We start from the raw sequence: 124,967 nt of genomic DNA on the forward strand, positions 1-124,967 counted from the left end.
CACGTAAAATCATAAGATTTTACAAAATTTAAGGAATAAATAAAAATAGAGAAATTTTATTTACACCACAAAATTTACACTATTTTTTATTTCTTTTTATTTACATTTATCCGTGTTTGGAATGACAAATATATTATTTATTGAACATAAATATTAAATATGTATTTATATATTGAATTAAAAACTTATAAGTTCACACACCAATTCCCAGTATCATAATAAGATACGAAAGAAACTAAAATACATTATTCTTTCCATGGCCTCCACCTTCTTCTTTCTTTTTCTCTTCCAAAATTCCACAATGAAAAAAAAAAAGGCGATTCTTCTCTACCTTCAATTAACCAAATACTAAAGGACACCCTCAAATAATTTTTTTTAAAAAAAACATGATATAATAATAACTACAATATTGTCTCATTGTTCTCTCTGCCTCCTTCAATTAAAGAAATACACTAGCCGACGATAAACCAAGAAATTACCTGGGGCTCCATGAGAGGTAACATGGAACGGAGCGGACGAAGAAGAGAAGGAGGAGACAAGTGAATCGGAGGAGGTGAAGACTAGCAACGGCGAAGCTTATGAATGAGACAACGGAGAGGGGAGGTCGTTGTAGAACAATCTATGGCTACCACACAGTACCGCAGACATTTTTTGTTGAATCTGCTTCAAAACCACACAAATTTCAACAAAGGATTCTCAGAATTCTCGCACGATTTGGATCAATCCGGGTGAAAATAGGATTACGGTATTTCTTTTTCTTTAGCTGAGGGGAGTTCAAATCAAGCATGGGGTGTCGATTTGATAAGTGAGTTGGGTGGTTAGCATATTGGAAGGTGTGTTAACTTAATTAACATTTTGTTAATCACAAATTTGCAAGTGAAGTGTAGTTTAGATTATCCATTAAATATTTGATGTAAGCATATAAAATATGAATGTAAACTTATACGATTAATATCAATGGCTTTTTAAATATCAAGTATTTATTGTTTCTCATAGACTTGCTTTTTCTTTTGGGAGTCTTTGGTTATCCTATTTGTTGGTTCTGTTGGCTTTTCCCTTATGTGGTTTTCCTGTTCAATTTATCTATCCATTATTGAATTGGAATTTATTTGACCAGTTTTTATTAATTGATGTGTCCTGGTAGTGATACATACACTACAACAATGTTGACGTTTAGCGGTAACTTTTGCGGTGACATAAATTGTCGTCACAAAGCTAGCTTTTTAAATGGCGACAATGACAATCATTGTTGTTGATTAATGTTTTACTTTTTGCGGGCGATAATTTATGTCACCGCATATTTTAGACTTGACGTGACAAATTAGAAAATGTAGCCACTAAATGGCCCACAAAAAGGGCTCGCGAACAAAAAAATGGCCGATGAAACGAAAAATGTAAATTAAGAAAAAAAAAACCACAAATCGTGTGAAGCTGCACTATATCGTAGCGACATCGTCGTGGAGAGATTATTCCCTCAAAATCGAATATTTCATCATGGAGAATCTCTTTGCCGGTAGCTCCATCGCCATGAAGCATTATCCTGGTGAAGTGCCATCGACGTTGAGCACCATCGCCCGTGAAGCTGCACAAAATCGTAGAGAATACGCAGGAGATTTCGAGTTTGGGCTTTCCATTGTTCCAGATTGTAGAGAAGACGTAGAATGATTTCAGTTATGCCGTTTCACCATTGCGTATACAAAAAGTTTCTATAATTTTTCTCCTTTATTACTATTTGACGCTGATTATTCAAGCGTTATATAACAAAGGCGAAGATCCTTTGATGGAGTTGCAATTTAGGTTATAGCTTGAACTTATTGGTTTCAGTTGTTCATTTACTTGCTTGAGGAACAGCTTTAGCATTGAATCTCTGGCCACAACTACTATTGTTCAGGCCATCAAGAGCCCAGAATCCTAGCCCTACTGCTAATCTTAGCGGTCTTTCATTCCTGTATGTGTTGCATCACATGCCATGTTGCTATTTTCTTTCTTAAGATTGTGTACTATGACCATGATTGCTATTTTCTTTCTGTAGGGATTTATCTTCCAACAATCTCAATGGCCCAACTCCAAGAATACTAGCCAAAGACTACAGGTTAGATCTAGTGGAAAGAGACTATGCTTTTTCATCTATAAATCCTGATTTGCTTATTTTTCATCCATAAATCATGATTTGCTTATACATTATACTATATCATCAAACTCAGCTTCATATAAGAATTTTCCTATGCACATGCCTTCGTTGCTTTCCACTTTTTGCTATAATTCTTTTTCAATTTGGGCTCAGTTCTGATTAGTTATTAACTCATGAATTCTCTCTGAGGTTGTGTTATTTCAATTGTTGGATTCTATTCATCATTTTCTCATTTCAGAGTAACCTAAAATTTTGCATTGTGAATAGAAATTTACTTATCTTTTTGTTCTCTCCTAATTGAGGTATTTATTTCTACCCGTTTTGGTTCCCCCTTGAATGTTGAATTCCCTCTAAGCTTTGTGTTGCTGCTTGTGTTTTTACTAAATAAGATACATGACTTTTTCACATTTAATCTCTGGTTGCTTATTTGTTTTAAAAGCCTTCAATATCTGGTGCACATCCATTCATGCTGATCTATTATGACAATAGGAATCTCTAATCTCAGAGTGTGAAATCTTGATTTTGTGTAGTGGTTTTGAAGGCTCTGATTGAATCCAATGCATTCATATATGTTCTTAAGTAAAGAAAGTATTTGTGTACGGTTTAATATATTTCTTATTTGGGTGTTGGTGATTTTACGGCCTGCGGGTAAAGGGTCTATTAACTCAGTTCGGATACTTGTTTCATACAAATCAAATGGTGTCTTTATGGTATTGCAGTGGAACCTAAAGAAGTTGAAGAGCTGCTGCATTTTGTTCATCCAATATTAAGCAATCTGAAACCTTTTAGCTTAAAGTTATGATGTAGGCTTACTATTAGAATCCTTTTAGCTTAAAGTTATGATGTAGGTACGTAAGCTTAAGTAGACTACTGGGACAAGAGAATAATACAATTAGATGCCAAACTTAAGTACCAGAAACATTGGGTGCCTCTATATGTATGAGTTGCTTTTTGAATAAGTTTTTGGCAAATATATTATGAGTAGAACTTTGAACAGGTTTAGGGCAAAATATTGTGTTGCCACAAAAACCTTTTGCCACAAGCGTTTTTGCGCCAGTCGTCGGCAACAGGTTTTTGTCGCAGTAAAAAACTCATTGCGGCGACATTTGAGCATATATTCGGCGACTTTTGTCACCACGAAAAAAGTTCTTCTTGTAGTGATATCCCAACACTTTTGATCCCAAAAAATGTACCAATCTATGTGGCAAGCTGATTCGGATTGTTGATTTGGAAAGTATACCACTTGTTATTTTTTATGAGACAAAAAGCCCCTATTTCTTTGTATAATTCCTTTTTCACACAAGTTGATATCATTGTTTTTTCATTTTTCTTTTTTTAAAACATTTTATCTATTAAAATACACGTTAGATTCTGAAAAAAAATTACATATTCGGAATCAGTATGTGAACCTCTTTCCAACAAGATCTATGTCAATATGTTTTATTGGGCCGTTCTTAATTACATTATTTTTGAAATCAATGTTGAACATTAAAAACAATGTAATCAAAATCTAGATAACTTAAAAACAATGTAATAAAAATATGGAACACTCAAAAAAATGAAATTATAATATTTTTCAAAAGTACATTGAAATTAGGCCTTAAAAGATGAAATTTAGTCTAAATTCACTTTCCAAAGAAGCATAAATCATTGTTCATATATTCATAATGAAAATAATGTAATTACATGTATATCAAGAGAAATTTCATTGTTTATTCTAAAAACATTGAAATTTAAAATTTAAAATATGTATTATTGTCAAACAACTAAAATTGACTAATTGTATTACATAATACATTATGTCATGTGTTATTTTGTAGTAATTACATTGTTTTTAAAAGCAATGTAATAACTATATGGAAACAATGAAAAATAATGTAATAACGATCTGGACACTGAAAAAACAATTCAATAATAATCTGAAATACTCAAAAAACAATGTAATAACGGGTTTATTAGTGTCATTTGTGTTTTTTGATTTATACGCCTTAAACATGATGATTTAGACTAATTGGGAACTAAGTGACTGATTGTGGGGTTTTGCAAAGCATGGATTATCCAATAATTTCACATATATTACGCATAATTTTTTTTTTAATGAATTTAACAATCTATAAAACATAAACTCAAATTCGTGACTCAAGGGGACATGAAAGAAGGATTTTATGAGAAATTGGAGTCTGAACTTCAAGGTCTAAGAAACACTTACCATGTTGGGGGGTTTATGGCATTTGAGCTTCCAGAGAGAAATTCGTCTTATACGATGTCTCTAGTTTGGAAGCACTTGCAAGTAATGATTCCTTTCCAGTAAAAATAACCGGGTCAAAAATGGGTCGTCTACTTCGGGTAATTGTTATGGCTGGCGAAGGGCTGGGCTAGGTGCTCCTCACCTTGGGGAGTCCAATGCTGGTGACGGCTTGCAAAGAAGAAGCCGAAGGTGGTGGGATTGGCCGTTCGAAGTAGCGGAGGGCCGCAGCTTTGCAGGCTTTTTCTGGCGAAAACCTTGACCATTGTTGTCGTTGGAGGGCTGAAGTAGCTTCCCTATGGCCTGGCGCTTCGTTCAGGAGCAGCGGTGGCGCGAATAGTGGCCGGATGGCGAAGAGGCCATAGTTGGCCGTGAGGTGAGGCGTGAGGAGAGAAGGGAGAAGAGATAAGGAAGAGAGAGAAAGGAGAGGGAAATAATGAAAAGAAATAGAATTTTTTTTAATTAATGCCATGTTGGCATGTTTAGTCAGCTTTGCCACATAGATCGGTATATTGTTGGGATAAATTACCCAAATCTCAAACCCTCCTGGTGAGAATAGAACCCTGTAGCTGAAGATCTTAGGCAGACAACCTGACCAACCAGACTATCTACCATTCTCTATTGGGATAAAATTTATTGGGATACAAATCATTTTCGTATCTGTCCAGCTTTTTTCAATATATCTATCTATTATTGAATTTATATCAATTTATCTTGTCTATTTCTATCAATTTATCTGTCGAGCTTTTATTTAATATATATGTTGAAATATCAAGCAATATACCTTTTACCTGTTTTTATCAATTTATATGTCCATTCTTGAATTTATATGTCCATTTTTGAAATTATGTCAATAAAAATAATGTTTAAATTTTTTGCCCGTTGTCGAATGTGGTTTAAAATCCTATGGAATTTATGGTAAATAAATGGCATAGGCTTATTGCAAAAAAAAAAATTTTAATTGATTGACATAATGCCAATTGTCCTTTATGCTTAATAGTATATACACGCAGAAATTATATTATTGTGGATTTAAAGTAAATCCTTCAAATGCGGATAGCTTTTTGAGGATATGGATAAGTGAAATTGATAAATGAGATCCATTATTTTAGGTTTCATATATTTTTAATCAACGGTGAAAACGTATGTCCGCATTTGAGGTTTTTACTTCAAATTCACATGAGAGAATTCCTCTGTACGTATGTACGTTTATGTGTTTATGTATGTATGTATATATATATTGAATTTAAAGATACTTTGACAATTAGAGAGGACAAAAGAAAAATCGGCTAACCGTAGCATAGATCATCATGACCACAGTAGACATAACATATTCCAAAACTTTATTATTATTACAACATATGGTAACCAATCGCCAATCGGGCCCTTAATGTATTGAGAATTCAGATTAGGTAGACACGTAACCTACTTTGTCCGAGCATAAAAATTGTCATTCCTATTTTTTATTTTGTTTCTCCTCGAATTTATCTTATCAGATAAAGTCGGGAGCAAAATGTGAAGTACCTGTTTTGGGATTTTGGGTGAAATTTGATACCCTTCATGGAGGAGAATTGACCGACACCAAAGTGTGTGTGTGTACTTACCCCAAGTGTAGGGTATCGTCAAGTAATAAACCGGTGAGTCCGGTATCGATCCACGAGGAAGCAATGCAAATTTGAAGTGAATGATATGCAAATGACTAGCTAACACTAATAAACACAATGAATATCAAATAAAAGCAAGTAAAAGAAATGGGCCGAATGACTCGGTAGCATGAGCGATTTTGTAATCAAAGTAAGCACAAATTGGATTTAAAACAATTAATTAAAAACCTAGTCTCTAGTCCGTCCCGGTGGCTACTCGGTTCTCATACTCAAGGTATCATTGCAAACACACACAACCATACACAATGCATTGTGTGATACTATCAATCATGCATATGCAAAGAGAATTGGGATATAAGACTTCAATTCATACATGTAGGCCATCGGGTCTCTTAATCTACGATGAACGCAAAGGGATAAGCACCTAATATTATGGATTAATGTTCCCCCTTGGGGCTCGGCTTGGCTAACACCCTAGTTTCACACTCAAAGATCAATTAACCATAACTCTCCCATGCACATTCCTAAATTAACCCAAAACCCCATCATCAATACACATAATTAATAGCTATGCAATGAAAAACTCAATTAATTAAGGAAATCATGCAATGGGTTTAACAATTCTCAATCGAACACATTAGATGCAATCCCTAGACTAGACAATCCAAGAATACAATCAAATATGTCATTCCCATAGATCCAATCACACAACTATCACGAAATTAAAAGAGAGAAATCGAAGCTACGATTCTTTGAGCATACCTTGAGTAATCGAAACCTTGCACCCACCGTTCGGGATTAGAAACTAGAGAAGAGAACTACCCACTCATGATTGTTGCAATAAACATCCAATCTATTGTCATCTAAATCAGAGTTTATACAAAATCAAGAGAAAGCACCAAAAACAACAAAGAAAACTTAGAGAGAGAAACTAGATCTACACTACTCCTATGGTGGCTTCCTGTTGGAGAAGTCAATGAATAAATAGGAAGCCAACCAAATCTTAGGGTTTTCTTCTCTTTTTTTACAATAGAAAATACCTAACTACCCTTATAAAATCGTTTCCCATTGGTTACATACATGATTTACCCCAAATGCCCTTGAAATTTCGGTGCAGAAAATTGCAGATTCGCCGTAGGTGTCCGGACGGGTGTCCGGACACTTCATGCGTCCAACTTTGTGAGCCTCTGTCTCAATTTGTGAAGAAAGTGTCCGGACGGGTCCGGATAGGTGTCCGGACGGGTGTCCGGACAGGTGTCCGGACACCTTGGGAAGTGTCCCGACACCTCACAGCAAAAAGTGCCCAAAAAGTGCTCCAACTTGCCCGAACAAGGTCCGATTCCTACAAAACCAAGGGGAAACATTTGTAAGTGTAAAATTAAGCTAAAATGCAATCAAATACATTAACTAAGTGCTAGAACATCCTAATTAAAGGACATTAGAATCTCAAAATAGAGGTCCAATCAAGAATCAAGTGCATTATTGTGCATTATATATATATATATATATATATATATATATATATATATATAGACACACACACATACACACACTATGCAGTATGTCTGCAATTGAAAAACTTAAATCCAGCTCAGCTAAGAATCTTGCTTCAACCATCTCCATTACTCCATATTCTGTAGCTTCTCCTCCATCATGGATTATCAAATTCCTACTTTTCCGATTATCTTGGCCTTTCTTGTTTTCTTATTGATGCTGCTGAGAATATGGGGCAAATCAAAAATCAATAAGTCAAATTCGGTTGCTCCTCCTTCTCCATGGAAGTTACCCCTGATAGGAAACATTCACCAAATGATTGGTTCTCTGCCGCATCGACGCCTACATGATTTAGCCAACAAATATGGACCTCTTATGCATCTTCAACTTGGTGAATTGTCCACTATTGTTGTTTCTTCTCCAGAAGTCGCCAAAGAAGTCATGAAAACCCATGACATTAGTTTTGCATCCAGACCTTATATTCTTGCCATAGATGTCCTATTCTATAACACTAGTAATATGGGGTTTTCACCATATGGAGATTACTGGAGACAGATGCGTAAAATTTTGACCGTGGAGCTCTTAACTGGAAGAAGGGTTCAAGCTTTGCGATCGATCAGAGAGGAAGAGGTATCGGAGTTTGTTAAATCCATTTCTTCAAATGCAAGGTCAAAAATCAACCTCAGCGAGATGTTAATTTGTTTAACATATGCTATCATTTCAAAGACGGCATTTGGTGGGAGTTGTGAGAAGCATGGAGCATTTGTACCACTTCTAAGAGAAATCGTAGAGGTTACCTCTGGTTTCGGTTTGACTGATATGTTCCCTTCCATCAAGTTGTTTCATCTTATCAGTGAAACGAGAACTCACCTTGAGAAGCTGCATAGCGAAGTCGATAAGATACTTGAGAGCCTCATCCATGAACGTAGAGTTAACAAGTTAAGAATCAACTCCACTGAAGAGTTTGGTAAAGATTTCTTGGACATTCTCTTGAATCTTCAGGCACATGGAGAATTTCAGTTTCCCTTGACAGCAGACAACATCAAAGCACTTATAACGGTAAGTATGTCTTAATCACTTTATGTTTTTTTAATATCTATATGAAGCTAAATAATGTTGTTCTAGTTTATTCGAAAATCAATTAACTTGTGATACTATATCTTAACTTTTAGGAAGTTTTCTTGGGTGGGAGTGAAACATCATCTACGGCTTCAGAGTGGGCAATGTCGGAATTGCTAAAGAATCCAATAGTGATGACAAAAGCTCAAGCAGAGGTAAGACAAGTCTTTGACAAAAAAGGATATGTAGATGAAGCCGGACTAGAAGAACTAGAATTCTTGAAATTGGTTATCAAAGAAACTTTAAGGTTACACCCTCCTTTTCCATTGTTACTCCCAAGAGAATGCAGAGAAAGATGTCAAATTAATGGATATGACATACCGGTCAAAACCCAAATCATCATTAATGCATGGAGTATCGGAAGAGATCCTAATTATTGGATTGATGCAGAGAAGTTCTATCCCGAGAGATTCATCAATAGTTCGATAGACTACAAGGGGAATAACTTTGAATTTATCCCTTTTGGTTCTGGTAGGAGAATGTGTCCTGGTTTGTCATCTGGAGTACTGACCGTTGAGCTTATACTTGCAAATTTACTCTACCATTTTGACTGGAAGCTCCCTAATAACATCAATCAAGAAGAACTAGACATGACTGAGATTATTGGTTCTGCAGTTGGAAGAAAAAATGATCTGTATTTAATCCCCATCCCTTACACTGTTACACCGGCTGTGTCAAAACATATAGATTCTCACTTTTAGCTACCATTTCCTTGTGTAAGTATTGATTGTTTGCTTTACTTCCAATGGTTAAGTTTTTCTTGTACCATTTGTCCTCATTTCCTGGCTTGTATCTTTCAGTAAAAATGAATGGGCATTAGTCTCCTTTACTTACATTGCAAGTGAATGCTTTGTTTCTTTAATTACTACAGTTACTGTTTCATTTATGCAAGAAAAATTCCTTCAAATGCAAACAAATGAAACAGCCCTGGGAAGCTTTTTAAGCATAAATCAACATTGATTCTATACTTATGGCCGTCTGCCATTACTTCTCTTCTATAATATTTAAATACTTTTTCCTATGTTCTTGTCGATTGTCTGACAGAAAGCGAAGGATTATTGTCGAGATTTTCTTCATGTACTGTCTATTTCTATTTCTGTAACAACATTCTCACTTGTTTTTTTCTTTATCTAAAGCAACGTTCTTTAAGTGGATAAGGAATTGTTCTTTTCAGCTTCCTTGTTAATTTTGCTACGCGTTTCTTGCTGGTATTTTTTCTTTAAGGCCCTCTTCATTTTTGCTTGGGAAGAAGAATCGAAAAGGCCCCATAAACTTTGACCACTGGATCGATTAAACCCTTGAACTTCATTTCGTGCCAAAACTTGAGAAAGAAGAGGAGAGCTGAAGGTGCATAACAGATCCATATTTGTTGGCCAAATCTCTTGGCCGCGCATGATGCAGAGAACAAATCATTTGGTGCATGTTTCCTATCAGGGATAGCATTTGAAGGAATTTCTTTCGCAAATATAGAGAAATCATACCAATAAAATTTTGTATTAGTTTTACGTACCACCCAGCAAAAGCTGCTGAAAAGAGATCCTAAAAACTGCACACATGAACATGAAGAATACCAAGTAATTTGTGAAAAAAAAAATATAAATACCTTCAGATAGACCTATGTTGTTTCCTTTAAGAACTGTACTTGGGTTTTATCCCACCTTTGTCGATCTTAGCTCAAATACTTGAAAAGCCAAGTTGAAAAAATTACGAAAAATGCAGTGGGGCACAAAAAATCACATATTAACGTAACTAAATAGTTTCTCAAACCCCATATTATCGAAAATGAACTTAGGAACATAGACCTACACAACTTGGCTGCATGATAGAACTACCACTAACTAATAAGTAAATGGTGCGTTATTTCAATATAGAAATTAAGGATCACAGCTATTGGTTGTGATAGAATTGAAGAGTCACAAAAGAGCCAAGTATGGCTATAAGTCCTACTCTGCATATTCTTCGTAGAATCTTATATGCAACGAATTAGATCGCATCAAAACTTTGACGGTCCACAACTCTTAGTCATCAACATCACATCATTTCAACACAATCTCAATTAAGATGAACTTTCATACGCGTGAAATGTTCTGACCTATCATGTCAATAACAAAGCAAGAACATGCTTCTGATGACTGAAAAATACAACGAAAGAGAATAAAGAAGCAAACCCCAAGTAACTGGTACAACTTGGAGGTTCGTCTTTATGGCCGTGAGATCCTTGACTAATTAAGAGCATAGCTTCATAAAGAAAAGGCTACTTGGTCAAGCAAACACCCATCTCACTGACTAAAAGGTCTCAAATTCAGTTCACTGCCCAATGTTGGGTACCATCCATTAATAAAATAATTTGATAAAGATGCAATGAACAGAATATCTAATGGAATATCATCCACAATTAATCAAAAAGCTGAGAGAGAGAGATAACACTCCAAATACTTTCCTTATACCCTAAACCTCATACAAACAACCCGAGAGAGACCATCAAGATTATCAGAGAATCGTAAAAAAAATAAAAATCAATTGAAATACACATAAAAAACTACCTGCTTGGTATCTCTTTAAACGTCGGCAAACCTGCTAAGTTTCGAAGCCATCCCATTGGTCTGTGACATCTCAGAAGCAGAGTACAAAAACACACACACAGTGTGACCGATAGCTTCAACCTACAAACTTAACCCAGGATGCCTGTTTCAACCTATGTATAAGCATAATAAGGTAAAGAAAATTTCAGATCCTATCAGACTTGCAATTAAAGATCTCCGTGAACTTCTTATTTTCTGCATAAAACAAACACAAACCAAAGCTACTAACACAAATTATCTCACCTGGAAAGAGATAAACATCTTTACTTAACCTTGCCTGGAAACAAAAGATCCATGTGAGACGTATTAACATTCAACAAATCAGAGATATTATGATTATGGTGCACCAAAGTAGTGGAATCTTGGATTGCCTTACATAGCAGTCATTTTTTGCCAAGGTCTCTAATCAAAAGTTAAATTAAACTCAAAATGTAGAAACAACTAAAAAAGGAATGTAACCAAATACAACCACCTTTGATTACTAAAAATCAAGAAAAATACTCCCTCCATCCCATTTTCATATTCCTTCTTTCTATTTTGGGATGTCCCAAAATTAGTGTCACTTTCCTTCATTAATTAACAATAATTTTGTTGTTGTATTTCAAAATTACCCTTGTAACTTTAATTATCATTGTTTCAAGAACAAAAAAAAAGTGCTGCTATAAATAATTGGGACAGAGGGAATAATTAGGAGATGCAAATGGAACATTCAAATGGGCAGCGGCCTTGTCCTTATCGGTGAAAACTCCAGTTGACTCGACAATAACCTCAACACTAGTCTGGCCCCATGGGATCTCCACTGGATTCCTTGTAAATCACCAAAACAAAATAACAAATCCCAGAATAATCTCTAACACAAACAAAAAAACATGAGGAAATGGGGATGAAGAGAAAAGTAGAATAATTACCTGTACCTAAATAACTTAATTATATCCTGTTGTATTTACTTTGTTTATTTGCTCATAATCCCACTGTCTTGGTGGCGAAATCATTTAGTGCAGAAGGACGAAATCATTATGGAGTTCAGTCTCTCTCTCTCTTGTTGGCGAAAATGAACCAACCCAAACCAACCCGACAGTGGAAAACATATTTTACCAACCGCTAATCAAAGCCAACCAAAATGACAGATAGAAAATACACATTAAAAGATCACACCTAAAAAATAGATGAACGTGAAAGACATCACCTTCAAAGAAATTAGACAATACATATAAAGCACCCACAATCATACACATCATGTTAAACTCAGCTCACGTAGAAATCTCGCAAACAAAAATTTGCTACCACCCAAAGCAAGATCAATATGATCTCCCTGAAAATATTTTCAACTTAATTAAGCTAAAATAGAGTTCCCATCATTCATTTCATTCGATTTAGACATAGTAGCAAGCAGGTTCATTTTGTCATATGCATGCACAACTAATAATTAAATAATGAGCAGGGGAAGAAAATACCAGAGGCCTGAGAATTCAAAGATAGAGATCCAAGTCCAAACAGTGATTATAATGTTTCTCATTGTAAATTACTCATAAAACTAAAATGCAACAATAACACAATACATTCAACCAAGGAGAAATCAGGGTCTGTTTGATAGAACACAATGTCTCTACTGTCGCTCACATAGTGATTAGTGGTCTTGATCTAAGCTCTCCACCGGATTATCAACCAAGTGAAATGGAAAAGGCCCTGATTTCTTTGGCTCTCTGTAGTACTTTCCAAGCACTGGCTCTCCTATTAGTATTCTTAGTAGATATACAACTCGAATGATAAGATCATAAATACAGCAACAACAAAAAATCTTAGTCTTGCTTAAGCTTATGATCCTTATAGATTATTACCTTGCCGCGGTACCAAGGTAGCTTCTGTTCATCATGGCCATGGTGATGCAAGTATGTAACAGCATCCAACCATATAACAAAAACATGCAGAAATATTGAGTTAATAGGGTTTGAAAATCTGGCATAGAAAAAAACTTGGGAAAATAAAATGATAAAGACTTGTGTTGATTTGACTCACCAATACTCTTCTGAATACAAATATGCCACGATAATCAGTTAATGAAACACGACCATAAGCAAAATCACAGGCAACTCTCCAGCAATTACACAGAGATACCTTCCATTTTAGTATTATGATAGATAGATAGATGTGGAGCGACAGAGATGGTAGATGTGAATTTTGTACTCGTTTCACTAATCACCACCAACAATCATCGAGGAAACAAGATTATTTCCTGACCTGGTACATAGATAGATAGATAGATAGATGTGGTGCGACAGAGATGGTAGATGCAAATTCTGTACTCGTTTCACTAATCACCATTAACAATCGTCGAGGAAACAAGATTATTTCCTGACCTGGATTACCAATTGTTGTTTAGTGCAGAGGGTATCTGATGCAGCGCGGCGTGGTGGAAAGAACACCTACTTGGACATGTTGATTCGACGCACGAATACCAAGAACAAGTCTACTTAAATCTGTTGATTCGACACACGAATACTATAATTAAGGCTTCAAAACTTTGTTTATTCTAGCGAATACCAAAGAATTGGAAAAGACTAGCCGTCTCTTAATTTTATTCAATCAAAAACTCAAAACTGAAATTCCTCAATAGGGTTACAACCTTAAATAGTAAACTAAACGAAACCCTACACACTTCTAATAAGAAACAAATACTTAAAAAGATACTAGACTTCTAGAAAAATAATACTAATTGATTTACAAACAATTGATTTCATAAAATACCAAAATAAAATATTTAAGAGAAATATCACAATCTCAATCTACATCATTCTCCCCTTGTTGGAGAAAACTCGACCTCGAGTTTTAAAGAATTGCAGTAAGAAAACTCTGGATTTCTCGATCATTGTCATTGCAACAAAAGAACAAGCCTCCAACTCATGGCACTTTAAACTCTTGATTAAATTCAGAATCAACATTAATAAAGAGCCTTTTCCACGTGGGTCGTTAAGCCATTCTGGAATAATAAACTCCACATGTTGTATCTCTACAACAAGTCCTTGATGAGATATTTCTTTAGCTACAAAATTTGTAAGTTTTTTCCACACCAACAACTTGTTTTAATAGAAACTCTTCTATATCTTCTGGATAATCATTAAATGTTGGTTCAGCCAAGTGCGACTATGACTTCTGATCTGCCTCCGGGTCGTCACCATCGTTGTAATCATTGAAGATAGGATCTCCAATTGGATCGAAGATCAGTTCTTCTACAAGAACTACCTCTGAATCGAAAATATCAAGAACATCTCTTGCATGATCGTAGACCTCTTTACTCGAAACCCGTCCATCACCACGATTTTCATGTTCATAGGCCTCCTCTTTCGGAACCCGCCTACTTCCATGACCTTCACAGACTCCATTAACTTTACCGTCGCGTACCATGATTGCGAACAAAAACCTGGGCTCCGATACCAACTGATGCAGTGCGGCGTGGTGGAAAAAATACCTACTTGGACCTGTTGGTTCGACGTACGAATACCAGAATTAAGGCTTCAAAACTTTGCTTATTCTAGCGAATACCAAAGAATTGGAAAAGACTAGCCGTCTCTTAATTTTATTCAATCAAAAACTCAAAACTGAAATTCCTCAATAGGCTTACAACCTTAAATAGTAAACTAAACGAAACTCTATACACTTCTAATAGGAAACAAATACTTAAAAAGCTACTAGACTCCTAAAAAATAATACTAATTGATTTACAAACAATTGATTTCATAAAATACCAAAATAAAATATTTAAGAGAAATATCACAATCTCAATCTGCATCAATATCTTAAACGGCAACCACTCCACTATTAACCAACAAAGATAAGAGATAAGAGATCCCTTTTTAGCAGGACATGTGATCTAGTATCACTATCTACTACAGTGTACGACATGCCTTAAAGACAAAGTAGGTAGTTCAAGCGTGAGGGAGAGTGTCACTGTGCGCTTGATATGGAAAGGAATCACAGGGGGGTATTGTTGGGTATGGAAAAATGTGATTATAAGTCCATATAGGTCAAGTATGACAAAGTTAATAATATCTACGACTTTGAGTTTAGACGGAATTCAAATGTGCATATAAGAGATCTGGGGCTCCGCAATTCATTTACAATAGGAGAGTCTATAAATTGGATTAGGATATTTGAACTCACCCTAGTTTAAACCCCTACACCAGTAGGCTACTTTTTAGGCGATAAAGTGAATACATCACATGCACCGCCCTTGATTACCACCCTTGATTTCTGCACCAACTAATTACCTTATGTGATCGTTGTTTATGTTATTGAGATACGTGCATGAATTTCCATCCTCCTTTACTAATTGATGTCATAAACCAGGTTTACAATTAATTAAGTTTTTTTTATTGGTGATTAAACTTATGTTTATATTTTTTGTCAGACTAATTTAATAATTTTTAAGACATAAATAGTAATTTAATCAAGAACATGACAATGGCTTCGGAAGGAAATATGGATTGCACTGACTGCACATATGCATCAATCCACTCCTCATATAGAGTAGCCCATTCAGCTGCGCAAGCATTCCTACAGTGTCTCCACTGAGGCGTAATGGGAGGCATTGGGTAATCTCCTGTCAAACCCACCTAGATGTAGTGATTACCATTTACGTTCCCTATGATGATAGCAACACGCTAATAGGGTGGTAGGGGAGCTGTACGAAGTGGTAGATATGTCCAGCTCTCTCCATGATGAAGAACATGCAATATGACATTGTATGCGGAAGCAATCAATAAACCCATGTCTGGCATTGTCATCCAGTGCTCAAATGGTGCTGCAACATCATCTCGAAAGAAGTTAAGTGAGTGTTCAACACTATATGCCCTCTCTTCACTGCCAAATATTTCAACATATTGTTTCCGAAATACCTCCAACTCTACCATCAAGTTATACCTAACATTGGGCCATTCATCTTCCCTAAGACCAAGAAGCACAGCTATCGATCGAAAGCCACAATTTCCATCAGCTTTTACATCTTCTACGTCCCTAATGTAAGGATGCAGTACAGTTGGAAACTGATCAATATAGGGTCGTAAAGAGTAGTTTCCCTTTCTCGGACTCGAACTTCCTTGTGTAGAGAGAGACTGAGTATTGTAAATAGAAGAGCAACTGTGTCATGCTCAAATATCTTCGAGTCGGGACGTCTGGATGATGAATTGTTTTTGTTAGGTTCCCGAGGCTGAATAAAATCACTCCCAAGGAAACCGGATGTAGCTAGTTTGTTACGGGTGGTGGTGGCTACCTTTTTCATTGTTGAGGGGTGTCTTCTAATGTTGGTCTTCACAGCCGGTTCATGGAGAAAAGTTGTTGAAGGTTTGAATATTTCCCTCAACTTCCATAGCCAATGACTTTAACATGCCTTGTCTGCTGCTTGAACTGTTCGGTGAACATTTGTACATCAGCGCTGCAGTCGATCTCATCCTCTTCAAGAGGCTCACACGGCAAGAGATCAAGCTTCCTCCGAAATTTATCAATGCAATCAAGCGATACAGTATGACCTTCGCTCACGTATATGGCTTGTTCGTGAGCACACGGTAGTTCGTAACTCCTACGAAGGTGACATCTGCATTTGTAAGCAACCTCTCCAACATATCTAGACTGTTCAAACTCCATCAACATCAGATTTAATGCATCGATTGAAACAAAACCACATGAATCCCAAAGGTGCAGTATATTGAATCAGTGTTGGACGATAGTTCTGCTTCTCTTAATGCTAGCTTTAATGGTTGTGTCATGAGACTGGATGACCTGATGAATCCAAGACGAGGATCTCTCCAAGTCTGACTATGATAAGCTCAAATATCTTTTCAGCTTAGCATGCTGACTCTCGACTCTATTAGTCATATGGTTCCCGAAATGCAGATATTTATCGGTCCACGCTGATACAAAATCTCCTTATACAGTGTAAGTCATACATCTTTCAGATATTTCACCACTGCGGGAAACTTCTGTAACACTACTTCAAGGCGTGACATATTGCTCATGTGCACGCTCTCATTTTCATATTCGAGTACCGTAGTCCACATGCGGTAGGATGCATCCGAGGCTCTCTTGTCTTCTATTGATGGCCTGCATTCGGTCAAAATACTTTGATAGATGTGCCATCTACAGAGTAGTTTCGAAGCCTCGGGAAATACCTGAGCACACGCTTTCATCAGCCCCAACTCTCTGTCCGTTACAATCACTTGTCGGCCAGTGCATCCATGCATTGTAGATCGCAAACATTCCAAAACCCAAGTATAATTGGCCGCTTTTTCTGAGTGCAAGTATGTGAACGCTATACAAAATGTCTGATTCGTTAAAGTCACACCGATAATTTCTAGGAGAGGCAACCTGTACCTATTGGTCTGATATGTCGCATCCATCAACAACACGTGTGGGAATGCACGCAATCACTCTAGTGATTGAGGATGTGCGAAGAACAAATCTTCGAGCTCATTGGTTGTAAGGTTGGCCCAAGAATCGAAAAAGTACCCTTGGTCGTGGAGGAATGTGAACACAACCTGCATCTGTGACTTACCCGATTTCTCAGGGGTCTTGTGCTTCTTGCGTGCATTGTATATGGTTCTGACGGTTGACACGTTGTTTGGATCTCGATTTTTCAACTCCGTCAATATGTCTCATGGCTTCACATTTTTTTCAGACATATCTATCATCAGCTATATTTTGGATTCAGAAAGCCGACCGGGGTATGGATGTCCCTCCATATATGATGTAGGAGCATGGTTATGCGTTGCACACCTCACCTCCACTATCCAATCATCATCTTGCTTCATTTTTCTTCCTTTCATTTTGAACGGACATTCAATTCTTTTGGTGTCTATCGCCCTCGTTGAGAGTTTTTTGCTTTGGTAGTTGCCACCGCGATCGCATGTGAATTGTAATCTAGGTTTTTTACCGAACCCACCAAAATCTGATCTTTTGATGACAATGATATATCCCAAATTGCGCCCGGTTTTTTGAACCCAATCGATCAATGATTGGCGTGATTTGAAGACCTGGGAATGTATTAAATTGTATTAGAAATTAACGAATATTTATTTGAACCTAACAAAACCACACATATATCAATTGAGTTAAACATCATATCATATTGGTTTCAAAATCACTTCTAACATCAGCTTTGATGTTCTCTTCGGTTTCATCCACAAGTTCATCTTCTTGCTTCATTTCATCTATATTAACTTGCTCGCTCCAACCGGTTCTGTAATCAAAGCCGAATATATGGTCCATGTGGTGAAAGGTCAAAAGCACGTCGAAGCAAAAGTTCAAAAGGTCCGATATGCAAACATTGTTCAGACAATAAAAAAATAAACTGAATATAAGAAGACAATTTTAATGTCAAACATTGTTCACAAAAATTTTTAATTTACATTACTTAGATGGCAGTCATGCACTCAAAGGGAATATATTCTCTGAGCTGAGAGATGGAACAAGGCATTCACGGGGCCATTCAAAGGGAATATATTCTTTGCAAAAGCAACCCTAGGTCACCACAAACTGATGGAGCTGGTGTAAAATGTGTAAAATGTATGAGAGAGTAGGGTGGTAGGGTGGGTCATAGATAAACAACCCGTAAATAGATAACCAATAAAAGAGAGAGAGAGTATACAATGTATGAGAGAGATGACACCATTGATGTGATTTTTCAGTAGAGAGGGTGTGGGTAGGGGGTAGGGGTGGGTAGTAGGGCGTGTCGAAACATATGTTCCCCTATAGATTTTAATCAAATGATTTAGAAAGTATGTCACATCATACACGCGTGAGGTTTGGGTTTATTTGCTGGGTTGTTGTACTTATTTGTTTCATCCTATGGCTTGTCTTCTGTGGCTTGTTAAACCCTTCTATCAATAATATACCACGATTTATCTAAAGAAAAAGAATTTGTCTGATAATTTTCTACTGTTATATGTGAATTGTAGATTTTAGGAAATCCCAAATCCGCATATAAGGTCACATGCGCACTACGTTCGCTGGAATGTATAATTTCTTCCACTACAAATGAGTGTTGTTATAGAAATAGATAATTGTATAGCATGAACGTTATGTGAAGAACATGTTGCACAAGTAAAACAGAAACTGTAACAAGAAAACAAACAATATATTCACTAGCAAATAACTAAGGGAGAGTAACGCCCAATTATTTTTACTGCAGATATACTAGCATGGAAACTAAAACAACAGCACAAGATAAAAGAAAACTAAAGGTGCTAAAGCAAACAATTCTATGCTTACTCAACAAGGATAGCATTGTAAGGAATGGGGATTAAATACAAATTATTCTTTCTTCCAACTGCACCACCAAAATTCTCAGTCATATCTAGTTCTTCTTGATTGATGCTATTAGGGAGCTTCCAGTCAAAATGATAGAGTAACTTTGCAAGTATAAGCTCAACAGTCACTATTCCAGATGACATGCCAGGGCACATTCTCCTACCAGAACCAAAAGGGATAAATTCAAAGTTGTTCCCCTTGTAGTCTATCGAACTATTGACGATTCTCTCAGGATAGAACTTCTCTACATCAATCCAATAATTAGCATCTCTTCCGATACTCCATGCATTAATGATGATTTGGGTTTTGAAAGGTATGTCATATCCGTTAATGTGACATCTCTCACTGCATTCTCTTGGGAGTAACAATGGAAGAGGAGGGTGTAACCTTAGACTTTCTTTGATAACTAATTTCAAGAATTCTAGTTCTTCCAGTCCAGCTTCATCTACATATCCTTTTCTGCCAAAGACCTGCCTCACCTCTGCTTGAGCCTTTGCCATCACTATTGGATTCTTTAGCAATTCCGACATTGCCCACTCGGAAGCTGTAGATGTTGTTTCACTTCCAGCCATGAAAACTTCCTAAAATGTTAAGATGGGGTATCACAAGTTAATTGATTGTCTATTAAACTAGAACAACATTATTTAGCTTTAGATAGTTATAAAAAAAAAACATAAAAGTGAATAAGACATACTCACCATTACAAGTGCTTTGATGTTGTTTGCTGTCAAAGGGAACTGAAATTCTCCATGTGCCTGAAGCTTCAACAAAACGTCCAAGAAATCATCAGCAAGCTCCTCAGCGGAGTCGATTCTCGACTTGTTAACTCTATGTTCATGGATGAGGCTCTCAAGTATCTTATCGACTTCATGATGCAGCTTCTCAAGGCGAGTTCTCATCCCACTGATCAGATGAAACAACTTGACAGAAGGGAACATATCAGCCAAGCAGAAACCAGAGGTAACCTCTACGATTTCTCTTATAAGTGGTACAAATGCTCCGTGCTTCTCGCAACTCCCACCAAATGCGGTCTTCGTCGTGATTGTATATGTTAAAGAAATTAACATCTCGTTGAGGTTGATCTTTGATCTTGCATTTGAAGAAATGGATTTAACAAACTGTGATACCTCTTCCTCTCTGATCGATCGCAAAGCTTGAACCCTTCTTCCGCTTAAGAGCTCCATTGTCAATATTTTACGCATCTGTCTCCAGTAATCTCCATATGGTGAAAACCCCATATTACTAATGTTATAGAACAAGACCTCCATGGCAAGAAGATAAGGTCTGGATGCAAAAGCAATATCATGGGTTTTCATCACTTCCTTGGCGACTTCAGGAGAAGAAACAACAATGGTGGACAATTCCCCAAGCTGAAGACGCATAAGAGGTCCATATTTGTTGGCTAAATCATGTAGGCGTCGATGTGGCAGAGATCCGATCATTTAGTGAATGTTTCCTATCAGGGGTAGCTTCCATGGAGAAGGAGGAGCAATTGAAATTGACTTATTGTCTTTTGATTTGCTCCATAGTCTCAACAGCATCAATAAGAAAACAAGAAAGACCAACATAATTGGAAAAGGAATTTGACGATCCATGGTGGAGGTGGTTGAAGCAAGATTATATGCGGAGCTAGAGTTTTAAGTTTTTCAATGGAAGATAGACTGCATAAATTATATTGATTTTGTAATGGACAATGCTAGAGACCCCCAAAATATCACCCCTAAAAGTCTCTCAAATCTATGTGGCATTAAAATAGTCATTGATTAAAAACACACATGTAGGGTCCACTTCACATCCAACATTCCACATTAAATGGGGGTCTTTTGAGGGTCACTTTTTAAAGGTCTCAAACATTATTCTTTTATAATACCGAAAATTGGTTAAAATGAATAGACACGTTTTTCACTTTTGCAATATATGGTCGGCCGCACACCAACCAAGTAGGTCTTCAGTATAGCACATGGCTATCACTGAAAACGCCTGCCCATAAATTTTGACCAAACAGTAATGCCAAATTAAATGTTAGACCAAGAAGAAGAGAGAGCATCAGAGCCACAGCGGCGGCACTTTTGGATTTCCTGCTCACAACTCATTTGACACCCTTGTGCTGCCATCAGAATTTTAGCACATTTAAAATCTCAAGCACACGTTCTACCACAAAAACAAAATGAAAGAAAGGGTGATGGATTTTAGAATCAGATTTTGGTGTTGACGGAAAATAAAACTACGCCCAATAATCATATCAACTTTTGTTAGGTCGAAAAAACCAAAAATCACGTCAACTTTTGTCACCTGAACATCTAAAATGGCGTCAGAGATGCCAATATGAATCAACCAACCTTGCAGCAGTGCTAAGACCACATGTAAGCATAAAGGAAACACCTCCTGTGCTCACACTGAAGGGACAAAATGCTATGCAAGGTTAGAATAGATAATAATGTGATATAATATGCATATATAGATGCAGGAGTGAGACTTACCACATTGCAATCAATGAGGTAGTTTCGTTTGCATTTGGCATCAATCCTGCTAATAATACCAGAATCTCAAATGCCAAGGACTTCAAACGAACAGCAAATCAAGGTACCTCATATAAATAGCTGCCATTTCCGATACGTGGTGGTCTTGGTGAGGAAAGATCAATATTGGTTCTGTATAGAACCAGATGATGGAAATAATTATAGAGAAGAAAATGGATGTGGTGCAAGATGCTTGCAGAAGAATTCCCAACATTCTGTACAATTTTGCACCAAATCTTGACCACACAGTGTTTCAAGTGCTCCACTCAATCCTATCTAGAACAGAAACAGAGAGAACAAACAATCAACCGAGAATTGAAACATGAAAGATACGCTTAACAAATGAATAAAATTAGCCACATCGAATCAACTCTTTCAAACATTGAGGAAAAGAAAGGAAAAAACTGAGAGAAATAGACGGAGACCATGAAAGCAAAGCTGGTAATGGAGCCAGCAAGCTCAAGTTCGCCGAGGTGGCCGGCGAACATGACTTAAACCAATGTTATAAGGAAGTAGGAAGCGTTTGTGAGGAGCATCAGCAGCGCAAACAAGACTTGCTTCTTTGCCTCTTCTACATCCAACACTCTCTTCCACCATTCTACTTCACTACTTGTTTCCATATCACCAATATTACCATCTCAATGTGTAGTATTGTGTGATGACATATATCTATATATATCTAAATCTTGAAATCTTAATTTTCTTCTCCTAACTTTCTTACTACTACCTTCTTCTACTTGTGTTCTGTGTTAATTTCTTGTACTTACTTTACTAATTAGTGTTCACATATAAAAGAAGATAATTAAATAATAATGTGAGATGTGCATACACTAATCAAACCACTACTCTATACTTTAAAAATAAAAAAAGTTCTCATCAACACCACTAAGTGCCTTACCAATAAAAAGGAGAAAAAGATTAAGGAATTGTCCTACACTCCTACCATGTTTCTATATATATATATTAAGATACTTAAAAGTGCACTCAAACAACAATAATATATATATATATATATTAAGATACTTAAAAGTGCACTCAAACAACAATAATTGATTTTATATTTGAGGTCATCAGGATTCAGACCGTACCTTTTTTCATAAGTTATGAAATTAATGCACTTTTTTCTTTTTTTTTTGATAAGGTTCGATTCCCCTCCCCTTAGTCCTTACACTATGCCACAAGAGCTCCTTCATCAAGCTGTATTCTTCTCACCTTAGCATAGAGCTTGAACTTGAATCCAAGAAGGCAAACAATTGTTAGAAGTCTGAATCAAACACTTTAAAGGCATGCGTACCAAAGTACGTAGGAAGATGAATGCAAAATATTGCACTAACATTTATCCTACTCTAAAGCTTGCACTTGATCTTCTGAAAGTAACAATATTAATGAGAGCTATCTAGTTACACCACAAAATCTGTTTGAAATTGTTGGAAAACCACAATTTCAATCGATTTGATTATAATCACTCGAAATCATGAGTTTCTTTGTCACAAGAGAGATCAACCTTGGCCCATTTTGCACGTAGTGTAACGATCAAAAGAGTGAAGGCTTGGCAGCTGAGTCCAGAGATTAAGCCAATCCACAATCCCTGGTCCCCAAACGAGCCATATTAACAAATAGCTAGGACTATACATGCATATACATACATATATATATATATGAGTAAGTATATTTGCAATTATGAACGTGTATGCATGAATTCATATATGGAAACTTAGTCATCTCACCTTTGCATGGGCTTCAACTTGAATCCAAGAAGGCTTGAGATCAGCACTCCGATAAGGTAGAATGATTCCCAAGTTAACATACACAGCCAAGTGCTGCTACCCACAACCTCTAACACACCTAAATATATATATACACATCATTGAAGTCACCTTTCATCCAAAAATAGTGTGTACGTGTGTGTTTGTAGAAATACACAGGTCTAAAACGTTGTTGCTTAAAATGCCATTACTATGCAGTCGTATTGATTTTTTGTGAAGCTTTCGCTAACTTTTACGATATAACTTCAATTTTTCAAAGAGAAATCAAGAGCAATTGATTGTTCAACCCTGATAAAACACCTTGAAAACAATCAGTTGTGATTGAGACTGCTAGGAAAGGTCTCATGGCAGGGCTGCTGCTGAAAAAGCCTGCCCAAATGTTATGACCAAATGCTAATGCCAAACAAATTGCAAGAGCAAGTAGAATTGCAAGCTTGAGAGTCACATTCATAGCCCCCTTAGCTTTTTCAGGATTTCCTGCTCCCAATTCATTTGATACCTTTGTGCAGCCATAAGAAGCTCAAGACAATTAGGATCTACATTAATGTGAGCAAGAAAAAAAAAACACATTAAATTGTACAAAGGAATGACTGAGATACGTATCCAACAAACCTTACAGCAGTACTAGGACCATAAGTAAGCATGTAGGTAAGAGCTTGTGTAATGACACTGAATGAGAAAAGTGGAAACAATCTTAGAACACATTTACTGATATTTACGAGCACGCACACACTCACACAGATGTATATATATGCAGGAATGGAACCTACCACATTGCGACCAGTCAAATAGTCATTTCTGCATTTGGCATCAATCCTGCTAAGAACACCAGAAATCTTGAAAGCCGAATACTCCAAACTAACAACGTATCAGACAAAACAAGGTCAGATTTTTGAGATATAAACGAATGCTTATTTTCATGAATCCTATAAACAACACCTTAGCTCTCACATCTTTCGATGTGGGACAATCCTATCATACGCACACCACCATGCATATGCACGCATCACTACCCCGGTGTGGGTCTTATGTTCATTCATGTACTTTAAGTACTTAACCGCTGTGAGATGCCATCCAGCTTGGTTTGTGCAAATGATACAAGGAGATTAGGAGAATAACCATGTAGGTACATACCATATCATTGCTACAGACAGCATCATTTCTGCAGACCACAAAGTGTATCAAGTGCTCCACTTAACCCTATCTAGAACCAAAAACAGAGTAGAAAACAGAAGAGAATCTGTGTTATTGACAAAATTGAGAACTATAGATAAAAATTTAGATAGTAAATGTTGAAGAATTAAATTTTATATACCAGGAGAGCAAAGCCAGTGATGCCGGCCCATGAATTTGCAAAAGCTGAGCCAGCAAGCTCGAGTTCTCCGAGATGGCCAGCAAACATGACTGAAACCAATGTTAGAAGAATATAAGGTAGTATGAAACATTGTTAAGGATCATTGGCAGTGAAAACCAGACTTGGTTCTTAGCTTCTTCCACATCCAACACTCTCTTCGAGCACCCTCCCTTTGTTTCATGTCCATCATCAACACACTCTAGCAAGGGCACTGAAGTACCATCTAAACTTGCAGTATTTGATGACATCTCAATCAGTCTTTTGTTCTTCTTTGTGTGTTTGTCTAAATGACTTTCACTATATGGGGTTGATACTTCATACAATGTAAGCAGAAGATTAAAAGTAACTATTGATAATGACAGAAATAAAACATATAGACTACTTGATTGATCCACATTACAGAAGTCAAACTTTACACTTTCATGTTATGATTGTTTATAAAAGATAGGAAGCAACCAATAACAACAAAAGAAATTACAGCCTTTATTCATAAAAGTTAAAATAATGAGAATCTTTGAGAACATAAAGAAAATATCTTTTATTTGAAAAGGTTGAATTTACATCTAATTTCTGATATCAGGAACTTCGCATACAACCATACCGATGCCACTAAACATAGTTATTGCAGGCATATATCACTCTCTCAGGAGCTCTACTTACTCCAAAGCCATCGTTTCTTCATCTACATCACGAGAAAGATCCACCTTTGTCCATCTTGCACTTAGAGTAATGAAAACAAGAGTGCTTGTTTGGCAGAAGAGTCCAGAGATTAAGCCAATCCACAACCCCTGGTAACAAAACATGAAAGCAGAACAGATTTAGCTTTATCTTACATCAAATGTGGATCAATGGCTTTGCGTAAAGGCATATGCATATCACACTTGGTATATTTGTGCATGTATAAATGGTTTTCAATGCATGACAGATTACAAAACAAATTTTTTTCACCTTAGCATAGAGCTTCAACTTAAGTCCAAGAAGGCTTGCAATTGGCATGCCAATAAGATAGAATGTTGCCAAGTTGGCATACACAGCCAAATGCTGCCAACCACAACCTCTAGCCACCCCTATTTCACAATCAAATCAAGCACTTTTGTTAACAAGTTTGAGTAATGTGTAGAACTAGACATCATTGAAGAGAACCTGAAAGAAAAATGGAATTTTATCATTCAAATCACCTGATAAAACGCCTTGTACAGCATCAAGAGTAATTGAGATGGCTAATAAAGGTGTCATGGAAGCAAACTCTATTACTATAGCTGGGCTGTCACTGAAAAGGCCTGCCCATATATTATGACCAAGTGCTAATGCCAAAACAACAGTGAGGCCTAAGAGAACAGAAAGCTTCAGAGTCACAGCCATGGCGCTCTTAGCTTTGCTAGGATTTCCTGCTCCCAACTCATTTGACACCCTTGTGCTGCCACAAGATTTTAGTATATTTAAAATCCAGCGACAAATGAAAATCCACTGAATTATAGAACTGAAAAAAAAAATATTATGAAGTTCTTGTCCAACCTTGCGGCAGCGCTGAGACCATATGTAAGCATATAGGCGATCGTTTCTGTGTTCACACTAAAGAAGAAATTGTGATCGACAAGGTTAGTACTGTTGCAATGACATCTAATCAGCATACATTAGTCATGAGGGTAACCTACCACATTGCAACCAATGAAGTAGTCATCTCTGAATTTGGCATCAATCCTGCCAAGAACACCAGAATCTCAAAAGCCCAATACTCCAAACTATCCATATAACAAACAGAAATGGTCAGATTTTTTAGGGATCATGCATCGCTCCTTTGCTGATTCTCTTTCTTGATTAGTACATGAGACTTTACACATGGAAAGTATTGGAGTTCATGGTTGTTCTGAAGTAAAATTTGAAGCTACCAAGTATAAAATGATAGCTGTATGGATGATAGCTGTATAGCTGTATAGTTAGTCAGATATAGCTGTTGTTATTTGATAGCTGTATAGCTGTATAGTTAGTCAGATATAGCTGCTGTTAGTTAGTCAGATATAGCTGCTGTTAGTCATAGCTGTATAGCTGTTAGTTAGTCAGATATAGCTGCTGTTAGTCATAGAAGATATAGCTGTTAGTTAGTCAGATATAGCTGCTGTTAGTCATAGAAGATACGGCTATTAGTCACAATATTAGGCTTGTATTATGGAACAATATGATATTTAATAAGAGGTACTCTCACAAGGAGAGGGATGGAAAATTGACAGCAAGATTGACATGGTATCGGAGCAAGGTTTCTGAACTACTTTGCTCTCTGATTCTTTGGTTTTCTTGGCCTTTTTTTTGTGTTTAGCCCTTGATATCTAGGTCTCTTGGATTTTGGCTTGTCTAGGCTTGCTGTTGGAACGATCCTTATTTTTCTGTTCAACAGCTCTTTGATTTTCAGATCTACTGCGATTTGTTTTCTTGGTACTCTTGGTTCTTTGGTTTTCTGATTTTCTGGGTGCTGGCATAATTCCAAGCTTGCATTATTCTTGTGTTGTCAAATCATTGTTTCATCATGTCTACAAGCAACAATGATTCGTTCAATATTCGATTCACTGGTAAGAACTATTCCTCCTTGGAATTTCAGTTTCAATTATTTGTCACAGGGAAGGACTTATGGGGTCTAATAGATGGAAGTGATCCAGCCCCTACAGATCCTACAAAGTTGGCTTCTTGGAATGTAAAAAATGCGCGTGTGATGACATGGATGTTAGGGTCTGTTGATCCTCTTATTGTCCTCAATTTGAGGCCATATAAAACTGCGAAATCCATGTGGGAATATTTAAAAAAGGTTTATCATCAGGACAATTCAGCTAGACGTTTTCAATTGGAGTATGAGATTGCTTGTTACTCTCATGGCAATCTCTCCATTCAAGATTTCTTCTCTGGTTTCCAGAATTTGTGGGCAGAGTTTACTGACATTGTTTATGCTACAGTACCCGCTGCATCTCTCTCTGATGTTCAAAAAGTTCATGAGCAAAGTAAGAGAGCTCAATTTTTAATGAAGTTGCGATCCGAATATGAGGCCATTCGCTCCAATTTGATGAATCGTGACCCACCTCCATCCTTAGATGTTTGCTTTGGAGAATTACTTCGTGAAGAGCAACGTCTTCTCACACAAGCCACTTTTGAGCAGGGGAGGTTGGGTACTAATGCTGTTACGGTTGCTTATGCGACTCAAGAGAAAGGCAAAAATAGAGATATGCGGAAAGTGCAGTGTTACAGCTGCAAAGAATATGGACATATTGCTCTCAATTGTAAAAAGCGATTCTGCAATTATTGTAAACAACAAGGGCACATCATCAAAGAGTGTCCTACTCGTCCTCAAAAGCGCCAAGTCAATGCCTTTCAAGCTGTAGTTGGCACTCTGCCTGATGGACAATCTCCAGAAGGGCACAACTATCAATTTCTTGCTCCAGCAGTGTCTACAGGCACTCCTACGGGTGCTGGGTCAGCAGTTCTTACTGCTGATATGGTACAACAAATGATTGTTTCAGCATTTTCAGCCTTAGGGCTGCAAGGTAAAAATAATACATCCTCTCAACCTTGGTTTCTTGATTCTGGTGCATCAAATCATATGACTAGTTCATCTCATATGCTTCAAAATGTGCGTCCGTACAATGGTTCATCACATATTCAGATTGCTAATGGAAGTCATTTACCTATTGTTGCTGTTGGTGATATTACTTCATCTTTCAACAATGTTTTTTTGTCACCGGGACTTTCTACTAGTCTTCTTTCGGTTGGTCAGCTGGTTGATAATAACTGTGATGTCCATTTTTCTCGTGATGGTTGTTCTGTGCAGGATCAGGTGACGGGGATGTTAATCGCGAAGGGGCCTAAAGTTGGGAGATTGTTTCCACTACATTTTTCCATTCCTAGTGTCGTATCTTTGGCTTGTACTACTGTTAAAACTAAGGGTGATGTATGGCATAAACGTTTGGGTCATCCAAATTCTCTTGTTCTGTCTCATGTATTGAATTCTGGTTTGTTGGGCAATAAAAATCATTTCACTTCCCACGGTCTTAAATTTGATTGCTCTACATGCAAATTAGGCAAGAGTAAAGTCCTTCCTTTTCCTTCTTCTGGCAGTCGTGCTAAACACTGTTTTGATATTATCCATACTGATGTTTGGGGCATTACACCTATTATTTCTCATACTCACCATAAGTACTTTGTGACATTCATTGATGATTATAGTAGATTTACTTGGGTATATTTTCTACATTCCAAGTCTGAGGTCTTCTCTGTTTTTAAGACCTTTTTGGCACATGTTAATACTCAATTCTCTTCAGGTATTAAAGTATTGCGATCTGATTCTGGTGGGGAATATATGTCTCACGAATTTCATGAGTTTTTGAAACAAAAAGGCATTATTTCACAACGCTCTTGTCCTTACACGCCACAACAAAATGGCGTAGCGGAACGCAAAAATCGTCATCTTTTAGATGTTGTTCGGACATTATTACTTGAGTCTTTTGTTCCATCTAAGTTCTGGGTTGAAGCTTTGTCTACTGCAGTTTATTTAATTAATAGACTGCCATCTCAAGTGTTAAACTATGATTCTCCATACTTTCGTCTTTTCCACGAGCATCCGAGTTATCATTCTCTACATACTTTTGGTTGTGTTTGCTTTGTGCACTTACCATCTCATGAGCGTCACAAACTTTCTGCTCAGTCTATTAAATGTGCCTTTATGGGTTATAGTGTTTCTCAAAAAGGTTTTGTTTGTTATGATCCATGCTCTAACAGATTTCGTGTCTCTCGAAATGTTATTTTCTTTGAGGATCAATACTTCTTTCCTACTCACGTTGAGTCATCTCCTACAGCAGCACTTCTTCCTACTTTTGATGACTTGCCCTCTCCTCCTGATCGATTCAAGCCTGGCTTTGTGTATAAACGACGTCAACCAACTTTACCCCTTCCGGAGATTGATCCATCACCTGAGACTGTTCAGACAACTCCTCGACGATCTACCAGAGTCTCGCATCCTCCTGATAGGTATGGTTTTTCTCACACGTCTCTCACCGCTACTTTATCCAATATTTCAATTCCTTCATGTTACTCCGAGGCTGTCAAACATGAGTGTTGGAAAAGGGCGATGCAGGAGGAACTTCACGCTCTTCAGGAAAATCATACATGGGACATCATTCCTCGTCCATCTACTGTTAAGCTCATTGGGTGTAAATGGGTTTACTCAGTTAAACTTCGTTCTGATGGGACTTTGGATCGTTATAAGGCACGGCTGGTTGCTTTGGGTAATAGGCAAGAATATGGGATTGACTATGAGGAGACATTCGCTCCTGTGGCAAAAATGACTACGGTACGTACAATCATTGCTATTGCTGCTTCACAGAGTTGGCCACTTCACCAAATGGATGTCAAGAATGCTTTTCTACATGGTGATCTCAAAGAGGATGTTTACATGACTCCTCCACCTGGTCTATTTTCTACCTCTACTTCAGAAGTGTGTAAGTTAAACCGGTCCTTGTATGGATTAAAACAAGCTCCTCGAGCATGGTTTGAAAAGTTCCGGTCTACCTTACTTAAATTTTCATTTGAGCAAAGCCAATATGACTCGTCTTTGTTTATTTGCAAGACCTCCGCTGGTGTTGTTTTCCTACTCGTTTATGTAGATGACATCGTGATCACTGGTACAGATTCCTCCTTGATTGCTCACCTTCAACAGAAACTTCAAGACTCTTTTCACATGAAGGATCTTGGTCCTCTTACGTATTTCTTGGGTTTGGAGGTTCATACTGATACTTCTGGGGTGTTTGTGCATCAACATAAATATGCCCAAGATTTGGTTGCTTTGGCTGGTCTTCAAGATTCTTCCTCGGTGGATACCCCATTGGAAGTCAATCTTAAATACCGTTGTGAGGAGGGCGATCTTCTCCCAGATCCTAGTATGTTTCGGCAGTTGGTTGGTAGCTTGAATTATTTGACTATTACACGACCTGATATCTCTTTTGCCGTTCAGCAAGTTAGCCAATTTATGCAGTCTCCACGACATCTACATTTGGCAGCAGTTCGTCGTATCATTCGATACCTGCGAGGTTCTTCGAGTCGTGGTTTGTTTTTTCCTGTTGATACTCCTATTCGTCTTGATGCCTTTAGTGATGCTGATTGGGCAGGATGTCCTAATACTCGTCGTTCTGTTACGGGTTGGTGTATGTTTCTTGGAGAGTCCCTAATATCTTGGAAAAGTAAGAAGCAAGATCGTGTTTCCAAATCTTCGACTGAATCCGAGTATCGTGCTATGTCTGCAGCGTGTTCTGAGGTTGTTTGGCTTCGTGGGCTACTCGCTGAACTTGGCTTTCCTCAATCTGATCCCACTCCTCTCCATGCTGACAACACCAGTGCTATTCAAATTGCTACTAATCCAGTATATCATGAGCGTACTAAGCACATCGAGGTGGATTGTCACTATATCCGAGACGTTGTGGATACTCGTGTGATTTCTCTTCCGCATGTTTCCACCAACCTCCAGATTGCTGATGTGTTTACCAAGGCTATGACAAGGCAACGTCATCAGTTTTTGGTTGGCAAATTGCTGCTTCTTGATCGCCCAGCATCAATTTGAGGGGGGATGATAGCTGTATGGATGATAGCTGTATAGCTGTATAGTTAGTCAGATATAGCTGTTGTTATTTGATAGCTGTATAGCTGTATAGTTAGTCAGATATAGCTGCTGTTAGTTAGTCAGATATAGCTGCTGTTAGTCATAGCTGTATAGCTGTTAGTTAGTCAGATATAGCTGCTGTTAGTCATAGAAGATATAGCTGTTAGTTAGTCAGATATAGCTGCTGTTAGTCATAGAAGATACGGCTGTTAGTCACAATATTAGGCTTGTATTATGGAACAATATGATATTTAATAAGAGGTACTCTCACAAGGAGAGGGATGGAAAATTGACAGCAAGATTGACAGCAAGATTGACATAAAATTGTGTGGATGTACTCAGCTTGGTATATGAGCAGACTAACTGTTTAGAGCACTTACCACACCATTGCTGCAGAAGGCAATGCTAGTTTCAAGTTTGCTGTTATGTAACTGAATGGTTCAAATGAAAACCCATCCCATGTATGCTGAAATTTCTTTGAACAAATCACATAGGTAGCCAAGACAATGAATGACATCCACAGTGAAATTGAAGCTGCCAATGGAGCACCCGTGAAACCAAGATCAGTCCAATGAACCAAAGAATAAGCTATGCCAATATGGATGCCCATTGGAAATGCAGAAAGCACAACCAGAGGCATAACGACTGATTGTGTCTGCAGAAACCTCAAGATGTTTTGCAGGAACCCATATGCAAATAAACCTGGTATAAGATACTTCATATATAGAGCTGCCGTTTTTGCAATGTCGTGGTCTTGGTGAAGTAAGATCAATATGGGTTCTGTATAAAACCAGAGGACGGAAACTAGAATGGAGAACAAAAATGATACAATGCAAGATGCTTGTAGATGAATCCCCAACATCTTGTACAGTTTTGCACCAAATCCTTGACCACAAAGTGTTTCAAGTGCTCCACTTAACCCTGTCTATAACCATGAAAATGATAAGTTTAAAGGAAACTTAAGACAGTGCATTAAGGGTTCAATGCAACAAGAAAGAAATCAGCAGAGAGGAGCATCATGAAGAAACTCACTTAACTAGAAAAGGTGGCACAAAAACAGCATGAAAGATTCCAAGTTAAGGGAAACAGGATTTAAATGTATTCAATCATTGCTGATTTCATTTCTGCTTCACGTCAATTAGTTAAGAGAAAGTTGTTTGGATAAAAAAAAATTTCACCTTTGCATCAATTAATAAGGAGTGATTGTTTGGATCAAATAGCTCGATGGATGTTCTCTTGTCCTTGACATGCACGATGCATATGTACGCAGCAAGCAATGGTGTCAAGCACTCAAGTGTGAACAATGTCTCTTAGCCACCTTTGATGAACACTTATCAATCCAAGAACCTCTAACAGGACAGCTTCCTGTTCTTTTATATAAGGTCATTATGTGAATTGAAATGGCACAAACAGGTGACTCAAACTCTAAGCTACTGCTGTACTTCACTAACCATATGCAGAATTAGCACCAACAAGAAACCAGAGAGCTATACTATTTAATACGTCAAACATTTTACTGGATCACTCTGTTTGCAAGAGATCTATACATCATTAGTGATTTAGTTCATTTAAAGACACGGGAGATGGAATATAGGTGTGTCTCCTTGGTTTTTTGGTTGATTCAATTTTATCCTGGTACTAAATTTCTCTACATTCATGAGTTCATCCCATAAATCATCATCTTTATACCTATTATCAATATGTTTACAGAATTTACCCAGTTGGCTTCATATATCCACCGTACTTACATCAAACACCTAGAGTTCAATAAAAGTAAGCCGAAGACTCAAAGACCAGTACAAAGCGATGAACCTATAAACATGCAATCAACTATCCAAGCCCCCTACACAACAGTGCAAATACAGCTTTGTTCCGTTCTCAGTTCTCACAAAAGAAAATCAGTTAATTGACAAATCCCACAAAAAAAAAAAATTAAGGTCTTTCACTGATATGAACGAGGAGAGCAATAGAGAAATACCGTGAAAGCGAAACCTGTGACAGTGGCCCATGAATTGGCAAGAGTGGCACCAGCAAGCTCAAGTTCACTGAGGTGACCAGCAAACATGACAGAAACCAATGGTATAAGGTAGTAGAAAACATTCGTAAGAATCATCGGCAAAGCAAAAAACACTTGCTTCTTTGCCTCTTCCACATCCAATACTCTCTTCCACCATTCTTCTCTGTTTCCCCCTAACAAGGGTATTTCTTCAGTCCCATGTGAACCAGCAGGAATTGATGACATCTCAATCAAAATTTTCTTCCTCCTTGTATTAGTTGCGGGTGTCTTTTGCACTCTATTCAATGGATCTCATTATGTACTGAAATAAATAATAATAATAATAAAAGGATGACCATAATAAAATTAGAAAACTAATATTGTTAAAGAAATCAAATGGAATAGTAACATAATTGAAAATTTGTACTTGTTATAAGATGAAGAAGACTGCAGATAAATACAAGTGTGTTTTGTTGGTGTTGTTGCTTTCTTAATAAAATCAAACTCTCACAGCCATGGACAAACTGCAACTATGCCACAAACACACACTGTTGAGTTCCTCTTATAGTCGTCTAGTATGACTATAATTCAATTAGTGTTGAAATTCTTCTTGTTTATTCCAAAATTTTCAACTTTAATTTGCTCTCCCCACTGCGTGACGTTCACGCGTGTTGTGGACGGACTTTTTTTTTAAACATCAGGGCCGCACAAAAATTTGTTAACAGAGTAAATGGGGTCAAAATCTAATGCATTGACAAAATATTGTTTCCCACTTGTAACGCAGAACAATTTCTTAACAGAATAAATGGGGTCAAAATGTAACGCTGGGCATAATATTGTTTCCCACTTATATCGCAGAACGGAAACGCATAAAGATATGATCGTCACCAATACATTGAGTAGCAAGTAAACTTAGAGAAAATCTTGAAAATGGTGTGTTATTTTTTTCATGATGCCTCTCCAAAGAGGTTACAATATTTTATATAATTATTATTAAACCCTAATTGCAACATAATTAGAAAGAAAAATAATATAATAAAGCAACAAAATAAGAGAAATCCTAAAAACACACCGAAATTATTGAATTATGCAAAAAGGTGTTTGAAACGTCCATTTTCTAGGCCGAAAATGATGCCTAACAGTGATGCTTTAGACCCACACTGTCGGACTCGAAACAAGCTTCGATTTACTATATTATAGACCCAAAACGAACATCCGAGAATCAAGTTATGGCCATTTCAATGAACATGAGTCAAAGACATAAACATTATCCCGCATCTTAACACAAATGCGGGATCCCGCGTGAGAGCAACAACGTATATATATATTATATGCCCATATATAATATATATTTATTCTATTTGTATTTTTAGTTCTTGTATATATAGATTTGTATATTTTAGATTATGATTTATGATTTTGAACAATTTCCTTAACATAATAGTAATGAGTTGTATTGCTGTAAAATAATCCTAAAAAAAAATTTGGGGGCAGTGACCCCCACAAATTGAAACAATTTTTTCACTTGTGTTTACAATTTATAAACAATTTTCAACTTTAGGTTCTCAAATTGGAACGCAAACTCTATCATGGATCAAAAGTTACATTACCATCCAGTTATGGATGTGGTTTGCATGATTTTAATATTGTAAGGGAGTTCCATAAAGTGTTGAGAATCCCTTAATATATATCGCAGGGTGTTGATGTGAGGCCTAAATCTTCAGATGAGACGAGGAGGCAAGGATTGAATGAAGCAAAACAGCAAGCCCTCGACGTGGAGGAAGTGCTAGACGCGAATGAAGCCAATGCAAGCGGGGCGAGGGGTTACGCGAAGAATGACGGGGTGGTGAAAGGAGTGGAGATTGAAGACAAAGTTGGCAAGAAGACAACAGCCAAAGAATAAGAGATGTTACAGAAGGTGGTTTGTATGATGACGATTCGTTAGTTGATAATGGTGTTGGGTATATGGAGACGGACGAAACGGTTGATGAGATTCAAGATCATAAGGATCCAGTGGATACAATGGAGCATAGAAGTATAGAAGTATTGAAGAACAAAGGAACAACTAGGTTTATTATGCAATGTTTTCTGTTAAAGGAGAGGAATAATTAAAAATGTGAAAGGACTATGTTTTTGCCCATGTTATGTTCAAGCCAGCAAATTTATATGTATCAATACATATAACATTTCATTCTCAACAAACTTAACAAAACACGTATTCTAATACATTTTGTTTTGTGGTCCGTAATAAAAATGTCACCATTGCAAAACAACTGCCCATGAGAAATACTTGTTTGGGTTGGGGCTAAACCTTGAATTGGAGTAGTAAAGCCTCAATGTGTGTGTAGGCCCAAACATTGTCATGTATTGGGCCTATTCTAACCACTGAGAGCCTATTTACACTGGCATTACAATGGTTAGGCCCCAATGATGGGCTTGTCGAATCGGAGCATTATGAGGCTTGGTATCATACAATGCTGAGGCCCAAATAATGAGCTTGTCGAATCAAAGCATCATGAGGCTTGGTATTATATGGGCTTGTATCATCCAATTCATGAGGCTTGGACTATATCTGTTAAGCTTATAAGCTTCTAGCCATTCCATTGTAGGGGTGTTAACAATCCGAGTGTTTTTTGAGCATAATTGATTCAAATTAACTCGTTAAGAGCTTGTTTGGTTAGATTAGCAAATGGAGTTCAAACATATTTTTTAAGCTCGAGTTGGAAACAAATTTTGAAGCTCGTTAAAAGTTCTGTTCGGGTTGCACTCTAAAGAGCTTAATGAACTCATCATAAACACCCCTTAAGCTCGGCTCGACTTCATTTATACTCCTGCGTACTGTTGTAAATTCATACCTCCATACACACCAACAATATTATTCGCTTTGGATTGTCTGATTTCAGATGATACATCGGGCCCGCACTGCTTTATTCCTTCTTAGCCCATCTACTAAGAGTCGAAGCCCAACTCACTTGGACTAGGAAAAGGCCTTGTTGGTATGTAAGGAAGTGGGGTTGTCCTTATAAATAAGGAATGAATTCCCACATCTTTCAATGTGAATTCCCACATCTTTCAATGTGATACTTGACACCTACAAGTATAGTAATGGCCAGGGATATTTTCACTGGATTAGTATGAGTGAAATCCCGATACCTTGATACGAGAAGAAAGATATGAAAAGTAAAAGATTTGGTCCAATCCACCTGATGTATTGGCCACATGTTATGGGCCCAAGGCATGTGTGGCTTTATCTTAAAAAAGCACCTCAAGTGTTTGAGGTCGGGTTCACACTTATACCAAACCGATGTGGGACTTATTACAAGTCTAACACAATGAGGTTGAAAACTAATATGGCGACATTAGGTACAGTATCAAAAATGTCATTTCTCGTACGTAACTTGTAACATGCAATTATTAGTCTCTAATCAGAAATTATCTACCTTTAGCTTATAATTAAGTTGATAGCGAACCCCATGGATGTACATAACTTTAAATTGCAAACGTTCTTTACATTCTTGTTCTCATGTGTAGGTGTTGCATTCTGTGTCTGGAGATAGTATAGTGCCTCTTTTGTGGATTTGTATGTATTTTGAAGTTGCTATGGAATCTAGTAAGTGATGTTGAAAGCTTTTATGATTGGAGATTTTGTGTGTTGTAAAATGATTATTGGAAGTTTGTGTTGTAAAATGATTATAAAGTTTAGAGGAACATTGGACCAAAATATTCAATTCAAAAAATTGAGAGTGATTGGCACTTTTGTATATGTCTTTTCTGTAAATAATATTAATTTTAATTAGTCATTTTTAGCGTGTGGAAGGATTCGAACATTCAATCTATTCGAAATCCAAAGGAGTGGCTACCATTAGGCCCAAGAGTTTCTTCTTCACTTGTATATTGGTTGTTCCAAAGCCATTCCATTGTGCATATCACTGTCTATGGAGCGACGCGGAGAAGTGGAAACTAAAGCTATCTGGTGATATATATACATACGTGGAAACTAAAGCTATCTAGTGATGCATGTATGTATATGTATATGTGTATGTATGTATATATATATATATATATATATATATATATATATATATATATATATATATCTATGTACTACCCTCACTCACATATGTTGAGGTTAAGTCACATATATGTGGGACAAAAGTAGAGTCTCCATCGATTGACTAAGAGAGGTAATGAGCTCAGAATCTCATATGGTTAATGATTAATTAGATCCACTAGGATACATCTCTAGGACTATTTGGGAAGTTGTCTTAGTTAGTGGGTTTACTTCAATACCGTCCATTTTCATCATATCTTCCCACATAAATTGTAGCACCCGGCTCTAGTGATTGGGACCATAAGCTTTTACAGTGTCAAGTTTGGAGGTGTTGGACAAACTATTGAGTGGCGATGGGATAACATTGTACAAAAACTTGTCCCACATCATGCAGGAAATATGTGAGTTAAACTAATAACAAACGTTTTTCTTGGACTCAAACTAGTATGGACTGGTGCTAGGCTTGGGAAGACAAAGCCGTGCGAGGCCAGTATGGACTGACCCAACACGAACAAAGTGTTATTAGTGCAGAGAGATGGACTGTTACAGATGGTATTAGAGCTGAGGTCCCTAAGTTTAAAATGTGGACACCCAAAGGTGTCTGAGGGCATACGGACGGATAGGGACATAGGCCCTTAAGTAGGGGAGTATGGACTCTGTACTCTGTAACACTCGGCTCGAATAGGCATAGCCACAAGCCACTACAATATCAAGCTTGGTGATTGTAACCAAACCCAGATATTGCATTGAGAGGCATATACATCCACAATTAGTATCATTTACATGTGATCAAGATTAAGGTTTGATATGGAAAACAGTCCACAATTATGTTCTCTCTATTAACATTGAGAGATTGGATTCTAAACCACACCAATTAAGTACAACAGAAAGTACTCTTGCTTTATTAAGGACAGAGACTTTATTGGAGGTACAGAAGCCATGTGAAATACTTTCGTTGTGTCATGTCACTGTACCTGTCACTATAGTTTATCATTCACTACCTTATAATGATTTTTGTTTGGAGGACTAATTCTCTTGTCCCACCCAGCGAGCCATTGGCCGGGTCGAATATTTCGTGAACCAGATGATGTTGGGAGGAGCTTCTATCAATCTGCGCACTGCACTGGTTAAGTTGTGGTGATGGGCTCACCCTACAAGCAAAGAGTAACTAATTAACGCTAATAATTGAACATAAATTTCCTCCAAACATACGGAGCATAAAAATGAAAGGTTATGTGCTAATAATAGTTGAACATAAATTTCCTGCAGGAAATATTCATTCACAACCAAGAGTGGAGCTGGAATTTCCTGCTGAAAAGATTCATTCGCAACCAATTTACTTTCTGCAACACGGTTATGTGCTAATTTATACTCATCATCTCATTATGGGTATATATTAACTCATCAATGAAAACATGTCTCCAATCTAGTAAAGATAGAAGAAGATAAAAGTGGAGAGGGAATAAAGCATGTATAATAGAAAGACTAGCTAGCTAGCGATGCACAATAGGCCATTTTTGAATAGATAAAAGCATGGGTACCCTCACAAACATAGGACACCTCCTTGTCCAACTCAAAGAGGAAGAATTTCTTCCAAAGCCCTTTTATGCTCTATGGGTCCACATTAAAGGGTTCAATAAAAACTTGATGTGTCCCCCTCTCAATTATTTCAAAACTCAATTCATCAAAAAATAAAAAATAAAAAATAAAAACCTGTGTAAACTGTAATATGCAGCAATAATTCTCTACTCATTTCATAGCGAGATAAGGTTGCGTACATCTAGTCCTCTTATATTTCACGCGTCAACATTTTCTCGACGTTAACTTTGATTATCGTAAAAATCAACCCGAAAATCGAAAATAGCATACCAGTGTACCGCATATGGCAATACATAAAATATCATGAAATGCATGAACTTGATACAATGTCAAATGACAATCCATCTCCAACCACATAAAAACAAGAGTTAGGCACAAAGTTTCTTCTCATGGCAAAACATAACAAAACTTGAAACCTAAATTTTCCTCCTTAACAAATCAGTACAATTTCGCCACTTCCTTTTGTAGTACCTACACACAAGCACTAGTAACCAAAAACAAAATGTTTCTTGTGGTCCTCATCCACTTCTTTCAACTTTTTCCCTTACACTATCTATTATTTCAAGTACTATAACTTGGCTTCACCAAATCCCATGACCATTCACATCTTAGTACTAAAATGGATACCAGAACTCTTGAACAAACCAAGCACGCAATGAAAGATAAAGCAAGCATAGACTATGAAGAAGAATTAGAGGATGAAATGGAGGAAGAAGATGGTGTTGGAGGTGGTGATGACAAGAGGAAACCAGTTTATGGGAGAAAAGGGTCCAGTAGTGGTGGTTGCGGTGGGGTGTCGCCACCTAGTTGTCAGGTGGAGAGGTGCACGGTTGATTTGACCGATGCAAAGCGATACCATAAGCGACATAAGGTGTGTGAGGTTCATGCCAAGTCACCTGCCGTGATTGTTTCAGGGCTCAGGCAGCGGTTCTGTCAGCAATGTAGCAGGTTTTGCATTCATAATTCTTGGTTTGCTTTGCTTTGCTTTTCTTTTTTTGGCTTAATTAGTATTTGATCCCATAGAACTATATTTTCCAAGCTTTTGTATCCACATAATATGCTCTAGATATAGAAAGATAAATGTTGCAACATTAATCATAGAGATTAGGCAATTAAAATGCGAATTAGTTTTTGCACAATGTTACTTCACAAAAACAGAGTTTTTCACTTTCAGATGACAACAAAAAAAGAGCTCTCACCTGATGTTTGCTGCAGGTTCCATGAGTTATCGGAGTTCGATGAAGCAAAACGAAGTTGTCGCAGGCGGTTGGCAGGACACAATGAGCGAAGGAGGAAGAGCTCAACTGAATCTTATGGTGAAAACAACACAAGCCGCAAAGGTAGTACTCCTCCTCAGACCAAAGAAAGTCAGTGTTGGAACACTGATGAAATAAGTGGATTCTATATGAACATACCTCGAGGCAGCTCCAGTTACAACAGGCATTCCCATATCAAATAAGGTCAAAGGGTCTTTGATCATGTTTGATGCTCACTCTCTTCTGTCAATGTGTTATTGCTTCCTTCAGTGCCCTGCATCTACTAGATTCCAAGAAAATAAGTATCATATTACAGGACCACCTTAATAAGTCAGTAGTTCTGCTTCTGCTGTTTGTGGTGTCACAAACATGGTTTCTAAAAAAGCAACTTCATTACATATATGAGCTCCGTATTCACCTGCTATAGCTTCTTCTGCTATGAATCTATATTTAAATATTTAGAGTGCATTCATTCCCTACATTTTGACACTATCAGAACTGCTTGTGACTAAGGAAAGACAAGGTTTGTGGTCTCTGTTAATCACTGTCACAAATTTCCTTTCACAACATTTACACACAGTATCCGAAAGTCCTCACAACCTGTCTGAAGGAAACAAAAAAGTTCTAAATTATAATATTAGAAGGAAACCAAGAAAGAGGCAGAAGATATATCAATAGCTCCTCTTATTGGAGATAAAAGGGTCTTGACTGGAATTTACAAGAAGTGCAAATTACAACCATTGACAAAAGAAAAATATGAAACAGAGAAGACTACAGTAGACCACTTTGTTTGGTGTCTTTCAGATGATTAAAAAGCACATAAGAATTTAAGAACTGTATGAGAGCAATGAGCACAGGTACGAACTCGAGCATCAGGAGTGGCCGTCAAGATTTGAACACTCCGATCAGCCTTGTTCAATTTGCTCGCATCTATAAAACATTGATGGAAGGAAAAGCATACCAAAATACAAATGCCATTATTGACAAGCTGAAGTGTTTCCAAACATTGCTGAGGATTCCTTCGAAGACAATTATATGGAGAATTCCAAGGTCATTGAAACTTTACAACTACGCAGGAGATGTCATCCGTGCTATTCCTATTAAGTGCCTCTTCAGTAAGGAGCTTTGCTGCTGAACGAGCATCTTTCATGTGCTTGATAGCATCTACTGCTTCTTGGTTCGACATTACCTGACATTCGTTTTGGTAATGCATATAAGAACACAGTATACAGGGCATGATGGAAAAATGGTGCTATAACTGTTCCAATAAAGTGAAATACACAATAGAAGAGTACAAATAGTTCAGACAATACTTACCTTCCACAAGCCATCACTAGCCAAGATAATGCAATCCGTGTCATCGTCAATCATCTCAACCACCACATCTGGTTCAGAACTGAGATGCTCTTTCAAGCTCTTGTCACCAAAAGCCCTTGCCACTGCCAACTGCCCATCAACACGAGGAACATCGCCTGAATCCATTATAGAAGTTACAGTCTTAACAGCAAAAAAAGTATTAAAAAAGTACCATGTTGAACTGAAATATCAGTACGAACAAATGCATCCATTCCATGCCAATTTAGCTGATCATCCATTTTAAACTATAGTCGAATGGTATCAAAGTGATTACGAAAAATAAATAAACTTCTTTCAAATTCAACGAGGTTCACAAGTGCATGGCACAACATATTGCATTTGCTCAAGCAACAATGGAAGTTTAGCAGTTAAATTCACTTATCTAAATGGCTTGCTGTTGAAAACAACTTCCAGAACTGCAAATAACGCTATTACTGGCTTCAATTTCAAGTGCCATATTAGTCAAGCTGTAAGGCTAAAAGGTGTACTACTGAAAGAAAGGAACTAACGAGAAAAAGGTCAACGACCTAGGAAATGCTAATCCCTAAACTATTAGAGTGAAACAATTAAAAGACTAACTTATAATTCGAAATGACACAGCTCAATCAACAAAGAGGCTTTTGGACCAAGTACTACAGTACAACATTTCAATTACTTTAGCATACCATCCAAAAACCAGATCATATCTATCACCCAAATAATTTCCACGGCATAAAAATTAACCGTGCAACAAGAATATCCAGAATCTTAAAAGTTCACTTACATGAAGGAACATTACAATTTAAGATGTACCAAAGAGAAACATAGTTCCATGGCAAACAGTATAATAAAAGTGAACGAATGAAATCATTTTTATGCCAATCAAATTAACTCCGAAGTGTGTCGGTTTATGTCACTAGATTTCATACCTGGAAAGTTTGATACAAAGCCACCTCTACTCTCAATGATCTTCTTTTCAGTACTTGGCTCGTGATCGACAGAGAGTTGTTTGGCCACACCATTTTTGCTAATAACAGCCCGAGAATCACCAACATTGGCCACCACCAGCTTCTGACAATTAATTAATATCGCTGTGACTGCAGTTGAACCCCCTTTCCCAAAATCTATTGCTTTCTCTAAGATATCAGTATCAGTTACACGATATGCTCTCCTTATCGCATTCTCAGGTTCTGTCCAGAAACTGGGCTGCTTGGGAAAGAAAGAGAGAAGAAACTATAATCTTTCCCCAGGCAGAGTTAGGGCAACCAAGAAACCATTCAAAAAAGCCTTCAGCACTAAACCAGCTGGCATCACCAACATGATTCATGTTGATTGCATTTAAAAAAATACTATGTTACTGCTAACCTATAACCAATTGCTTTTTCACAATGATACTACTGCATGGGTAAAATATATGTTGCAGGCTTTCAACATCAAGATTCATATTGAAGAATGACTTGTTATATCTCACTCAGGAGAAGAAGTGGTCAAGAATAAAAACGAAAGAAAAATGAATGTACATAAACATTTTTTTTTTGAGAAAAGAATAATTGCTCCAAAAAAATATTGCATAAGCTACAACTCGTACACATAAGTTACCTCATTTAGAATAGTTTCAAACAAATGTGACCTCAAATATTCAGGAACTTCATGGCTCAGATGGCCATCAAATATTGCAAAGAGACCAAGCTCATTGTCATCGACTTGCCTGAACTGTGCATAAACATAATCTTCCATAGCATGATGAGATTTCCCCTTTACTAGGTGATAACCATGTGTTATGTGTTTTGACATCTTACTCTTCCCCTTTCCAGAGTCTGAGGATGAGCCCAATCCGACCTTTTCCTGCACAAATATGTCGAAGCAAATAATCCAACAAAAGCATAATCGAATGAATTCAAAGCAACTGAACAGAAACACCAGAACTATTTCAATTCATCAAAATTGACAATGGTAACCATTAAATGTCATACTCTCTTGTTTCTTTTCTTTTCTTTCTTTTCTTTTTCTTCCTGTTTTGTGCTAGTAATCGGGGTTGCACTACAACGCATAGACAAGTAACTGCCTTACACTATTTAAACATAAGCTTCTTTGGAGTTTGGCCTGTATAATACAAACACTAGTGGACCAAAAGGCACATGTGCTCTTTCAGTAAAGAACATATTAGTATGATTTAGAACAACTGAGCATCTGCCAATGAAGAAAGAATTCAGCACACTACAATGTACTCAATTTCTACCAAACCAGAAATTTTAGCCCATAGAAACTGATATACTTCCTACTCACAAATGGTGAAGTTCTGGTACTCTAGCTCACGATACAACATAAACATCTGTCTCAGAAGTACATCTAAGAACATAACTCCAGAACAGGCAGAGTTGCCCTTACAATTAAATACTAGATGCCCAAATATATAATCTCCATTACCCAAGTAACCCAACCTAAATTTTAAACTCATTTATCCCAAGCCCTATCATTTAAATTTCCTAGACTAAATTTCATCTGCATTTGCATCGTCGTCGTCATCATCCCTGTGAAAGCCTCCATTGCAAACAATTTTAGGTCGACTACACAAACCCATAACAGAAAAAAAAATTCAATATAAAATTAGAATTCACGAATTTCATCATTCAGTCCTAAGTAAAGTTATACCCTCAACAAATCCTAGAGCACTCATTCATATGAATTGATATAGTATGTAGAAATCGTGCTCATTAACCGCATTATTACACAACAAAGGTATGCCCTATTTGGAGTCCTGAAGAGCTTAAGCACTCTTAAAAACTTACCATATATGTCAATGCAAAAGTTCTAATTACAAAGTTGCATCTTACTTTCACTCTCACAGCATTCACAATCCCCCAAAAGTAAACCTTTAGAGGATAAATGTATGACCACTTTCTGATTAAGATTGATATTGACAAAGTGCATACACTAGCCACAGAAGGAATAACAGAATACCAACATATCAATCCTTAACCTCACTATATTTTCTGTCAAAATTTGCTGTATGAACGACCTAATACCCAAAAGACAGCCACTAGTATAGCTTCGGTTAAAGCCCAACAGCTGCAGGTTTAACTGTTTACATTATTACAAAGACTTGGTTTCTAAATTCGATAGTTTTGCATCAAAAATCCTCTAAAATTTGGAAATCAAAAGTCCTAATCAACACTGATGACTGAACATGTCAAAACATGATTTAGCCTTTTGTTGATTGTGTTATCAACGAGATCAATTCCATCAAGTAGAAGAAGATATCGCAATCTATACAATAAAACCCATTTCATTACGTTGACCAAAAACTAAGAATAATTATGGAAACACGTAAATAAAGGTGTGCAAGGACAATGACCCAGAAAAGCTAAAAACATGGTCAATGATCCAAGTCGTAAAGGATTCGAATTTCACGCGATTAATGAAGGAAAAATGTTATGTTCAGCAAAGAAAGTACCTTCATTTTGTGGAGGATTTCTCTGCCGGTCATGGCTCCTTGGGTGTGGTATATCTCGAGAGAAAGGCCACCAAGAAACAAACAAACGGAGACAGAGTGAGTGAGAAAGTGAAGAAGAGAGAGACAGGTGGGTAAAGAAGTAGATGAGGATGCTGGTACTGTTGACACGCCCGCAATCTCTGCATTTAACTAAGACGCGTTCTACTCTCTCTTCCTTTTTCACTTTTTTCTTCATCGGGAAAATTTGTCATCCAGCCCGTGATTGAATATATTGACTAAATTTAAAAACAAAATTCATAATCTATAAATTATACTTTCCCCCCATTGTCCCAAATCACTGAGTAGGGATGGCATGTTAAGAAAAAACTGATTGAACAAGCTCAACAAATCTGGGAGAATGACTTCACTTTATTGAATAACAACTTTGGCTATTATATAGCCTTACAAGAACTAACAGAAAGTAGAAATTACAGCCTACGTTCTACACTAACAGCATCATGGTAAGTGCATAAAAGAAATAGTCAAAAACAGAAACAACTCTCCCTACTTAATAGGGATTTATTAAAACTGAAAACAACCTAATCTTGTCATTCCCTCCCTTAAACTAACTGCAGATAGCAATTAGTTTACATCAGGAACTTCTCGAACACCTAGCAGCTCCCTCAGCTTCAGAAACAAGTCGAGCTTCAATGGCTTAGTCATCACATCAGCAACCTGATCTTGTGCACCACAATGAATTAGTTCCACAACACCCTCCTTAGTAAGATCACGCAAGAAATGAAACCGCACATCTATGTGCTTACTCCGTCCGTGCATCACTGGATTCTTTGACAGTTTAATTGTAGAACTATTATCACAGAAAATAGTAGTACAATCTCCTTGTGTATGACCGAGCTTTTCCAAAATTCTCCTCATCCACACAGCTTGGCATGCACAGGATGTAGCTACAAACTCAGCTTCAGTTGTTGAGAGTGTGACAATAGGCTGCTTTTTAGAAGACCATGACACTGCACCAGAACTCAGCATGAAGACATACCCCGAAGTGCTTTTTCTATCATCTAGATCACCAGCATAATCACTATCAGTATATGCAACTATTTCTTCACTCCCTCCCTTCTTGTAGAAAATCCCAAGGTTTGTTGTACCTCTCAAGTACCTCAACACTCTCTTTGCAGCTTGCAAATGAAGCTCTGTTGGCTGCCCTGCGTATCTACTGATTTGACTAACCACAAACATCAAGTCGGGTCTGGTTGTTGTGAGATACATAAGACTTCCTACCACTTGCTTAAAAAATGTAGTATCAACCTTCACCCCATCTACATCCTTCGAAATTTTAAAACCTGGAACCATCGGATTTTGAGCAGCATTGCTTTCCTCCATCCCGAACCTTTTCAACACATCCAAAACATATTTCTTTTGACTAATGTAAATTCCATCAGCACATTGTAAAACTTCAATTCCAAGGAAGTACCTCATCCTTCCCAAATCTGTCATATCGAACTCACGCACCATTGAACTCTTAAATTCATTGAACATTGCTTCATCATTTCCAGTAAAGATTAAATCGTCAACATACAAGCTAACTATTAGAACTTTACCTCCTTTACTTGTTTTGACGAACAGTGTATGCTCATTGTGACACTTCTCGAACCCTTCATTCAAAAAATGAGCTTCTATACGACTAAACCAAGCTCTTGGAGCTTGTTTGAGTCCGTATAAAGCCTTCTTCAGCTTGTAGACTTTGTGTGGGCAATCTTGCAGCTCATAGCCTCTTGGTTGTTCAACGTACACCTCCTCGCTTAGTTCTCCATGCAGAAAGGCTGATTTTACGTCAAGTTGGAAAACTGCCCAACCCTTTTGAGCTGCTAGGGCAACAATCATCCGAACCGTGTCCATTCTCGCTACAGGTGCAAAGACTTCTTTGTAATCAATCCCATGTTGTTGCGCATACCCTTTTGCCACAAGACGAGCTTTATATTTGTCAACTTCTCCATGCTCATTTAGCTTCGTTTTATAGACCCACTTGACTCCGATCTTCTTTGCTCCTGCAGGTAGATCGGTTAGCACCCAAGTTTCATTCTTTTCTATTGCTTCTATCTCTGAGTTCATAGCAGCCTTCCACTTTGTACTTTTCACAGCCTCTTCAAAATAGAAAGGATCAGTGGCAGATGTAAACAAAACCAGATTGGCTTCATTTTCTTCTTCGGACAAACCCTCCCCTGTGTCGTAATCTTCCATCCAAACAGGCTGCCTTCGAACCCTTCTTTCACTTACTGCATGTGGAGAGGCATCCTCAACTTCTTCTGCAATATTACCATCTTCACTTTCGATTTCACCTTCATCACTCACAATAATTTCTTCCTCATCGTCTCCCCATTCCAGCACAGCCACCACCTGTTGTTCATAGCTCTTGTCCCAATCCCAAGACCTATTTTCTTCAAAAACTACATCTCTGCTAGTAATAATTTTCTTGGCTATTGGATTATAAAGCCTATAGGCTTTAGACTCCTCACTGACCCCCAACAACACACAAGTAATGCTCTTGTCTTCCAACTTGATTCTCTTTGCGTCTGGTACATGGACATGTGCGATGCAACCAAACACTCGAAAGTGTTCAACCGAAGGTTTTACCCCACTCCAAGCCTCTTCTGGAGTTATGTCTTTTACTGCCAGAGTAGGACTTCGGTTCAGAATATATACCGTCCAATTCACTGCTTCTGGCCAAAATGTCTTTGGCATTTTCTTTTCTGAGAGCATACTTCGAACCAAGTTCATGATGGTCCTATTCTTTCTCTCTGCAACTCCATTCTGTTGCGGAGTATAGGCTGCTGTCAGCTGCCTTTTGATTCCATTTTCTTTGCAAAACTCATTGAAAGGTTGTGAAGTAAATTCACCTCCACGATCAGTGCGAAAGCACTTAATATAAGCACCTACTTCCTTCTCAACATAGGCTTTAAAATACTTAAAAGTAACTAATGCTTCAGATTTTTCAGTCAAGAAATAAACCCACGCCTTTCTACTAAAATCATCAATAAAACAGATTAGGTACCTTTTCTTGCTATTTGAAGTAGGCGAGATAGGACCACATATGTCGGCATGAATCAATTGAAGCTTCTGGGATGCTCTCCAAGTACTCTTCTTTGGAATTGGATCTCGGTGCTGCTTTCCGATCATGCAATCAGGACAAACAGTTGTTGGAACTTCCAATTTTGGTATTCCAAGCACCATTCTCTTGACCTGAAGAGTTCTCAACCCTTTGTGACTCAAATGTCCGTACCTGCAGTGCCAAAGGTGTGACAAATCTTGTGTGGCTGTGTGAAAACAAGCCGGCTTACTTGGTTGTGACGCAGCTAACAAGATAAACATTCTGTTGGCAGACATCATGGTTTGAATGATCAAACCTTTCTCAGGATGATAAATCCTACACTGGCCATGTTGAATAAGAATTGCCAAGCCTCTTTCTTGCAACTGCCCGATACTCAACAAATTATTCTTCAAGTCAGGCACAAAGAATACCTCAGTCACCACATGATTGAATCCATTCACTTTCAGCCTTACATCTCCCTTCCCCATCACTGCCATCTTCGAATTATTCCCTAGCTTCACCGTCTGTCTGTAGCTCTCATTGAGATTGCAGAAAAGAGCTTTATTTCCACACATATGGTTGCTACATCCCGAATCTAAAAACCACACATCTTCCCTTTTTGCGTCGTTCATCTCTACATAGGCCATTAGCAGCATTTCTTCTTCTTCTCCAAGCTCGGCATAATTTGCCTTTTCCTTTTCATCCCAATTTGGACATTCATACTGGAAATGTCCAAGCTTATGACACTTGTAGCACTCCACCAGAGCCTTATTGAAGGATTGACGCCCTCTGCCTCTTCCTCTTCCTCTTCCTCTTCCTTGAGTAAATCCACGACCACGACCTCTGCCTCCTGCTCTCTCCTCATAAGTCACTTTCAGCGCTTGCTCTTCTCCATTATGCCTATGGAACTTCTGCTCGTGAACAACCAATGAACTTTGTAGTTCGTCAATTGATAGGCAATCAATGTCTTTCGACTCTTCAATGGAGCAGACAATGTAGTTGAATTTGTCGCTCAAAGATCGTAGTATCTTCTCCACTATTGTGACATCTTTCATCAATTCTCCATGAACCCTCATCTTGTTTGCAACAGACATCACTCTGGAGAAATAGTCAGAGACACCTTCTCCGGACTTCATCTCGAGAGTTTCAAACTCTTTGCGAAGAGCTTGAAGAATAGATCGTTTCACCCTTTCATTACCCTCGTACTTCTTCTTCATAGAGTCCCAAATTTGCTTGGAAGTGTCCTTCTGCAGGATAGTTTCCAGAATGGTTCGATCTATAGCTTGGAACAAGTAATTCTTCACCTTTAAGTCTTTTAGCTTCAGTTCATCGTGTTTCTTCTGCTGCGCATCTGTCAACACCACTGCACTTTTGGGCTCATCATAGCCAGTTTCCACCAAGCTCCAGTATTCCTTAGACCTCAGAAAATTTTCCATCAACATGCTCCAATGATCATAATGACCATCGAAGCGAGGAATAGCTGGCTGCACAAAGTTTCCTTCAGTTGTCATCTCTCTTTTGCTGCTGCAAACCACAAAGACTGCCGCTTTGTTTTCTTCAAGCCCAGTGGGGGCTCCGATACCAGAAATGTTAAGAAAAAACTGATTGAACAAGCTCAACAAATCTGGGAGAATGACTTCACTTTATTGAATAACAACTTTGGCTATTATATAGCCTTACAAGAACTAACAGAAAGCAGAAATTACAGCCCACGTTCTGCACTAACAGCATCATGGTAAGTGCATAAAAGAAATAGTCAAAAACAGAAACAACTCTCCCTACTTAATAGGGATTTATTAAAACTGAAAACAACCTAATCTTGTCATGGCAACCGCCCCATCCCGAGTGGATTTTCTCCGACCCGAAGTTTGTGCGGGACGGAGACCAGGTAAAAAATCTCAACCCGTTGTAGGGCGGAGTAGGGACGGGTTTGTCTCCCAACCCGATCCACCCGCCCTACTATACATTTGCTATACATAGTACATATATATATATATAACATAATATATATAAATATTTATTTGTTTAAATATATATTAATTTGATATTATTATTAAAATCAAAGTAACACCTAAAGTATAAGTCTCTAAAGATAATCCTATCACATTCTTAATTAGATTGAATAAATATTGATAAAAATTTATCCTAAACCCTAAGTTAAAAATGACTCTCTAATCTCTATTACCCTAAGTTAAAAATGACTCACTAGTCTCTATTTCTAAGTCAACTGAATTGATCTTGATAAAAACATAAGATCTTAAATCTTCAGTTAAAATTTGACCTTACACTCATAAATCATAATCTCCAAAACCCTAAAGATCCTAAACCCCAATACCCTAAAGGCCTTAAACCCTAAACCCAAAATCCTAAAGATCCTAAGCCCCAAAACCCTAAAGGCCCTAAACCATAAACCTAAACACTAAACCCTAAAGCCATTATGTGGCCATCTACTCATAGATATTGATAAAATCTTAAGACTCTAAAATTTTATAAAATAAAGTATAAAATTAAACAATTTAAAACTATAGAAGTGTATAATATAAAATTTAAAATCAATACCCATTAAGTGGTATGTAAAGATAATATTTTAATTAGTTGACAAGTGTAACATGAAAGTAGCAAATCTTAGTATTCACAATTTAATTTTTCAATTTTCAAATATGTTGAATAAGGGCAGGGCGTAAAAGTCACCCCAACATGTGGGACGGGGAGTAAAAGGGTATTAAGTTCAAATCCTAAGATTCACAATTTAATTTTTCAATTTTTAAATATGTTGAATAGGGGTGGGGCGCAGGGAAAACAATAGATAGAGAAAACCAGAAAGAGCAAATAAAATAAGAAGAAAATATTCAAGAGACACGATAAGGAGGACTGCTGCCAACTAGTTCCGTGACATCGCTCACTATCTACTAAGGTCTGGAATTCCAAGGGGCACCACCATTCCAGCTTTGAAACACGTGAACAAGCAAACCCTTCTCTGCCAAGTGCCAACGAATCAGCCACCCAGTTTGCAACCCCGAGGCACCTGAACTGCAGTGCAAACAGTAAAAGACGCGAGCAAGACCTTGATCTCTCCAACTACGTAGCCCCAATCCGATGAGCAATCATCTCCCAACACATTGATAAGTAATAAGCAATCTCCTTCCAAAAATGTTTGCATCGACAACTATAAGCGCAGCGCAATTGGTTATACTTAAATAAAATATTTTTTGTGCCCAATTGGAGAGTACTAAAAAGTTTTTCGAATAAATACAATTTAATAATTATACATTCAAATTTCTGTTTTTGAAAGTCATTTATAATAATTAGAGTGTAAGGAAAAGAATTTTACTTTTTAACGTATAAAAAATAAATAATGCAAGTCATTGATTCGATTATTTTAAAATGCATAACATAGCACATTATATTAAAGAAAGAAGAAAAAAAGGTAAAAATCTTACCTTAAATATAATAAAAAAAATACACTAAATAATCTTAAAAAAGAAAAAAAAACAATAGTAGCTTATTAGAGCTACATTACTCTTTACACAACATTTTCATTTATAAAACAACAAAATAATAAAAAGAAAGAATAACATAGGAACAACTTAAATAGTAATTCAATCATTATAAGATTACTTTAAATATAATAATATTATCTTAAGTAAAAGAATGTACTAAATAATACTTAAAAGAAACAAATCCACATTATTCTAAATGTTGCACCAATATTTAATTTGGTTACGCTAAATCTAGAATAAACAAACATCTCGAATTGACATAATTACTTTTGAATGGGACTTAGAACTATAATAATTATTTGTTCTAGTCTTACAACAAGGCTTAACTAATGAGAACCCCAAGTAGCTTAGATAATACTCATGTTTGTAGTATCTCATAGAGATCTCGAGTTCGAGCCTCCCCATCCCCTTTGGGCGTGCTGAAGATGCGCTTTAAATTTGGTAATGCAGTGCGTAATCTCCTCATGCTCACTGAGCATATCTGTACGTAACCATCACCCAAATTTACATACAATTAAATAGGATAGGCAATTGAGGAATGCAAAAATATAATATTAAAGAAAAACAGAACAAATTGAAGATATACTTATGGTTCAACCAAGTTCAGTGCCAAGGAAACAACAAAATACAGGTATACAACAAGTTTGCTCACCTTTGGACAATAGCGGACATCAAGAGTTTCCAGCTTGCTGCAGTGTTTTATGGCAGCTTCAACTGCTGTTTCGCCAATGTTGCATGACTAGCGGAATACAAAGACAAAAAAAAAAAAACGAAATAGCATTAGCACGCTCTCACATGGTATAATTACTCCTCTTTGGAACAAATATCTGCTAACAATAATACATGAGCATATTTCCTGTGTCACTAGTTCCTTTCTTCCACTGGAAGTAGGTGTTGAAGTAAATGCTAAAACTTGAAGCAGCAAACCTGACAGCATCCTTAATCTAATAATAGCATGCTCCCTGATAGGATACGAAACAAATATTTCACCGACAGTAAACATAACATATCTAAGGACAAGTGATGCCAACAAATTTTTTTCCAACTTGGGTATCTAATTATAAAGATATCCAATGGACAGTCTCTTCTACATGCACCTCTGATATACATTTCACGAGTTGGCACCATAAATGAGAAAATAAAATCAGGATTCAAAAATTGAGGAAACGCCACATACCTGAAGAAGGAGAGAAGTCAATCTTGGACACTGAAGCTTCAGTATCTCCAAAGAGCGACAATTGCTGGATAACATGCAACATTTTAAGATTGAAACAGATAAAAAGTCAAAATTGAAGAAATTATGTCAACCATAAAGGAATATACCTCAGATTAAGAAAGCACAGATTGAAACAAGCAATGTCAACATCCTTCAAATTGGCGGATAGAGAAAGATTTAACGAAGACAAATGGACAAAAACTTGCCGCAGGTGGAATGAAAACTTTGCTTAACTTAGGACGACCCACACAGTTTAAGGTCTGCAGTAAATGGTAGGGCTGGTCAAGTGGATGACGCATGTTCTCCTGAGAAGACGAGGCGGATGAATTATATACACCAGGTAATGTGGAAAGTTGACTCCCGCTACTGCCCCAGTTAATATCACGCATATTCAAACAGCCATTCAAGCTCACATGAGTGAGTTGTGTGCAGAAAGCAAGAAGATCCTCCATGGTAGACTGACAGGGGGTCCCATAAGATAAATCCAACTCCCGCAGAGCTGGTAGAGCATCTTCCTTGTACAGAGGCTCCAATGAGGAACAAGGGAGACTCTTGCAAGCTTGTAGTTTTAATACCTAAAAGAAGAGAAGTTGCATTATCAGGGAAGCTGCGAAGGTCAGTCTTGAAGTAAATAATCCAAAAAATTTGACAAACACAGTAACAAATCAGTAAGCAATCTGCTTGAACATTACAATAAAGTGTGCAATGCGTCTGCAATTTTAATGGCATCAGCTCATTAAGTTTTCAACAACCTCTCCAGACGGAGAATCATCTAGACCACATCAAAATGTATATTGTGTTTTTATTTTTTAGTTCATGTTAAATTAGCAATGAGGAACAAAAAAGAAGCACATATTTTCCACTGTCCTTTGGACCTTTGCACTTGACGAACTGCCCTAAAAATGACGAACGTGATAACCACAAGCACTCATACTTCTACAAAAATTGGTACTCTCCTTGTGAACTGTATAAGGCATGACAAATGCAAGAATACTCACCATGTGAAGGAAGTCTCCGAACATGGTAACGACAAGAAATCAAACAAAAGAACGGTACGTTCGACATTTCTATCCAACAAAAACAAGGCTACCTCATGCATCTGAAACTTGAGTTAATATTCATAGGCAAGACTACAAAACTCAAAAACAAAAAGAAACTAAAAACTCTCAAGTTGGAATATAATTATGCCACACCAGGTACACATAGAAGAAGTATGTATGCATCAGGGAATTCAAAGATAATACCTTCAGCAGCAAACAAGACTCAAAAACTGGCTGCAGAGTCATAAAAAATGAATATGACAAATCAAGCATGGTCAAATGTGGAAGTGAACACAAGAAGTAAAGTCCACCAGGACCAGCAGAAGGGCATGACCCTAGCAGTAACGACTCAATCAGCGGGCATGAAGCCACTGTAGCAGACAAGCAGTCACCCTTGAGTTGGCTGAGCGCGAACATACAGCATAAGAAAGGAAGTTAAGGAACAATAATGAGGGTAAAAGAATTAAGAAAAAAGATGTGTAAAAGCAGCAAACCTGCAAAAAGAAGCGTCCAAAGATATTAAGAGAGGACAATTGATAGATGCTTCAGCTAGAACACCACACCCCTTCATCTCAAGCATAACCATAAGCGGTGCTTCGATAGTGAGCACGTTCAATTTGGGTAATATTCCCACATTGATGGACCGAAGAGCAACCAAAGAATGAGAAAAGTAAGTGTATAGTAAATATTCTCTTCTCAGTTGCAAAGAATAGAAGTGATAAATCCCATATAAAAGTTAATTGTATGTAACGGGGATAAGCAATAATAATTTCTCACTTACAGGACAAAATGATGCTCTTCGAAGATTATCACAGCCATCAAAATTAACTTACAGAAGACTGGGACAAGTGAGTTCAAGAGCAGTAACACTGTGGCAAAGTCTAGCACAGTAATATCGTCAAAGTTAGTAGGAATTTACAGGGATGTTAGGCAGTATACGAGGAAAAAAGTTACAGTAGAAACAAAAGCCAACAATAAAAACTACAAGCATCTGAATTCCCATTCAAATATATAAATATAAAACAGATTCTCAGGAACGTCGCATCGAGAAGAGTTCGGAACTATTCAAAGGACAGCCGTGATTCAGGTTAATGACTGACTACATAATTTAAATAAACCACGAGTATTGCACAAGAGACAACTGACCCCATAATTGAGAATGCAGTATAATTTGTGATGTGCATACTACAGTTTGCTGAAACCTGATGCAATAAATGCCATTTGACAACACAAAAAAACAACTTGACAATTTTCGACCTCTTTGGTGCTCGACTTCAACGCCCAAAGAATTTCCAATATATCAGTTCCACTTGATTAAGGAAAAAAAATAGTCATCCGAATTGTGGAATGAGAACTTCATGTTCAAAATGATTGACATAAATGGGTGACTACTGACTGCTCTTAACGCCCGCCTCCCGGGACCTCATAAGTAACCAGAGGGGGAAAAAGCCTGCAGAGATTCCTGAACTTGCTTGTTTTAATAAGGTTCATAAAAAATTTAGCAATGAAACGAAACTAATTCACAAACCTCACAATTATCAAGAATCAATGATTTCAGCATGGGACATCCACCACCGTCACTCAAAACTTCACAGATAGAATTTGCCAAAGATACACAACCCATAAGGTCCACTAGTTGCAAGCGTTGGCATTGCAATGCCAATGTAGTTAAGTTCTCTTGCCCCTGCAATGCCAATTTCTGAAACCAATACAAATGCACCGTTTCAGAATTTGTACACCAATATATCTTTTAAGGAAAGGGCAAGGAGAGAGATCAAACCACTAAGTTAAAGACATACTTCTAGTGAATTGGAAGTAATATTGATATGACGGATCGACTGGGAGTCAGACACCATTATGGATGAAAGCATGGTGCATTGTAAATTCAAGTCGGAGAATCTGGAGCGAATCGTATTGAGAGTACAGAAATCCTGTAAGAAATTTTTGAAAATATAACAGACAGGTAGGCATATAACCCCCCCCCCCCCCCTCTCTCTTTTTCCGGCGGCAAAGAGGGAGAGGGGGTGGAAGGCAAGATGTAGCATAAAACATACTTGCGACAATCCACTAATCTTATGGATCGCAAGCGAGGAAGATCAAAGGACAAGGAAGTCAACGAACTGCAGTTATCCAGCTCCAAAACCTGCAACAAGTCATATGACCAGATCTGAATGTTTAAACTATGTGCAAGGACTGCACAGACAGAAAGACAACTAGTTAAGCAAGTAAAAGTCTTCAAACCTCCAGCATAGAACTATGAGATATCGCAGCCATAGAAGCTGAAGTGATGCGTTCACAGCCATGGACCTTAAGAACGGTTTGCTTGGGCAGCTGCCTTACAGACTTCAAAGAAAATGAAAGGGATCATGTCAATATAAAGATTTAGGAAGACCCAACTGAAAATTTCTTTAAAAAATAGAGACAAAAAAAAGGTAGGAATATATAAGAATGTACCGATAGCGATATGTCTGGACAGTATGATGCATTGAGAACACAGAGATTTCTACAAGTAATTGCTATTTCACGTAGTGTTTCCTCAAGAACATTTGAACAATTTGACATATCTAACGACTCTAATAGGAGACATGAGGTCACTGCTGAACGAATTGAAGTATTTGAAAGCATGTCGCAAGAGCTTATATCAAGCAGACGTAATAGAGGGCAATTGAGTACAGCCCATGACATGCCGCTCTGTTTCAAAGACAAGGTTTGAAGTTGTGAGCACCTGCAAAAGCTCCTATATTAGAAAAAAGCCCATTGTAATAAAGTTTTGGTAAAAGAAGTGACATTACTCCACCTGATGCCTATACGCGTCATACGGCATTCTGTTACCTCAAGAATACTCAAACTATCATGGTTTATAAGTATTTCCTGTCTACCATTTCCTAGAGTAGCATCAGTGACAATCAAACTCTTCAACAAATTAAACTTAGCCAATGGATGAAAAAAAGTTTCCTCAAGTTTTTCTCCGCCCAAAGTCAAAGCCTTTAGATTTCTGAGAATCACAAGGAAAATATTAGTGGGACGCCTTCAATGTTATCAAGCATAGTCAGCAATAAACAGAACCAAAAAAAAAACATTTACGTCAATGAAGAAGCTGCTTTGATAAGCAATTGAGTTGCAGGAGCACCATACATATTCACCTCAAGGGCCTTTGGGAACCGTCGACACATGACCTCGACTGCAAACCATAAAAATAGGAATATGTTGGGATCTCATTAGTAATTTGAGGGAAAATACCAAAACAATTTTCAAAGATCAGGGATCATTAAGCAAACAACGATTTAGACCTCATTAGTCCCTAGTTTTCCTTGAGAATACTTACAAACGAAACAGCCAGATTGGGTGAAAAATCAGTGCACAATATTCTGAATAAGCGATGTCCATGTAAAACAGATTCTTGTAGACAAGACAATGGAACTGTAAAAGCTTTAAGTAACTTACATATACACATTTTACAAGGAGAGAAATCCACAAAAGTAATTAAGCAATTGTATCTGCACTACATATTCATTAGAGACTTACACTACCTGATATGTAACATAAAAAAGTGTTGGCAAGAACTTGTTTTGAGCCAACTATATCAGTAATCACGTAAATAACTCATGTACACAAGACTTTTCCACAAAGTAAGGTCAATGATTCCATAACAAATAAATTGAAAGGGATATAGAAACATTACTAAGCATAAAAATTGTTCTAAAAGGTAGCAAAAGAGACTGAAAATAATAACAGAATAAAGGACGCAACAAAGTTCACAAACACAACATTAGAACATGGAAAAAGCTCAAAGTACGGAAAAGGGTCAACGTAGGTCGATTCCATGGAAAACATCATCTAATCAAAGAAGTACAATACTTATAAAGGGTATATTCAAATTGAGTTCACCTCCCATGCTCAAACCTAACACCCCCAAGAAAAAAGAAGAGGCAAAAACTAGAGAATATGAGGGAAGATTGCATAAAATAAAGCTCACATTGTTCCACAGACATGTCTCTGTTCTCAAAGTTCAAGCACCTCCATAAATCTTCATGGGCAATAGCAGTACGCCACTGCCTACAAACCATGGCAGCTCGACAAAGATCACTGTTGTCCAAGAAAGAGAAAACCTGAAAAAAGAAAAGAAAAAGAAAATTGATACAGACTAAACCAATTCATGATGAATAGCTCCACACACAACAATAAAAGGACCATATCAGTAAGCTCGTACCATATGTTGAAGTTCATCCGGAAGATCGATAAACATTGCTGATTCTTCTTCTGACTCGTAAGATTCACTCACATCTCCATAGTCTCTATCACCACTACAGTCAAAGGAATTACTATCACCACTTTTATTCAAAATGAAATTGTGATAAGAAAAAATCCCATCCCTATAAGAAAGAGACAATCCCCCACCACCGTGGCCTCCATCTATATTCCCAATATTCCCAGCATATGATGTCATGGAAAGTTTATCATAATCGGCGAGACACCAATCCTAATGTGTTCAGGATGACTTGGGGTTTTGAACAAATCAAGGACTGCGGGAGGTTTTATAAGATAGCCGGCAGCAAGAAAGGAGATGAACTTTTGTGTAGGTTTGGGCCAGAGTAGGTCAGAAAAATCGGAGGAGATTAAAATGAATAATGATAGAAATTATGGAAATTGGAAAAGATTAGAACAAAATAGATTAGAGAGAAACTAGGGCGGTGCATGATCCAGTTAACCGGACCATGCAGTTCAAATCATCACCAATCCGGAATTTACAGATTTGTATTTTTTAAATCAAAACCAGTCTAAAAACCATTAAAATCAGTAACTACGGTTAACCGCTTAACTGATCCGGTTATGGTTTTAGAAAAATATACAATATGTAAGATTGTAAGTGCAAACTTAAATCCATATATATTAATCAAAGTAATATATAAACAAGTTAAAAAATAAAAACAGGTTTCCAAAGTACAAAACCTACATTCTCCAATATGCATTTTATAATACAGTAATACACTAATATGCAAATTGCAAAGTGCAAACCTGCAAAGTCCAAAGTTCCAATGTTCAAAATGAACTAAAAACACAATCAAACATCATTTGGGTTTATCCCAATTACAGTCATCCAAGTATCAAACTATTAAAGATTCAGAGTATCAAAACACTCAATACCACTCTCAGATAAACTTGAAGGTGTAGAAGTGCATGGAGTTTGGGAACTACTCTCCTCCATAGTCATAATCAATGATCAAACAGTCAAACACTGCATAAAAGATTTAAGTGAATATTTGACAATATATGAGTATAAGACTATAAGTTTATGACTATAAAAGATTAAATCAATATATCCGTAGAAGACTATAAAAGATTAACCAATTGCACAGAAGCACTAGAATTACGCATAGCAAAAAATCCGATAAAACAATCCAGCCCTTGACATGAGAATCAAAGCAGATAATTATGAAATCAATCTCAAAGTCACTCAAATAACACATTAATTAGACACACAAATACGCATCTTCCAAAATCTGTCTCCTTTCCCAGAAACTTCATTCTTTAAACACAAAGTAACAGAGTGAAATAGTGAATCTCTAAATCGAAGTTAAGAAAAGAAAAAAAATCTTCACAAAGTATAGCTATTTATAAAGAATGTCTAGACTCCTAATTCAAATAGGAGGAGATTACTTGTTGATAAACATAAAAAGCCTTTAAATTTATCCTAAAATTATTTAAATAAATAAAAGGCTGAAGGTATTTGTGGAGTAAATAACTACACACTCCGTATGTATGTCAGTACGGTTCTAGAAGATTGACCGCTCCCAGACAAAAGAGTTTAATCCAGAAGCAGTTTATCCGATAGTTCAAGCAATTCCAGGACAGATCAGTTATCCGATGATTACAATTAGGCAGGAGCAGTTACAACAGGAGGTTACTAGAGGCGGTTAAATTGTCTTAGGAATTGACATAACTACATCAACTGACAAACCCCCAAGGCCTATAAATACATATCGTTCCCACATTTGTAAGGGATCATTGACACTCAATTCTAATAAAAGACCAAACTCCGTGGACATAGGCAAGTTGTCGAACCAGATAAATTTTGTGTCGTCATTTTTTAAAACTTTCTACTTTATACGTATTTTATACTTCGATGCAAATTTGGCATCGACATACTCTTACAAGTTTTTCTCGTTAGTTTTGTAGAAAAATGGAGCAAAACAACTATTTTTGGAGCAATTTGTGCAGCTGCATACATGCCATCTGAAAACCCTATGTAGGCCATCCAAATGGCTACCTTCAAAGTCCACTCCTCCCTCCCCCCCCCCCCCCCCCCCCCCCCCCGAGCTCCAAGGGCCTATGCAGACATAAAGCAGAGCCGAATGAAGGCCTGTCCAGACACCATATACGCTGTTCGGACGGGTGTCGCGGATCTACAATTTGAGAACATATCTTTGAAGGGCTTCTTGAGAATTTTCAATAGTAACTAATGGGGGATGAGTTTGTACTAGTAAATAGGTAGTTTTGGTCTTAAGAAAAAGCGTAAAACCCTAATCTAAGGGTTTCTCTCATCATCTTTCATTGTATCCTCTCTATAGTTTAGGTTTTCTCTCTAATTTCTCTTTACATTTTCATTGTTCTCGTTCTTAATTTGGTGTAAACTCTGATTTTAATTAATAAAATTTGACTTTTTTCATCAATACCTTGAGTGGCTAATTCGTTTATCTAGTCTCTAGTGCCGAAGGGTGAATGCGATTTTCGATTACTCAAGGTATGAATGCATATGGAATCGTAGTTTCGATTTCTCTTGTGATTCTATGATAGTTATGAGAGGCATCCCCTATCAGATCAGGTTGATGGGTGATCCCTAACATCATGAGCTGGAATGGCCCAAAATGGACCCAAATAATAGTAACCTCCGTACATATCAAGTAGCATATTGTAGTTGTACATCCACATCATGATAAATTAAGTGACTAATTTTTTAAGATTTGAATCATAGCAAGGTTGGAAATTGGACAAATTATAGTTCTAATTTGTTAAAAAGCCACTTGAGAGAAAAAAATTTGGGAAATTCAGGAATTGTATTCATACACTTTATATACATTTATATAAGAATCAAATTTTTTTTTGAGAATTACGAGTATCTTAAATGACACTCATGTGTAATGTATTTCATAGAGATCTCGAATTCGAGTTTCCCAAAACCCAAAAAAAAGATTCGAAATTTTTTTAATGTGAATTTCCATTAATATTTAAACAGCAGTAAATATCTTTTTAATTTATAATTTTCCATCACTTATTACGGTTTAAAGTTTACTTTAAAATTTAAATGAACAAGTGCAAAACGCAGAGCCGTGTGTCGTTTTCGATTGTTTGCGAAAGACCAACGAATTTCTTGCTTCATCTTCTTCCTTTCTCTCTCCATTTCTTCCTTTGCTTTCCCTATACTCAGGAATTCCAACCCTAATCCAGGTTCTTTCTGTGATTATCTTTGATTCTCCTGTTTATTATCAGAGCAGTTGTAGTCAACTCACAGGTATGTTGTCTTCGTCTTCAATTTTGCGCGATATATTTGTAGATCTGTCAAGGCCCAACAGTTTTGTAATTATCGCATGATTGGGCTATTTATCCGAAACACATCATAAGGACGATTTCTTACGATTTTTACGTCTGCCTAGTACCTACGATATGCCTACACCATATGCACGAAATCAAGAGTTGTTAATGTAGAGGGTATTTAACATTGAAATGTGGCTGTTTTTTTTTTTTTAAATTAGTTTTGCAGAGTTGGTACTTGAGGATTTTTTGGATTCATTGAAACCTATTTGGAGCTTTGTGGGGGTTTGGAGGTGGGTTTTGAAAAATGTGGTAATGTGGAGGTTTTTGGACGGAGATTATTTGTCCATAGATCAAGGAATTTCGTTGTTGTTTGCAAATGGCTGATATAGAGGGTCTCCTTGAGGCAGCAGGATCAAGATTTAGCTCATTTGAGTTGATCGGAAGGGGATCATTTGGTGATGTCTATAAAGCGTAAGTACCACTAAATCATTATTTCTTGTGCTGTGCTTTCTTTTGCCGGATTGTGATGCAGGAAGACCATTAAATTTTGTTTTTCTTTTTAATTATTTTTAACTGTCAAGGAATCCCTTGTGGGGAAGCTTTCCCTTTTAGTTAGTTTTTTTTAAGTCATTACGTTTGTCTAGGTCAATCAGGTTATGGAATCATAATGTTTCCTCAAACCAATTGTTGTAAACCTCTGTTTAAAGGCTTTCTTACTTGCTTCTGAAAGAAAAAAGAGAGTTTTTTTTATGCAAAGATGCAATAGAGGTTCTGAGCAGCCGATGAATTCTCCAACCCGTTTATGTTAATGAAGAGTGACTTACTTAGGGTTTTGAGATTGGGACGATGACCAACCCCAATTTAGATGGGGAGAAACAACCCTCAGAAGTTACACTAGAGTCCCTATAGGCAAAACTTGAAGAAATCAGGACGACACAAATTAAGGATCATGAGATCAATTTGTGCGCTCTAAGTGTGTAGAATTTTTATGCAGTAAAGTTTTTAGAAAGACGAAGGAAAAAGCTGGTTTTAACAGGTCGGCCCATCATGTTACGGGCTGGGCCGTGTAAAGGGCTACCTACCTATCCTGTGAAAATGGCTATCAAGGGGGAAGGCCTAGCCGTGTGAAAGTCTAAAGTAGAGTGTAGCTGCGGACTTCGGTGCGGAAGCATGGTGTTTTTTCACTCATCCCACATGGCTTAGATGTGGCTTGGTGAAGCATTATATAATGGGTGCCCTTTCCCTGTCCTTCTAGTGGAGGTGTATGGGCCCATGAGGCCATGACACATGAAGACCATTAGTGTTGCTTTTCTTTTTTAATTTGTTTTATCAGTCAGGTTTAGGAATCCTAGTATCTCCTTAAAAGTTGTTGTAAACCTCTATTTAAAGGCTTGCTTGCTTGCCTTAGCAAGAAAAGAAGAGAGTTTTTTTATGCAAAGATGCAATAAGATATATTCCTTCCTTCCATGTTCAGTGAGCTGAGAGGGGAAGCCAGGAAGGTGAGTTTTTCCGTCCCTATATGAGAGATTCATGGTATTTCTGTTTAATTTAGAAGTTCAAGAATTCTGTTCCAATTTTAGACCTAGGAATTGAGAATTTTAGCCCTAGGGTTTCTTGAATTGGGACTGATTTGGGGGGTTAGGGTTTATGGTTTTGTTCAATCCTAGTTAAAATCTACATGAGTAGTTTAAAAACTGCATCAGATTGTAGTTCACATTTACTTGTTAAAGAAGGGCAATGTCATACACTTGAATCATATGTAATATTTCAGTCATTTCAGTGTCTGGGAGGCGGTTATTATTTTGTAACTTTGGAGATTATTTGGGCTAGAAAATAGTAGATACAATAAAATGTCGTTACCAATTGAATCAGAGGGTTGTAGCCAAAGATATTATCTTCTGCACATAGCAAGTTTGAGATGGTTACTTGTTGCTCTCCTTGTCCAATTTTAGCCCCTGCAGCTAAGCCTTGATTCACTACCTTGTCAATTATAGTACTGAGGGTATTCATAGCAAATAACGAACAAAAAACGAGAAAGGGGTTTTTGTGGAATGGATAAATCACAGGCAACACCAGTGATAATGACTGAAAATGAGGCTGTGGTGATGCTTTATTTCATCCAGATGAACCAATTTTGGCTGAAACCTTTGTTTTCCTCAACAACTCTAATTATATCCTCCTTTACAATGAACCAGTACCTTTTAAAGACACCTCTACTGAAGCCATCAGAAACTGTTGTATCACTCTCATTAAAGCAAGATCATATGATAGGATGTCAAAGGGAGATTGCCTCCTTATTTGGTACTAAAGTGAAGATGCCTTGGGCAATTCTCTATGCTTATTGTAAATAGTTGGAACTGTGGAGGCATTCTCTTTTTATCATGAAACATAAGAAGGAAAAGGAGAAAAAAGTTTTAAGGGATTTAAATAAATCTGATCACCTACCGAACAAAGTTGATACTCTGGAGTTGCATCCCTATTGAAGATAGTTGGCTGCGCGCTATGAGACCTTTTGTCTATTTCATCTTGCCTTGTGATAATGTTCTATGCATTCTTATGTGACTATATGCTTTTGTGAGTTGTAAGTGGCTCGTATTCATGGGTATGTCATTTTTGAACTGTATTCCATAATTAGACTTTTTCGTGTTTGGGAGGAATCACTTCTTGGTTGATGATTTTGGATATGTGATTAAAACTTATTTCACCTCTAAATACTAGAGAAGGGGTGTCAAATATGTCTAATTTAAACCGTGCCACTGTGCCAGATACATCTAATGTGAGCAACACTTTGACATAAATATAAATATACATTTAAAGTTTATTAAATAATCAAACCTATATGATTTGCATATGGAGTTCACATGTCTTTGCACGTGGAGTTGTAGAAAAAAACTGACTCATGTTGGGGCAATTAACCTTGGGCCTTGGTGACAGGTTCTAACATAGGGACTTTTGGTGGGATGGGGAGGGGGTGTGGGGGACAAACCATATGGGCAGCACAATAGGACAGAAAGCCATTTGTGGTTAGCTTGGTTGCTTTAAAAGGTGAAATTTGTTGCTGTATTGCATGAGACGTGAATGAAGAAGGCACATCTTTGAGGCAAACTAAGTTCTGGCATTTTAATGTGGAGAAGACTCCAGAAGGGTAAATTTTTAGGGACATTTTTTTGGTAGCTGAAACCCATATCAGTTATAAACTGCTTAAGTAATGGGGCAATGTATATATATAACCACACATACCGCACATATATATAGTGTTGCAATAAGAAGTTATTGGATCAAGCTGTTGGATGAAACGTGGTGCAAAACATGCATATATGAAAGCTGGATAGGCTTCCTGTAGCTATTAGTGGGCTTTCATGTTAATGTTTGAAGCATGCCATTCTTTAGCTTTATCGGCAGCATACATGTGGCCGAATTTTTTTGGATATAGGTGGTTCTTTAACTGTGATTTCTGATTGGTTTACTTGCTGTTCTTATTTATTATGAAAATCCGTGCCAAAATTAATTTTATAACCATAAACTATCAAACAGAGACAAATCGTTTTAAGCTTCAGATTGTTTATGTGCTAAGATGTTGTGGCCGATGCTTCTTGATTTCCAGGTTTGATAAGGAGCTCAACAAGGAAGTTGCGATTAAAGTTATTGATTTGGAAGAGTCGTAAGTATTTGCCTTAATTCATTCCTGAGTTCTATTCTAATTTGGTAATCAAGTGCTTACTGTCAATGAAGATAATTGCTTCTGATCGTTCTTTGACTTCCTCGGAGCTGCTTTTACTTCCCCTGCCCTATCTTCTTCTTTTTTTCTTTTTTTTTTCCTTTTTCTTTCTGGTGGCGATTTCTTTGTCTTAATGACGTACTTCTTGCCAGTCTTTAACAGAGAGATTGTTTGATGGCATTCATATATTTCGGTAGTCTAAAAAATTGCGAGCTATGAATGAGTCTTCTTTTGGGTGTAGTAGTATAATTGGGCCTTTATTGTACTTCTTAGCTGCTTGAAGATTGGATTACTATTTAACGTTCCATTTGACTAAAAGAAATGGAATTGCAATTTGTAGCTTTTATGCTAGCAAAGAAGTTTGTGTTTGTGTGCACCCTTCTACTTTTCCGAAGTTGAGTTTAGTTGTGATCTTGGGGGATTTTATAACTCTTGTAGTTAATTTCTTCTAATTTTTCTCACTTTGTTGTGATAAAAATTAAATGATCGTTTCACTGTTACGGCAAGCCATTATTAGGAAAGATGTTGAAATCAAACTTAAAGATGTTGATCTTTCTTCTTGGTAATGTGCATCAACTCATACATGCTGCTAAGATGGCCTCATTTACTCTTACACATGGTCCTCAACTTGAAGCCTTGTTTATATGGCAGAAAATTGACCTCTCTTCCTATTTGGTTTGCCGTTGGTTTACTTGGAAGTTGGATCTATCTTGACTTTTGATTTTTGAGCATATAGCATAGCTTTCGTCATCTTCTTCATTATTCATTTGATTTTTGAGACTTTTCTAAAGGCGCTTTAATATTTTCATTCTGCAGAGAAGATGAAATTGATGACATTCAGAAGGTATTATTGCTCATTTGTGGTATATTATATCTGCAATATGCAATTGCATAGACTCATGTAGCCGAACCCAAAACTTTTGGGATAAAGGCTCGGTTGATGATGATAATAGGTTTCTCATGCATTTCAATATTTGCCAGGAAATTTCTGTGTTATCTCAATGCCGCTCTCCATATATCACTGAGTATTATGGTTCCTATCTTCACCAAACTACACTCTGGATAATTATGGAATACATGGCTGGTGGTTCTGTTGCTGACCTTGTAGGTTATCTCGATTTACTTCTACCGAGCACTTTAATTTTCTTGTCTACTACAATTTATAGTCAACTCAGGGTTTCTATAAATCATTGTGTTTAGCTTCATTGCGTGAGTGCTATCTGCTTGATTTTTGTTTGGGTGGTGTGTGTGTGTGTGTTGGGGGGGGGGGGGGGGGGGTCATGTGACACATAATTTTTCCTTCCATATGCTATAGAGAATGTGAAATTGTGCGTCATAGGCTGCAAACAATAGATTGTTTTTGTATTTGTTGATTATCAAAATTCTTGAGTCCTACAAGAACTTGATAGGTGCAATGATATTGTAGTTTCATGCGTATTTTTCCTTCAATATTTTATTGAATTCATCAATGTTTAACCATGTCTGTGATCAAGAGCGTTATTTAATAACTATTTTCCACAAGTCTTATTTCCAGATTTTATTTTTTCAGCTCCAATCTGGACCACCGCTGGACGAAATTTCCATTGCTTGCATTTTACGTGACTTGCTGCATGCAATTGAATATCTGCATACTGAAGGGAAAATTCACAGGGATATCAAAGGTTTTCTTATTTTTAAACCTTTTCTTATCCTCACTCATTTGAAAATCATCATCACAGAGATACTTAGCAGTTTGCCTAAGAATCTTATAAAGGATATCCTGTGCTTAACAAATGCTCCATTATTTTTTTACTTGCTGATTTCTCTCAGTTCTCTCTTCTTGCTCCAATTCTCTTTTGGTTCAGTGACCTTTACACTCTACTTTTGGCAGCGGCAAACATTTTGTTGTCAGAGAATGGTGATGTTAAGGTATTTCTGTGTTTCCTGAAACAGACCTATGATTTTCTCAAAATATCTATAGGTAGTGATTGCATAAGGGAATTTTGCTCAATGTGGGTGATATCACATGCATTTGCTTCTGATCCAGTTACCTTTTTTGCAATAGGTTGCTGATTTTGGCGTGTCTGCACAGTTGACTAGAACAATATCTAGGAGAAAGGTACTGTATTTTGTTTTTGTAGTTGTTCATTTGTGATGCAGTAAGCATAGGAGGTTTATCAAAGATAGTCTTCCACTTAATATAGTTCATCTGCTTAGCATGGTACTCTACGTGTGTGGCACGCACAAGCTTTTGTTCATGCGGATTTAATCTCTCTCTCTTTTTTTTTTTTTTTTTTTTTTTTTTTAATCTTTAGACTATATTGAACTTGATATGATAATTTTTAGTAGAAATAATTTATCATTCTATGCAAGGGTAGTGATAGACCCCTCTATTTCATTTTTCAAATCAAGCTTGTTGAGATGGAGAGATTTGGAGAATTTCTTAATTGTTTTTAAATGATTCTCATCAACAATACTAATTAGTAATTACCTCGAGCACATGAAAAAGTAGTAGATGTGGGGTGTTAAATTTGATTTTTCATTAGCAGATGAGTTTATCACAATTATAAAAACCAGCATGTTGGTCAACATGTCACAGTGGCTGGGTTTGTCCAGTGCTGGGACTGACGTAGTTAGATATAGGCGTATATATGTCCATTTGGTTGCAAGGTAAATATATTAAAAGCCAAAGTGTTCATGCGCTACTGATCATAGTTTTAGGCTTATTCATTATTTCATTACCCTTAAATGTTGAATTGTCCAACCCAATTGGCAACTTTGCGTTTCTTTGAATATTGGAGGTTGTCTAGGTCTTGACTGGGTTTGAGCAATTGGTAATTAGGCTGTCTTTCTATTTTGTGATGTGGTATTGTCTTTATCCATTTACATTGTTATTTACTGTGCAATGACCTGCTCAGTAATCTTTCTAATTATAAGTTGCGTAAAATTGATGCAGAATGGAAGTAGAAGAATTTATAAAGCTAACTTGGATTTACTTGTATTTCAAAAATATTGCAATCATAGACTCAAGTATATTTTTTAGAGTCCTTTAGAATTTAGGATTTAGGAATTTCCTTTAGTATTTAGGATTTTGGTTTATTCATATTAAACTAGGAAGTAATTTCTTATTAGAATTAGCACTGTTTCTTTTCTAATTAGAAGTAGAAGTATTTTAATTTCCGTGTAGGATTAGGACTTTGGATCTCTATTTAAAGGACCCCTTGTACTAACTAATACTATGGACGGAAGATTAGAAGAATATTTGGAGGCTTTGACTAGGGTTTATCAATTTATCCAATTGTAATTGTCTCTCAGGCACTTTGATTTGCTTGGGCTAGGAATAGGATAGAACCCTTCAGTGTGTTCTATACTACATTTATTCAGCTTTTTGGGGTATTCTTGCTTCAATTGGTTTGGGCTAGTGTATATTCATTCTGTGCTTTCTATACTAGAGATTGTATTAGGGTTCAATTCTGTGAATTCTATCAATCAAATCTATCTTTTATTTTGTTTGTAGGTGCTTTTAATTGGATTGGATTTGTTTGTTGTGGGATTCTTAACCAATCCTCAACAGAAACTAATAAGATGTCTAAAAAGCATTATCACTATGTTTTCATGTTTTTATTTCCTATGCTGCTATTTTAGCAGATTGATATTCAGACATTTCCTTTGGCAATGTACTAATATGGTTTACTCTAACAGACATTCGTAGGAACGCCATTTTGGATGGCACCAGAAGTAATTCAGAATTCAGATGGTTACAATGAGAAGGTATTTCTTGAAATTTTTTGGAAGTGCCTGTATTTTTATTTATCTCAGTGCTGGTGCAAGCCCCTTTCGTCTTCTTCCCCATTATTGCTCCCAAATCCTTTCTCTTGTCCTTGTTAAGCCATGGCATTGCCATTGGATCTTTTGCTTGCTGCAGGCAGATATCTGGTCTTTAGGGATTACTGTTATTGAGATGGCAAAAGGTGAACCCCCGCTTGCAGATCTTCATCCAATGCGAGTTCTTTTTATCATACCTCGAGAAAATCCACCACAGGTGCTCTTACTATCTTTTTGACGTCACTTTGTTAAAGGAATAAGAAAATTCCATCCTAGATCGAAATATTTACTTAGTAGATTCATCAACATTCTGTTTTTGTTCGCAGTTGGACGAGCATTTTTCTCGTCTTATGAAAGAATTTGTTTCGTTGTGTTTAAAGAAAGTTCCAGCGGAGGTTGGTACTAGTACCCCCCAAATTCCACATCATTACTTTTGTCCTCTTTCTTTTGAATACCCTGAGCTGTAGACTCTATTGTAGATGCAAATGATATTACATATTCTTTGGAATGCATAACCATCCTCTTAGTTTTCGTCACTGTTTTTTGATGCACCAATTGTAGTGCATCGAATAATCAAATTTTCTTTTATATGCATAGGAATACTTTATGGAGCCAAAGGGCCTAGGAACTTGTGGTTGGAGATGTATTTTGTTTCTGCTTATTTGCTGTTGGATCCCTTGCAAATATATATGTTAGCACCCTTGATAAATTTTGGATTCGATGAAAGCATGCAATTCAAAATCATATCTCTGAATAGTTTTAGTTACATTTGGCCAAGAAATATGTTAGCATTCATGTTTAAGCTCTTGCATGTTACTGTTGCTCTTCCATTATCGTTAACAGAACTGTAATCTTACGTCACAGAGATTATGTGCATATCTTTGGTACTTGAAGGTCACTATGATTCCATGTGAAGCTATTGTAATGAAGGAAAATAAAGACACTCATTATTAGGTGATCTCCAATTGAATTAACAATTTACTATTAGGATTTTAGTTTCAACTTAAATATGTAATAGGTTATAGGTTTGATTAGCACATGAGAGTATAGTTTGAAAGTAATATTTGTAATGTCCTAGTGAGTGTACTTTGAACTCGTTTAGAATAAACCCTACTTCTGCCTGTTTTTATACGGATATATGAAGCAGTGATGGGGTTCCATTATAAGCGGCCTCACCTGCATTAAGTTGGGAATTTCATGCATGGCATCTGGTTGCATGTGAGGGACAATGTTTCCGCAGCTTTTTGTTTGTTCCAATTCTCGCTGTTGGCATATCCTTCAGGAATCTAACTTTAATGTGTTGTTCATTATGGTTGGCATGGTCTTGGATAAGTCCTTTCAGGGGTAAAGTTTGTCCTAGATTCTTCTTATGTATCGTTTGTGAATCAGTTTATTTGCTTGCATATTTTTCAATATTGATGTTGTACCTTTCATAGGATCTTGAAAAAAATGGTAGGAAAAAAGGTATGGTTGAGGAAAAGGCAAGTTGAGCTCCCTGTTGGACCTCCTCGTCTTTTGTCAAAGAGTTTCATCTTGTTTAGTTAGATGCTTGTGAACCATTTAATGCAAATTGGCTGAGATTTTCAGACATGATGCCATGAAACTGCAACGATTGAGATTGATGCTTCCTGTCCAAATTCAATTAGGTTTTTCAGTTTCAAACTTGGTTTATAATGCAGAATGTATATAAACAAACTTAACCAGGTAAAATCGTTTGAATATTTTATTGTAATTAAGAATTTCCAGAATTAATTTTTTTAATCTAGGGATTTCTTTGACTATTAACTTATTGGTACTGAAATTATGTCAGTTTTCTGATTGGAAGAAAAAAGAGAATGTGTGGTATTTTATCTGTAACAGTCATTTAATGTTTACTTAATTTCTTTTGTGTAATTTTGAAACATTCTCTTACACCATACCTGGACGAGGAAGGTTTGGGCTACAATTTGCCGCCTAATGATTGTTTTTTTTTTTTTTGAATGAAAAATTTATTCACGCACCAAGGGGGTGCAGCCCGTACAGATTACAAGGGTGACATATTTAGACTATCAAAAATACTCTCAGAGAAAGAAGAACCCCAAAATCTAAGACACTCAAACCAGCTACCTATGAATGAGTCTAATGAGGATTCCTGGTTATTGAAAATTCTGCTATTTCTCTCCAACCAAATCTTCCACATTATAGACATTGGTATCAATTGAATGAACTTTCTATTCTTTTTGTCCCTGCCTATAGCCATCCAAGCCATCAATTCCTTATCAATAGTAGCACTAGGCACCCAAGAAATGCCCAACATCCTCAGAGCATTGGTCCAAATTTTGGTAGACCAAGGACAGTGCAGTAGGAGATGATTAATTGATTCCAGATCCACTTTACAGAGGCAACACCTGTTCACGAGAATAAAACCTCTCCTTTGCAAATTGTCCAGAGTTAGAATTCTACCCCATATGACCTCCCAGCAAAAGAAAACACATTTAGGGGGAGCTTTAGACTTCCAGAGCCACGTCCAAGGAAAATGAGATCCCCTAAGCATTTTATCTCTTAGAAGTTCCTTGTAAAAGGAACTTACAGAGAAAAGATTGTTTTTTGATACCTTCCAACATAATTTGTCATCAATAGTAAGGGTGATTTTAGCACTATAAACCCTGCTCCAGAAAATTGTGAACATATCGACCTCCCAATCTTGCGCCTCACGGATAAAGTTGATATTCCAAGAGAGTCCTCCACCATACGATTGAACTAGTTGGCCTATGGTAGCCTCTTTCATGCATGCTAAAGTGTAAAGGTTAGGGAAAGAATTCCTGAAAGATGCATCACCTGCCCAAAGGTCATTCCAAAACCTGATTGAGTTGCCTCTACCAGCTTGGAAGTAAGTTAAAGCAAACCAATCATCCCAACCTTTCCTTATTGACCTCCACATACTGCAGCCATATGGAGCATTGTTTTGCTTTGTAATCCACCCATTGATGTCCATGCCATACTTGCAGACAATAACTTTCCTCCACAAGTGATCTCTATTGATGGTAAATCTCCATAGCCATTTGCCCAATAACGCCTTGTTAAAAGTGACCAAGCACTTAATTCCAAGGCCTCCAACCTCTTTAGGAAGCTTGACACACTTCCAGTTCAGCAAGTGAATCTTCCTATTTTCAACAGAATCCCCCCATAAAAATCTGCACATGATTGTTTCTATTCTCCCTGCAATAGAAGAAGGGATGGGGAGAGTAGACATCATATACACAGGAAGATTAGACAGTGTGCTTTTAATGAGAGTTAGCCTCCCTGCCTTCGAGAGGCAATTTCTCCTCCAACCAGAGAGTTTTCTATCAAAGTTTGCAACCAGAGGGTTCCATATGTTTCTGTCTTTATATTTAGCACCCAAAGGAAGCCCAAGATAGCTAGAGGGCATGCTACTAACACCACATCCAAGAACACCAGCAAGAGTCTCAATATTCACAATATTTCCCAGGGGAATTATCTTGCTCTTGCTCAAATTCACCTTAAGTCCGGAGATAGCTTCAAATCCTAACAAGATGGCGCGAAGGTTGGCAACTTGCTCCACACTTCCTCCACAAAAACAAAGAGTATCATCCGCATAGAGAAGGTTGGATATTGAGACAGCGTCCGTTCTCCCATTGATCTTGGCCCCATCAAGCAAACCATTTGAGACTGCCCTATCCATCATACAGCTCAAGATGTCCATACCAAGAATGAATAAAAAGGGTGATAGGGGGTCTCCCTGTCTAACCCCTTTGGAGGAGTGAAAAAAATTTGTTGCCGTGCCATTAACTAGAATAGAGAAGGAGGCAGAATTCAAACATTTCTTGATCCAAGAGATCCATTTAGTCCCAAATCCCTTCCTCTCAAGCACTTTGAAAAGAAAATTCCAATTCATATTGTCAAAGGCTTTCTCCATGTCAAGCTTGCACATGAGACAAGATAAATTGGAATTTGAGTACTGATCAACAATCTCGTTTGCTATAAGGGAGGCATCAAGAATCTGTCTGTCTTTTACGTATGCATGTTGAGCATTGTTGATAATACCTCCCAAAACCTGCCTTAATCTTTTAGAGAGGACCTTTGCCAGCCACTTGTATATGCTGCCAAGCAAACTAATGGGTCTAAAGTCTCTTATGTCATGCGCCCCCTTTTTCTTTGCAATCAGGGTGATAAAAGTGGTGTTCAGCGATTCTACAAACTCAGCATTCCTGTGGAAATCATTGAAGAATTCCATTACATCTGTCTTTATGATATTCCAAAAACTCTTGAAAAACTCCATAGTAAAACCATCAGGACCTGGGGCCTTTTCCCCACTACAACTGTCCAACGCAGCCTTAATTTCCTCCTCATCAAAAGGCCTTTCCAGCCATTGAGCTTCCTCCAAACTTAAAGCAGTTAAAGGCAGTTCATCAAAGGAAGGCCTCCAATGAAAGATCTCCTCGAATAAACTTTTGTAAAAAGCTGGAATTTCAGTTTTCAAAATCTCTTCATGAGTGATAGTTCTCCCATTAATATGCATGGACTTGATGTAACTTCGATTTCTGTGAATGGAAGCCATTTTGTGGAAGAATTTTGTGTTTCTATCACCTCCTTTGAGCCATTTAATTCTGGATTTCTGCCTCCATGCCAACTCCTCCATATTAATAAGGTCAGAGAGAATTTTCCTGTTTGCCTCCCGTAAAACTCGGTCCTCTTCTGTGAGAAAACCCCTTCTATTCTCCTGATCATCCAGAACACTGATACCTGCCATTAAACTTTTGATTTTCAAATTTACGTCACCAAAGGTGTTCTTACTCCACTCTCTCAATCTGCCCTTAAGCAGTTTCAACTTCCTAGCCAGCCTAAAGCTCGCATAACCCTCCAGTTGGGACGAATTCCACCAATCTGAGATTAGGACTTCCAGGTCCTTAATCTGAAGCCAATGATTTTGGAAGCGAAATGGGGTAGGGCCCCACTTAATGGTTCCACCCTCTAGAACGATCGGATGATGATCTGAAGTAGGTCGAGGGAGGAGAGATTGAGCAATATCCCCAAAGTGATCTTCCCAATCCATTGTGAGGATGAATCTGTCAATTCTGGAAAGCGTAGGGTGTTGGCGCATGTTCGACCAAGTGAAATCTCCCTGCTGGAGAGGGAGATCCCTCAGATTGTTATTGAAAAGAAAGTTCTGAAAATTCCTCATCTCTGCAGTTTCACCAATAGCACCAGTTCTCTCATGTGGGTACAAAACATCATTGAAGTCCCCCCAATGACCCAAGGGCCATTCCAAATGGCTCTGAAATCTGAAAGCTCATTCCACAACGTCTGGTTACTATTGGAGGAAGACCCATAGACCCCCGAGAAAGCCCAACAAAAGGAGTCAGATTTCGTCTGAAAAATTACAGAAATAGAAAACTCTCCCACTTTATGGTTGATCATCTCAAACTGGTTTCGGTTCCACAACAATACCACTCCTCCCGAAGAACCTTTAGCAGGGATAAAAAGCCAATCACCATTAGTTAGGTTATCAGTGGAAACCTCTCCAACGAACTGATTGCTTAGAATTTTATTTGTAAAGACGACGAAAAAAGGAGAATCATTCACTGTGTACCCTTGGTCACTTGATGGCTGCTGTGATGTGAAAGAAAAGAACAGGATCTTTGTAGATAAAGTTTCTCATCTTGACTCATTCACTGAAAATTGTCTCAGCTACTTTTAGTTCTGGACTTCCAGCTTTTTAAGTAACCCTTTAGATTGTATCAGCCTTGTAGCTACTTGGTCTTTTTGTTGTTTCATGCTCCTCCTTTTAGCTTAGAATTTGTTCATTTTGTACATTTAGCCATGATTTCTTTTATTGCTTTGTTTCAGAGGCCAAGTGCGAAGGAACTTCTCAAGCACCGGTTTATTAGAAATGCTAGGAAGAGTGCAAGGCTTCAGGAGAGAATAAGGTGCACTGCAGTGCTATAGCTTATTCCTCTAGCACTCTGCAATTCACTATCCACCTTGGATTTACATCCGTAGTTTCTTTATGAATAATGTATTGGCACCCATTTTAATTTTTTTTTTTTGTCTTGGAAAGGAAATGCTACCTTTGGAGCATATTTGTTACTTTTTTAACGCTATGTTGATATTCTTCACTTTGTACTCCTGATAGGGAGCGACCAAAATATCAAATAAAGGAAGATGGAGAAACCCCTCGAAATGGTCCTAAAGCTCTGTGGGAGGGATCTGATACTGTGAAGGTGAATAGAGATGTAAAAGCAGATGATACTGTTTGGGCCAGGTGTGATGAATTTTTCATGGGCGTCTTGGTTTTTCTAAATCTTCATTTCTGACTCATTCTAATAACCTGCAGTAAGGGGAAAACACTGAAAAATTCTGGATGGGACTTCAGCATTGGTGGATCACAAAGCTCAGGAACTGTTAAAAGTTCTTTAAAGCCTCCTCAGATTAGAGAAAAGAAACCAGAGAGTTCATATAATGAGGCTACACAGAGAAGAATTTTGGGTGGTGGAAACCGATTGTTGTCTGCATATGGAAATGCACTTAATGAATCGCCAGAAGCTCCTCTTGGAAAAGATGCTAGACATTCATATCAAGATGAACATCAAGACATCTACCAAGATGATGTCTCTCTCTCTCTCTCTCAGATGCACACTTACACACACACAGACATATGACGCCACCTGACAAGCACAAACATGAAACATGTTTGCTGTTCATGGCATATCCTGGTTTGATTTTTTGTAGACTCTTGGGGGATATTAGTCAAATAAAATATTTAATAAGGCTTCCCTTATGAAGCTTAAGAGGTTATGAATCTTATGATTTCGAAGTCTGACGCACTTCTTACCGAGGTGAATCTTTCCAAACTCACACAGATTTGTGAGTGTGGCTTTTGATCTTGAGCCTTTTCTATGCACATATTTTGTTTGGGGTCATATTCAGGTTTTGTTGAATTGGACCTACTAGGAGTCTCAAATACTTCTCATCATTGAAATAGTGGCCAGATAGAGTTTCTGCAGTTTGCATCCTGATTTAACTGCAATCATAAAATATAATGTAGAGTGGAGGACATCCTTTAATTCTGGGTGTTGAAAGTTGCCTGAACATGAATAACTCCTTTTGAATGGAAGGAGATCAAATTTGCTTACCGCCAAATACTTATGCAAGTATTCATCCCATTGAATTGCATCTTCTAAGATAAATCAACTTGATGAAAATACAATTTTCGCTAATTTTTCTCTTCAACTAATAGGTGTCCTAAATTTTCCAGGATGAAGTATCCGTGAGCGGATCAGGAACTGTAGTCATACGAACTCCAAAAGCATCTCAGACATCTGCTCTGTTTCGGGACCAAGGCACACCGGTACGATTGCTTCCTGTTGTTCTGAGAAGCATTTAATTTTGAATGTGGTGGGAGTTACCTCTCACCATGGAAAATAAGTTTCTCTTTGCCAGTCACTTGTTTGATTAAATATCAATGTACTCTGTAGTCTAGCAGCATATCCACTTCTCTGGAAGACGTTTCCACCAGTGGAACGGTTGTCTTTCGTGGCCAACATGATGATTCTGATTCTCCTCGGACTCCAAGATCCAGATTAGGAATTCAGGAAAGAAGTTCAAGTGCCTCACTGGAAGACAGTGCAGCAAACCTTGCAGAGGTTTTTCATTGTTTTTTGTTAAATTTTCTCTATTGTTTGCTTATGCTTGGGGGGTAGGTAACCGTCTAACTGTGGATAATGTCTTCTGAGTAGTTTTAATCTGCATTAACATTTTTAATAACTGGGTTAGTTTTCCAACATCACCTTTTTTTCTTTTCTTCTGAACACAATTAATTGTGCAACTCAAATTCAAATCGATTTTGAAGGTTCTCTCTCAAATTCATTAAATTTCTGTATTAGTTTTTCGCAGCGTATATTTTGAAGTTTCTTCTTTTTTTATCCTACATTACTTTGTTGATAGTTGATACTGAAGTTGGAGTAGTTTCAAGCATCCCCATTTTGTACCTTTGGCATTTAGAAGCTTCTTTTGGTCGATATATTCCTTAGGCAAAGGCTGCAATTCAAGGAGGACTAAGGAAAGGAAATGCTAGGGAAAGGCTTGTGCTGGGCAAGATCAACACTGACGGACAGGAAAATAGAAAAAAAGGGCAAATGACAAACAGTTCCGATTCTTCCAGGTACAGCTATTACCTTATGTGGTAATACTTTTTTTTGCAGCAGGTAAAAGCATACTTTGATTACAATTTCTGAATGTCAAAATTTCCATGTTGAAGTTCTCATGAATACTTTGATGCACCAAGAGTATTTTCTACACCGCGCCAAGGCAGTGAAGATGAAAATGCAAAAGTAGTATCATCATCAGCAACATTATCAGTTTTGCTTATCCCTTCCTTAAAAGAGGTGAGTACCCAGATTACATTGTAGATGCAATGGACAATAATGCAACAGAGGTGAAAGTACCATTCGCAGTCTTGTTAATGTACTCAATGGGGCTTTATAAGCCGCTTGTGCAGAATACTGATTTGTGTCAAGTGTACTCAATAGTCTGCAATCTTTCAAATTTCTTTTAATTTGAAGGTGATTTTATTCAATGGTTTACCATTTTTGGAAATGATGCAAGATTTTTATTCTAAAAGTGGGGAATAGAAAAACTATGTTTCACAGGTTCATTGAGAGCCTAACAAATCTAGTTGCACATCATCATGTGGATGCATTGAATAATAGGAATATGCTTGCAATGTTTCACCTTTTATAATTTCTGGCTGTGCCATTCAAAATAATTTATGGTTCTGTATAATGTAGGCAGTCGCTGATGATTCAGAAGGATCTGCTGTGCATGCAGTCACAAATTCACTTATAAATATGGAGTGCATGAAGCCTGGATCCTGCGAAGTTCTTGTCAACAAGTTGCTTCAGCAATTGGCAAGGTCGAGTAGTTCTCTCAAAACATACAAACTCAGCCATCCCCTTTAGAAACAAAAAGGAAAGAAAAATGAAACTCAACGGTCCCCATTAGAAACAAAAAGGAATGAAAAATGAAGAAAAGAAATATGGAACTTTCTATAAAAGAATTGGACTTTCTTCAACATTACCTTATTTTCCTGATCTTGTTCTTTTCTTATTACATTAAATTGTGGATGCTCATGATACTCAAGGGAAAGTAGTTTTGCAGTTCAAAGGAATCTTCACTGAAAGATCTACAGGAGCTGGCCGCTCGTGTCTTCAGTAAGGGCAAGACAGTGCTTGAAGGAACTCAGAATGCAAATGTAGAAGCTGATAACAAGAAGCAGCAACAGAATAAGGAAGTTAATTCAAATGCGAATTTAAGCCCGCTGGCAAGATTTTTACTCTCAAGGTTGGTCAAGCTATTATTTTCCTTCTAAACCACTCTTCTGAATTCAGATAAAAGGTTTTGAATTTGCTTGTATGAAATAAAATTTAATTAGAGAGGATGTTATTTACAGTCTTTTCTTTCACTCATGGAACATACTGGTTTTATAAATTGGTAATTCTTGCGATGCAGATGGCAAGGTCACGTTTCGCGGGATCTCAACCCAACTTAGAAGAGGTTTGGAAAAGCCATTGAAGCTTTGTTTTGTTGTGTGTTTCATCCATTCAAGCATTCTTTCTGATTCAATGTACATAAATTATGTATTCATGGTTTCTTTTTCTTTCTTTTTTTTTTCCTTCTACCATTTTTATTTACTAGTGTCAGAAACTCTGTATAATTAGGGTTTTTTTTTTTAAAAAAATATTGGTGTAATCTTAAGTATATAAATAATTTTTATAAATAATTCTATTTTCATGAACTTTGTAGGAAGTGCTTCTTATGTTAATCATGTGAGGGATTTGAAACTTTATGCTATGATATGAGCCTTTCGATGCTCCTAAAAGAAACAGCTATAAAATCATAGTCCGCAGAGAAATTGCAACCGGTGATTATGTTGTAAACAAGTCTTAGCAATCTGCTTAATCAATATTTACGTAATCTGCTTCGATTATGTTTTTATCTAATGTTCAAAAAATGAACAAACCAGAGAATTGTTTTTTTACATTTCTGTTATGCCTGCCTTCTTTTTTAACTGTTGGGAAGACAAAGTTAATACATTGAGAACTGTAGATATGAAATTGATGGAAGGTGTAAAACTCCATTGACCTGCAGAAGAAAAATGCTATCCTCATTTGGACTAGGACCAAGACATCACATTTTTGAGACTTATTCGGACCAAGACATAGGCATAACATCTTTGAATTGTTCAAAAGGTGAAGAATTTCTTCATGATAAACAGTTTCATTTTGAAAGTTCGTTTATTACAGGTAGTTCTTACAAAGACGGGGAGGATTCATTTTGGAAGTTCATTATTACAGGCAGTTCTTACGAAGGATCAGACTATTAGTTGATGGATTACAAATCCAGATTGATCCCTAATAGTTTCGATCAAAAAGATGCATGCTTGTCCAGACCGATGACGAAAAAGATGATTAATCCGAACTCAATCAGCCAGGGGTCATGCACAGACCTAAGACCATATATCTACATGAACAATAGCAGAAGAAGAAAGAAATACAAATGGAGAAAACAGAAACAAAAAAAGCTACTTAAAATGGTAGAAGTGATCTCTTGAAATTGTAGTTCAAAATCAAAATGAGTGATAATAGCACATGAAGTGATGTGTAAACCACTTCTAAGCTCGTCCAAAGCTATTAAACACTTGCGAGATCAATAAATATTAATTAAGAATGATTAATATTTCTAGGTACAATGGCAGCGTAAAGGAATCGATACGCCTGGTGGTTTTCTTCTCTCCCGAACAATGGCCTCCTTAATCATGGGTAGTTTTTGGTGAACCTTTCTCCATATGTGATTCACTGCTCCATCCGGGGGTATTGGACCGACACCACCGGGATGACCGTTATCATATTCGAAAATGGGTTGAATCTTCACGATGTTCTGACGGAATTCATTCCTCCGCTCTTCAGAAATGCTTCTTAGATGGCTTACAAGCCAATTTGGTCTTAAGGCATCGCTAACAGAAACGAAAACTGAAAATTCCAAGTAGTCCACCATCCCTTCAAATGGGAGCTCAATGTTGTCACTTACAATGATAGGGATACAAAGACTTTGGATGGCGTCAAAAAGCCGGCATGAAGTGGGGGTGTCACCAGCAGGGTGCAAGCAGAACGCAGATGTTCTCATCCCTTTGATGGACTGCTCCTTCCCTGTGGCATTAGGGAAGCCTTCTTCCATGATGACTCCAGGTTCATTAACCAGCAAGTCCCACAATTGTTCTCGAACAATGCCTCCCTGTTTATAGAAAAACCTCACAAGATTAAAACGTATTAAACAAAATCAGAATGCACTCGCCAAAAGTTCATAACCGAATTAATAACACCCTCATTGACACATTCCTTAGTGCCTTACTATAATGCACAAAACAGCCAAGCCTGCCAATGTTATCCTTCATGATATAAAAATATCAATTCATATATAATTATATATCCTAAGGTAAGTGACTTCTCTCCTCATTTCCAGTAACATATCTATTTGTGTGTTTGTTTACCGAGCTTCCACAGAAATCAATCACCCCGTATTCCCACTCTAAATTATTTGACATCATATTCAACGAGTCATATCTTCACGAAACCAACATCCTGACAAAAACTCTCTTAATAATGTGTTTTTTTAGCAAATCACTTCCAAGTGGGAGACTAGAGACATAAATGATCAGCTGCCAAGTGCCAAGCCCATGATTTGATTGGCCATATACCATGTTATGACAACTAGTTAAAGTACCTTCTCCCACCCTCCTGTTACCATTGTAATTTTAAAATGGTCAAAAGGTAGAACAGATAATACTTTCAGAAAACCAACTGAAAGGAGTTAAAGCTCAAAGGGAAATTAAATCTTGCTATTTAAATGCTCAATGACGATGAAGCCAAATTCTATCACTATATTTGAGATATACTTATAATTAGATACTGACCCGATGCCTATGTTTAGCTCCTTTGAAATAAAGAAGTGTATGGCGCTTTTGGTTTTCTGGCAAGTGAAACCTCGGAAGCAGATGGGTGTATGGCACGATAACATCTTTTAGCAACGAAACATGAGTATGATGTATCTTATCAGGTGAACTACCATTCGATGATTTTGAGTCAAGTCTATACCACCCACCAAAATCTACCACCAGGAGAATAGCAGGGGCTATTTCTTCTCTGACATGCCACATTGCAACTGGGTCTGCCAAAGAATGCTTGAAGTTTTAACATTAACCTGACAACGCAGAGACATATAAGCTGCTAAAACATAAATACTTTACTTTTATTCCGTCATAGCTATTTAACAGAAAAATACAAATGTGTATGATAATATTGTGTGAAAAACATCAGGAAACAGAGCAGTGAACTACCATTCGATGATGATCTAGATATGTTGATAATTTATACATACAGTACAAGTCCAGTCTACCTATGGTGTGTGGGTGGGTGTGGTGGGGTGAGGGATCACACATGCAGTAACAAGCAGCTACAAGAATTTTTTTCTTCTTTTGAATGGAAAAGAAACTTATTCAACCACCAAGGTGGACCAGAAGGGAGCCACAAGAATTAAAGTCACTTACATCCAAGAGCAAGATCTCATATTTAACAAGTTTCTTTAAGGACATTCCAAACCATAAATAACCAGCTAGCCTTTCCTGGTTGCACTCTCTTAATGACCATTAATAATTTCCATTTTTAAAAAAACTATCTACCTTTACCATCCACCCTGAGGATTCCTTAATCTAAATAATAGCTGTCTAGTTTATCTCCATCCAAATTAACCAACAAATGGCCAATGACAAAGAAGCGAAAATTCCATCTATTGGCTTAGCTACCAGTCTACCACCCAAGACATATGCCTTACATGCAGTTGAATCCCAAAGACTGCTATCAAAATTAGAGTGAAGGATAGTGTGATTCTTACCTCCTCCGCTAGTCTCTAAATAAAAAACATACGTTGACAAGAAGAGTGGTTCCTCCTGAAGGTTCACAATTTCACATGAAGCTTCCCAAGTTGTACTTTCGCCTATGAACCTCCACAGAACCGCGGTAGAGATTCTTCGAGATTTCTTCACCTCCAAAAGTGGGTTTCTTTTGCTTGTAAGTGGTTTACTATTAGGTTATCTTTCTTTCTATAGAAAGGACAAGCGATGCCACAAAGACACCTCGAATCAGGAGCCCCTCTGGATGAGATGCCCCTAAGGACCTTACTTAGAGCTCTTGCAAGGCGCAGACTCAAACCAATTTTAAGAAGTGGTCTGGCACCATTTGCTCACCGTAAAGGCGAGGAGAAGGATACACCTCTTTTCTTGCTTTGCCACTTGGAGGGCTACCAGTGAAGGTTAGGGGAATTAAGACTCGTTTCACAAGCGAAATAACTCTCTTTTCTGACTTTCCATATATCTATAACCAAGATTCAATAACTCACTGACCAAGAGGTATCGTGTGGTTGATCGGTGAATCTTTTGCAAGGCTAATTCAGAATCCATTGACCATCTTTTGTTGCATTGTACCTGGTCTAGTACCATATGGAATGGTAAAAGTAAACAACTCTTGTATGGTACCAAGATCTTACCCCACATAATATGTGGAGAGGTTGATTTCAGGAATTGAACCTGTGACCTCTAGGTTGCCCAACTACAACTCTACCACTGAGCCACATATTCGACTATAGTACCATATGGAGTAATTTTCTGTAACTTTGTTGGCTTGGATTGGGCTTCTCAGAGCAGTGCTAAGGCTAAGCTTATGGCATGGAATAATCTATCCAACATCAACACCAAAAAGACGAATCTGCAGCCGGTTCCTTTGGTTATGCTTTGGTGCTTATGGAAGGAAAGGAACAGGAGAACCTTTGAAAAGACGGAATCTTCTATTTCTGTTACTGTTGAGAGTATTTGTTCTACTTTAAAGCTTTAGTACTCTCTTGCAACAATCTCCTTGAGGCCATTTGTATTGCCTCCTTGTAACCTAGGTGCACCTCTTTGGTGCCTTTCGAATAGAATTCTTTCCCATTAAAAAAAATCCCTATACATTCTAGTTTCCTTGGTGATTAACATGATCCCACTTCACCAAATGAGAGTTCAAATTAAGAGAAGTAATTAAAAAAAATTCTGCAAGCCGTGCAAACTTTCTTTCTACTTGACTCCTAGAAAGCCTTAGCGAGAATCTGAGATTTTCTCCACTCATTCTTCTATCCTTGCCAATTTTCCATTATTTCCAAGTTATTAACAGCCCAAACAATATTTGGAAACCCCATGCCGATAACTTGAAAACAGTATCTCCACATATTATGTGGGTTTTAGGTTGGTGTCATCTTGACTGTCCGACCCTGCCCACGTCCTTGGGGTGTTGTTTACCTTTGTACCTAAAAACAGTGCAGCCACCTTTGCTAAATCAAGTCTAAAGTAGAGAGACACACAAGAAGACATAGCCACAACCAGAGAACGTAGAACAGGACCTTCATAACGCAACAGGATTTTCATAAGGCATTGTACATCAATCAAAAGTACTATAACTAACTAAAACAACACCTAGAACCTGTCAAATTCTCATGCATACCTGTAAGAACAAACACATGATCCTTCCCACCAGACCGTTTCCATGCCTCAGAATTCTTAATCAGATCCAACACCTCTCTCTGCCTCTTATAGTCCTCATTCCCGGCCTTCTTCCTAAACACACCCTTTTCTCTCGAAAGCTGCATCTCCGCACTTAAAGTCGCAAAGAAAGGCACGAAAACAACATCTGCGTCACGATAATCCAACACCCTCCGCGCAAAAGACCCATTTCTTTTCTCCTGAGGAGTCATGAGGTCCCCCAAGATCCAGTACTCCGCACTGTACTGCTTGATCAAAGGATTCTCTGGATATGGAGGGAATTCGGAGGTTTTGGCCAGGTGGGTCATGGAGATCCGGGACTCCAAGTCAGTACCGATGCGGGAATCGGGTAGACTCTCGGACCAGTACTGGTTGAGAAGACCGTAGTTTAGGGATCTTGGAAGGTCGGCGACAAATACTTTGATGGAATCTTGTGAAAAGGAAGGAGCAGTATGAAACCTCGAAGAAGTGGTGGTGGTGGTAGTAGGTTTTGTGAAGAAGAAGACGGAGACAAGAAGAGATAGGGAGAGAAGAGTAAGAATGAGGATGAAGAGAGCAGGGATTGAGCAGAGACGGGATACGGTGACATTGTTCCTCATCGCCATCTTTGGGTTTGAAGATTCTCTGTGTGATATCGTCATACATAATAGGCTCTACACATCACACAACATATCCAGCTTGAGAGATCCAGTATCAAGTAGAAACATGTCTCTATGGTTAGCTAGAATGCTAGACAGAAGTCGGTACCAACATATATATAAGGGCACTTGCATCTTGTTAAATGTTACCAACAAAATTAATCATAGTCTCATCTCTATTATACAAAAAATCAAATCAAACACGTATTCTAATACAATCACATCAACAAAACACATCTTTCAATATAGTCACATCAATAAAACACAAATTTATATACTTTATCTTCCCACCTAACATGGAGACTAACAACATTTCATTCCTGCGTATTATCCACAACAAAACTACACCAAAACACAAAATACTAATACATCCACTACAGCAAAACACTTCTCCCAATACAGCCACATACGCAAAACACGTTTTACAATACAACCACATCAACAAAAGATAACATCTTTGTTGATCCAATAACACTTTACCATTACAAGTGCCCTAACTATATAAGTATAATAACAATCTTTTTCTGTTTCATTTATCATTATTTAGCTTTATTTACACACTATATGATCCTAACCAACGGATAGGAGTGGTAAAAATTTGATTCGGGGTAAGATAATAACACGTATTTATGAAATATTTACATGTCCGAACCCTAATCTGAATTGGATTTTGACATTCTTAATTGACCACACTCGAATTAGTTTAAATCCAGACAATTAAATTGGACAATAACCTAATCCGGATTGGAGTCCGGTTTAAAATCGTGTCTGGGTCCAGATACATAAATCTTTTCTGATTTACTTGTCTAGACCCTAACCCGGATTAGGCTATTGTCTGATTCATTTGTTTGTATTTAAACCAATCCGAGTTTGGTCAATTAAATACTTCTAAAATCCAATTTAAATTAGGATCTAGACATATAAATATTTCGTAAACACGTGATAGTGTCCGATCTGAAACGTGATGTTTTCAAATTTTCAAACCACGATGCACATTTACAAAAAACCTCTATTAGGCAAGCCAATCAGTATTTTGCGAGGGCATAAAGAAGACGACCTCTCTTGGGCATTTTCTCTTCTTTCTTTTTGCTTGAAATGTCATATAAGTATCTTTTGAAATACCTAGATGTAAGACACCTACACTCCATCTCTAAGCCTTAGAAAACACTCATTGAGTTACTTACATAATCTCAAAATCAATGCAACATGAGTTTGTGTCAACATGAAACAATGAAATATCATTCTCTCAATCAAAAGCAACCTAATAAAAATCATAAAAATTGAAAATGAAAGAAATACCTAAGCTAAGACCTATCATCCAGATCTAAGTCAAAAACTCAAAACAACTTCAAAGACAACGATCTCCATGCACATTGTCTCCAAGGGCATATCGAACCATGACTTCTCTCCAAATCCATATATGAGCTCTCCATTTTACAACTTAGGATACAAACCTTAGTCTAGATCTTTACCATAAGGGCTCACGATCAGAGGAGGAGGGAGGGGAAGAGAGAGAGAGCCGAGGAGGGGCTGTCGGTGATCTAGTTGAAATGCAGAGGAGGCAGTCCTTGACGAAATCAAAAAAGCTAATCTTCGAACATCTTCCGAAGGCGGTCCTCGACGAAATCGCTATTGATTGGATAGTGGGTGTGATCCCTAAATGATTGTTTTGGTCTGTCCTCCTTGTAGATTTGCCATACATAAAAAAGACAAGAAAAAAAGAGCAGGATACTGACGTTGCAAAACGTTTATTCAGCATTTCATATTTTCATTCATTAGACGGGGGATTTTGACTTCTGGAACCCTTAGAAGGACGCAGGATGCTCAGTTACCAGCGCCACCAATGTAACAAGTATTATAGAAGCCTCAACGTCAACAACAAGAATAACCAAAACTCGCAAAATACATGAATATCAATCAAACGCGATAGAAAACTCAATTGAATAAATGCAACATAGATCAAATGTGCTAGAATATCACAAATTATATTGTCCGAAACCCCACATATAAGTACAACTGCATTGTGACACCCTACAAACTGATTGACAAGTTCACTACTTTTTTCATGTGAAGAACTGTCATAAAGTGGTTCGCTTTCGCAGTCACTTTCTTTGTGTAAGATCTGTACATTTTTTGGTTTAGCTCGACATTTAGGAGTAATAAAATCGATGACCATAGACCTTCCAGCAATAAATAACGGGAAACTCACGACAGTAATATCTACTTCCATTTTCCCCGAGAAGGTTGCTTCATTGGAGTGAGCTTCCTCAATGTGGCATGTAACATCATAACTATACAGGGGAGGAAATGTGATCAGCTTAGACAACAGAAAGAATTATGCCAACATAAACGGGGAAATAATTAAACAAATATGATGATTACCTGCATAAGTGACTGCAAGTGCATAGAAGATAGCCATTTGAATTTTTAAGAGCAACAAAATAACCACGGTAGCTGCCAAGAAACATTAAATTTATCAAAAAATGTCCAGATACCAATAAGGATAATGCTTGAGACCCCCAAAAAGTAACCCCCATTTAATGTGGAGTGTTGGATATGAAGTGGATCCTACATGTGTGTTTTTAATCAATGATCATTTTAATGTTATATAGATTTGAGGGATTTTTGGGGGTTTCTAGCACTGTCCTACCAATAATCATCATCTATTAATTGCCTTGGAGCAGGTCTTCACATGCTTTATGAAAAAAATTGCGGAAGTGACGCAATGGACCAAATTACAGAGAGCGCATTTGCAAGTTGTGTTGCTATGCTACCATAGATTTTGCCGTCCACAAAAGAGATGATGTGGGGTAAAGAATTACTTCAGTGCATACGATTCTTATGTCCACATTTAAGGGAGTCTTCAGAAATCCAATAAAAAGATAATAACCGAATGCTTTTTGAAGAGTGAACAGAAACTTGCAAAAGTAGGAAATTAGACATCAGAGGCACTGGTGTATGGAAAGAGATACAGGCATAGAGCCGAAGCATTCTAAAACCCAAGCATCACCTGGGTATCTCCTCCTATACTTGGTTCAACATTTGGAAGCCTAAAATTCCTCCCAAGTTCGTTTTTCTCGGTTGGGAAGCTACATAGGGATAGTTTTGGGTTATGACCATTGACAACTTTCAGAAACAAGGTTATAATCTTGTTAACAGATGTTTCCTTTGCAAATTTGATTCTGAGTCCACAAGCCATATTCTTTTGCATTGTCAGCGATCTAAAAATATTTGTATGATAGCTTGGAAGGTGGAAGCTTGTAGGTATCACTTTTGGTTACTAGTGGCAGAGATTCAGGCGTGGAGCTTTCTATACAGTGATGTCTACAAGAGGAAGGCTATGCAGATTCTACCTCTACCTATCATGTGGATGAAAAGGATAAAGAAATAATAGGGACTTTCAATAATAGAGGTCATCAGTCATCTGTTGATTTGGCTACTGATGGTCGTCTAAGTAATTTGAAATTCTGGTGTTCAGGTCTTGTTAACAATATTTTCGAGGCTTTTAACTTAGTCTTGTTGTAATTCTCCCTTTTGCACCTTTTAGGTCCTTCAATAAATTTCTTTCTTCAGAAAAAGAAGTTTATAGCTCAATGGGAATGGAAATATATTCTACAGATAACATAACCAAAAATAGAAGTCCTGAAGATAAATTATGATTCCCATAAAACGGATAGCCCAGTTATTTCGTTTTTGGTCCACTTCAAATCTAAATTTTAGGGATCACTTGAGCTCAAATCAGCCATCAATGGTACAACTAAACTGTATCATGGGCCTAAACCACAGTTTGCAACATAACAGTTTTTAAACCTATTGCTTCACTTTTACTGGAGGTTACAATAAAAGGTAGGAAATTTCCAACTAAAAATAATTCAGCACCATAATTCTTTTCTTAAAAATATATCAAGACATGAAAGACGGAGACATAAAGAACAAAGTTTAACCTCAAAGAGATAATTGTAAATGAACCAAAGAAAGGGGAGTTGACAACTCACCACACTGGACAGTTCGAACCAAAACCTGCCTAGTTACAGGGTGTCGTTCGAATCCCCATCTATCGCTGCAGAACCTGAACAGATCCCATAGCGCTAAACTTGATAGCAATCCAACAAGAGCAACTGGCATTTGATACCTAATAACAAGGTGAAAAAAAGAATTGAACTAACTTACTATTAAGAATAAGAGAATAAGAATAAGAGAATTCAAAAGAACTGGAACCTAAGAAAAGAAAATAACCAAACAAAAAGTTCAAAAATTTCCCTCATCACAAAAAAGTAAGTTGATAATGTAAAATGAATAGAGCTACATTTAAATGTTCAATCATCAAGCCAACGGGGCAAACTCAACCAAATCAAGCCCACGTTCGCGAATAATCGGAGGTAAGAGCTCAGCTGGCTAGAGCATATAGTTTAGACGGCAACTCTCTCTAGCCTAAACCCACTGGCTAGGTAGTTAATATAATTGACTCCTATATTCCTATTACAAACCAAAACAACAGAAAAGAAATTCCATAATTTGGAGCCAAAGCCATCAACCAAAAATAACCATTTTATAAAACTCAAGAGAGACTCTTTGGAGGCACATACAAAACATGCAACACATAGTAAAACTGCACTAGGAAGTAACCCTATTTCTTGCCCCACAAACTTACAGCAAGTAATCACAAGCCAGTCCATGAAAGTCTTCAATGAAACATACAACACAGACGAGAGAAGTAAAAAGGCATATATAGATATCACTGAATCAAACTATACCATCATCACATTTCTCTGCAGCCAAACAGAAGTTAATCCTCAAAGCCCCAGAACAGATACATATCCCTAATAATGAATCCTCAAACGAAAGAGAAAGTATTCATACAGAGAGCAGGCAAAGAAGAGGATGAAGAGAGATGCATAATTGCGGGCGTAACGCTTGATATTCTCTTGAACCCTGAGCCTGGCCTGCTCGGCAGAGGACGGAAACGAGTAAGACCCAAAGTTCCCGAGATAACCGCTGGTCCAGGACGGAGTTTCGCCTGACAAGTCATCGGTGGTTAGCTTTGAGAATGGGCTGAGCGTGAGGAGAGATAGGATGATACCCAGACGAGAAAGGAAGGAGGGGACAAACTGGAAGAAGAAATTGTCACTGTTGTTGGCGTCATCTTTAGCGGAGGCGTTGGTGGTTGTCGACGCTGTGGCGGTGGAGGAGGAGCGATGGTCGAGAAGGTCGAGATAGCCGGAGTCCCGAAGCCATGAGTCGAACGCTGGGTCGGGTACGCTTAGGGATAACGGGTTCGCTGAGAATACCATGATTTTTATCGGATGTCCTCAATAGGACAAGCCACCATGAGTACTTATACTGAATATAATAGCCTACTTTTCTACATACCCAACAAACACTGAAAAAAGCCCTGCCACAGTAGTGGCATTGCCAACAAGTCAACAACAGAAACAAAATGTCTGTGGGTAATTTCTGCAAACAGTTCTTCTACAATCTCCCCACTCTCCAACGCCGTCTCCTTCACTCACTTCCTTCTGCACTCGCAAACTTTCAGCTCAGACATCAATGGAAACCCATTTCGGCCTTCTCAATGCAACCCATTTTTGTCCGCTCTTTTTCTCGTCAAACTTCGGTCACCGCTTCGCAGGCTCCCAATGCTGACGCTGACTACTCTGGTTATCTTTCTGTTCGCGTTCGCTGTCCAAAGCATGCCGCGGTAAGCTTTTTGTACTACGTCTTTCGAAATTCTGATAAGGGATTTTTTATTTTCATTTAGGGGTCTTGCTTAGTTTTTGTTGTTTTAATCTGTAATGCTCATTTGATATCATGAATGTAGTTCTGATTGCGAAATTGTGTTTTTGTTCATTGAACATCTTTCAAAGACATAGTTTCCATTTGCTATCATGGGTTTCCTTTTCTTGTCGTAATGGTTACATTCCAACATCTTTAAAGTGTGTTAGTTACTGTATTTCTCCCCTTGGAAGGCTCTTTTATCTCTCGCTATGCAGACTAACCAAAAGATCCTGGGAGAATTTAAAGCATTCCCCTTCAGGCTTGTAGCTTATCATTGATGTTCGCTGTTCTCGGCCCCAGTGAGTCCCATTATAGTAGAGCCATAATACCACTGGTTTCTCTGAAGACAATTCAACAGAAGATGAAGCAAATTCACACAGTGCCTTGATCAAGATTCTTCCCTTTCTTCTTGATAATTGACCATGGGTGAAATCCTCCACCTAGTGACGACACATTCTGCAGTGACATTTAATTAGTCTCCCCAACATTTTTCATTGTGATGGATATTACCAGTTTGGAATATTCACATTGACAAAAGAACTGGAAGAAAATCAGTAGATTCTAATTCACTTATCTATGGAAATGCAAAGAAACAAATAAATCATGCAGTTTATACTTTATAGGTTGCAATCTCTCTTTTGAAAAGAAAAAGAAAGATGCATTAGGAAGGCAAAAACATATATTGGCTTTAGGACGCAACACAGTTAGGATATGATCTGGAATGTAATAAGATGGTATGAAGGTTTCTCGCAGCTGATGATAGGAGGTTGGGTTGATACTTTGTTGAGCTTTATATCTAAGGTTTCTGAGCTTATGCTTCATTTTCATGTTATCAGGATGAGCTTTCGGAAGCCCTTTTATGCTTTGGTGCAAGTTCTACCAGTATGGATGAAGATGACAACCGTGAGAAGACCGATCAGGTTGCTCTATTGGACTGAACTACTATTTCTATCCTTTCTTTTCTTCATACACATATAATAGAACCATGACCACTGTTTTTATTCTGATATCCTTGACATGCTTGTTCTGGATCTGATTCATTTTATATGCCTTTTTCCATCTTTGAAATGCGAACAGATCAATCTGTAAGTTGTGTACTCAAGAGCTTTTTTTGTGAGACCAATTAGTAATTACACTTCCATGACAACTAAGCAAAAAGTGAAAAAACTATAGGTTGTAAGGAATGTTTACCATTCTTCAACTAGTCTGTCAAATCCTCTACTTCAAACAATTCATGTAAATGTGATTGAGACAACCATTGAGTGTGGTATGAGGAACTAAGATGTTTTTTTTATAGCAAAGATGTTAGCGATTGATGTAGGTGCTAGAAGTTATGATCAAACGAAGTATTGGCAGTTGTAGGATCAAGGAACAAGCTGGAAAATTACGAGACAGATAATGATAAAATTTACATGCTTATGCCGAAAACATGTCTCTTTGGTATTCGGAAGTTATCTATGCATATTCATATTATATTTATTTGACTGCTGGATGGTCACTTGGTGATATATGCATGTTATAGATTTTGCATGCACAATCAAACTGATTGTTATTTACTTCAAGTGATGGGTGTGATTGTGTTTTGATTCATGGTTTCATAGATGATTCTATTGGAAATACATTAGTTCCTAGTTCCAACTATTTTGTTCTTATAGAATGAATCTCATTACCGTTATAGCTACTACCTTCATATTTCAGAAGAAATAAAATTATAGTTGTCTGAAAAAGAAACTCTAATTAGAAGCTAGGGCACTAACTTCCTGGGCTAACGTGGAAAAGGAAAGAGTATCAGCAGAGGAATTATGATGTAATTCATTAATAGTGGAAAAAAAATGAGGAATTCATTAAATTTCTTTCACCTTTAGTCCTTTGAGATGTAATTGAGCGTCTGAGCGTGTGAGGAATGAATTGATAAAATGCACAAATGATATATGAATAAAAAAGTAGTGAAGGACATAAAGAATGAATTGATAACATGCACAAAGGATACAAACTCATGTTCCAGGTGACACTTTGAGCTGTTGACCTCAGTGACTTCATTAATTGCTCAGCATCTCATCACATTGTTTATTTGCAGAAAGTATCTCTTGCAGTATTATTGGAACTGTAATGTGAGGTAGCATTGTCATGAGGCAGCCACTACTTCCTGCTCACTTATTAATAATGTTTCATGGCTCTAGTTTCCTCGAAGTAATTGCCAATGTTTGTTGAAAAACATGAATTTTTTGAAAATGAAAAGGCCCTTAAGGAATCGCTTGCCTTATTGCATGTCCTGCCATAAGTCTTGCTTGATGCTATCAGTCATTGAATCTTCACAAGCGGCTTGCAAACACAGGCTCTTAAGCCTTATCTTGTAAAATTGTAGCTTTTACACCCAAGAACCCATCTAGCTCATTTATGGCATATCAATTGCTAGCAAAGATATTTCAGGCTGTATTTACAATAAGGTTGCTTTGTAATTGAATAAGAAAAATTTTCAGGCAGACTGTATCTTAAGGCCTGTGATGACCTAAAATTCGTTTGTTCACAAGGTTATTGTGTAAATCATCATCATTGTTTCACTGAATTTACATATTTTCTCATATCATCATCTCAACTCTTTGGTTCTCTAGAAAGAAAAAAGAAAGAAAACGAGATCCTTATGGCCTAAGAAGAGATTTGTAATGCAGATTTACATTGATTCCATATTTCCTGAGAGCCAAGACGTGGCTATCCGTATGTCACAGGCTGCTGATTCCATTGGCTTGAAAGAAGTACCAAGTTATGAAGTCAAATTGGGCGAGAAAGATTACTGGGTCAAGACAATTCAGGTTGACTTGTCTGTCTGTTCCTTTCTGTCGCATTATTAAATATATCTCAGATCCATTCAAAAATTTTCCATTCAAATTATATCTCATTTTTAATTAATCCCTTTTTTTTTTGTCTCTTTTACTCTTTTAATCACGGATACCTAATTAATTTGAAGCTAATTACACTCCTTTCTTGAATTTGATTGGGTTTCTGCATCTGCATTTTTTAAATGACCGGTCTTAGATGCACAAATAGTAATGAAAATAGTCATCCCTGAAATTTATTTTGAAGAATTAAGCAAAGCAAGAGATTGATTTGTGGAAAATATTAGAAAAAATCTCTCATCAATGGCCATTTAGATACAACCTTCATTTAAATTTTGCTCACATTACTTCTTATTGCCACAGGAATCATTTCATCCAATTAACATCATTGATGGACTTTGGATTGTGCCTGAATGGATGACTCCTCCGGTAAATTGTCCCGTATTTTTATCTTTAAGGATTGTATGTTATCACAGCTCACAATGATCCTGCAAATTCCTTTCTTCATATGTTGAAACTAATAATCTTATTATATGTTCCTTAGGTTGCATGTAAATTGCAAATGTTGTTGAGTATCTCTGAACTCATGAAAATATATGTGCACTATGTAGAAGCTAAGTTCCATTGGACTGATGCCTTCACTTATAATCACATATTCTTGCTGTGACTTCTAGTTCATTAAGAAAAATTTGAACTTTAATGATTTCTAGGGAAGCACTTGATGTTTATAATTCTGATGCTTCTCTCTTCAGGATGTTCAAGCAACAAACATAATTCTAAATCCGGGATTGGCATTTGGGACAGGGGATCACCCTACTACACAACTGTGTCTCTTGTTGCTAAAAAGCTTTATAAAAGGAGGGGAAGTCTTCTTGGACTATGGCACGGGTTCTGGAATTCTTGCAATCGCGGCACTTAAGGTAGACTAATTTATTAGATTATACTTGAATGTCAACTACTAGAGCTAAACAGACAACGGATGGTCTCGTTTCTGGTGAGCTTTATTAGTGATTGTCGCATCTCTCTCAGATCCTTTCCCAAAAACCAAAATTCTTGTTTGACATCTATTTCACTGATTTACCAAGTCCTATTTCTAAATATGATTTACTGAATCTGCAAATATTTAACTAAATTTGCAGTTTGGTGCTGCCCTCTCGGTTGGTGTTGATATAGATCCAAAAGCCATTATATCTGCACGTGAAAATGCTGTTTTGAATGACATAGGACCTGAGAAAATGAAACTACACCTGATTCCTAGTGAAACTTCTCCCTCCATCAATCAAGGAGCACACAGATTTGTGAGGGATCCAAGCTTATATGGAGAAGTCATTTCTGAGACAGAGAAGTATGATGTCGTCATTGCAAATATACTTCTTAATCCTCTTTTAGATTTGGCAGATCATATCGCATCTTATGCTAAACCTGGAGCAACTGTTGGCGTCTCTGGTATCCTTACTGAGCAGGTACCTAAATCTTCTACGAATGCGTGATATGGACCTAGATTACTCAAATTTATGAAAATAGACTTGAAAGTTTACCTTCAATTGGTATGGAAATCTAGACAGAAATTAGCACTTTAATATAACTGTAAAAGGTGATGATCTTAGAATGTTTTAGTATTTTTCTTCAATTTATGTATTGCATGTTGATCCTCTAGATGTTTTGTTTCCGCTACTTTGCTTCTTTTTATAAGAAAAGCAAAAGGAAAAAAAAATCACCGATTCTTCGTGCTGCAACTGTGTCCTATCCAAAAATGGTTTTATTATGATGAATTTCTACGAGTATTGTCAAAAGTAATTCAGTCAACAAGGCATAGAAGTGCTTGAACCTAATTTTGTGACATGTTTTTATGCAGGTTCCACTTATCATGGATAGATATTCACAATTCTTGGAAGATATGTCAGTATCGGAGATAGATGACTGGGCTTGTGTAAGCGGCACAAAGAAAAGAAGTCCGACTGACAGCTGTTAAGGAAATCTCAACATCCTTCATACTACAGGCAGAAGCACCAAAAGCTAGTCATCAAGCTTTCACTTATGGCAAGATGCGCTGTGCTGATTGCTGTGGACAGTTTCAACCCTTCGACCATGATGAAATGCTGCAGCTTATCTAACTAAGAAAGGGAACGAGCATCCAGTGTATAGTAGAGTGACATTTTGGCCTTGGACTTTGATAGGACCATGCTGCGTTACTGGAATAGAGTACTGTTAAAGAACCAGATCAAAGTTGTTTTATCTAAGAGCAGCATTTGATCAATTCTACGCATAATAGTAGCAATATCTGACCACCTTCAATGGTGCTGTCAGTTACAAGAGCAGCATCCTGTTTGGCAGACCCAGATTCATTTCCACCAATATACCTATATAAATTTTCCTCATTTTGTGAAGGATGAGCTGTATCCCTTCGCAGTGCATTCTCACTGCCTACTACCACTGATTCCAATCCAGCATTCACTTTAGCACCCTGGTCCTCTGGGGACTTCGCTTGACATATTTCAGGCTTTGCAACAGGTATACTGGCACTCAGAATTATCTCATCAATAGGTGTGTTTGCATTTGTTTCGATTCCTCCACGAAACTTTTTTAGGTTTTCTAAAGCCCTTTGTCTTAAGACAGATTCCAAATCATCAGCACTTGCATTACCAACAGAATTCAGAGCCTCATTGTTTCTTTACTTTACAGCAATGATAGTCCCAATCCTATCAGGGCTATGAATACTTCGATAATAATGAAATTTAAAGATAATTTTATACTATACAAAGGCTTATCCTTTGTTCCAAACGGACCCTTAGCAAGTTATATTCTTGTTTTGTGCGCTTTGATGGGTTGTAAGTTGTTATTAGGTCCTTTAAATGGGATACCATTCTTTGAGTTATATGTTATACCCGTTGGACTCGTTCTCTTAGTAATGAATGAATCTTATCTTACCAAAAAAAACATTTAGCAGGACCAATCTTAACCGTTGGATAACCTTGTTTTGTTGCATAATCTTCAATTCAATATTTCAAAGTAGGCACTTCAATACACTTCGTCATATCACAGCTGTTGATGGAGTAGTTCTCGTTGTGGTTATAGTTCACAAAACCTCAAGATCTTACCGGAAAACATTCCAAAATGGGAGAGTTATCAAAGTGCCTCCAACAAATCATCATAAAATTTTTTAACAATTCAAACATGTTGGAAAGATGTGATACGTGGCCATGAAGACACCCAATGAATCTAATTCTGAAATTTCTATTTAAGAGAAAGAAAGCCATGCATGACTGTAGAAATGATAACAGGGTAATTGTAGTACGGTAGGGCAAAAGACAACAGATCAATCTTTATAGTATAGTTAATACATACTTACAAAGGTAAGGTAGGCCTTTCCTTTCCTAACAATCCCTCGAGTCTTTTTTTCTACAAAATTCAGATACTATGCATCTTCAGCATCACTAGCTGGGTGGGTGTCAATAAAAATTTCCGTGGAACAGTCCATTTCATCCATAATCCTCCCTCTGTTATATACACGTACACGAATGAATCGGTAAACAAGTACCAAATGGATTTCAATGAGTAAGTATGGAAAGATTTTTTTAAACGAAAAATGCAATACCTTTCAAGGACAAACTTTCCTTCTTTATATTTCTGGGCATTCTCATGTGCCGCATGCTGCGTAGAACAATGGAATGTCGAAATCAGTACGAGCAATCATCATCAAAATTAGAAAATCAGGAGCGTTTTCGAGCGAAAATCACGTTTAGCCTGGTTCTTGCTTGGAACCATACATGGCAAGGGAGGTGCACATGTTCAGTTGTTCACAACATTTCATCACATGCGTGTGTGGGGTGAGTGGGGTGGGGGTAGGGGTGTAGGTGTATATTATTAGCATAAGAGATAGAGGAAGAGAGAGATTACATATTTCCACCCGACTATTTGTCCACAACAGCAGCAAAATATGTCGGCCACAGTATGCATTCCTGAAAGCATCACCCTCTCTTCCAAGGGACCCATAGTGATGTTCACCCTAATTCAAAGATTCATATGCTAAAGTAAGAATTTTAAAATCTTAAAAGTTTGCATGCTTTAGCCACAATCTTATCATGGGCAGAGAAGAAATCCTCACAAATCTATGGCTCTATGCTTTTTTGTATCGAACAACAAGAGTTCGCAATCTTAATGGCGCATGAAAGAAGTCTCAACTCTCAAGAATGCTAGTTCCTAGAAGACGTCATGTTTTCCACACCACACCAAGAATGACAACAATTTCATAAATGCTACCATCCCCAAAAGAATATCAAAGCCAGTATAAGAAAGCCAACCAATATACATAATCAAAATAATATTATCAATCAATCAATCAATGTATGCAGAATCAGAATGTATAAGAAGTAACTCACGCATTATTGAAGAGGTATGCTTTTCCACGGCGAGAATGAAAACCCTGACCAAAACAGCAAATATTAGAAATAAACTAGCAATCCATCAGAGTAATTCAAATACAGTCATAAACTGAGAACCGCCAACAACTTGGATGTTGAAATGTCATGCAATGAAGTTGAACTCACTTTTTTTCTTCTTTGGAGTGCCATCTTCGTTCAGGTAAATCTAATGCGGGAAATGAATTTAATTTGAACATAAATACTGACCTTAACCCCATCCTTCCAGTAACAGGTAAAGGCTTTAAGTAACCCATATGTTTTCTTACAATCATTTCATCGAACACTTGGGGTAAGGAAATTGAAGGGCCTGAGTTCATATCTAGTATACCACGCACGCACCAACCCCCCCCCCCCCCCCACCCCTTTTAAGGTACTATATTAACCCAAAGCGAGTCTGAAATGTGGACTTATCACTAAACTTCTCCCTACAACTGACAATCATGAACCCTAATAGGGATTCCCTCACATCACCAAGCATGATGCAAACATCAGCTCACGGTTTCCATGAAATTAATGATAAGAATTCATAAACCACAACCGAACAATGGATGACCCAGAAAAACAATTATACTCTTCATTTCATATAGGCACTTTTTAAGCAACAACAGTAAACAAAACATAGAACAAGCAAATCAAAAGCTGTACCAAAAGACAATCTTCAGTTCTAACAGAGCAATAAAAAGACCCAACTTTTGAGTGTAGTACTTATGATTGCAAGAGAAACTTTGATAATCATATATAATAACAAAATTAAAAAGGAAAGTAAAACAGATTGGGAGGGAAAGAGTACTCTGGAGACAATATCATCAGGAAGAGCTAAATGCGTTCCACAGAACTTGCATCTGTAAGGCCTCCCTTCCAATTCTACAACAAATATCCTTCCCATTCTCCTTTTTCCCTGCTTATTCCACTTAGCAAGAACCCTGTGTAGTACAGAACAGAGAGAGAGAGAGGCAGAGGAGACACAGAGAAGTATCTGGATTAGAACAAATGCTGTGCACCGAAGCTGTGACACATGGCCACACAGAAATACAGATATTTGGCAGAATTTTAACACCCGATGTGGAGCAGGGCCAAATGCTGTTCTAGAGCTGATCATGGGCCGGGTTACCTACCAGGTCGGCCCGTAAAGCCCATAAAATATGGATTTGGTGCTTGTTGACATGGCCTTGTTACATCCAACATTCGTCAAAACCATAATTACAGCAATAATAAAGTAAAATAAAACAAAAGGCATGAAATACAAATATTTATTAATAATGAATATTTATTTTAAGCAAATGTGATAATTTATTTCTTTCAAGCTTTTTTGGTATATGGTTGACCAACCAGAGTTGATCTTCAATTTCTCCTCAACAAATGGATTCATGGTTTCAATGTTCCATATCTTTGAGTTATTAGAAAATGAAAATGATAATATCGCAGCAGTTGGTATTTCAATTAACCATAACCATAACCATAATCAAACATCGTATTCCACATGTAAGAATCAAAAACTATCTCAAAGATAGACGACACGTTCGATACATATATATCAAATATTTTATTTACAATTGTACATGTTTTGAATGTCTAAGTGACTAATTGTACATGTTTTTAATGCCTAAGAGCAATTATAATGGTGTAGTTTTAATAGGGAATGGAGGGTATGTATTGTCCCCAATAGCGTTGCATCATTGTAATTGCTCTAAGCGAGTGAAATGGATTCAATTATAAGTGACATGACCCGGTTCTCGGATGTAGCATCTGGGGCTCCATATGCATCTCCATATTGGTATGTGCATTGTGAAATTTGAACAAGATTAATAGTTGTTTCCACAAAAATCTTATCAAAAGGTGAATCATCATCAACTTGGATTTTGTTCCATTCCTTGTCAATCAAACTGCTTAAGTGTGCTCGTGCAACTTCCCCATAACACTCATTTTTGTTCATGTAACAAGTTATTGAATTTGCACTTTCATCCCTCTCCATCTCCGCCTGAAAATTACAACACATAGTTAGTCAATTAAATTAGATTAATGACCAATTGTTCTTTTACAAGCTGATATATAAGGGAACCAGTAAACTCAAAATGAAAAATATCATCGATATAAGTGGGTTGAGATTTCTGACAGAAATATCGTACGTACCAATGATGTACCCATGTCGTTACAAAGTCGAAAATTAATCGAAGAGGAACGCAAGAGTTGGTGACAATGTTCCAAGCATTCCAGTGCCTACTTTGATATTATTTGACCCAATAAAAAATATATAAATGTGTGAGTGAGTATCACAACTCCCGATACGGATCGCCATCCATTCTCAAGATATTCCTCAAATGTTGGGACGCATTTGCCGTAACTCCACTTGGTTTCATGTAAAAATGCTTTACACATATCTGCCCACTGACAATCCCATAATGAAATCTTCTATTCAAATTATTCCCCTTAATTTTTTCTAAACTATCCAAACAAGATAATTGGAAAGAAATCTCCTTTCCTTTATCTTCCCTTCCTCCCAAATGTTTCAATCCAAACACATTCTTAATAATCTGAGAGCAGTGACATGAAGTGAAGTTTCTTCTTTGGAAGATAAAAAATCTACGGAGAGCTTTCTTTATATCATTCTCAAAGTTGTACCCCAATCCTAGGCGTTGAAAGTCAATAATCAACTCGAGCTTGGCCAAAATCTCTGTACCCAAATCGTTGAACATATCCCTCACTTCCTCCTTCAGCTTCTTAGCTTTTAATTTATTGTATTCTTCATCCTAACATGTCAAAATCAACCAAACCAATCGAAGTTACAGCAAACCATATATATATAATTGTAAGCATTACCAACTAATTAATCTACATGGTTAAATTACCATATGATCAATTTTTAGGGACTGCAAGAATTTATGACTCCAGGTGGTTGGCTCATAATATGCAGATCGTCTTCCGTTGGCCGCCGGAGTCCTATGAACTTCTCTTGGCCTGTGGAGGAATATCACATTTCAATGGGAGTAGAGGGGAATTAAGCTGGCGTTGATCAGATTTTTTTTTGATAAACATCAAAGATATATATAAAACAAGGAGCAAAGATTCAGAAACAACAGCTTATCAATATGGATCGCCAGAGAAATCAAACAAAAAGAAGGAGAAAGCTCGCAAGAGGTAAAAAAACACTTCTTGAAAAAAAGAGACACAAGACGGGAAAATCATTAGATCAATAGATTTAAGGTAGGAATAACACCTATTGAAGATAAATTACGAGAAAATTGGTTAAGATGATACGGACATGTCCAACGTAGAGATAGCGGTGCGGTAGTGAGGATGAATGAGAGAATTTTTATAAGAGAGAGTAGGAGGCAGCGAGGTAGACCTAAAAAGACATGGCTTAAAGTCATAAGAAATTATATGAATTTAATCGGAGTGGACGAATGTATGATCCATGATAGGAATGAATGGTGAAAATAAATACATGTGATGGATTTCCAATGATGTTCTCATAGACTCGTATAGCCGACCCCAAACTTTTGGGATAAAAGCTCGGATGATGATGAAGACGGGAAGAGAAGATGGAAGCCAGAAGATGTAGTGCTCATATATGTGGAGCCTTATGTTTCTTTCTTTCTCTCTGTTTGCTATACATAATCTTGTGAGCAATGCCTGTATTTATACTACAACGTTAACCAATATTTCCGTGCATTTTTGTAATGACGAATATGACAATGATAAAGACGGACGATCCTCAAGAATAGTGAGTGAGTGACGACAAAGAGAGGTTGGTTGTGGCGTTCACATGCTGAGATTATAGATCATCATACGGAGCTGTGCTACAATAATGAATATAAATGATATGATATGAAATGTTTCTAACAAATTAACTTATTAAGTTTAGGGGTGTCAAAAAAATCAGTTTCGGGTCGGATAGCAATACAAGTTCATGAAATATTTACATGCCCCAACTCTAATAAGGATTGGATTTTGGACGTACTTAATTGACTAAACTCAGATTGGTTTAAATTTGGACAAAAAAATTTGATAATAACATAATCTAGGTTAGGGTTTAGACAAATAAATTGGACAAGATTTTTGTATTTGGACCCGAATTTTGGACATGTAATTTATGTACAAACTTGATTTAATCTGAATCGGACAAATTTGATCAACCATACCGGATAGAGTTTTGTCACCCCTAATTAAATTGAATGAAATTGGAGAAATTCTTGGTTTTAAATATTAGTTTTCATAATTTATTTATAAACCCTCATTTCTCACATGTTGAGCACCCCGAAAGTTCCTGAAGAAGTCATAAAAAAAAGACAAAGATAAGTTTGGTAAGTGGCCCCCCAACTCACCTGAGCCAACCACGCGGGGTTTCCCTAAATAAAAAAAATAATTAGTATCATTTAATTTTGAATAGGATCGAGAAATATGTTTTTCATTGGAATTAAATCTTGAACACACATATGTATAGTATTAGAATTGGGTATGTTTTATCGATCATTATCGGCCAACCGATCCAATATCGATCGGTCGATAATCAACCATCAATCTACCCACATAGTCGGGCCAATAATATCACCCGACTCATATATAAATGGGTTGGTTGATGGTTTTTAAAATACTGTATCGTTGATTGGCTGATAATTATCCACCAACCGACTATTTTAAAGAAAATAAAAATAGTATAAATATTAATGCGTAATATTTTATTGAAATAAAATTGTTAGTTTTGTTATTGTTACTGGCCAACAGGCCCATTATTGGCTAACCGATAATCAACCATCAATCGACCCGAAAATGTCGGTTGCCACATCCGATCCATAAAAGTCGGGCCGATAATGGTTTTCACATTTGGTCAAAATTGGTTGGTTGAGTCGGTTACATTATTGGCCGATAATCAATCGATCCGACCCAGTCCCAGCCCTACATATGCCTAACTCAGTCAATTACCAACCGAACCATCTCTCGTTGATCTTATAATAGTATCATGGGACCAAATACTTGATTTTTTTAATTTTATTTTGTGATTATACCTATACTACTTATAGGGTTTGGTGCTTGTTGACACTTGACATGACCTTGTAATCTAAACAATCAATTTTCTCATAGTGGATTCACACAGGTCCCACCAGGATTTTGGCTAACCCTAGACCTTTCCTAGGTCATTCTTGAGTTATCATATATTTTAGGAAACTTTGATATATTTTTGATTCAACCTGAAAAATATAAATGGTATACTATACCCCATTATGCTTATAAGCTCAAAAGAGCTTCATGCTTTGAACATAGGTTAATCAATATAAATAATTAATCTTTTAGTATGAAACTCATAATCACATATATATGAATATTCATGTAAAGTTTCAGTTCAAACAAATACATATAGTCATCTAATGAGTCACATAAATCAATCGGATAATAACATTGCGCATCAATTTCAGACATCTATTTGGGCAATGATTTTGAGCAAGCAAAGGTAAAAAATTCTTAATCATGTCTCAATGAGAAATGTTCATTATGATGCAAATAATGTCTCAGCCAACTTTCAGCTTAATTCGAATTCATTTGATATAAAAAAAATAAGTGTTTAGTTCTCAACTAGGTTTGAAGCACTTTAATGAAAATCGGTTGCATGTAACACTCAAAGTCATCACATAATGCATTGAATCAAATAGCATGGCATGGTTCAATCATCAAAACTAAAATGTAGTACCTTTGGTCCAACACAACTCTCTAACTTCTGTTTTTTTTCCTCTTGTAATGGAAGGGTCCAAACCTTCCTCGAAGAAGGGCAATCTGTTCGCCGCTTACTAGACTACTCCACCAAACACACACTTAGGCTCAAATAAAAAATGACTGCTGCAAGTGGATATAGGTTTGCTCTTTTTGTTTATGATATGATATGTCTAGGATTGTTGGAATTAGAATATATATATATATATATATATATATATATATATATATATATATATATAAAAGCTAACGTTTCTTATGCAGGGGATATCAGAGACTTCGAGAAAATATAACCAAAGCCATCCCAGATATGCAAGAAGCTATTGATGTAGATTTTACTATATTGTTTGTCAGTTTTTTAGCGTTAGCGTTGATAAGATGAATGATGCAGAGAATATATCACTTAACAAAGCTTCCATTGGGATTCATAGACCATTGTCCTTTGAATTTCCGTAGGCAAAGGCTAACACTAAAAAACTGGCAAACAATTTAGTAAAATCTACATCAATAGCATCCTGCATATCTGGGACATCTTTGGTTATATTCTCCCGAAGTCTCTGATATCCCCTGCACAAGAAACGTTAGCTTTTTATATATATATTCTAATTCCAACAATCCTAGACATATCATAAACGAAAGGAGCAAACCTCTATATATCCACTTGCAGTAGTCATTTTGATTTTGAGTTTTTCTTCATAAGGAAGATGAAATTTGTTTTAGCCAAATTTATTGAGCACAATCATATATAATATATGTTCAAAGAACAAAAGGGAAAAAAATGTGTTTTGTTTACTTAATTACCAGAAGATATTTTGAAACCATTTTGTCTGAACACTTGAAACAGAAGAGAAGTATCGTACAAGTCGGAGTAATTATCATCAACAATATTAGGGTTAAGATGAAGAATCTGATTTAGTTGTTCATGAATCTCACTCTTGAAATGGTATGATATGCCAAGGCGGGTTAACAAGTCGATTAATTTCACCTTCTCCACTGGATCATTTGCAGGAGTCAATACCAAATCCTTCACTTGTAGTTTCAACACTGATAGGTATGATAATATCTATTGTTTTTGGTGGAAATCTCCCCCTCTTAAGCTTCTTTTTGATAAATAATGAGTATCTTTATGTGTTGATTTGTATTTTTATAGGTTAATTGCGGATTGGAACAAAAAGTGGTAAAAAAAGGGTTGAAATAAGCATGACTGGAGAAAGAACAAGTGTTCAAGCTGTTCTGGCGGATTTTATTCACTCCTAGGCCTCATCATTTGCGCCTAGTCCAGGAGGAAGAGATTTTTGGGTGAAAAGTAGGCCTAGACTTACGCCCAGGCGCACCATTTATGTACGCCCAGGATAATTTCATTCGCCCAGTCCAGGGAGCAATGATTTGAAGGGAACTTAACATATGAGTCTGTGCCTAGGCGCACAAAACAGCTTTTGGGCCAGCTTTAATTCGTGATTTGCCCTAGCCGTAAGGGACTTTGGACACTTCAAATAGATTTTCTAGAGAGCGAAAATAGAGGGGAAAGGTGATTCTTGGAGCTAGGAGGAGAGATTCTTCAGCCCAACTTGGATCTTCTCAACTCATTGGGTTTATTCATGCTTTTCTCATCTATCTTCTTTTGTTTTTCTCTCCCTATGTGTAACTAAACTACTTGTACCAAGGCTAGGATGAAGCCTTGGGTTGAATGATTTGTATTTGACTTTGATTCACATATATAATAGTCGATTAATGGGTATAAATCTTGTGTTTCTATGCTGGATTGCAAGTTCCTCATACTCCTTGTGTTTGATCACCACTTAGGGTTTGAATGAAATTGTTTGTTGAATCTACTTAGATGGTAAAATGTCAAGTAGGTTATGCTTCATGAAACCCATGATTATGAATGCGTCTCCCTTCAATTAGGTGACGATTTGTATGAATCCTTATCTCCATGGAACTTCATTAATTCTTATGCATGTTTAGACCAATAGGATCGCTAAAATATGTTAGTAACATCCAACCTAGACCAATGAGATGGCTAGTAATTGATTTTAGGGAGATTTGACCTAGGTGCGCTAGTACCGACCTATGTACGGGTTCGTTATTCCTGGATTGCTATTTGTGTGTGTGAATCGGTTTTGTTACAAATCAGTGACCCTTGGTTGATTCCGAAGCGTTGGTGCTTCTTTCTCATCTTGAATCTTATTCCATTTCTTTTAGCTTGTTTAGTTATAAATTGCATTAGCGTAATTTGCACCCTTATTTCAAGAAAACACCAAAAATACTTTACTATTTGCTTGCTTTAGTTTAATTACTAAACCAAACAAACTTGAGTTGAACTTTACTTTGTTTGCATTGTCCATACATACATACAAGTATGCATTTGGATTAGACATAACTCCGTCCCTGTGGATTCGACCCTTGCTTATCATTGTGTTGTAGCCGCCGACTAGTACACTTGCTAGTAAGGTTAATTTGGAACCAACAAACACCTCTATTTGTTTGTTTAAGGATTGGAACTCCTAAAATTAATGACCCATATCGAGACATTAATAAAGAGATCGACCCTTGCACACAAGCACAGAAAAAATTAAACAAAATGAAACATAAACACATAAGTTGATAGAAAAGCATTGAGTAATATATACATACCAAGTCACCATTAATTGTGGATAATGATCATCATTAGTTGCAGCCATGGATATGAAGAAATGAAGATGACGGATATGTGTGCAAGGAAACTGAGAAAGTTTTGGTGTTTGGTGAACTAAAGAATTGCAAAAGTGGCTAAATAAACACATCTCCTTCAGTATGAAGCCAAGCATTTCACACCAGCAAGACCGAGAGAAGATAGCACAGGTGACTGAACACCCAAAGGACCTGAGAGACACCACATACCATCATTGTTGGTGGTGTCTCTACATGGTACATTGGTACTGGTTAGTTGAAAGTGTTAGAATTCAAGGCTTTCTGCCTTTCTTCTATTCTGACATCCTCTCTAACTGCACAACATCTTTTCGTCATTGTCTTTATTTTTCTTTGTTTACGACGTCATGTCGCTTACATTAAAACACTATCATTTAGTCTTTTCTTCTTCCCGTTGCTCTCTAACAAGATGACCATTGCTCATCTAGTTCAGTAGCTTCGTCTTGTATATATTCTCTCTTTCTCGAGAGTTTGTGAAAGCTTTGATGTACAACTTTCACTTGTTAATGAAACCATCATTTCATTCAACTTCCGCATAGCTTATTTTATGGTATCGGAGCAAATGGCTCACGGAAAGTTTGGATTGGGAACTCATAATCCCAACTTTGTGAATCCACCATCTCTACAAACTCAACCACGAGATTCAATTGATAAGTTTCAGTCCACAAACTTCCAATTCTCATAGTCATACAGTTCACAACCGATGCACACTCTAAATCAAAATCCCTTCAGAAATCCTTATTTCTTGACAAACTCATATTTCTCTTCAAATCTGGTTGCTATGACTCTCATTGGAGGCAACCTCCATCTATGGAGATATAAACTCTTGAATGCCCTCAGAGCTCGCAACAAGTGGGTTTTGTGGATGAAACCCTTGCAATTCCAGAAGAAGTCATCCCAACCACCAAGATTGGATTCAGTGTGATAGCTTGGTGAAGAATTGGATCACCAATTGTGTGTCTCAGGACATCCATATCAGCATCTCAAATTCAAAGACCTCTCATAAGCATTGGGTGGACTTGAAGAACATATACTCAGGTGCAAACCCGCAAGAGATTTTGAAATAGCAAGGCCCATTTCAAACATCAAGCAAGGTAATTTTATAGTTACAGAATACTTTGCTAGGATTAAATCACTTTGGGATGAATTGTATCAATATAAACAATTGTTTATTTGTAAGTGTGGACGCTACAAATGTAGTTTGAGTAAAATGGTTCAGGTTGAACAAAACAAGGAGAAGGTCCTTCAGTTATTGATGGGCTTGAATGAGAATTTTTGAGCATGTCATAAATCAAATCTTGATGATGGACCCCTTACCCGATGTGAACAAAGCTTTTGCCCAAGTAGGGCAGCCGGAAAGGAAATATGGTATTATCAACAAGCAGACTCATGAAGTTTAAGATCTCATGGCAATGTAAATATCCGCAAACAGGAGACAAGTAATTCAAAGGAAACAAGAGAAGCACTACAGAAAAAGAGAAAATGTTCTGCAGATATTGCAAGAAGACAAATCACAACATTAAAAAATGCTACAAGCTGGTAGGATTCCCAGTTGATGCACCACATCCAATGAAGATAATGAAACAAACAAACACTGCCTTCAACGAGAAGAGGAGCATAAATCAAGTAGAAGCTGAGACTCATAATTCACAAGGATCTTCCATTCTTTCTGGAGATCAATGTCAACAAATCCTAGCATACTTAAAGGATCAAGTGCAAAATTCCGACTCAACAAACAATGCTACCTCTATCTCTACTGTTGGAGGTAACAATAATTTAAATTCTTCATGGGTTATAGATTCTGATGCTACTCATCATATTACATGTATGCTTGATCATTTTCATTCATATAGAAAAGTGCATAATTGTTCTGTTACATTGCTAATGGGACTAAGCATGAAATAAGTCACATAGGTGATATAAAACTTAAGAACAATATCATGTTGACAAGAGTATTGCTAGTAAGAAATTTTGGATTCAACCTTATTTCAGCTCACAAGCTACTGAAAGCTAGGGAATGTGAATTGTTTTTCACTCCTAATACTTGTCAACTATAGGATTTAGTCACTTTAAGGAGAATTGGGATGGGAACCATGCATGAAGGTCTATATTTCCTTGATGAAGAACTAAAACCTAAGAGGAATTTTGAGGTTCAAGTCAATCATGTTTTGAAGGATCATCTATGGCACAAGAGATTAGGCCACCCTTCTAGTCAAGTTTCAGGGATGTTGGGTGCTGATTTTGTAGAAGAATGTAGTAGCTGCAATACATGTAACCTAGCTAAGATTAAGAGAAGACCTTTCTCAATTAGTATGACTAAGAGCTTAGCTATTTTTGACCTCATCCATGTTGGTATTTGGGGTCCTAACAATGTAATGTTCATTGATGGACACAAATATTTTATGACATTAGTGGATGATTTTAGTAGACATACTTGGCTTTTCATGATAAAATCTAAGACTGAAGTGAATAATCATATTGAATGGTTCAACAACTATGTTAAGACTCAATTTAATACCAAAATTAAAGTCATTAGATTAGACAATGGTTTAGAATTCAACATGTTTGATATTTACAACAGCGAAGGAATTATATATCAAGCATCTTGTCCATACACACCTCAACAAAATGGAATTGTTTAGAGAAAACATCAGCATATATTAAATGTTAGTAGAGCCATTAAGATCCATTCAGGGGTTCTAGAAACCTATTGGAACTTCTATGTTCAAACTGTTGTTTTATTGATTTACAGATTACCCACTAGAACTCTAGACAAGAAGAGTCCTTACTGCATAATGTTTAATAAGAAACCTGACTATAATGCATTAAAGGTATTTGGATGTTTGTGTGTAGCCAAAGTCTTTAGACATCAGTAGTTTAAGTTTGATAGTAGAGGTAAGAATTGCATTTTTCTGGGATATCCAAATAGTACCAAAGACTACAAGTTATTGGATTTACAATCAAGTGAGGTGTTTGTGTCTAGAGATGTGATTTTCCATGAAGATAAATTCCCTTTCTTGGAGAGACAGGATGCAGAAGCCTTAAATATCACACCATTAGAAGAAAATCATGATGATCCACGTATTACTAATAATCTTAACTCTGATGATTATTCTGCAGAGAATGATAGTCAGTCAGAGACCAAAAAGGACCAAAAGAGTTCCTCAATACCTAAAACAATATGATTGTAACTCTATTAAAAATTCAGAATTCAAACGTGATTTACCTGCATCTCATGTACATTCTGTGAATTTTGATCATTTCTTGGCTGCCATATCTGTCACTCATGAACCTAAGAATTATTTAGAGGCATCTAAGATTCCTCAGTGGTGTGAAGCCATGAACAAAGAAATTCATGCTTTAAATGAAAACAATACCTGGACAATTGTTAAATTGCCCAAAGGAAGAAAGGCTGTAGGATCCAAATGCATCTACAAGATCAAATACAATCCAGATGAGTCAATCAATAGAAAGACATAAGGCAAGACTTGTGGCACAAGGCTATAGTCAAACTATTGGCTTTGATTATTAATTAGGAGGCCTTTGCTCCTGTTGTCAAAATGGTCATAGTGAGAATTTTCTTAGCTATTGCAGCCGCCAATAAATGGATAGTGCACCCCTTGGATGTACATAATGCATTCCTAAATGGTGACTTAAATGAAGAGGTGTTCATGAAAATGCACATCTAAAAAATATAAAGAACATGTGTAGTTTATAATAAGGTGTTGGATGGGTCTAGTCTCATAAGCCGTTAGCTTTTGAGATATTGACCTTCCATGCAATGCCAAGTAAACTCATGTTAGGCCCATGTAATGTGGACTCATCCCTGATCCAAATTCCCAACATCACTAAAAGGTTTTTCACAAATATTTATCGCAATTTAGGTTACTATTTTTTTAATTTTTCCAATCTAGGCTCCAGTTACGACTCAATTTAGGTAACTAGATTGTGTCACTTTACTTCTTGTTTTATGACACTATCCTTCATATGATCTATTTTCAACATGATACTATTGGCAAGCTGTTTTGTGATTATTAGGAAATCCATGAGAATCTTAATCGGTATTAATTATTTAGTTGTGCATTGAGTAATTATATTCATGGACTCACACAAAAATATGAGATCATACATGCCAAACAAGCCCATGTACGTAATTAATTTCATATACTTGTTTAACACTATCAGGAATTGGTGTTCCGTATCATATTGTTGCGCTATAAATGTATCTTTCTACGATTAGTAAGGATGTTGTATCTATCTAAAAAAATTAAATAATGACGAAATTACCGTACCATGAAAAATAAATTGCATCAAACCCTAGAGTTAAGGGTGTCGCAGTGGAAGTCAACAAAAGTTTTGTCGCCGAAGCATGCCGTACGTACATATACGTCACAGGAACAAATTCACGTGTCTGATTCTTATTCGGTCAAGTGTCGATGGAATTGACTAACGCTTCGTTGACGACTTGATCTAAAAGACAAAATAAGAAAATCTTAAGAATTAAATTGTGAACATGTTTATTTCATTGATTTTATCAATGGAATAACTTTATTCCACTCTTTTATCCTAGAATTCATTGTCCAAAATTTATTATTTTAATGTAGATTCCATTATTTTTAAATACAGAGTCTACAATTCATTGTTTTAATTCTGAATAGATTATTTTTTGAAATTTCATTGAAGAAAATAATGGAATTAAGATTCATCCAATAAAATTCATCGACAATGGATCTTATTAGAAAGAGGTTTATGTGCTGATTCTGAATATGTAATTTTTTTTTAAAATTTAACATGTGTTTTGAGAGTTCAAACTTTTTAAAATTTCGTTTAAGAGACATGGGTTAGTGTTGGCGAATGGAATTAAACTAATTAATCAAGTAATTGGTAGATGAAGACAAACTACATTTCGTGTCGAGTATTCAACCGAGGGTGCACACTACGTCGCTCTGAATGATGTCATGCTAAGCAACCACTTCCATGAGGTTCTCTTTGTTTGCTTCCTTTACGTCACTAAGCATCCACCTTCTTCATTCATTCATAACTGTTATTCCTTCGTTACTGTTGGAAATCATTTTAAAATGGGATAAGTATCGTAGAAGCCCTTAAAGTTACAAAAAAGGGTCAATTGAGCCTCCAAACTTTTTTTCATGTCAATTGAGCCCCTCTATAGTAATGAAATTTTACTCTTCACTTACATTGAGGATTGATTGGCCGGTATCAGGATTGATGTAGAGGCCAAGTCCAGCTAACAATGTTCTCTTCCTAGGCTTGCTCTTGGGCCTACAGTCTTTGTGAAAACGGCTGACGTATTTAGTCTTTTGTCCCTAAATCTCCTCATCATTGCCCTCCTAATATCTTCTAGCATATAGATATTATGGATTTGCTTCTTGCCTCAACTATTGTACCATTATTGGATGGAAAGGGCAAACGTGACCCGCCTGTTGAAGTCGAGGGACTCAATTGGTATGAAAAAAAAAGCTTGAGGGCTCAATTAACCCTTTTTTATAACTTTGAGGGTTTATGCGATACTTATCCCTTTTACATTTGACACCGAAAATAAGAACATCGATTGTTTCTTGAAAATACTAAAATTAATAGCGATATCCTGCTTAGCCCAACTGGCCCATGAAGGGGATGGGCTGGGCAACAACTTTGGTTCAATCCACCAGACCAATACCAATGGGCCAGGCTTAGTAAATAAACATAAACCATAACAGAGCTTACTATTACACAGGCCTAGTACATTGATTGATTGTACGATTTCCAACTTCCACAATCATCATGCGAGGGAGGCTATGGGTTCTAGCAGCAGCGCAGGCGGAATGAACATGAATTTTTGAAATAAAAACGTGACGGCAGGGTAGGAATGTTTGCAGGCGTATCCCGAACCGGACAATACCAAGATGCAAAAATTACATCCATATTTGTCCTACAATGTGATCCAATCATGGCGAAAGAAATCAAAGATATCAGGAAAATAATATAATAGTGTGATCCAAATATCGACAAAAAATAGCTTTCTGACATCCTCTTTCCATTCATTATGACCTCCAAATCCTCGAATTAAACTAGCCATAAATATTTGTCTTAGCCACTCTTAGGATAACAAAAATGTCTATTAGCTGTTTGGACCTACTTTATTAGACGATCATATATTCAATCCATATAATACCAAGTCATGGGAGTAGAATTTGACATACACAAGTTACATTCTAATTCTCCAAATTTTTAGGCTCTTACTCATCATCATTGATGCTACGATTTGTTTTCCGAAAATAGAATTTGTTTTCCAATATAAGATGTTTTTATATGCCTTAAACAATATAAAAAAATATATGTGTGTGTTGTACTTTACAAAAATGCAAGGGACTCTATTACTTTTGTTCCAACTATCCCAAACATTGAGATGGACGCACATGATATATGTAAAAATTATGAACCCACATAATTCACATGAAATCGTGTGCATTCATTTCAATATTTGGGATTAATTGGAACAAAAACACTGGGATCCATACTATTGCTGCATGCGTAATTTATACCTGGCAAACAATAATATCACATTATGTTTCCATGTACCACGTACTCATGTTGGTTTGTCAAATCTTCCATTTGACCCAATTTTAATGTGGCCATTCAGAATCATAATTTGTTGAAGCCTTTATTTACGATGTGAACTAAAGACATGCTTGTGGCCCTAGTAATTAATATCATAAATTGCATAAATGAAAAATATTAGCTATTACTATGTTTGAAAATTACAAATTTACCTATAATCTTCATGTATCCTAACCCTGATAGAATTTGTTTTAAATCAATAATAAATGATTATATTATAAATGAATATTCGAATGAGTTAAAATATGTGATCGATAGTGGTGTTCATAGTAAAACTATAAATCGGTCGATAATGAACTCTTTTACAGTTTTACTATTATATATGGTGAATCTGTTAAGAAAAGTTGAGGTCTAACTAAGTCGAATATCAACTTTAGGAATCATTTATTTTCTCAATGACAATATCAAAAACAAAAAGTATATTAGTTTGCTCAATGTCAAGAGTATTTTCTCGGAAATTAACGGAAAACAGAAAAATTAAATAAATAAATACTTATATGGACGGTGGCCTGCACGTGACGACAAAAGAAAACCCGACAAAGTACATCGTCAACACGGAATTACGAAATCACTTGCTTAGTGGACCCCACCTACTCCTCTCATAATTTTAACGGGCCGTTAAGCCGTCGGTGCCGCCTTCTATTAATTAAACGGAATGGAATCAGCATACGCGGCTGCATAGGGACCCACATTAACTACCTCTCATTTTCAGACGTTCGATCATTATCACTCCTAGAGTTGTGTGTGAACAAGGAACAAACTGGGTTCGTGAATCAGGAGTGATGGGCTTTTTGTGACCCCACAAGATGAGCGACAGAGAGAGGCCCCGTGCTCCTCATCATGACTGTACGCTTGTAACAAGATTAGATCTTGATTTTCTGGTTTATTTTTGTAAAATTTGATTAGCATGAGGAAACTCTAATAGATCAACGACAATGTTTTGGTTTCATTCCATTTCTATTGTTCATTTTGAGATCTTAATTTGATATAAATTTATGGAAATTGACTATAACAATCAGTGTTAACCGATAAATATTATGATATTTATTTTTAATATTACTCCAATATTATTTTATTTTTTAGGTAAACACTCGGTTTAACCGATAACCCATTAGTTGAACGAATGAGTTAGCCCCTCACCCGGGTCGATGTCCTGCAAAGTTTTTATAACATTGATAACGAAACAACATCGTACACTCAGAACGAGCTTGATGTTTGTAATGAAATTATAAATAAATAGCAATATTACATTCCAAGATGTGATCTCAAAAAACCCAAAATCTATGTGATATTAAAATAGTCATTGTTATAAACACACATGTACGATCCACTTAAAATCCAATACTTCATATTAATCGTGAGTCTCAAGCATTTATATGTTGTTCTTCTTATGTCACATTATTTGTTAATAATTACATTTTTGCTTGACCACTAATCCATTGATATTAATTAAGCATAAGATTTATAAGAAATACTAGTCAAATAAGAGTATATTTCCGTACAAACGGCAGAGTACACGTGTGACTATGAGAGACCATCCCTACATATTACATACTAGTTTCAACTTTCAACGAATCTTAAGCTACGTGCACGAAAGGACAAAGATATACAGGACAGAAAATCTCATCATATGACCCAAATGCTGGCTCCATTTTCCTTCGTTTTCTCATCAGACAAACAAGATCCAACTCAATCTCAAAACTGGATAAAAGTACCACAGATAAAATAAAATCTTTGATCTTGGAGAACTAAAACATGTTCATGTTTAACGTTAACAGTAACGAACCAACAACAATGAGAAATCTTTAAGTTCCTCATCAGTTGGAAAAAAAAAAACAGGCACAGGAGAAAGGACACGGCCTCAGTTATGTCTATATACAAAAATCCAGCTCTTGAAGTTAAGCAAAAGAGCAGCAACACGACTTCGTTTTCATAAGTATTAGATCGGCAGGTGTGTCGTCGGGTCAGGCCACTTCAGGTGGGGGCAGGTTAAGATCAAGATCGAGGAATAATCCTTCGCTCTTGGATTTACATGGACCACCAAGCTCCAGATCTTGACCCTGGTTTTCGAAATCAACGACAGAGGACGAATCAGATTCGCTATGGGCCCCGCCACCTCCCACCACCGCCTTAAATTTCGGATTAACAACACCGTAACCTACGCGCGGCGCGAAGGCATCGAAGAAGGCTGTCGGGTGGGCCACCGTAGCGAGGGTGAAGTACGCGCCGCCGAAGAGACGAGGGTTGGCCGCAAGAGTGAGGTCGAGCTGTGACATCGCGGTCGGCGGAGGAAAAGAGGAATCAATGGTGCTGCTCTGGCTAGAACTGCGGGTAAACTCCATAACAGGGGAAGGGAAATTAGTCTTGGCCTTTACGCCACGAAACTCACGAGCGGCAGCGTCGTACGCACGCGCCGCCTCTTCAGCCGTATCGAAAGTGCCTAACCAGACCCGGGTCTTCTTCCCCGGATCCCGGATCTCGGCCGCGTATCGGCCCCACGGACGCTTCCTGACGCCGCGGTAACGGATCTCCTTCGAAGCATTTGGGTTATGGTTCACGGATTGGCCGGGCTTCTCTCTTGGAGCCATTGATTTCGCTTTGCTTCGCTTGTCTGGTATGTTGGGTGATTTGGGGAAAAGAAGGACAAGTGCTGGGATTTATAAAGAGGAGAGAGAGAGAGAGAGAGAGAGAGAGACGGTGTAGTTTAAAGAGACGCTCCTTTTGGGGCGCTTGTTGTGTACAGTCAAAGCCTTCGACGTGGCTTCTCCTGCTCGAACCACTACGCAAGTCAGTTGGGCTACCAATCACAATGTCCCACGTGTGTCAAATCTTTGTGATTATTTGTCAAATTTCCCTTTTTACCCTCCTCTATTTGTATTAGTAAAAATTAGTAAATTACCTATTATGATATTTATGGTTGTAATTGAGTGGACATTAATGGACTTACCATGCTCGTATAAGAAAGTGCCGTGTGATATAAAAGGATAAGATTCAATATCAAATTTAAGAAAAAATATTAATTACTTTTTGATTTTTCGAGTTTGATAAAAATAAATGCTTTTTCATATTTCAATTTTAATTGAATGTTGGACAAATATTTGAAAATTCGTTGGAATTAGCGCCTATGTGAAGACAATATCGTTATACCTAACTCGTCTAAGAAGAGAAGAAAGAATCTTGATTCAATAAGAAAATGGAAAGGATATAAGGGCAAGACAAATTTCTTGTTTTTCTTCGCTTCTTGACATTGTTTGGCCTAGTGTTATCAATAGTAATACTAATTGCTAGTCTAGTAAGATTGATTTACTTTGGCGTGACATATGAGATTACAATAATCCATACATATGATTCGATTAAGCTCTGAATAGTCAGTAATATTACTTTGATTTTCACTAGAAAGTTCCGAACTAAGTAATTTGTATCTAACTTGATCATCTCACGTATATTTGCATGCTTTCAAATTCATTTAGGGTCCGTTTGGTAGAGCGAAAAGATTGATTTTCAATACTAGCGGAAAAATTGTGAAAAAAAAAAAAAAAAAAACCTGAGCTTAAAGCTGTAAAATATGTTGTGAAGTGTTTAGTGAAGTAAAAATTGATGTTAGCGGAAAAACGGTTGAAATAGAGTATTATAATATTAGATTTATAAATTTTTTATTAAAATTTATCTTAAATTAAATATAATAAATAGAATTCTTATTAAAATTAATTTTATATCATTAATTATAAATTATTTTATATCAAAACTGAAAATGTTAATTAGTAAAAGAAATAAAATAATAAAAATAATATTGTAAATATTAATAAAAATTGTTACCAAACAAATTGTTAAGTAAAATTATAATGTAAATATTTTTTAAATAAAATTAATAAAGAAATGTCAAGTCAAACAAATGTGGGCCCAACCCTTATTTGAAAAGTAATAAATTTGTAATCATGACTGTGCGACACTGCTGAGAGGTTGGTGTAGGGATCAGCTTCATAATTCCGTGGTAAGAATTAAAGAAAAAGAAAAGAAAAATTATTGTTATTAACGCTCCTAATTAGTCTCCACTTTCAAATACAAAAATTTTTGAATGGCCAACCTTTTCAAAGTGGTGATCATTAAAGCAAAGGGATCTTTAGGAGGAGCGTCAAAGTCACGCTCAAAGTGTGCAAGTAAAAAAGAGATAATGAATCTCAGTCAACCAAAACATTGACCAAAATCTCTGTATATATCGGCGCAGCCGTCAGCGCATGATTTGCGTAGAAAGAGGCGTCACGGTTTTACGCGCCTTCTTGTCTGTGCACGTGGCACATGTAAAGCAGATAGATAGGATGGGGCGGCGTTACCTTACGGCGGTTACGACGCTTTTGTTGTCTGTTTAAACAGCGCGTGCCACACAATTTTTTTTGTCTGGATTCTCCGCCTTCTCGCCGCGTGAGCCGGATCTGTTTCCCATGAAGCGGTCCACTGAATCTAACCGATGAGGATAAGGTGATGCCTCTCGTGATTCCGACGCATGTCACCCTACTGGTCGTGACAACTTGTAATATTCCATAAAGTTCGGGTGCATTGTTTCCTGTTCAGTTTTAGACCGTCAAATCTTTTAATCTGGGGATTTTATTCATAAAAACAAAAATTAAAAATTATATTTCAATAATTAAAACCTAAAAACAAATTTAGAAAAAAAAAGAACAAAGCCTATCAAATCACTAAAATACATTTCCTCCGTCTTCTTCCTTGAGTCATCATATCAGAAGTTGGTCGTCCGATCATCATTTTCAACAAACTAATTATCGAAATGAAGGTCTAGGTGAGCCAAAGTAAAATTCATTGATAGACTTGTGTCTAATCAATGTGAAATTTTATGTTCCTAACAACTAGTTCGTCTCGTTTTTTTGGAGAGAGGGAGAGTACAAACAAAAGAGAGCGAACCTAAACATAAATTTGGGATAAGATTAGGACCATCAAATAGTTCTCTCCAGATCTAATGGCCCACAAAGTGAACAGATCTAATGAAATTGAGGCACGCAAATGTTCACCTAACACAAGAATCTATGATCTTTAGAAATCCAGCAACCTAAGGGTTACACCATGGTTTCTAAGTTTGACATTTCTTGTCAATCTGTGATTTTTGTGAGGGTGATATGTGCCTCAACCAAGGAGGCAAAGATGGTGAGATATGATTGCTTATCCAAAAAGAAATGGAGAAATAGAGTCGGGTCAAGGTGGCTGCAGCTGCAAAAACTGACCATATTGATATAAGTATAGATAGTGGGTTAGGCCAAAATTTTATTGATGGCATGTGTCTAGTACATAGGTGGGTTGGGATCATTCTACCTTAGGATTCAACCTCTTGCACCAATCAAATCAAGTCCACAAATCTCACATTGATCCTTGCTGTTGACTGCTGAGGCGACCCGTCGAGTTTTATGTAAGAAAAAAGATCTTGGCTTGAACTTCATTTGATATTCAAATTAGGGACTAATAATAATTGTATTGGTAAAACATTGGTAGAGTGATGACTATTTTGTGCAAGTATGATATGGTGGAGGCCAATTGCCACTTGGCCTCCATATTTTTTTCACAAAGAGAACTTGTTGTCATTATTCTAGTGGTGCGCATTGAGTAAATTTATTGCGCCTGTGCAATAGCTCACAAACTATGTATACCAGGTAAACCCATGAAAAATATATGTTTGATTCAAGACATAGTTAGTGATTATTGAATCTTCTGCCAAGCCAACACTTAACTGTTTTACGGTGGCGGATCCATAATCCGAGGTCACTGGAGACACAGTTAAGTAGTAGGAGATCCGGAGGCAACGGCCCCCAGAAATTTTTTGTAGGGTTACTATATAACATGAAAATAATCAATGGTGATAGTTTTAAGTGATAAAATATTACAAATTTATTTATCACAATAATCAACTTCAAAAGCCGATATATCAAAAGAAAATTGAGCTTGTCTTTTTTGTTTTCATTGGGGGCCTTTATATATTTTTATTGGGGGCCTACTATTTTTCTAATGGGCGCATAATATTTTGTACCCCATAGAGCTAATGAGTTTTACATGATTTCACTGGAGGCCCATGCACCGAGTCAAAACGCATGCATCCGCCTCTACCGCATTGGAGAGACGTATCAAAATCCAGAAGAACAATGCTATAGACCCCCAATTTGTGACTGTATTTTTACCCCCAATTTATGTGGCATGTGAAATACTCATTGATTATAAACACACATATATGACCCCATTAATATCTAATACTTCACATGAATTGGGGGTAAAATGAAGATTATAATTGGAGGTGAAACATTTTTCATAATAAAAGCTACAACTGATAAAATTTTTTTTTTTTTTTTTTTTTTGCATATAACCTAACTACATGTAATAAAAATGTTCAAATAACCCACAAACACTAGTTTGTGCCAAAAAAAAATAACCCTCAAGGTATTAATAACGAAAGGTAACTTAACACAAACTGTTAATCTGCCATGATTAAACATGTAAGCACTCCAGTAAACAAAATCAATCCTCTGTCTTGAGCCTTCCATGTTCTTGAAGCAAGATTTAACCTCAAAAAGTTCTACAACTCAGCAAAGACCTAAAACAGGCTGACAAAACTAGAATCAGTGTTTGCAGTCAACATTATATAATGACCTACAAGAGGGTGTGAATTATATGCACCAGAAGAAACTACAATCTCAAATATAACAAAATGACATTGTCATCTGCATTACGCAAAACAGATTTTTGCCACAAACTGCCAGCCCAAATTAATGACCAAACAAGAGGGATCTATGAAGCAGTTGCTGCAGGAGTAGGCGTGTACCATCCATGACGGACCTCAACAGCCTTCTTTCTTCTGGCAAGCTGAGACTTTCTGCGGGCACCTGTGTTCCTGTGCAATGTTGCCACTCTCACTGCTTTGTCAATCACTGAGCATGCCTCTCCGATCAGTTTTTCGATTGGAAGGACTTCGTCAGGTTGTGGCTCAGGTTTTGTCATGAGTGCATCCAGTGCTTCGAGAACCTGCAAAAATTAGCAAAAATCCACATATCTGACCTGAATGTATCCTAATTATATTGATAAGACATACCATATATGTACAAGTCTACGACAATAGTTTTCAAAGGCTTATGCGTTCTCTAGCACAATAATATCAACGATGTTACTACTACAACACAAGGCAATTAAAGAAGAAAAAAAAAGAGGAGCAAAGAGCAAGATATCAAGCAACTTCCCCTCACAATCCACTTTGAAGTAATACATGTGTATTCTAAGTTATTCATACTCGCCTTATCCATTAGTTCTCAACTACTACTTTCTCATGGCCAAACAATCCATCAAGTTACCCCTTAAGACGCACGCTCACACTCAAGCATCAGAGAGACCTAGACATACCATCTTAACTGGAGATCCCTTAACTGGTCACATGTTACATATTCACCCTTGTGAATAATGGAATTCTTATAAGTTCAACATAGACAAGCCCTTTTTTTTCTTCTAAGGTCACTCAAAACGCAATGAAAACCGTTAGCTCTGCAAATCAGAGGAGTTTGTGTACTTCTCATCAATTTAAAAGGCAATTCACTACCTAGAAGTTCTATATATGGACACAAAAAGACACCTGAGAGAAATGATACCAGAAGGATGCCAAAACATTGTTTATTTACTTTTGCGGCATGATATATGGTTGAGTACTATGTGGTGATGAACCTTTTGCTTCTGACTTATGAACTCAGCATTTTCCTAATGTTGTGAGACACACTCGTATAACTCTCTGTTTTTCTTCTTCTTTTTTTTGCATTAATAAATACTAGTGTCCCTAGGGGCAGCGGTCCCCATGAATTATCAAATACAGGGACCAAAAACGGTTCCATAAGAATCTCGCAAAGTAGTTACTAGCTGATAGCCACTCATATTCTAAAGTCTTGGCGTAATGATCCAACAATCTTTCCTGTTCATTTTGGTCTAGATTTCAGGGTAGGCTCTCTAGTACTTAAGATTACTATTTTCTCGACTTTGTTTTACACGATGACCAACATACGACAATTCACAATACAACAAGAGATCTGTATTTAATTTGGAGAAAAGCTTATGTATGATAAATGCTAATTAGTAATTACAGAAGTCCACAATCTAATGATTTTGTCTACAGCTTTGTGCTAAAAAAATCTCCCCATAAGAAAGCACGAAAAAAGGACAAAGAGGCTTCCACCTCTTAAACCCAATTTGCCCTCATGTACTGGCTTCAGTTTTACTGGGCAGGTGATCAGATTGCAGAATTAAAAGGTCGTAAGCATCTCTAATATCTTGTAAAGAGACATCCATCAATGTGGATCTCTTATATAGCTTAAAATTTGGAAATAACATCATGTCACTAGTACTCAAACCAGTTCAGAAACGTAAACACTGTAACAGCAAGTAGAAACCCAAATTTACACACTACCATTAGTTGACACTTGACACTTCACTTAAGATTTTGTTTTGAACAGTTTCTATGCTAAGCATCTCTCCAGCAGCGTATTTATTAGACCTTCATGAAGAATAACTGGAGAAAGATAAGATAACGAAATCGACAAGTTTCATTCCCCAAAAAACAGGTTCTAAGGCATTGCTAATTCAGAATAGACGCATCTTCTGCATTTCTCTCGGATTCTTCAAGTAACACAGTCAAACATAATGCTACCAATTTTTTCCCTGTCCAATGTTCTTTAGGTTCATCATCAATTTGAAAGAAAGATCAAGAAAAGAGCACCATGAATAGCAATTGAATGTAACAATGGCGTAATTTTAGTTCCTCTGAATTCTTCAAGGAGATTAGAAGAGCATCCAGTGCTGCTCCACTATTAAAACAATAACAACATCCAAATAGATAAATTAAGGAACAACTAGAAAAAGAATGGTTGATGAATACCAGTCAGTCTGTTATACTCTTGACATAATACCTTTTTCATCCGAGTTTTGACCTCGGATTTCCTGGATTTGTTGTAAATGCGCCTTTTCTCGGCTTGGCAAGCTCTCTTCACAGCCGAATCAACCTTTTTCTCTGGTGCAACCTCGCCAACAATAGCACAACGATTCGGCCTCTCAACAGGGTTCATCGACAAATGCCCTGAAATTTCACAAAAAAAAAAAAAAAAAAAAAAAAACCCAACAATTCAAAATCCCACCAATTCTCAAGAAGCAATGTAAATATGTAACCACCAAGAATAAAAATTTTGCAATCTCGTAAGGAAAACTTCTTGGAAACTAACCAAACAGGTTAAAGAAAGAAAAGGGTCGATGTTTTGCAGTGAAGAGTAAATAATATGAATACATTTCAGTCTCCATGACCTTTAAAAATAAAATCAAACTTTGTTAAAGAATATTGTTGATTTCACGTGTGGCATTTTGAAGACAAACATTTGATAACAATCTTAATAGTGTTATTACATTTATGGTAATTCTTACGTAGCATTTGGTCCAATAAAATGAATAAGCGTTAGGTGAGCATGGCATGACCATGCACCCAATAACACGCACACTTTGGCTTTTTTTTAAAAAGAAAGTATTGAAGGATCAAGCGTATCTTCTAAGATTTCTAGACTGAAACTTTGTCGAATTATTTATAAAAACATGTCCGAATAGAGCCCTGAATATTGACATATAATGATTGTGGAATTGCATTGATCAACATGGAGAGAGATAAAAGCCTTTGAGTCAATTCAAATAAGAGCAGGATTGTTGGATGTGATTACTTGATATAATCACAGGGGGTCGAATCTACAATCAAAGAATATTTGAAGGGGTCATCAGCGATCTACAAAATCAATAACAGATGATGATCATAGGTCTTAGACGCCGGTGGAGTGCCAACCAAAAATATCTTCCGACGATCAAGTCAACTATGGTTGTGGTCACTAAAAGAACAATGTAATACTTATTTAAGAGTAAACAAATTATGTATTAGTTAATTAGTATCAAATGGGAGCTTGGAATCATAGTATAGCTAGAAAGGATGGGAGCTTGGAATCAAATGGGATACAGAGTGATATGGTGCTGGGTTTAACTTGAGAGTGTCGATAATGGGATCTGCAGTTGAAGTAATGTTGGAACTACATGCTTGAATGTGGACATTAATTTTAAGGAAGTCGACGTTGGGGTAAATCTTTGGGGCTAAGCGTAGCTTGGGTCCATACTTGTTAACACTTAAATAAATTCTTTAATATTTCATTATGAAAGTCGATTGGTCGACAGTTTTTGCCAACCGACTTTCGAGTATATTGACAACCATTATCCGACCCATCTCAACATGGGTCGGGTAGAAATTATCAGTCCGACTGTGTGGGTCGGTTGATGATGATTATCGGTTGGCCGGTAAAATCGATCCATGTAATCAATAATCATATGATCAAATTGTTAAAACTCAATAGCAAAGCTAGGTTCAGATTGAGCCCAATAAAGGATCCAAATGGGCCTGGGTCACCCTAAAGAGATGAGGTAGTGATTTGGGCCCATTTGAAATGCTTGATTTGGGCCTGGATGTATGTAAAGCCTGATTACCTCACAACTAGTGATTGCATTGCTAGTTGTAACTGACACTTGGCTCCTCCAACTAACCCACCAAAAAAAATGCTGAAAACGAGCATGACCCAATCCATCATCAAACATTCCAACCTAGTTCACTGAAAACAAACCAAAGAAGTGAGACTGCACCATCAAAGACAGAGAGCCCTAAAACCACCAAAAAAGGGTCAAAACAATACATCATTTTGCTTCCAAGAGCACAATTCCTTTCCTCTTATATACCCACCAAACCACAACTTTTGGGTCTTTTGGTATTTGGTGTTTTGGAGTTTTGCATTTCAACCTCTTACTCAGAGCACATATATATATATATACACATACACACATATGTATGTATATATCTCCATTGTTATGTGTAGTATATACATAACATTAAAACATGAACAAGTCCAGAAGTTGCACTGATGGGGTACAAAGCGTGCCATGCTATTTTCCATGTACACAAGCCATGGATCCCACATCACCCCCCCTATAAATGTAGAAAGTTTGATTGCAATTCCAATCATGCGCAGATCACTTGCTCATTGTGGGTTTCAGGCTCCAGATTGTACTAATACGACTTTTAGGGGGGTTTGTGTATGTATGCATTGCAGTAGTAGTATCATCACTGTTACAGCTATACAAAAATTTGTCACTTGTTCTTGTAATGTTTTTGTGTTTTTGGGATATGTTTGTAAGAAAGTACTGTACGTTTGGGCTAGATGTCTCTCAAATTCTATAATGCTTAACACCAAATCATTGGAGAGAATAAAGAATAGGTAATTTGGTGTCTTTAGAAGTACCCGTCCTTTTTTAGAAGTTGTAACTTGTATGTGGCAAAATTTGCATAATCCCTTAGTTAGCAAAAGCCCTGCAACATACAATCAAGTCCAACAAGCCTACGGCCTGGGTTATTGTCTTCTCAACACAGCCTATACAGTCGAGCCAAAAGGCCCACGATTTGGGCTACCACCTCTCAACAAGGTATTCAACCTACAGTCGAGTTCAACAGGCCCACGATCTGAACTACAGACAATTCAACAAAGGCCCAGAGCCTTCATAGTCGGTACTACCCGGGCCCATGACTTTCCAACAAAGCTCGACATCCCCATGGCCCAAGAAACTCCTTCACAGTCACACGGTTTAGTCATGCAGAAGCCTAGTACCCGTCAGCTCATCCCCCATAGGCTAGGTGATGGGTCACGAGAGCCAGAAGTTTATAAATACAATAGGTCCCGCCACATTAAAGAGATTTGATTTTAGAAATATCCGACTCTCTCTTTAAATATTGTTTATTCTCTCACTAAAATCCCTTTAGTGATATTATTGGCTTGATCATCGGAGCTTCCTTGACCAACACCACACCAACGTCAAGTTTCATGATTTGCTCTCTATGTGATCTTTGCAAGATTGTTGGTGCTCATATGACATCACGGCTTTGAAGGATTGTTGGTGCTCATACTACATCGGAGTGATTGAGATTCTCGTGTCTACAAAAATAACCTTTTTTTTACTATTTGTTTATTGTAACTAAGGATACATCCAAAACAAAAACAAGTTACAATGACTCATTTTACACGATAAATCGTAGGCCACAAGAGTCATCCGTTCCACACGCACCACGCAATTACATAGCATTCAGAACATGGGGCGACTCCTAAGAAATTTGTCACACATGACACTTTGTCTTTAGAAATAACTTAATATTGTCGAAATTCGGTTGCTCCTCTAAAGTTCCAATATTCATGTACTGTATGGTGGCCACACATACTCATGTATACACCCCAACACTCAAAAGTCATAA

At 37.1% G+C, this 124,967-nt stretch overlaps 12 protein-coding genes and 2 pseudogenes across 16 annotated transcripts; 4 read left to right on the forward strand and 10 right to left on the reverse strand.

Moving 5' to 3' along the window:
• The first annotated feature begins 7,559 nt into the window (after positions 1 to 7,559).
• On the forward strand, positions 7,560 to 9,426 carry LOC119986103 (cytochrome P450 71D9-like). Its single transcript, XM_038830653.1, has 2 exons — positions 7,560 to 8,533; positions 8,647 to 9,426. The coding sequence occupies exons 1-2, from the start codon at positions 7,634 to 7,636 to the stop codon at positions 9,292 to 9,294; spliced, it is 1,548 nt and encodes a 515-aa protein (XP_038686581.1). The 5' UTR covers positions 7,560 to 7,633; the 3' UTR covers positions 9,295 to 9,426.
• A 9,853-nt stretch (positions 9,427 to 19,279) lies between these two features.
• On the reverse strand, positions 19,280 to 22,919 carry LOC119985386 (premnaspirodiene oxygenase-like). 3 transcript variants are annotated; one of them, XM_038829681.1, is made up of 4 exons: positions 22,418 to 22,919; positions 21,954 to 22,268; positions 20,178 to 21,869; positions 19,280 to 20,054 (listed from the first exon to the last, which is right to left on the reverse strand). In XM_038829681.1, exons 3-4 carry the CDS (start codon positions 20,913 to 20,915, stop codon positions 19,431 to 19,433), a joined length of 1,362 nt encoding a protein of 453 aa, XP_038685609.1. In that variant the 5' UTR covers positions 20,916 to 21,869; positions 21,954 to 22,268; positions 22,418 to 22,919; the 3' UTR covers positions 19,280 to 19,430. The 3 variants fall into 3 exon arrangements, with proteins under 3 accessions (XP_038685609.1, XP_038685608.1, XP_038685607.1); XM_038829680.1 differs by having other exon boundaries at positions 20,172 to 21,869; positions 21,954 to 22,264; positions 22,418 to 22,911; XM_038829679.1 differs by having other exon boundaries at positions 20,172 to 21,869; positions 22,418 to 22,911.
• Positions 22,920 to 23,161: 242 nt separating this feature from the next.
• On the reverse strand, positions 23,162 to 34,243 carry LOC119985384 (protein DETOXIFICATION 19-like). Of its 2 annotated transcripts, none has more exons than XM_038829678.1 (7): positions 33,722 to 34,243; positions 32,124 to 32,668; positions 26,768 to 26,854; positions 26,628 to 26,684; positions 26,291 to 26,529; positions 26,061 to 26,179; positions 23,162 to 23,580 (listed from the first exon to the last, which is right to left on the reverse strand). In XM_038829678.1, the coding sequence occupies exons 1-7, from the start codon at positions 33,983 to 33,985 to the stop codon at positions 23,455 to 23,457; spliced, it is 1,437 nt and encodes a 478-aa protein (XP_038685606.1). In that variant the 5' UTR covers positions 33,986 to 34,243; the 3' UTR covers positions 23,162 to 23,454. The 2 variants fall into 2 exon arrangements, with proteins under 2 accessions (XP_038685606.1, XP_038685605.1); XM_038829677.1 differs by lacking the exon at positions 23,162 to 23,580 and adding an exon at positions 25,538 to 25,900 and having other exon boundaries at positions 33,722 to 34,231.
• Positions 34,244 to 38,947: 4,704 nt separating this feature from the next.
• On the forward strand, positions 38,948 to 41,454 carry LOC119985388 (squamosa promoter-binding-like protein 3). Its single transcript, XM_038829686.1, has 2 exons — positions 38,948 to 40,337; positions 40,605 to 41,454. Exons 1-2 carry the CDS (start codon positions 40,009 to 40,011, stop codon positions 40,846 to 40,848), a joined length of 573 nt encoding a protein of 190 aa, XP_038685614.1. The 5' UTR covers positions 38,948 to 40,008; the 3' UTR covers positions 40,849 to 41,454.
• Positions 41,313 to 45,624, reverse strand: LOC119985387 (probable protein phosphatase 2C 39). 2 transcript variants are annotated; one of them, XM_038829685.1, is made up of 5 exons: positions 45,435 to 45,624; positions 43,580 to 43,825; positions 42,910 to 43,186; positions 41,963 to 42,117; positions 41,313 to 41,834 (listed from the first exon to the last, which is right to left on the reverse strand). In XM_038829685.1, exons 1-5 carry the CDS (start codon positions 45,465 to 45,467, stop codon positions 41,697 to 41,699), a joined length of 849 nt encoding a protein of 282 aa, XP_038685613.1. In that variant the 5' UTR covers positions 45,468 to 45,624; the 3' UTR covers positions 41,313 to 41,696. The 2 variants fall into 2 exon arrangements, with proteins under 2 accessions (XP_038685613.1, XP_038685612.1); XM_038829684.1 differs by lacking the exon at positions 45,435 to 45,624 and adding an exon at positions 43,954 to 45,384.
• A 6,556-nt stretch (positions 45,625 to 52,180) lies between these two features.
• On the reverse strand, positions 52,181 to 58,870 carry LOC119985453 (annotated as a pseudogene).
• A 2,747-nt stretch (positions 58,871 to 61,617) lies between these two features.
• On the forward strand, positions 61,618 to 78,965 carry LOC119985648 (germinal center kinase 1-like). The gene is made up of 21 exons (XM_038829937.1): positions 61,618 to 61,785; positions 62,027 to 62,279; positions 65,413 to 65,469; positions 66,343 to 66,370; positions 66,508 to 66,630; positions 67,076 to 67,187; positions 67,397 to 67,434; positions 67,571 to 67,624; positions 69,208 to 69,276; positions 69,431 to 69,547; positions 69,657 to 69,725; positions 75,178 to 75,257; positions 75,464 to 75,592; positions 75,665 to 75,938; positions 76,586 to 76,678; positions 76,806 to 76,973; positions 77,361 to 77,491; positions 77,588 to 77,714; positions 78,117 to 78,241; positions 78,487 to 78,669; positions 78,838 to 78,965. The coding sequence occupies exons 2-21, from the start codon at positions 62,185 to 62,187 to the stop codon at positions 78,875 to 78,877; spliced, it is 2,112 nt and encodes a 703-aa protein (XP_038685865.1). The 5' UTR covers positions 61,618 to 61,785; positions 62,027 to 62,184; the 3' UTR covers positions 78,878 to 78,965.
• A 945-nt stretch (positions 78,966 to 79,910) lies between these two features.
• LOC119986279 (probable arabinosyltransferase ARAD1) lies at positions 79,911 to 84,663 on the reverse strand. Its single transcript, XM_038830855.1, has 3 exons — positions 83,913 to 84,663; positions 81,299 to 81,552; positions 79,911 to 80,619 (listed from the first exon to the last, which is right to left on the reverse strand). Exons 1-3 carry the CDS (start codon positions 84,589 to 84,591, stop codon positions 80,068 to 80,070), a joined length of 1,485 nt encoding a protein of 494 aa, XP_038686783.1. The 5' UTR covers positions 84,592 to 84,663; the 3' UTR covers positions 79,911 to 80,067.
• Positions 84,664 to 86,527: 1,864 nt separating this feature from the next.
• LOC119984957 (PRA1 family protein H-like) lies at positions 86,528 to 89,931 on the reverse strand. Its single transcript, XM_038829085.1, has 4 exons — positions 89,449 to 89,931; positions 88,584 to 88,720; positions 86,971 to 87,042; positions 86,528 to 86,879 (listed from the first exon to the last, which is right to left on the reverse strand). Exons 1-4 carry the CDS (start codon positions 89,877 to 89,879, stop codon positions 86,809 to 86,811), a joined length of 711 nt encoding a protein of 236 aa, XP_038685013.1. The 5' UTR covers positions 89,880 to 89,931; the 3' UTR covers positions 86,528 to 86,808.
• A 39-nt stretch (positions 89,932 to 89,970) lies between these two features.
• On the forward strand, positions 89,971 to 95,912 carry LOC119984956 (ribosomal protein L11 methyltransferase). Its single transcript, XM_038829084.1, has 7 exons — positions 89,971 to 90,286; positions 91,200 to 91,283; positions 93,033 to 93,173; positions 93,561 to 93,626; positions 93,950 to 94,117; positions 94,337 to 94,660; positions 95,053 to 95,912. The coding sequence occupies exons 1-7, from the start codon at positions 90,026 to 90,028 to the stop codon at positions 95,167 to 95,169; spliced, it is 1,161 nt and encodes a 386-aa protein (XP_038685012.1). The 5' UTR covers positions 89,971 to 90,025; the 3' UTR covers positions 95,170 to 95,912.
• A 492-nt stretch (positions 95,913 to 96,404) lies between these two features.
• On the reverse strand, positions 96,405 to 98,649 carry LOC119985297 (protein yippee-like At5g53940). The gene is made up of 5 exons (XM_038829554.1): positions 98,409 to 98,649; positions 97,577 to 97,620; positions 97,095 to 97,203; positions 96,793 to 96,848; positions 96,405 to 96,694 (listed from the first exon to the last, which is right to left on the reverse strand). The coding sequence occupies exons 1-5, from the start codon at positions 98,502 to 98,504 to the stop codon at positions 96,613 to 96,615; spliced, it is 387 nt and encodes a 128-aa protein (XP_038685482.1). The 5' UTR covers positions 98,505 to 98,649; the 3' UTR covers positions 96,405 to 96,612.
• A 416-nt stretch (positions 98,650 to 99,065) lies between these two features.
• LOC119985454 lies at positions 99,066 to 106,692 on the reverse strand (annotated as a pseudogene).
• A 7,566-nt stretch (positions 106,693 to 114,258) lies between these two features.
• Positions 114,259 to 115,278, reverse strand: LOC119985078 (ethylene-responsive transcription factor 4-like). The gene has a single exon (XM_038829249.1). The coding sequence runs from the start codon at positions 115,213 to 115,215 to the stop codon at positions 114,592 to 114,594; it is 624 nt and encodes a 207-aa protein (XP_038685177.1). The 5' UTR covers positions 115,216 to 115,278; the 3' UTR covers positions 114,259 to 114,591.
• A 3,805-nt stretch (positions 115,279 to 119,083) lies between these two features.
• Positions 119,084 to 121,757, reverse strand: LOC119985032 (30S ribosomal protein S20, chloroplastic-like). Its single transcript, XM_038829189.1, has 2 exons — positions 121,564 to 121,757; positions 119,084 to 119,644 (listed from the first exon to the last, which is right to left on the reverse strand). Exons 1-2 carry the CDS (start codon positions 121,717 to 121,719, stop codon positions 119,411 to 119,413), a joined length of 390 nt encoding a protein of 129 aa, XP_038685117.1. The 5' UTR covers positions 121,720 to 121,757; the 3' UTR covers positions 119,084 to 119,410.
• Between the last annotated feature and the right edge of the window lie 3,210 nt (positions 121,758 to 124,967).

Source organism: Tripterygium wilfordii, chromosome 19 (assembly GCF_013401445.1).
Source record: "Tripterygium wilfordii isolate XIE 37 chromosome 19, ASM1340144v1, whole genome shotgun sequence".
NCBI lineage: Eukaryota > Viridiplantae > Streptophyta > Magnoliopsida > Celastrales > Celastraceae > Tripterygium > Tripterygium wilfordii.

Bases quoted from the DNA above. Each gene is read 5' to 3' on its own strand.
- LOC119986103 (XM_038830653.1), top strand. From the start codon at position 7,634: ATGGATTATCAAATTCCTACTTTTCCGATTATCTTGGCCTTTCTTGTT. The intron at 8,534-8,646 runs GTAAGTATGTCT...CTTAACTTTTAG, and splicing joins ACATCAAAGCACTTATAACG to GAAGTTTTCTTGGGTGGGAG.
- LOC119985386 (XM_038829680.1), bottom strand. From the start codon at position 20,915: ATGATCGGATCTCTGCCACATCGACGCCTACATGATTTAGCCAACAAA. The intron at 20,055-20,171 runs GTGAGTATGTCT...TTAACATTTTAG, and splicing joins ACATCAAAGCACTTGTAATG to GAAGTTTTCATGGCTGGAAG.
- LOC119985384 (XM_038829677.1), bottom strand. From the start codon at position 33,985: ATGTCATCAATTCCTGCTGGTTCACATGGGACTGAAGAAATACCCTTG. The intron at 32,669-33,721 runs GTATTTCTCTAT...TCATGGTTATAG, and splicing joins TCACAGGTTTCGCTTTCACG to ACAGGGTTAAGTGGAGCACT. The intron at 26,180-26,290 runs GTGATTTGAATG...ATTGTGAAATAG, and splicing joins TGTACAAGGCGTTTTATCAG to GGGTGGCTAGAGGTTGTGGT.
- LOC119985388 (XM_038829686.1), top strand. From the start codon at position 40,009: ATGGATACCAGAACTCTTGAACAAACCAAGCACGCAATGAAAGATAAA. The intron at 40,338-40,604 runs GTTTTGCATTCA...TGTTTGCTGCAG, and splicing joins TTCTGTCAGCAATGTAGCAG to GTTCCATGAGTTATCGGAGT.
- LOC119985387 (XM_038829684.1), bottom strand. From the start codon at position 44,031: ATGCGTTGTAGTGCAACCCCGATTACTAGCACAAAACAGGAAGAAAAA. The intron at 43,187-43,579 runs GTAACTTATGTG...TTTCCCAAGCAG, and splicing joins TTGAAACTATTCTAAATGAG to CCCAGTTTCTGGACAGAACC. The intron at 41,835-41,962 runs GTAAGTATTGTC...AACGAATGTCAG, and splicing joins CTAGTGATGGCTTGTGGAAG to GTAATGTCGAACCAAGAAGC.
- LOC119985648 (XM_038829937.1), top strand. From the start codon at position 62,185: ATGGCTGATATAGAGGGTCTCCTTGAGGCAGCAGGATCAAGATTTAGC. The intron at 69,726-75,177 runs GTTGGTACTAGT...GCTTTGTTTCAG, and splicing joins TAAAGAAAGTTCCAGCGGAG to AGGCCAAGTGCGAAGGAACT. The intron at 77,715-78,116 runs GTGAGTACCCAG...TGTATAATGTAG, and splicing joins TTATCCCTTCCTTAAAAGAG to GCAGTCGCTGATGATTCAGA.
- LOC119986279 (XM_038830855.1), bottom strand. From the start codon at position 84,591: ATGACGATATCACACAGAGAATCTTCAAACCCAAAGATGGCGATGAGG. The intron at 81,553-83,912 runs GTATGCATGAGA...ATTCTTTGGCAG, and splicing joins TCATGTGTTTGTTCTTACAG to ACCCAGTTGCAATGTGGCAT. The intron at 80,620-81,298 runs GTCAGTATCTAA...TTCTATAAACAG, and splicing joins GAGCTAAACATAGGCATCGG to GGAGGCATTGTTCGAGAACA.
- LOC119984957 (XM_038829085.1), bottom strand. From the start codon at position 89,879: ATGGTATTCTCAGCGAACCCGTTATCCCTAAGCGTACCCGACCCAGCG. The intron at 87,043-88,583 runs GTGAGTTGTCAA...GTTTCTTGGCAG, and splicing joins GGTTCGAACTGTCCAGTGTG to CTACCGTGGTTATTTTGTTG. The intron at 86,880-86,970 runs GTAATCATCATA...TCCCCTGTATAG, and splicing joins ACTTGCAGTCACTTATGCAG to TTATGATGTTACATGCCACA.
- LOC119984956 (XM_038829084.1), top strand. From the start codon at position 90,026: ATGTCTGTGGGTAATTTCTGCAAACAGTTCTTCTACAATCTCCCCACT. The intron at 91,284-93,032 runs GTTGCTCTATTG...TTTGTAATGCAG, and splicing joins ACCGTGAGAAGACCGATCAG to ATTTACATTGATTCCATATT. The intron at 94,661-95,052 runs GTACCTAAATCT...GTTTTTATGCAG, and splicing joins CTGGTATCCTTACTGAGCAG to GTTCCACTTATCATGGATAG.
- LOC119985297 (XM_038829554.1), bottom strand. From the start codon at position 98,504: ATGGGAAGGATATTTGTTGTAGAATTGGAAGGGAGGCCTTACAGATGC. The intron at 97,204-97,576 runs GTGAGTTACTTC...TCTTTGAATTAG, and splicing joins GCATACCTCTTCAATAATGC to GGTGAACATCACTATGGGTC. The intron at 96,849-97,094 runs GTAATCTCTCTC...TGTTCTACGCAG, and splicing joins AAATAGTCGGGTGGAAATAT to CATGCGGCACATGAGAATGC.
- LOC119985078 (XM_038829249.1), bottom strand. From the start codon at position 115,215: ATGGCTCCAAGAGAGAAGCCCGGCCAATCCGTGAACCATAACCCAAAT.
- LOC119985032 (XM_038829189.1), bottom strand. From the start codon at position 121,719: ATGAACCCTGTTGAGAGGCCGAATCGTTGTGCTATTGTTGGCGAGGTT. The intron at 119,645-121,563 runs GTATTATGTCAA...TAATTTTTGCAG, and splicing joins TCAAAACTCGGATGAAAAAG to GTTCTCGAAGCACTGGATGC.